General features: G+C 39.6%; 3 protein-coding genes and 1 non-coding gene across 12 annotated transcripts; all 4 read right to left on the reverse strand.

Moving 5' to 3' along the window:
- Positions 1–17928: 17928 nt before the first annotated feature.
- TMEM267 (transmembrane protein 267) lies at positions 17929–33354 on the reverse strand. Of its 3 annotated transcripts, XM_032851423.1 has the most exons (5): positions 33243–33286; positions 31145–31263; positions 26964–27061; positions 21984–22367; positions 17929–18401 (listed from the first exon to the last, which is right to left on the reverse strand). In XM_032851423.1, the coding sequence occupies exons 4-5, from the start codon at positions 22293–22295 to the stop codon at positions 18066–18068; spliced, it is 648 nt and encodes a 215-aa protein (XP_032707314.1). In that variant the 5' UTR covers positions 22296–22367; positions 26964–27061; positions 31145–31263; positions 33243–33286; the 3' UTR covers positions 17929–18065. The 3 variants fall into 3 exon arrangements, with proteins under 3 accessions (XP_032707314.1, XP_032707313.1, XP_032707315.1); XM_032851422.1 differs by lacking the exons at positions 26964–27061; positions 33243–33286 and adding an exon at positions 33317–33354; XM_032851424.1 differs by lacking the exons at positions 31145–31263; positions 33243–33286 and having other exon boundaries at positions 26964–27401.
- Positions 22337–22475, reverse strand: LOC116864449. The gene has a single exon (XR_004382010.1). It is a non-coding gene; the product is annotated as a U4 spliceosomal RNA (small nuclear RNA).
- A 2324-nt stretch (positions 33355–35678) lies between the features above and the next one.
- On the reverse strand, positions 35679–68821 carry CUNH5orf34 (chromosome unknown C5orf34 homolog). Of its 4 annotated transcripts, XM_032851425.1 has the most exons (14): positions 68423–68819; positions 63877–64110; positions 63626–63715; positions 60217–60863; positions 58020–58118; positions 56814–56937; positions 49632–49723; positions 48485–48554; positions 48098–48133; positions 47526–47696; positions 47032–47126; positions 45149–45247; positions 40379–40419; positions 35679–35939 (listed from the first exon to the last, which is right to left on the reverse strand). In XM_032851425.1, the coding sequence occupies exons 2-14, from the start codon at positions 64069–64071 to the stop codon at positions 35746–35748; spliced, it is 1953 nt and encodes a 650-aa protein (XP_032707316.1). In that variant the 5' UTR covers positions 64072–64110; positions 68423–68819; the 3' UTR covers positions 35679–35745. The 4 variants fall into 4 exon arrangements, with proteins under 4 accessions (XP_032707316.1, XP_032707317.1, XP_032707318.1 ...); XM_032851426.1 differs by lacking the exon at positions 48098–48133; XM_032851427.1 differs by lacking the exons at positions 63626–63715; positions 63877–64110 and having other exon boundaries at positions 68449–68821.
- A 5205-nt stretch (positions 68822–74026) lies between these two features.
- On the reverse strand, positions 74027–104921 carry PAIP1 (poly(A) binding protein interacting protein 1). 4 transcript variants are annotated; one of them, XM_032851432.1, is made up of 11 exons: positions 104832–104921; positions 102999–103168; positions 94412–94597; positions 90947–91059; positions 86620–86731; positions 85050–85175; positions 83701–83807; positions 82826–82943; positions 81979–82033; positions 77383–77476; positions 74027–74398 (listed from the first exon to the last, which is right to left on the reverse strand). In XM_032851432.1, the coding sequence occupies exons 2-11, from the start codon at positions 103095–103097 to the stop codon at positions 74305–74307; spliced, it is 1104 nt and encodes a 367-aa protein (XP_032707323.1). In that variant the 5' UTR covers positions 103098–103168; positions 104832–104921; the 3' UTR covers positions 74027–74304. The 4 variants fall into 4 exon arrangements, with proteins under 4 accessions (XP_032707323.1, XP_032707322.1, XP_032707320.1 ...); XM_032851431.1 differs by lacking the exon at positions 104832–104921 and adding an exon at positions 104519–104631; XM_032851429.1 differs by lacking the exon at positions 104832–104921 and adding an exon at positions 103756–104224.
- Positions 104922–109497: the final 4576 nt, after the last annotated feature.

Below are 109497 nucleotides of genomic sequence, written 5' to 3' on the forward strand. Positions count from 1 at the left end.
TTACACAAGCTCCAGTTTCACCATTAAGAACAGCTGGGCATAAAGGAGGATAAAATCTTGCCATTTGCAATGACATGGACAGATCCAGAGTGTATGATGCTAAATGAAATAAATCAGTCAGAGAAAGACAAATACCATCTGATTTCACTCATGTATAGAATTTAAGAAATCAAACAGACAAATAAAATAAGACACAAGCAAAAAACCAGATTCCTAAAATACAGAGAACAAACTGGTGGTTTCCAAAGGGGTGATGGGTAAGGAGGTGGGGAAAAAGGTGAAGAGGGTTAAGAGCACACTGACGATGAACACTGAGTTGTATAGAATTCTTGAAACATTCTGTACATTAGTCTCAGGTGAGACTAATATGACACTGAAGGTCAGTTATACTTCAATTTTAAAAAATAAAAAAAAAATTTTTAAAAAGAAAGAGAAGCAAAAAGAAAAAGGACGGGAGCTATAATAAACTAGCAAATGGGAGCAAAGATGGCAGCCTGAAGACCCAGTTCCGCGGAGCAGCAGTTCCAGACTCTGCCACCAAGCAAGGGGTCCCTTCCACACATCTAGGAAACAGCACAGAGAACCTGTGGAGGTGACCTGCTTCTCCACAGTAGAAAAAAGCCTCTGTTCAGATAGAATGAAGGGTGACTATTGGATAACCCAGAGAGATTTTTAATCCAACAGGAAGGCTGGGCTCCATTTTTTTTTTTTTTTTAAGATTTTATCTACTTATTTGACAGAGAGAGACACAGCGAGAGAGGGAACACAAGCAGGGGGAGTGGGAGAGGGAGAAGAAGGCTTCCTGCTGAGCAGGGAGCCCAATGTGGGGCTCAATCCCAGGACCCTGGGATCATGACCTGAGCCAAAGGCTGACGCCTAACAGCTGAGCCACCCAGGCGCCCCTGGGCTCCATTTATAATCCAACAAGAAGGCTGGGCTCAGTGTACTTACCCTTGTGTTCTTATTTGCTTCTCTATTTGATGGGACAGTTTCCATTTCACCATGTGCTGCTCTTCTGGTAGGGAATGTCACCGAAGGATTTCCAGGAAGAAGGCAGAGGGACAGAATGCAAACACTTGGAGGATACTGGGGCTCCTCCTTGAATTGTCTCAGGTGATTAGCATTTTCCCTCTCCTTCCCGATTCTTCCCCAGGGAGCCACTGCAATGAGATGGTGGTATGTCAGACAGAGAGCACTCCTGAAATTACCACCATTAGAACAACCGCCTTGGGGTAAGTCTGTTACGTCAGCCTGCTGTTAACAGGCAAGACTTTTTTCCATTGGACAATAGAAGGAATTTGAGAGGCAGAGTGGAGAGTTTGGGGGGTAAAGAAGGGAAAAATGAAACAAGTTGGGATTGGGAGGGAGACAAACCATAAGAGATTCTTAATCTCACAAAACAAACTGAGGGTTGCGGGACCGGGGTGGGGGGTTGGTGAGGAAGTAGGGAGAGGGTGGTTGGGTTATGGACATTGGGGAGGGTATGTGCTATGGTGAGTGCTGTGAAGTGTGTAAGCCTGACGATTCACAGACCTGTACCCCTGGGGCTAATAATACATTATATGTTAATAAAAAAATTAAAATAAAATTAAGTAAATAACACTGCTACTTAAAAAAAAAAAAAAAGGCAAGCCTGACACCCACCAGCAGGAACCAATAAACCACTGGAAAACCCTCTGCTGTATTGTTATGTAACAAGAATGAGAGGAATGCTGGGCAGATCAGTTCGATTGGAGTGAGGGCAAATGGAAGGATGGAATTTTTGCCTGAGGAACACATGGTACAAGCTACAGTTATGGGGTATGTGTGTCTGTGTGTGACAGGATGTTCACTAGGTAGTGAACACGGACCAGAATTTACTTGGAAGGAGTCTCAAAAGCGAGATCAGGAGTGCCTGTGTGGCTCAGTCAGTTAAGCCTGTCTTCAGCTCAGGCCATGATCCCAGGGTGCTGGGATCAAGTCCCGAATCAGGCTCCCTGATTAGCGGAGTGTCTGCTTCTCTCTCTCTCCCTCTGCCCATCCCCACTGCTCATGGTTTCCCTTTCTCACACGATCTCTCTCTCTCTCTCTCAAATAAATAAACAAAATCTTAAAAAAAAAAAAAGTGAGATCAGAACAACTTTGAGGGGGTATAGCTCAGTGGTAGAGCATTTGGCTGCAGAACAACTTTGATTATTTAAGTATTTTTATCTGGGCTTGGAGCTTCTATAAAACCAAGTGAGGAGAAGCCTGGGAACTGTGCCTTTAGGATCTAGGGGAGAGTTGGAGGGTAGAGCCATAGAATGAAACCGTTTCAGGATAACCTAAAACTATGTATCATTTTGTGTTTTCCATTGTGAAATGTCCCTGGCTAAGGATGTCAGGATGCAAATTTAAAAAAAACAATTCTCTTTTAAATTTTACCAGGAAAAAACAAATCATTTCACCTTAAAGAAAAGTAAGTATAAACCTCAGACTTTCATAGAAATACCCGATACCATCCACTCTGTAGGTAAAATGCAGTGGATTAAGAGGATGAAAATTTCTAAACAGTAGCTTTCACAAAATAAAATTAAGCCAGTGAACTTCTCTTGAAGATATGTTTTGAAAATAAGTAGATAGATGGACTATTTTGAAAATGATGTCAGGGGCACCTGGGTGGCTCAGCCAGTTAAGCATCTGCCTTCAGCTCAGGTCATGATCCCTGGGTCCTGGGATCCAGCCCTGCATGGAGCCCCATATCTGGTTCCCTGCTCAGCAGGGAGCCTGCGTCTACCCCCCCCTCTGTCTGCCACTCCTCCTGCTTATGCTCTCTCTCTTTCCATCAAATAAATAAAATCTTAAAAAGAAAAAAAAGACAATATCAGCATGTCTTGTCTCAGAAGAATTTACAGTTCTTCGTAAATGAACCTCCTGGTTCATTGAATCTTCTGGTATCGAGAAAAATCATCTTTTAATATGTATGCTATTTGAGTTCAGATTTTTAATGGATTTGATGAAACAGGGCAGAGACAAACAGGGATCTCATATTAAAAACCAGGGTCCAAGTATTTCATGGCAGACTCTGAGTTACAATGTTAGTAATTGTATGCTATCTTTTCTGACTACAAAATGATGTTAGATCCGTTGTAGAAAATTTGGAGCGTGTAGAAAAATATAAGGAAGAAAAATGTTTAGATATCCAGAAATAAGCTTTCTTAACGTGTTGGTGCATATCCTTCCAGTCTTCTTTCTATGAAGGTCTAGTTATTCATACACTGACTAAACTTTTACTGGGATTCTCCTATGTGCAAGATGTTGTAGAGGGGCCATGGTCTCTAGCGCAGGGAGGACCGGATTATTAGGCAAGCCATAACAATAGTCTGCTAAGTGCCAATACTGGCAAGTGCTTAGGGCACTCAGAGCAGGGACGTTTCACCCTGTCTGGAAATGAACCAGCTGGAAAAGATGCCCTCCCCCACCCCCTTTAAAGTAGGCTTCATGCCTAGGATGGAACCCAATGCAGGGTTTGAAACTCACGATCTTGAGATCAAGACCTGAGCTGAGATCAAGAGTCTGACACTGAAACGACTGAGCTATCCAGTCTTTTTAACTCTTGTGCCGTTTAGTATTTCATCATACAGAGATATTGTATTTTATTGAACCCACCTCTTAATACTGAACTTCTATTCTAGATTGTGGATTTTTTTCCCACTATCATCAATAATTCTTCATCAGATCACTTCCATAATTCAAACTTTTATGTCGATTCTTCAGAATAAATTTTGAAAAGCAGAATTGCATGGTTAAAGATTATAGTTATTTGAAAGGCTTTTGATACATACTCAGGCTAAGCTGAAAATTTTACCTACATGTTTTTCTCCAATACTTTGTACAGTTTTCCAGTGTCCTGCAACGATGGCTCTAATGATACAAAGCAAATCATGTGCTTTAAAATGGTTTTGGAGAGCACATGGCAGGGAGCTCTGTCCTCTGATCTCTTTCCCAAGTCTGGATTTAAAAATTTTCTTGTGCAAGGCTTATGATGCCCTCCGTGCACCTCGTATAAATAGGAAAGGGTGTGCCTCTCTGGGTGAACCCACAGTGAGACAAGCAGAAGGTACTTGCAGAAACAAGCTCCTGTTCTCCGGGCACCTGGGTGGCTCAGTCAGTTAAGCGTCTGCCTTTGGTTCAGGTCGTGATGGGTTCAGGTCATGATCTCAGGGTCCTGGGATTGAGCCCCACTTCAGGCTCCCTACTTAGTGGGGACTCTGCTTCTCTCTCTCCTTCTGCCTCCCTCCACTTGTGCTCTCTCTCTCTCTCTCAAATAAATAAATAAATAAAATCTTAAAAAAAAAAGACGCTCATTTTCTCTATTAAAAAAAAGGGGGAAATGGGGATAGCATACAAATACTAACATTGTAACTCAGAGTCTTCCATTTTCCCTCTGGGAAAATGAAACTAGGGTGTATGACTTGGCAAGCAAAAAAGACTATATTTTCACCCCTCAGTCCTTTTTCATCAGGTTGCCTTCCTCAGTGTACAAACTGTACAACTGTCCACAGCAACCCTGATTTTCCTGTTTCTTCTCTGATCTCGTTCCCTTTGCCTGGAACAAGCATCCTCTCCCATTCTCTCTCAGCCCATCTAGAAAACTTCTACTCATTCTTTAAGACACAGCTCTAAAGTCACCCTGTGCAGCTTCCTGCCCTCCTTGTTTGCTTTCTTAACCCTAGTTGTCCAGGCTGCACCTTGAGAGCAGGAAAGTATCACTATATTACTGCACTCAACACCTTATGTTTTCATAAACTTTTGTTCTGACTTAGAAAGTTTTTTGTAAAATATTCATATCGATAGAAAATATTTTAATTCATATTAATATATAATTATGTACATAACAGGATATTATATGAAAACATAAAATCATTCATAACCAAGTAGTCCATCAAATATGAACTCCGCTTTAACATTTGGATGTATATCCTTTTAGATATTTTGGATTTGTCCGTAAGTAGTAGTATATTTTATTCTTACAAAAACAGAGTCAAAAACACTTCCTGTTTGTGAGATTCATTTTTAGTTAACAGATCAGAAATAGCCCTCTATAGCCATGTTTGTAGATCTGTAATTTTTTTCTCTTGCAGTGGTTTAATAGTATTCAATCATGTGGTTTTGCTGTAATTTATTTCCTTGATTTTCCCCAAATGCTGGCTATTTAGGTAGTTTGGTTATGTTACCTTTCTGGTGTTTATTACTATTATGGAAATGCAATAATAGTAGGTCCTATGAGCTTTGTTAATTCAATTCAATATATTCTTTTTTTTTTTTTAAAGATTTTATTTATTTATTTGACAGACAGAGATCACAAGTAGGCAGAGAAGCAGACAGAGAGAGATAGGAGGAAGCCGACTCTCTGCTGAGCAGAGAGCCCGATGCAGGGCTCGATCCCAGGACCTGGGATCATGACCTGAGCCGAAGGCAGAGGCTTTAACCCACTGGGCCACCCAGGCGCCCCAACTCAATATATTCTTAAACAAATTCTTAGAAATGGAACTTCTCAAAGGGTATGCTCATTTACTTATTTATTTTTAAGCTGTATTTATTTATTTGAGTGAGAGCAAAAGAGAGAGCACCAGCAGGGGGAGCAGCAGAGGGAGAGGGAGAAGCAGACTTCCTGCTGAGCAGGAACTTCCCACTTGAGGCTCAATTCCAGGACCCTGAGATCATGACCTGAGCTGAAGGCAGCCACTCAATCAACTGAGACACCCAGGCACCCCAGGTATGCCCATTTAAATTGCTTTTTGTTTATTTAATTTTTTTAAGATTTTATTTATTGACAAGAGAGAGAGAGAAACCTTGCGCACATGCACAAGCAGGGGGAGGGGCAGAGGCAGAGGGAGAAGCAGGCTCCCCACTGAGCAAGGAGTCCAATTCAGACTCCATCCCAGAACCCTGGGATCATGACCTGAGCTGAAGGCAGACGCTTAACTGACTGAGCCACCAAGGAGTCCCTTAAATCACTTTTTAATATACATTGCCAAGTTATCTCACAGTACTGTGAACACCTACCTATATGTGCCTCTATCCTCCAGTAGAGTAGGGTTCAGTGAGGGGAGGACTTGTATTTTATTAATCTTTCTATCCCAGTGCCTGGTTCAGTGCTCAACAAATATTAGAGGCTTAGTGTTTGTTGAATGAATACGGAATTGGATTATTCAAATAAGCAGGCCTTTGCTACATGGGCAAAATCTTGCTGGTGTGGCCATAGAAGTCTACAGTTGGTACTCTTGTTCTTTTCTGAGTATCTATAGCCTAATTAGTAGTAATATTTTAAATGTTCATTTCTCAGAAGGAATTGTTTTCTATTCCATATAGAAAACAAGACCAAAAAATTATACATAGAGGTTTCCTTAAAGCATGGAGGATGATAAATGATAAAAATACTTATGTTATCAGGCTTAAAACTAGGTTTAAAATTATGTTTATAGGCTTGAAACTAGGGTCAAGGGCAGTGAGTGTGTGTGTGTGTGTGTGTGTGTGTGTGTGTGTGATATTTCAGAAATCTGTATTCTTTAAAAACAAGATAAAACATCTTCCGGCTCCGGTGACTTCTAGGAGCCAAGCCAGGCTATGGTTTCATGATTTACACTGTAGTTAATTAAACATGTGATAGGGCTGGGCATCAGATATGCCAAAGAAAACAGGGAAGAAAAAATGCAGAGCTAATCAGTGGGAACAGAGTTTGAACCTAGAGCCTAAGTAGGGAATTTCCCTTGCATTGCATTTCTTATTCCTGGTTAACATTTTAGTTTCCTTTTCAGACATAAATGTATAACTGTTTTCTTTTTTAGTATTCAGGCTGTCCAGATATATACATAATCCAAATTCTTTCCAATATCATTGCTATTAGCTTTATACTGGGTATAATGAGGCACAAAAGTTAGGTGACTTAACTAGATTAGTCAACAAATTGGGAATCATAGAGCAGAATACTATCTCAATCTGATAAGAACAAAAGAATGCCCCCAGGAATATCTTAAAAAAGAAGAGTGCAATGGTGGGTAACTAGCTTTTCTGGATGTTAAAATATACTGAAATATACTGTTTTACACATATATATATATATATATATATATAATCTACTGTAACTAAAATTGCAATGCATAAATCCAGAAGATATAATGCTTGTGAGAATTTAATATATAATAAAGTTAGCATTCTACATCAGGGAAGACTATAGACTGTTCAATGAATGTTTTGAAACAACTGGTTAACCATGTGGAAAAAAATTAAGTTGAAGCTTTAAATTTCAGATGTATTTAATATCTAGTGTAAAGAATTAAAGAAGAATCCAGAGGAAATATGGCAGATTTTTTTTTTCAAGTTTTGGGGCAGGGAAGGACTTTATAAGCAAAAAACAAGATTCAGAAACCAAAAATAAAAGAGTGAAAAATTTGATTGTACAAAAAAGTTAAATTCCATAATGGAAAAATAAAACTCAATAAAAGACAAATGGCAAAACGTTGTGTGTGGGAGGTGGCACCTGGCTGGCTTAGTCAGTAGAACATGCAACTCTTGATCCCAGGGTCATGAGTTTGAGCCCCACACTGGGGGTAGACATTACTTAAACGAATAAATAAATTAAAATATTGAAAAAAAAAACGTGTGTGGGAAAAAGGACATTTGTAAGACAATAGACAACAGACAAAGTGCTGTTATACAAAGAGATCTTGTATATCAATAAGGAAGGGGCAAGTGACCCAATGGGAAAATGGGCTATGATTATGAACATGTAGTTCACAGAAATAAAAAGGCTTATACACATTTTCTTAATGCTTGACATTATTCAGAATTACTTAAACACCAATGAAACAACAAAATGAGACACATTTTTCACCTGCCAAGCCTGACAAAGAGAGAAGTGTTTCCTATTATGTGGTGTTAGCAGGTACTGACTCATTTGTAGGTAGTAGGAGTGTAAATTGGTGCAAAATCTTAGGACATTAATTTGGCAACACATGTCAATTTAAAATGAAGATATCCTTTGATGTAAGAGTTTCACTACATACACACAACACACAGATGCACGTGCATGCTTATATATATGTAGATTTCTGGAACGATGAAACACAAGTTCTTATTAGTGGTTGCCTCTGTGAAGGGTAAAGGTCCGGGGTGGTAGGCAATCTCCTTTTCATCTTATGTACTTTTTTATTGTTTGAATTTTTATTAAGTACATTAGTTTTCTATTGCTGAATAACAAATTAGCACAAACTTAGTGACTTAAAACAACATGTTTCTTTTTTTTATATGCAGCATTTTTAAAAATTATTTTTATTAACATAGAATGTATTATTTGCCCCAGGGGTACAGGTCTGTGAATTGCCAGGTTTACACACTTCACAGCACTCACCATAGCACATACACTCCCCAATGTCCATAACCCAGCCACCCTCTCCTTACCCCCCACCACCCCTAAAAACTCTGTTTGTTTTGTGAAATTAAGAGTCTCTTACGGTTTTTCTCCCTCCCGATCCCATCTTGAGCGACATTTGTTTCTTTATTAGTTCACAGTTTCCATGGGTCAGGGGTCAAGTCTGACCTAACCAGATCATCTGATAAGGATCTCACCAGGCTGCAATCAAAGGGTCAAACAGGGCCCCAGTCTCATCTGAGGCTTAGGCACCTTTCCAAGCCCATGGGGTAGCTGGCATTCTTTTCCTTGCAGTTGTTGAATTCATGGTGATTTCTTCTTGGTCATCAGGAAAATCTCTGATCTCCTGATGACCTGATTAGAACAGGCCCACCCAGTATAATCGCATCTTTGATTCACTTAAAGTCAACTTTAAGGACTTTAGTTACATCTGCAAAATTCCTTCTTTGTTTCCACATTCTATTGGTTAGAATCAAATCACAGGTCCGGCCTGCACTCAAGACAAGGGTATTGTACAATGGCGTGGGTGGATACCGGGAAGCACGAGTCCCCAGGCTCTTCTTAGAATTTTGCTTACCACACCAATATGGCCACGTATAAAACCACCATCACCACCGCTATAGTTTCTAATACTTACATAGAGCTTATTTTGTAGGTAGGCACTGTTTCAAACCTTTTGTGTATATTAGGTCACTTAATGGTCAGGACAAGCCTATGAAGTAGGAACTCTTCCTCCCTTTTACAGGTAAGGAAACAGAGGCACAAGTTTAAATAGTTTCCCAGGATCATAGAGCTTTTAAGTGATGGAGCCAGCAATGCAAGCCAAGCAGTCTATGTCCAGATTTCTGCATTCCATGCCACACTCTGCATACATTTGGCAAATATAGACGGTGGTAAAAAAGAATTTAATGTTCCAATGTCTGAGGCTAAACAACAAATATACCAACATTTGTAGCTTAAACTACCACAGCATTTGGTTTGCTCATGAGTCCGTTTTTCAGGGAGAGGATGGTTCACATCTGGTCCACTCAGCATCACCCTGAGTGGTTCAAAGCTGGAAGTTAGAATCATCTGGAGGGGCTCACTCACTCTTGTACAGGTAGTTGATGCTGGCTGTTGGCCAGGAACCTTAGTTGTTCCTTACATGCACCCCTCCATGTGATGAGTTTGCCTTCCTCACAGCATGGTGGTGGGTTTCCAAGGGCAAATGCCCCATGAGGGCAGAGAACGAGCCAGGTAGAAGCTGCATTGCCCTTCATGACCTATCTTGGAGTTTATACCGTTTCACTTCTGTGTTGGATTAATCTGGATAGTCAAAAAGTCCTACCGAGGTGGAAAGGCAGGGAAAATAGACTTCACCTCTCAGTGGTGAGTGGTAAGATTCTAGAAGAACATGAGGACCTAAAATACTGCTGTCAATCCACAAATTGTCGATCAATTGACTCTACTATCTCTGTTCTCAAACCATCCCAATTAATTTAGCTATTCTTTTCTTCAAAAGCATGAAGAAAAAGGTCCACAATCTTAAATAATAAAACAGTAATGTCTATCTTTCTTTTTCCTGTTTTTATACTCCTAGATCACCTTTCCCCCTTACATTTCCCTTAAGGTGGAGAACAAATGAAATTTTAAGCTCCTATCAGGTCTTTGCTGCTGGCTTTGAACCTGAATAATTTTGTTTTCTTTCTTTTGGCTGATATTTCAGGGAAGATTCTTGAGGTAGAACTATCTAGGACACGTCAGCTCTTATCTTCTAAGAAAATAGGGAAGGATGAAGTAAATATAACCATCCAGTCATTCATTTATTCAACAGAATGTTTGAGTTTCCACCTTGCACTGAGCACAGCCCTACAGAAGAGATGTAGACAATGACCCTGCCCTCAAGAAACCCATGCTGGTGAGGGAAGAGAGAAAGAGAAACAACCATTTCAATATTACTTCCTGTGGTAGGGTCGGTCCATCTTTCTCTGTCCCTCAGGATGAGTCCTTTGTTACTCGCTCAAGTGGGCAAAGTCAAGACAACCCCTTACATGTCTCCAGCTGGGTCTTGGTCTTGTCAGGGAAGGATGCTTCCCAGCACCCCAGCCCTCAGAAAGAAGGCTGCCATTGCATTTAAATTACTAAGAAATCCTAAACTGTGTACCAAGGCACCCCGGGGTGCTAAGGTGAACTTTTAGGGGTGTTGTGGGATATTCTAAATTATTGAGGGAAACTACAGGTGTCTGTTGGACACCACCCAACTACTATTAATCATTTGGATCTAACTAAACAACAGGAGCTGTTTGATATTTCTTTTGGCCTAGTGGTACGGGGAAAAAATCCCTAACATTAAGAACACCAACTGTAAGCCAAGAAATTCTAGTAACCTCTGGAGTAACTCATCTATCAATCTCCCTGGTACTTCCTCACATTCTTCTTCAAAGTGAACACACACTGTGTGAGCCATTCTTTCTCAGGACAAGGACTTGTTCCCCAAGCCTCCTGCGGGGCCTTCTCCCTGGGTCTTCAGAGGGATCCTCGGTCAGGCGTCATTTGCCATCTCTTCCTGCTTCTGCCTCCCTTTTGGTAACCTTCTCCCCATAGCATGCCTTCACCCCAGGCTCTGTTCTGGCATCTTCCTACAGAAATAATCATGTCTCAAGCCTCACAGTTGCCTTGTGGTGATGTGCAGATTTGCGTCCCTGTCCTTGTCTCCTCTGCCCAGGTATTGTTACTCAGCAACCAGTAAGGTTGGGGAAGAAAGGTAAGGGCCAAAGTAGTTCAGCACCCAAAGATTAATTCCCATTTGAACTGTTGGTGTGATGAGAAAGTCCTATCTCTTCCATTAACATATCTCTGCACTGGTTGCTCCATAACCAGTATCCTGGGGCTACTATCCCAAGCTATCACTTGCCTCAGCTGAGTATTTTACTTTAACTGATTGTAAGTGGTAAGTGCCCAAATATGTCCTAATTCGTTTTACTTTTTAAGATTCACTTATTTATTTGAGAGACAGAGAACATGCAGGGCAAGGGGCAGAGGGAGAGGGATAGAGAGAATCTCGAGCAGGCTCCCCACTGAGCAGGGAGCCTGATGTGGGACTTGATTCCAGGACCCTGGGATCATGACCAGAGATGAAAGCAGATGCTTAACCCACTGAGCCACCCAGGCAACCAGAACATTACTTTTTAATACAAGGCCTGCTATCGAGTAGAAACATTAAACACTTGTTCAGGCACCAACTGAACCAGTGTTGTATGAGGGCAAGTACTGTATCCATTTTCTCCCAAATGAACTATGGGATGCTTAATTGGCCAAGGCTTTTACAAATTTAAATCTTTTTTTTTTTTTTCCCATGGAGAATAGAGAAAGAGTTTGTACAAAGATTCAACAGTTCTACATGGAGAAAATGGATGACAAATAGAACCATGGTGTCAATAGCAAAGGAAAAAGGGACATTATTTTCCCAAGAACAAATGTAACTCTGGTGAGACAAGTTGGCGGCTATCTCCCCAGAACTGGAGGAGCCCCACCATTTTTGGTACAAGAAGCTGGGATTATAGAAGATTAGAGCATGAAGATGCTTGGAAGGCATTTGGCCCGTTTCTCATTGGCTCAAAAAGGACATGGGACTTGTCCGAAGACCTCAAGGCTAGATTCTGGTCCAGTGCACGGGATTCAGGAGAGCAGTCTTAACTATGTGAGAGGTGTTCTGCCAGCTCATGTTAAACAAAAGCACAAAAAATAGTTAAAAATTTTTTTAACAAAAAACAATAGTTAAAACAATACAACAAAACAATAGTTTAAAATAGCTACAAAACTATAGTTAAAACAATAAAACAAAACAAAAGTTAAAGCAACAAAACAATAGTTAACAAAACAATAGTTAAAACAATACAATAGTTAAAACAATAGTTAAAAATCTCTAGGGATAAGCAGAAGAATGGCCCCCAAAGATCTCCACATCTAATCCCTGGGACCTGTGACTAGATTACCCTACATGGCAGCAGAGGCTTTGCAAATGTGATAAAGAACCTTGAGATGGGGTATGTTGCCTGGATTATCCAGCTGGGACCAAGCTAATCACACGCGTCCCTAAATCGGAGAATCATCCCAGCTGTGGCCTGAGAGAGAGGTGACAATGGAAAGATGATCAGAAAGACACACATGAAGAAGAAAACTGACCTAACCTTGCTGACTTTGAAGATGGAATAAGGGGGCCACTAGCCAAGGGCTGTAGGTGGCCATCTGGATGCTGAAGGATCCAAGGATACGGATTCTTCCCTAGGAACTCAGATGGACCTCATCCCTGCTGATGACTTGATTTTAACCCACGGAGGCCTGTTTTGGATTTCTGACATGCAGAACTGTAGATAATACACTTAGTCACTAAATTCATGGTAATTTGTTACAGCAGCAAAAGAAGAATAATTCGGGACACACACAGGCACGCACCCTATAAACCCTGAGCAGGCCGAATGGACAGGCTTTCCATCTCTCTTCCATTCCTTCTTCTCACTCTTTTGTAGTATTTTTACTTTTCGAAGGTTCCCCTGAGGTTTACTTTAATCCCATCTCCTTCGGATGGATAGGTGAAGATGGGAGCAGAGGGTTTACAATGGGATTAGCTCTGGGTCTCACACCTGAGAAATGGCAGAGACCTTTCCAGAAGGATTAGTCTGGGCTCCATGCCACCCTTCACGAAACCAGACTGACAAAGAGCCGTCCTGTGCCGATCTGCTTAGCATCTAGAGAAACCCTAGAGTCGCTGCTGGCGAGGAGACCAGACCCAGCACTGAGGGACGATTGTTGCAGACTCTGGGCAAACAGCCACGGCAGTCCAGGAAGCCAGAAGGGTGGTATTTACACACAGGTCTCCAAGAAGAGCAGGGCCTCTAGAGCACACAAGGAGGCCCTTATAGCAGGGTCTCTCATGAGGACTCTAAGAAGCTCCAAGCATTCCCTGTGACTGCGGGCAAAAGCCGAGGGTAGCAAGGTATGCCCTCTGTCATTTAGGCATGTTATACCTGCGTGCGGTCAGTTTCATAACCACCAGCCCACGTATTCTACTTGATTTAGCATCACCCAGAGAGCTCGGGAAAATGTCCTCTCTGTCTTCCTTTCCACGTTATGTGCATGGCACCAATGTTGCTGACTTAGGAACCTGGGCAGGGCTTGCATTAAGTCAAAGGAACACTTGAGAAACGATTCTCAAATATTCATAATAATAGATAAATAATGAGAAAGGGTGTGTGAATTCAGATGGGTGCTTTCTTTGAAAGCTCTAAGAGAGTATTGAGGGGGATCCGAATGAATGTTAGAGCTTGAATTTGACATCCCCTTCTTGTTGCCAGATGTTGAAGCAACCTTACTTAGTGCTGCTGGGTATGTAAGCCAATAAACTCCTTGCAAGGTCAGACAAAGAGCAAAATGCCTCAGAAACACTTAAATTAGCATCATTATTCCTGGGAAGTAAAGAAATGTCAAGGGGACACACGTGACAATGCCATGGGTTTATGCAAAGCGCAAATTAACTGTGGAGATTGACTATCAATACGAATTTCTCAGATCAGTGAAATGCTGTGAGCTTCCTGGCTCGGGCTGGATCTAATAGGGGCAGATATTCTGAGACTCGTCCCTTCTGATACCATATTTGAAAAAAAAATTGTTCGGTAGTGAGCAAAGTATTATTAAATCCATGGCTGAAGTTAGGTAGCTGAGTCGGCAGGGTTTTGTAACAACTTTAGAGACATGCGGCCTGAAGTAGAACTAGGGAAAGCAGACTATGTGGATTATTCTGGATTGGCTAATTGGATAGTGCACGAGGACAGTTGGGCATTGGAATGTTGAAACAGTAAACGGTGACCTCCAGCACTGCATAGGTAAGACAGGAACACAGTTAAATGTACCTAGCACAGGACTGGACGGACCTGGGGGCAAAAGAAGGCTAGGAAAAATGAAAGACATCGATAAGGCAAAGACTTGGCTCAAGAAAGAGGAGAAAGGGAATGAAATTAAAGAAACAGGATGGGGGTGCACCTGGGTGGTTCAGTGGGTTAAAGCCTCTGCCTTCAGCTCGGGTCATGATCTCAGGGTCCTAGGATCGAGCCCCATATCGGGCTCTCTGCTCAGCAGCAAGACTGTTTCCTCCTCTCTCCCTCTCTGCCTACTCGTGATCTATCAAATAAATAAAATCTTAAAAAAAGAAAGAAACAGGATGGGTCTAGAGTCATGGTACTTAAAGTGTGGTTCCTGAACAGCAGTGTTCTACGGTCAACCTAAAATTGTTAGGAGGCAATAATTAAGAAGGAATGTTTATTTGGGATTAAATAATTACAATTCGAGGTACACAAATTTGGGTAGTAACCCAAATAGTGTCCCATTAGAGAGCAAAGTCAGGTTTTTAAAGGAAAAAAGTAAAGTTTGTATAGGTGGTTTACAAAGAATTTTTTATTGGTTTTGAGGGCAGAGAGCTACTCTTAACTCAATATAATTGGTTACTAAGGCTATCGCTAAGCGAAGTCTCTTACTATAGCAAGCTGCAGGTGTTCAGGCTGAGTCCTTGGACTATCTGCTGTCTGGCCCAGTTCAAAAGTTCATGGTTCCACCAGTAAGGACGTGCAAAAGGCCTACCTCCTTAATGGACTTCCGGCTGCATTTTAAAACCCCCTGACACAAGAGACCCCATTTCATTTCACCTTTCACAGCATCAACTGGGAACTTGTTAGAAATGCAAGTTCTCGGGGTGCCTGGTTGGCTCAGTGGGTTAAGCCGCTGCCTTCAGCTCAGGTCATGATCTCGGAGTCCTGGGATCGAGTCCCGCATCGGGCTCTCTGCTCAGCAGGGAGCCTGCTTCCTCCTCTCTCTCTGCCTGCCTCTCTGCCTGCTTGTGATCTCTCTGTCAAATAAATAAATAAAATCTTAAAAAAAAAAAAAAAGAAATGCAAGTTCTTGGGACCTATGAAGTCAAAACTCTGGAGGAAGGTCTCAAGGAACTCCTGTTCTAACTAGTCTTACAGATGATTTTGATGTATGTTTGAGAGTTTGAGAACCAGTGACCTAGAAAAAGTCAACGTCTGAGATCTCAGAAATTAGCAATGTCCTCCAGAGGTACGGAGGACTGTTGTACTGGTGCATGGCTGATGTGATGCGGTGATGAGTCAGTGGTTAGAAGAAGAAGGGAATTTTTAGGTGAGTCATCTGATGACTGAGGGTAAAATCAAGGGTTGGAATAAAAGGAAAAAAGAGATCCAGCTGCTCATATCATCAAAGAAAGTGAAAGTGAGTCTGAGAGAGTAGCCTGTGAGGATAAGATTGAGAATGAGTAATATATTGGGATATCAAATGAAAGAAAACGGATACCTATGTGGATAAAAGGTTTAGCCATGATAGCAGTGAGCCAGGACCAGAATAGCCCCTATTTCCTCTCCTCTTTAGTTGGGTAAATGGGAAAAACTAAGTAATTGTCAAAAGGAAAAGGAGCCGGGGAGTGTCCGCCTGATTGGAGGTAGTGATGGTAGCTGCCCAGGTTGAAGACCTGGTGAGGGAGGATACATAGGAGTTTTAACTCAGCCCACCACTTAAAGGAAACTAGGCTTGAGGATGAGTGGAAAACAGTTCAATGGTGGAAGTTCTTCTGAGTAGTTAGCATAACTAACATGCCTCAAGAAAATAGTAGATTGTAAGGTCAGGTCAGTGGACCAGCCTCCATTAAGTGAATGGAGGACATCTAGTGGCTGGAGAAAACACCTACATGCAAACAAGATAGAATCCAATTTTCAATATAATGTATTGACACAAACTTTTTAAATAAGAAAAAAAAAAGCAAAATGGTGGCATGGGAAATTGGCTGTTCTATTTCTAGAGGATACAACCACAGCTATTATAGAACATTTAGAGGACAATGAGCATTTCTGACGGTAGAGGAAGGAATAAGGATAAACCCACACTTAACATCTGTAGTTATTGTTTTGAGCAAGGAGTCATGGGCAAAGTGAATTCCCATCTAGTACAAAAAGTTAGAGGACGGTCCCCAAAATGCCAGAATGACACTTAAATAAGGCCCTATATTTTAATGGTATTCCCTGGTTTGATATGGAGAAAGACAAAAGTAGAATTTTATAACTTAGAAAAGGTGATACAAGATATATGCTTTATTTCCATGGATTTCTGAAATTATATACTTAAAAAATCTCTACCTTATTCAAATTTACCCCCACTATATAATATTCATTATACCAAACAAACTGACACAATCATTGCTCATGAAAGATAACAGATTTAGAATCTAATAGATTCTAAAACATAATTGATTGCAACTAACTGGTTAACAACAAAAAGAAAAAGTAAAGAATGTGAACCTTTACAACAATTTACAGAGCTCTGTTTAACTTAATAAATAAGAAAAATATGCTTTGGATAAGGCATTGCTTCAGCATTTCTCGGAGAATAAGGCACACAATCACTAGCATTACAAATCACAAATGTGTAAGAAAATCTAAAGACAGCAAATGGTACATAGGATACTGAAAAAAAAAAGCAAGTGCTGTTAGGACACTGACTTTTATATCAAAGGAATATTAAACTGAAAATGTAAAATTTTACAGCAACTAAATTTTCTTTCTCTAATAAAGGTTCATCATTTTTAAGAGATCAACCTGCAAGAATGAAGGCAAAAGCAAATTTCCTAAAAATCCTTCATTTTGAAAAACCTATGTTTTGTTTCGCAGTATCAGGCAGGTATTTTAAAAATTATTTAACCGATACACTTTAAAATAGTGTGTAAACAAACTGGCAGCAACTAAAACAATTTTAATGGCACATGCAGGATTTTACATTTGAAGAAACTGATTAAGTCCTTTTTATGTGTCAGTTCAAATTACATGGTTATAAGCCAAGTATCAGTATTTTGTTAACTTTTAACAAATATTTTGTCAAATTTAGTTACTTTTTCAGAACAGTTAAAACTGTAACACATGAGATTTTTGGACAAAGATACTAAAAAAATAATACTTGAGCAGGATGTTACTACAGTCAACATATGACAATAATTATTTCCTAAAGTGATTCCTGACACAATAATCTAGATCTACAGTTAGTTACTATCTCGTATGGATATTATGATTTCTCACAAGGGTGCGGAAAAGGATTCCGCAGTAATCGCAACGCGCTGAAGTATCTGACCAATCACACCATAATCAGGACCAATATGCAGAAATGGGAGTGTTCACTCTACATCTTATGCACGATCTCATTTATGTTGGCTGTTGCACTGTTGCAGTATCTCAGGAAAATGTGGCTACAAATGTGACTTTTTGCAAATTAATCACCCTATGATTTGATCTGTTTTTCATCCTGAAAGGGACTGCCTCAAACGCATACCGAAAACTTAACAGGATCTGAATCTACTAGGATCTATTAGTAGAGCCAGGTAAACAGAAGAAACAAACAAAATCTCTCATGGGATAAATCAAACTCTCATATTGTACTAGAGTGTTAGAGAAGAGAGAAGTAGAATTACAACAAATGTATAATTTAATATAATTTTTTAAAAAGTGTACATGCCTCCTGAGCAAGAGGATTCAGGAATTATAATTAATATAATATATTGTTAAAAATTCACTTGATAATGTTAGCTACCCTTAATTGTCATTATCAGAACCATCTGCTTCTTGAAGCCTGGCATACGGTTAGCTCAGACATCGATATGGATCCCATATTTTGAAGACATCATTTGTCTGGTCCCTGTGAAATACATAACGAATGAACAGATGTGAGGTAAAGAGGAGGTGATGACAACATAAAGCCAGAATGGCAAAGGAGAGGTTTTTCCAAATGGGCATATCCACAGGCCGTGACGAATTCCATCTCGGATATGATGTGAAGTCCAGGATATAAATAACATCCAGGGAAGAAAGCACCATGAGTCCTTGAGCTTGAAAAGGTGCATAGTAAACCTCAGGGTCAGAACCACAACTGGAATGACAGTAGAGCAGTGAAGAAAAGGTCTTCGTGGGAGAGTCAAAGCAGCCTGCAGGGGAGAGCAGTAGCTAGCATCATTTCCTTCTTGGCAAACAAAATTTGGTAGATGCTTCTTAACATTCTAAAACATTTTCTAGGAGTCTATTAGAAATACAATGGAAACATTTTCTGTGTCACCTCTGAATACATATATTAAGTCAGTTACTTATAAAGCAAAGAAAAGTGAGTGGGAAATTCTCTGAAGATCTCAAGAACATGGTGATTAATTTTGTAAAGTTTCCTATTATTTGCTTAGAAAAGTCACAATACAAATGTAATTTATATCCCAAACGTGTGGTTTGTGTAAATTTGGTTTTAGGGAATTATCTGGGGCCTCTAAACATTGAAAAAAATCTCACAAGTGAATAAAATATTCTTCTATTAATAAAGACATGAAAGGGAAATGTTTTTATTGTAACCATTTTATACTAGCCTTGAATATTTTCAGAATGCACTTATAACATTTAGAAAGAGTCTATTATTTTAAAAAATTATTATAAAGTTGAGTTAAACTCCAGTAAAAATGTTAAACCATTATAAAAAATGTAATCAATAACTAAACAAATGAAAATTTCAGGGTTAATTCCTGAATGATTCTTGAGTGAGGTTTTGTTCTCACATACTCTAAAGGCTAATTTTCAATAAGATAATTTTTAAATAAAAAGGAAGCTAAGGGCAGTGAAGATTGTCTAAACCGAATCTCCCCACACATTCTCAAAAACATTACAGACAAGGGCAAATAAAACTATACCAAACCCCACTCAGCACAGACACAAGTCAGAGGGTGCCCAAAACTTCAAACACTCTTAAGTATTAAAATACAGACTACATCAGTGCACTTTCTCTCACACTTCCACTACAAGCCAGGAAAGATGAAGGGACCTAAGACTGATCTATAATTACCACTGGAAAGAGAAACACTGGAAAGAGTCCTAGTTGATCAGAGCACTGGCTACAAAGCAAGGACTTTAAAAGTATGCATAATTCAAGGCTTTAAAAGGCATTGGTTCTGAGGGAGAAGATGGCAAAAACGAAGGGGGAGGAATCATCTGGACACTAGGTGGTAAAGAAGAAAAGGAGGAGAAAAAAATAGGTCCTTATTAAAAAACAACAACAACAAAAAACTAGAGGCATAACTTCCCACCATTAAAATGCAAGGCATCTATTAAAGAGACTGTACCTTGCCACCATGTGCAGTCACACGATCCTTAAACCAGTGTCTTTAACTCTCACCTACTGACTGAATATCAAAGAGTTTATGCTACATTCCTCTTCCTTCTCCCTATTTTTAGCTGTTTTATTTCTACTTTGGCAGAACACATAACATTTCTGCATTGTTAGGTTTTTTCCTAAGATTTGATTTATTTGTCAGAGAGAGAGAGAGAGCACAAACAGGGAGCAGCAGAGGGAGAAGCAGGCTCCCCTCTGAGCAAGAAGCCCAATGTGGGGCTCTATCCCTTGACCCTGGGATCATGAACCACCCACATTTCTATATTGTTATCCCAACCTTGTCTCCACCTTGGTTTTTCCTCGCACAGCCACACTGAACCAGGCTCCTCAACAGCAGGGTAGGGCGAGGAAGCCTGTGGTAAGCCCTACTTGGAAGAGAGCAACAGTCTGAAGTTGAAGTTATGTTCTGGATGTTTGGAGTTACACTGACTCTTTACATTTTCATTTGTGAAGTCTATTTAAATTAATAGATGCTAAAGAAGAAACAAGAAATTTGTTTGTTGGCTGATGTGTAAAATCTCAATCCAGATTTTTCATTCATAGAAAAATAATGAAAAATGAAAGAAGAAAAGGACATGATCATAAAATCAAGGAAGTAAAAATAGATCACTGACAAATGGAAGGAACAACAGACATTTAAAACTTAGTATCACTGGGGCACCTGCATGGCTCAGTGGGTTAAAGCCTCTGCCTTTGGCTCATGCCCTGATCTCAGGTTTCTGGGATTGAGCCCCACATCAGGCTCTCTGCTCACTGGGGAGCCTGCTTCCTCCTCTCTCTCTCTGCCTGCCTCTCCACCTACTTGTGATCTCTGTCAAATAAATAAATAAAATCTTAAAAAAAAAAAAACCTTAGTATCATAAATACTTATTTTAGTTTTGTTCAGATTTCATTAAAAAAAAAAAAGGATCAATACCAGCACTGTGCTACCCTAATATGCACTATCTCATTTAATCCCTGTAACAGTTGTATGAGTTAGGGATTATTTCACAGAGGGGTAAGCTGTGGCTCACAGAGGCCAAGTAGCTTCCCCAGGTTGTACAGGGGGTAAGGGGGAGACTGAATTTGTCTCTCTGGCTTATATTCTCAACACTACTGCTTCTAAGTGAATCAACGAATAAATACAGTACGGAGCCTAAATGTTTTTTTTCTAATTACACTAAGTTCTAGATGAATGCATTTATGAACTACACTTTTTATGATGCGTGATAGCTTATCCCAATCTCTACTAACATTGACTGTGAACTATTTGTCGGGGTCTGTCCTTTAACAAGCCCATTTAACACACATGAGCGCCCTGTGAGGTAAGTAATGACAGAACCCACACTTTACAGATGAGGACATTGAGACTTAAAGAAGAAAGCGCTCTGCTAACACCACGTACTAGGATTCAAACTCACGTCTTCTGATTCCAATCTCAAATACATGTTATTAATTTGTCTTTAATCAGGAATTACTGATTCCTTACTGATTAAGTTTTTCAATAAGTAAGACAACCTCTGAGAAATACCTGGTATGTGACACCTAAAAGGAAGAAATGATCATTTCTCATTCATTCAACAAGTATCTACTGGATGCCTACTAGATGAGGCAGGCACTATTCCAGGCCAGTGGTGAATAAAGCAAAGTCCTTGCTCTGTGAGTGTTTACAGATCATAAACACAGAAAAGATAGGAAAATCTGTTGACACTTAGAGAATATTATCTGAACTGTATTTCAGGCTTAGTTCATTTGCAAAGCCAACAGGTCACCGTATAGCTAAACACCTCATCGAAACTCATCAACGTTCACCACCAGGGACTGTGCCCTAATCAGCCCATGGAAATGCACACCTTTGGCTCCACAAGGGACTGGGGAATGAATCCATGGAAGTCGTTCCCCAGGACTAAGAATCATCTTAAAGCTCTTCTCCTGTAAGGGAACACTAAGAAGCCACATACTAACTATGAAACATGAAGAATAAGGGGGAAATTATAAGTGTGGTCCTGAAGAAAGAACAGTGGAAAAAGACCCAGGAGAGCCCTGAGAATGATCCCCATTACTTTAAGCCAGTTGATTAATGTGTCCTTCAAGACTTATACCATCCTCTGTAAAGTCAGCACAGAACTCCTCAGGTACATTTACTGAGTCCTTAGCTCTGTATGCATCCTTGGCACTTGGTGATGCCAATGACTTGATTAGCAACATGTCTGTGTTTGCCTTCAGGGAAGTACTAAGTGCTCACAAAAACAACTGGATGAATGGACTTCCTTATTTTAAAATAAGGATAATCTTCTCTAGCTCTAAAAGGATGTTATGAAGATCAATATAACAGTGCTAAAGAAATTAAAGACCAGAAATATTAAACATATATGTTTCTTACCTTTAAAGATAAAGATCCAGCTAGAAAAAAGTGGTCTACATCAATAACAGAGGCTAAAAATCCAGCTAAAATGATTTCTCCAAAGTCCGTTGTCTTCTTGACGCCAATGACTATTGCCCACAACCACATGCCAATCACACAATGTATGGTGTTATCCGAGAGGGCTCGAAGCCAGTCATTTTGCTGAATTACGGAAAACTGAAGAAGTCTGTCGGCTACTAGGCAGAACATCCCCAGACCAAGGCTGGAAATAAGAGACTCAGTGCTACAAGACTGGAGTAAAGCATGGGTCTTCTCAGCCTCAGATGCCATCACAGACAGTATGTCAGTATATACTAAAAGCCATCAGGAAACAGCTTACTCTTGTTTACATTCCCAGTCACCCTAAAATAGAACACAGAAGAAAATGTTAATGCCATATAACATTTCAATTAGCAATAATCACACCTTGGATAAACCTCATTGGCTACGATACCACCACCACGCAAAGCTTAATGCCATGAAACATTTAAACAAAACAGTCTCAGCAATAATTTCACAAATAGAAAACCAAGCTGTGGGGTGCCTGGGTGGCTCAGTGGGTTAAGCCTCTGCCTTCGGCTCAAGTCATGATCTCAGGGTCCTGGGATTGAGCCCCACATCAGGCTCTCTGTTCAGCGGGGAGCCTGCTTCCCCCACTCTCTCTGACTGCCTCTCTGCCTACTTGTGATCTCTCTCTGTCAAATAAAATAAATAAAATCTTAAAAAAAAAGAAAAAGAAAAAGAAAACCAAGCTGTAAAAACTGGTATTTCTTTTTTTTAACAGTTGTCAGTAATTTCACTTTATTTTCCTCAGCTTCACTGAGATATAATTAATAGAGAACACTTACTAAGTTTAACATGTACACTGTGATGGTTTCATATACAAACATGTTGTCAACTGATGACCACAATAAGGTTAGTTAACATTTCCATCATCTCACATAGTTACCTTTTTGTGCATGTGGTGAGAACATTTAAGACTACTCTCCTAGTACTTTCAAATATAACAAAATTGTACTTTTACATGTTATATACAATATGCCATGCTGCCCAAAGAGAATAGGTTAGCTTTACAGGAACAACAGTTTACATGTTCGTATGTATCAAGGTGAATTTAAGAAAGCCCCCCAACTGCAACCTACTACTTTGAGGTCATCAAATAGTTCTATGCTCAGGAATGCGTGCTACATGGTAGTGAGCACCTATTGTGTCTGTGGACCCAGCAACTATTTTCCAGACTTCTGAAAACAGCATCTCCTTTTTTAAGGAAAACTGCTCATCCAATACCCAAACTCTGGAGCTGGTCAATTAGAATTCTGTTTCTCTTACCAGTAGTAGTAATTAGTTAGCAATTACTAATGAGTTATCATATTCTAGTAGTGATCAGACTGGTGATAAATAATTTGGTCATTAAGGTGACCCAGGCTGGACCAATCAGATTTCCTTCTAGAATTTTCTCTTCTTACAGACTTGGATTCCACTACCTGGAGCAGCCTAAAAAAAAAGAACCTAAGGACATCGATTCCTCAGGTTCAATCTTCAAGTTTCTCAGAGCTGCCTTAGCTCTTACAGCTTACCCTTTACTTCTATGACCTAACCCAGCATTCTTCCAATAAATCCCTTTTTCTTTTGTTGCCTCTAACCACAGAACTTTAATTGGTAAAAAGGTAATCATAATTCTGTGCTGAGTAGTTAACTGGCATAGAATATGGAAATCACTTATCCAGTTAAAGTTATCAATATTATGTGATACCTGACGTTTTTGTTTTGTATTGTTTTGTTTTAATTCTGTGACTAAAGAATAACTAAATGACTAAATCATTAAGAATGATTCAATTTCCATTTCATAATAAAAACTACCCATAGCTCATTTTATAGGGAAACACAAAAAACCTAGAATAGGAAAACAACTTGGAAAAAGATGAACTTAGTTGAAGGACTTACACCATCTAACTTCAAGTCTTACATAGCTGCAGTAATTATGACAATGCAGCGTTGGTATAAGGACAGACAAATAGAGCAATGGAACGGAACAGAAAGTGGGATCAGAAATAGATCCTGGGCAGCTCAGTTGGTTGAACACTTGACTCTTGATCTCAGCTCAGGTCTTAATCTCAGGGTTGTGAGTTCAAGCCCTGTGTTTGGCTCCACACTGGGTATCAAGCCTATTTAATAATCATAACAATAAATTTAAAAAGAAATAATAAAAAAAAAGAAATAGGTCCACACATGCAAAAGCAAGGAAATAGAGAAAAGACATTCCTTTCACCAAATGGTGCTGGAACAAGAGGATATCCACATACAAAAATAATGAACCTCAGACCATACTTTACTCCAGTATACAAAAATTAAGACAAAATGGATCACAGACTTAAAAGTAAAACATAAAATTATAAAAATTTTGGAAGGAAAGAGAGTATTTTTGGGTCCTTGGGCTGTGCAGAATTTTCAGAAGCAACATCAAAAGGTCAGTCTGTTTTTTAAAAATCGATAAACTGAACTTCATCAAAATTAAGAACATCTGCTCTTTGAAAAACTATGTTAAGAGAATGAAAAGAGGGGCGCCTGGGTGGCTCAGTGGGTTAAAGCCTCTGCCTTCTGCGCAGGTCATGATCCCAGGGTCCTGGGATCGAGCCCCACATCGGGCTCTCTGCTCAGCGGGGAGTCTGCTTCTCCCCTCCCCCCTTCTCTGCCTTCCTCTCTGCCTACTTGTGATCTCTGTCAAATAAATAAATAAAATCTTTAAAAATGTGTGTGTGTGTTTGTGTGTGTGTGTGTGTGTGTGTGTGTGTATACCTTATTATCAATAACAACAGCAGGCTTTCATGTAAAAGGAGCACTCTGAAAACAAGAGTTTATGGAGATCATGCCCCTCTTCACTCAAAAAGGTTATCCGCAAAAACAGCATGTGATTAATACCAAAAATAAATGCCAAAATACTGTGGGGCAACATTAATAAACCTCTGAAAGAAAAGGATCATGACTGTAGGATTCTACCTAAATTAAATTACGACTCCTCTGTGACAATCATGAATTTCAATAGTTTTGCCTTATAAATTGTAACAGCTATATACAATTTATTGGGGGAAAAGAATGGAGGAACAGACTTCTAAACTACTAAATTACTAGGGAGAAAGAAGAGGAGTAAAGAAAACTTAATCAGTACAGCAAAACAGAAAAGGAAAAAAAAAAAAAAAAAAGACTTTACTGTCACCCCAACCCTCCCAAAAAAGCAAAAGAGACCAAACATCAAACACAAATACCACAATAAATGTGAACGTATTACATTTATCTATAAAGAAACAGACTGGGACAAAAGGAAACATCCAAGTTATTGTTCACAAGAAAATATCTCAAACAAAAAGTCTCAACAATATACAAAATAAAGAGATTAAAAAATATATACCTAGAATATAGAAGCCAAATAAAGCAGCCATGATAATATTAATATCAAATACAAAATTCATGGCAAAAGACTTAGTGGGATAAAAGGGGTAAAATATTCAAGTCACAGTAAAGTTAGATGCTTACAGGGCACTTGGGTGGCTCAGTTGGTTAAGCATCCGACTCCTGATTTCAGCTCAGGTCATGAACTCAGGGTTATGGGATCGAGCCCTGAGTCAGATTCCATGCTCAGAGTGGAGTCTCCTTGAAAATCTTTCTTCCTTTCCCTCTGTCCCTCCCCCTGCACCTGCTCTCTCTTGCACTTTTGCTCTCTCTCTCTCTAAAAATAAATAAATAGAACCTTCAAAAATAGAAGATGCTTACATGACAAACTGCAAAGCAGTAAAATATGTAAATTATATCAAGTAGCCAAAAATAGGTATAGATAGTCTAAATAATATATAATTACAAGTTTGATTTCATATGCAGGTCTAAAATTACATATTTTACACAGAAAACACATTCCAAATGTCTATGAAACACTTACAAAAGTTAACTACTCATTTACTCATCTGTAAGAAAAACTTCAATACAATCTAAAAACTGGAACTGTTCAGACCAAATTCTCTGACCACAGTGCAATACGATTCATCACTTTTAAACTGGTTAAAAAGAAAAATAAAGTGGCCTAGTTAGCTCAAAGAAACTAAGCTTAAATGATGGTTCAAGTAATACCTTTAGAGCCAAAAGACTTGGTTCAAGTATTTATGCTCTAAACACATTTTAGGAAGGAAAACAAAAGTTCAGAGAGCAAGGACTCTGTCAACTTTGTTTACTACTATACGTTTTATGCATACTAAGTGCTCAATAAGTGTTGAATGAATTCACAAAAAATCTTCATACATTGGATCTGTTATCCAGCAGGAACTGCATATTTAATACTTTAAAAGGCATTTAGCAAAATATAATATCCATTCCTGGGATCTGCATTTTTAGCAAGTATGAATACCAAGTAATTTCTATATTCACTAAACATTAAGGAAACACTAGTTTACTAGAAACCAAAATGATGAAAACCAAGAGACAATTACCTTAAATTTAGAAATAGTATAGCTATTAGAATATTGTTCTGGCAGTTTCATTCCATGTAAGGAAGCAAGGAAAGGAAGAGGGAGCAGGAAAGAAAATGTATCATTACCTTACCAGCAACAAAAAGATAATTACATTAGTTTGCAAGTGAAAATGACTGCTGATTCAAGAGAATCCATTGAAAATCATTAGAATGTAAGTTGTGAATGGTGGCTAATTCAAGATAAATACTAAACTAATCTTTATAACAGACAAGCCATCATCAATGGGAAAGAATATTCACAATGGTAATAAAAACCCAAATACCAAGGAATAAACTAAACAAGAAATATTTATGAAGAAAACAACCTGTATTAAAGGACACAAAGATCAATCAATTGTACTATGTCAGCTCAGCTTAGCTAAAAGCACAGATTCCAGAATTCCCTTCCTTGTGAAGTTCTTGTCTTATTGCACGTGGAGCTTGCATATGATCTGTTAGCTCACCTTGTTGGCACGGGAAGCAGGCTGGCCTGCAACTCCTTCAGCTTCTCCAAATCCTGGGTCTGCATGTGCAATCCCAGGGTAAAGAGTGCTAGCCTCTCCTGTAGATCACCCCCAGCATCAAAACTGGAGTTGGTGAGAAGCCAGTGCAGATTCCATTTGGTCCTTGCTCTTCTCCACATCCACTTTCGCTTCTCGACTGTGTCTGTCTACCTGACTTATAACTGCTTCAGGCTCAACAACAGACTCAGAGGCAGGAGTCTGCCCAGGCTGCTTTCTCAGCCCCTGCAATTATAGAATGTCTAATCCCTCTATAAATCCCACTCTTTGGCAGGAAAAGTAGTTCTACTTCTTTAATGGAACTTAACTAACACAAGACAGCCAGACCATTTTACTGAATAAGAAGACAACATTGATGGTGTTATTCTCCTCAAATGGAGTCTATAAATTTAATAGCATTCTAAATAAAATCATACAGGGATTTTTCTTTTAGGAACTTCACAAAGTGTTTCTAAACTTCATTGAGGAGAGTTAATGACAATAAACTTGGAAAAGCAGAGTAACGTAAGTACTGAAAGGTGAATACCAGAAATCCAATCAGTGTGTGTATTCGGGGGGTGGGGAATGTGTATAGAATACTAAATGATTAGAGGAACAATTGTTATTTAACTCCAATCCTGTATCAGTTAGGATTCTTAAGTGCATGGAAAAGAAAACACTTGGGCAGTACATGCAAAAACACTTTATTAAAAGGAAATTGGAAGGGACGCCTGGGTGGCTCATTCAGTTAAGCCGCTGCCTTCAGCTTAGGTCATGATCCTGGGGTGCTGGGATCGAGTCCTGTATCGGGCTCCTTGCTTGGCAGGGAGCCTGTTTCTCTATCCGCCTCTGCCTGCCACTCTGCCTGCTTGTGTGCTCTCTCTCTCTCTCTGACAAATAAATAAATGAAATCTTAAAAAAAAAAAAGGGAATTGGGAAATCACAGATTTGCCAGGCTTCAGTGCTATGCCTCAAGCGTCTCAGTGAAAAGGACATCAACAACTTGTCCCATGAAGACCTCCCCACAACTGAGCCCAGCTTCCACTGCCTAACCTGTCACCAGATATTACCACTGACACTGCACCAGTGCAGACAGGGCTGTCTGCTGCTGTCTCGGAAGACTGTTGGCAGTATTTGCTTATTTTGGGGCATTTGTTGGCTCACTGGGTTAAAGCCTCTGCCTTTGGCTCAGGTCATGATCCCAGGGCCCTGGGATCGAGCCCCGCATCGGGCTCTCTGCTCAGCAGGGAGCCTGCTTCCCTTCTCTCTCTCTGCCTGCCTCTCTGCCTACTTGTGATCTCTGTCAAATAAATAAGTAAAATCTCAAGTATTTGCTTATTTGATTTCATATAATATTTACAGGGGGACAGGGTATATGTCCAACTGGCTGAGCCTACATCACATGACTAGCTGCAAGGGAGGTTGGAAAAGAGTATTTGGCCTTCTCAGCACATATTGTAGAAAGTGGGGTCTCTTTCTTTCAGTCGCGTAAGAACAGCATAATCACAAATATACTATGCTGGACAGGAAGAGGAGTGCATGCTAGTAGTTAGTCTGTTAGGCTTTAATTGCTAAGTAGTACTAGAGAGAGTCAATCCTCAGATGAAACCTGAGATTGGATCATGGGTTCAACCTGCAATGCATAGTTTAATACAGTAGAGTTGTTTAATCAAACTCTAGGTTTGGGGCACCTGGGTGGCTCAGTGGGTTGAAGCCTCTGCCTTCAGCTTGGGTCGTGATCCCAGAGTCCTGGGATGGAGCCCCACATCGGCTCTCTGCTCAGTGGAGAGCCTGCTTCCCCTTCTCTCACTCTGCCTGCCTCTCTGCCTACTTGTGATCTCTCTCTCTGTCAAATAAACAAATAAAATCTTAAAAAAAAAGAAAAAAGAAAACAACAACTCTAGGTTTTAAAATGTCACATCCACATGGACCAGAGTTTTGCAATATAATAGAACATTTCCCTGATTAAATTAAGAAAGGGAATCAGTTTTGTTGACTAGCTGCCTGGAAAATGTCTCTGATTAGATACCTTTGGTAATCAGTTTGGTTATCAAGTTTGGGATATTTACATGAATTTGTAAACAGACTTTTTTACATAGTTCAGCTAGCTTGACTTTTAGAGTGGAGGTCAAAATTATTTTTAGTTTATTTTCTAGAAAAAGTTTTTAAATCTATTTATTTGTCAGAAAGAGAGGGAGAGAGAGTACAAGCGCGGGGAGCAGCAGGCAGAGGGAGAAGCAGGCTCCCCGCTGAGCAAGGAGCCTGATGTGGTGCCTGATCCCAGGAGCCTGGGATCACAACAGGAGCAGAAGGCAGCTGCCTAACTGACTGAGCTACACAGGCAATCCGAAAATAGGCAGATTTAAATACAAAAAGTTACATATGGATATTTACCATGGCATTATTATAAGGAAAAATAAGAAACTGTTATGTCCAAAGTCACTAGTCATGAGACTAGTGAAATAAATGCCACAATATTATGCAACCATTAAAAAAAAAACTATAATAACTATTCCCATCTTTACTGGCATGGAAAGATACTCAACATATTAAAATTTAAAAGGAAGCCTATAAAATATGTAAAATGTTAATTTTTGTTAAAAAATATGTACATATACTGCACATTTTAAAAATACAGAAAACTGTTCACTTGGTTTATATTTCACCCATGGGCTTACATATGATTAGTACTTTTGCCCCCTTTCTTGGATTCCCTAAACATTTTCTTTTCTTTTCTTTTTTTTTTTTCCTTCTTCCAAGAGAGCGAGCGCTTGAGCAAGAGAGCACCTGAGTCGATGGGGGAGGGGGAGGGCAAGGGCGAAGGTGGCAGATGGAGAGGGAGAGAGAGAAAATCTTAAGTGGCTCCAAGCCCAGTGTGGAGCCAGATGCTGGGCTCCAAAAAAGCAGAGCTGGATCTCACGACCCAGAGATCACAACCTGAGCCAAAATCAAGAGCCAGACACAACCAACTGAGCCACCCAGGTGCCCATAATTCCCTAAACATTTCCAATGTCTTCCTATTATGACGACAAAGCAAATAGAGCTACTCTGAAATTAGTAAGAAGTCACTAAATAACTCAGACCAGGATGCTAAAGTCAGTCCCTTAAAGGTGTAATTTTTGAAAAGTAGAAGTATACTTATAACATTATAAATATCTATTAATAAAAATAATATATAACATCAATAAACTAAAAATTTTATATAATTCTTATAAGCCAAGTTGATAATATAAAAATTATTTTTTTATATTTATGTATTAGTTGACATAGGCAAAGTCTGTACCAAAGATTTCTCTATCTGCTGGTGAAATAAACTTATAGATTCCTTTAATTCTTTCATATTATGAAGACTTGCTTTGCACAGAACAACAGTTTTATTAATGATAATGGAGTCTACAACAATCCTCAAATTCTTGGCCATTTGCAATAATGAAAATTGTTCTGAAAAGCACTAAGATTAGGTTAAAGTGTACAGATTCTTCTAGGATGAGGAAATGAGTGACTTCAACGTACTTTCAAACAAGACCAAAGTGAAAAAATGCAAAAGATACCTCCAAGTCATGAAACCTTTCTATAAACCTCAGGATTTACAGTTCCATAAATTATGAATCATTTGCTTCTACTTTACAAAATAAACTCTTGAACCTTGCATGGATTTAGTCAACCGGTTTAAAGGTTCAGTGCATATAATTTTAAGTTTTATAAAATATCCCTTTGCACCAAGGATAGATGCCAGTATCCACTTAGCTGGATGGGAACTGGGACACACAAATCTCACTTAATAACTACGCTGGAGAGGTGCTACACTAGCAGCAACATTCCCCTCCTTCAGTAAGCTGTGGCCTACAATTTAGCCCAAAGAAGAAAGAAGGCCATTCAGGTGGATGGGTCTAAGAATGTAGGCTGGACACACTTACGCAAAAGCCCAACAGAAAAGCTCTGCTGTCATTCAAACTATGCTCGAATCTGTATTTATTACAAATTTATGTTCAAATCTTATCCCAGAAAGGAACAAATATTAAGAGGTCATTATCCACTTAACTGCAAATTGCATGATGTCACGCTAAAGCCGCTGCATGACATCCACCTTCTTTTACTCTTGGAACAATTTTTATCACCCCAACATATATTTAAATGTTACTAACCTTGTGTTTTACATAAGTTCAGATTCTAAAAGAATGAGGGAGCTTATGATATGTTACAAGCAAAGTGAAACATCAAAAGATCACTTCAAGTACTTAAGTGGTGATCCAAATTTAGTGACCTGAAAAAGAAAACCTTATTGTTTATAAAAATATATCATGCTCTGTGAAGAGGAACGCATACACCTAATGGGGCAACACAAAATGCATCTTATAAATGGAAAGTATAAAACAGTTTGCTTGGTGAGAGAGAAACAAAAAGCTAATGAGTGAACATGGAAGTAGATCCTTCAGCCGCAGTCAAGTTTTTAGGTGCCCAGAGCTCTGCAAACATCTGGATGACAACTGCATGGGCCTTTGGGCTGGAATCACCCAGCTTAGCCCTTGCAAAGTCTGAGCCAACAGAAACAATGAGATAATATTCGTTAAATGTTTTAAGCCTCTAAGTTTTGGGGTGATTTGTTATATAGTAGTAGGTATCTAACACAGTACTCTTTCCATTTTTATAAAGGTATAATTGTGGTTCCAGAAACACAATTCTGACACCTATTCCACTGTATTAGTGCATAGATTTAACATCTTTGGCTTAGATTCCGATAAGAAAAAAAACCACATTTTGCGGGGGGGAGAACATTAATAATTGTACTGCCTTTATTTATTGTCTCTAAGACACCCAAGTATACCCATTTTTCTTCATACCTTTTTCTTCTTTTTGCCACTTCCTTCCCTCCCCTACAAACAGAATGGACCCTGAAACCTCAAAAACTGTAAAATAACTTTGTTTAGTCTACATACTTACTTTTGTTGGGTAGTTCCCTCAAGAGTAATTATAATTTTCTTTTAAGCCTCTCATGCATAAAATCTAATGTGCTGAAGGTATTTAATAAATATTTCATTGCATTAAAACAGGGGGTAAGCCGGTAAGCAACCCTCAGCTTATGAACTAAAACTACTTTGGGGATGACATTTTATCTCATAATAGCATAACAGGTCCTTATGACTTGCAGCCACTTTGTACAATGGTCAAACTGCCACACTGCATTCCATTATAGTAGAATGTCATCAACTAGGGGGTCTTTTAAGTATACATAGTAGTAATCTTCAACTCCACAAACATAATTAGCCAGTTACTTTAATTATGCACTATTGTGCAGTTTGTTAATAATCTTGGACAAATATTTCTGTCAAAACAAACAAATGCCCCCAAAACTACCTGCTTCACTCGCCCATCACACAAATATTTACAAAAACCTGAGGTAAAAGCAGTTCAAAATCTGATTACCTATAGTATTGCTTTACAAGTAAGTCTTTTTCAATGCCAGTGCTGTAGAAGTTAGTATATTTAATTTTTTAAATTTTAATTTTAAAAAAGTAATCTCTACACCGAATGCGGGGCTTGAACTCACAACCCCAAGATCAAGGGTCTCACACACACCACTGACTGAGCCAGCCAGGCGCCCCTAATATATTTAAATTTTTAATTCTATAATGCCCAGAGCAGATGCCAAATATAACGCAGTAATTTGCAAAGGAGAGAAACACAAATCCTGCTGAGTTTCACAGAAACTTTTTATAGCCGGAATATAAAATGTTTAGTTCCTACATGTACCATTAGGAATAAAACATACAATTCTCAATTTAAACATATATCAAGTCTCGGGAAAATTTCCCAAATCATTCTTGCCCAAGGCTGGTGTGATGCAATAATTTTAAAATGCCGATTAAGAAAATAGGGCAGGAACCCCGCATTTCCCATGCAAGCAAGGTACTACTCTGTCACACTTAAGAGTATTCACGCCTCCAGGGACCCGGGGCGCGTGGGACTCTCGTGCCTGTTAGTGGCAATGGGCAACTCCTGCAAGACCCCCGTCACCCCTCTCTGGGCCAGGGAAACGCCAGGGACACAGAGCCTAGGCGAGGGCTGGGTGCCTGTGGAATCTCGAAGGCTCCACGAAGCCCAAGGAAGACGCCGGGCTTTGCGCACATCGCGGCATCGCCGGACAGTGCCGGCCGCCAAGCACACCCCGCTGGCTCTCGGGCCCCGCGCGTTCGCCGCCCCTGACGCCCTCCCCATTGGGAACCACGAGCTATGGCTTCCCACCTCAGGACGCAGTTTCACGGAGTCCGCTCAGTCCCCCTCCCGCCCGGGACCTCCCGGAGCTCTGCCGCGCCCACCTTCGGCTTTCCACCCAGCACCGCAGCGCGAACGGCGGCCCCGCCCCTTTACCCGCCCCTCGGCCGGCACCATAGAGACGCCGGCCGCCGGCCAGAGCGGCTCCAGCCCCCGAACGCCGGCAGAGAGGACGCCGGGATACTGGCCCCATTCCTAACGGACGAGAACCGATAGCTCAGTGCTCTTTGGAGCAGGTGTTGGCTGCCACGAATTCTTCCCCGTCGTGCCCCATAAGGAAACCTTTGGGACAGTGGAATAAGTCCCTTGTTGGCTTCCTCTATCAAACCTGGGCATTCCTTCTTGGCTTTGCCGGCGCCGTGCCCCAGACTTAGCAGCCGGCATATCCACAACGCATCTTACTGGCGGCTGGGGATGGAGAAGTAACCACCTAATGTCGATGCACAGGCCCTATACCCAGACGCTAGAGCTAGGAGCCAAGGGCCATTTTGGGTCTCGAAGGGGGAGAGGAATTTCCGGCTTCCTGTACTGGGTCTTTGAGGTTGGGCCCCGGAGTTTTTCACGAGATGGAGGGACCCCGCGATCTTGCAGATCCGCCGCTCCTTCGCAGCGCTCCACGCCCCCTTGGGGATTTCTTGATAATTATTCTTTGCCACTTTGTGGGCGGACGGTGGGGGCTACACTTTATTGCGGCGGCAGTGACAGGGCTGGACCATTTAATCATGACTACTAAACGCACAGGAGTTGGGGAAAAGAAAAAAAAAAAAACAAACCTGCATAACGCCAATTAACCGGCCTCAAAATGCAGCTTCTTAATGGGAGTATGGCCAGGTCCCACTTGCCTTCCTGCCCCGAGTGAGCACCAAGATGTCTAGCTTGGCATTGGCTCTAGGAAGCACTGGTGCAAAAGAATAGTTTCTAAAATGTGCATTGCTTTTCTTCTTCCTACCTACAGTTTCTCAAAACAAGGGTGAGAGGGAAAGCAAGGGCAGTAGTGAGATATTTTACAGTTGAAAGACAATTTTGTAGTAAAAAGTGAGATATTCAATTCCAAGCACACTCCTAGTCCTCTCTCTCACAACCCTAAAGTATGGCTCAGTTTCTCAGTGATAGAACTTTTCATTGCTTGTCACACCCTTGGTCTTTAGCCCGTGGAAAAGACTCAACTGAGATGGAAAATGATAGACATTTTAACCCACATAGTTTAAAAGCTAATTAAAAAGAATACATTAACCACAATATGGGGTGCCTTTAGTCATGTTAAGGACAGTTTGTCTGAATGCTGTAACAATTTCGCATTGCCCTTTTAGCTTCATTGTACATGTCTTATACTCTAAGTTTTCTAGAACTATTGAAGAAAACATGGATGGTTTCCTTCAACCAAAACAACAAAATTGTCACAATTTTATCTGTAGTCACCCTAAAGCCCAAAGGCACTGACTGATTTATACAACACATACTGAATGCTCTGTGTGCCAAACACTATGCATGGTAACAGGCTACAGAATGACTTTATGGAGCTCAAGTTCTAGTGGAGGATCTAGACCACAAAGAAAAGCTGGATGGCTATAGTATGTGCTGTAAAGGTAATAAATAGGGTGATGTAATAGAGACTAAATAGGGGAGGCCCTTCTGACGAAATGGTAATTTGTGCTGAAACCTGAAGGTAGCAAGGAGCCCAGAGTGAGAAAGCCAACATGAGAACATTGTGCCCATTCAAATCATTGACATTATCACTCCTAATCTATGCTCTGCTTGCTTTGTTCTTTTTCCCCTGCTTCCTGTTGTTTCTTTCATGTCAAGAAACAGGTCTTTTCTAGAAATCAGAAGTTAATTAGAACATTTCTGCTATATTGCTGCTATATTGGTCTAATCTTGAAGTCCGTTTAGATGTGTGGTTCTGTGTTTTCCCAATAAACAGCACTAGGTTGCAATAAACAGCATTTCTGATGAGCTATTTTAGCTTCACACACTTGTATAGCATAAATTTTTTTCAGATGTTCAAAAGAAATGAAAATATGAGACAATTCAGATAAAATTTAGTCTTTGCTGAAGAGCTCGATTCTTAGCTTGAAGCAATATTGTGTATACATATGTAAAGATCAAATTCTCTTTTGGTAGTTCTGTTGAAATAGCAAATGACCAAATGCACACAATTCTGCATATTTAAAAAGAAAAAAAAAAACCTTGAGGATTAATAGTGAATGTTCCATAAGATAAAAAGCAACTATAATTTTATAAAATGTTCTCATAAATCTGAAATCGGACATTGTTCAAAATTCTAAAAAACAGTTCTTTATTAATAAAGTACATTATAGATATTTTAAAATTTACAAGTTAGGTAACCTCCAAAGTTAAATGTCATTTTTCATATAATCATCGTGAATAAGTAATACATATAATTTCTTGGCTTACTAACAATTTTATACTAGTCACCTGAAACAACATCTTTAAGGTATATAATAATTGTTTTTCATCTTTTAGAACTTGATAGAAGACAGTCAATATCCTGAAGGATTTCAGAGGTTTTTTTCAATGCCACTGATACTCTCTTTTCATTAACTTCTTCCAGCAAGGTTTCTGGAGATTTTGATTCATTATGATCAGAAGACTGTTTGTTTTTTTTGTTAGAAATCTGGTTTAGGATACCACTGTTCTCCAGTAGCACTTAAGTTGCTTAGTTAAGGAGTTTTCCCCCACATTTTTCTTTATATAAGTAAATTTAATTTCAGAAAGCCTGGTCTTCATATTAAAATATTATTTCTCTGTTAGGAAGATTTCTAGGATTCATAATAGATCTGAGACTTCAGAACTTATCAAGATCTACCCCTTAAAGATGAGGAAACTGGTTCATATGTAAGAGAGGAAGAAAGGAAAGAGAGTACATGTATTTGAATGGAGGTTTGGTGATAGGAGATAAAAGAATAAATAAGATAAATAAATAAATGTAAAATAAATAAATATAATATAAATAAATAAAGATAAATCTCAACATTTCTTTAAGTGAAGAGTGGTATGGGAATAAAAGAATAAAAGAAACAGTGAGGAACATAAATAATCTGTGCAGTGTATTCTTAAAAAATTTTTGAGAGAGGGATGTGGGGGAGGGGCAGAGGGAGAGAGAATCTTAAGCAGACTCCATGCCAGCACAGAGCCTGATACAGGGATCAATCTCATAAACTGGAGATCACGACCTGAGCAGAAATCAAGAGTCAGACGCTTAACTGACTGACCCGCCCCCCAACCCCAGCCCCGGCCCAGGCACTGATAGTGGGCATGGAGCCTGCTTAAGATTCTCTCTCTCCCTCTGCCCCTCACCAGCATGAATGAATGAATGATATAGAGTGGAAAGAAACCTGTCCTCTGATGCAGAGCTACTTTATTATTTGAATAGGATTACAGAAATATCACAAGATAAAAGAAATTAGATGAATGGGGTAGGAATGTACAGAACAAAAGATTTCATAAGAAAAATTGGTCAAATTATATTCCAACAAATTGGACAACCTAGAAGAAACAGATTCCTAGAAACATACAACCTACCAAGACTGAATCTTAAAAGAGAAAATCTGAACAGACCAATCACTAATAAGGGAATTGAATCAGTAATCTAAAACCTCCCAACAAATAAGAGCCCAGGACCAGTTGGTTTCACAGGTGAATTCCAACAAACATTTAATAAGAATTAATACTAATCCTTCTCAAAGTCTTCCAAAAATAGAAGAGGAAGGACTATGTCCAAACTCATTTTACAAATCCAGCATTACCTTAACAACCAAACCCAGATAAAAACACTACAAGAAAAAATTACAGGGGTGCCTGGCTGACTCAGTCAGAAAAGTATACGATCTTGATCTCAGGGTCATGTATTCAAGCCCCACACTGGGTGTAGAGGTTACTTTAAAAATAACTTTTAAAAAATTACAGGTCAATATCTCTGCTGAATATAGATGCAAAAGTCCTCAACAAAATATTAGCAAATGGAATGCAACAATACCTTAAAATGATCATACACCATGATCAAGTGAGATTTATTAGGAATGCAAGGATGGTTCAGCATACGAAAATCAATGTGATACACCATATTAACAAAATGGATAAAAATTATCTGATTATCTCAATAGATGCAGAAAAGTTCTCAACAAACTGGGTATAGAGGGAACTTACCTCATGATAATAAAGGCCATGTATGACTAGCCCAGAGCTAACATCATACTCAGTGGTAAAAAACTGAAAACTTTTCCTCTAAGATCAGGAATAAGATAAGAATGCCCACTATCGCCACTCTTATTCAACATACTGTCCTAGCCTGAGCAATTAGGCAAAAAAAGAAAGAAAAGGCATCCAAATCAGAAAAGTAAAACTGTTTCTATTTGTAGATGCCATGATAATATATACAAAAGATCCTTAAGGCTCCACCAAAAAAAAAACTCTCAGAACTAATAAATTCAGAGGAGCCTGAATGGCTCAGTCAGTTAAGCGTCTGACTCTTGATTTTGGCTCAGGTCATGATCTCAGGGTTGTGAGATCAAGTCTTGTGTTGGGCTCCATGCTGGGTGTGGAGCCTGCTTTAAATTCTCTCTCTCTCAGGGCACCTGGGTGGCTCAGTCCATTAAGCGTCTGGCTTCAGCTCAGGTCATGATCTCGGGATCAAGTTCTGCATTGGGCTTCCTGCTCAGTGGGAAGCCTACTTCTCCCTCTCCACCATTTGTCCTCTCGTGTTCTCTCTCTCTCAAATAAATAAAATCTTCTAAAATAAAATTCTCTCTCTCCCTCTTCCTCTCCCCCTCCTCTCTCTCTTAAAAAAAAAAAAACAAAAAAATCCAACCTAATAAATTCAGTAAAGTTTCAGGATATAAAATCAATTTATAAAAATCAATTGTATTTCTATAACTAATAACAAACTATCAAATTAAGAAAACAATCCCAGACGCCTGGGTGGCTCAGTTGGTTAAGTGGCTGCCTTCGGCTCAGGTCATGATCCCAGCGTCCTGGGATCGAGTCCCATATCAGGCTCCTTTCTCGGCAGGGAGCCTGCTTCTCCCTCTGCCTCTGTCTGCCTGTGCTCGCTCACTCTCTCTCCCTCTGTCTCTGACAAATAAATAAATAAAGTCTTTAAAAAAAAAAAAAAAAGAAAACAATCCCATTTATAATTATATCAGAATAAAATACCTAGGAATACATTTAAGCAAGGAGGTGAAAGATCTGTATACTGAAAGACATTTAGGATGAAAACTGAAGACACAAATAAATGGAAAGGTATTTTATACTCATGAATTAGAAGAATTAATATTGTAAAAATGTCCATGTTAACCAAAGCAATCTACAAATTCAAAGCAATCCCTATCAAATTCCAACAGCATTTTACGAAGAAATAGAACAAACAATCCTAAAATTTCTGTGTAACCATAAAAGAACCCAAATAGCCAGAACAACCTTTTTTTTTTTTTTTTTAAACGATTATTTATTTATTTATTTGACAGACATAGATCACAAGTAGGCAGAGAGGCAGGCGGGGTGCGGGGGGAAGCAGGCTCCCTATTGAGCAGAGAGCCTGATGCGGGGCTTGATCCCAGGACCCCAGGATCATGAGCTGAGCCGAAGGCAGAGGCTTTAACCCACTGAGCCACCCAGGTGCCCCTAGCCAGAACAATCTCAAGAAAAACAAAGTTGGAGGCATCATGCTTCCTTATTTCAAACTATATCATGAAGTTACAGTAATCAAAACAGTATGGCATGGGCATAAAAAAAGATATATAGATCAATGGACCATAATAGAGAGTCTAGAAATAAACCCACGGAGGCACTCGGGTGGCTCAGTCAGTTGAGCATCTGACTCTTGATTTTGGCTGAGGTCATGATCTCTGGGTCGTGAGATCGAGCCCCACACTGGGCTCTGTGCTCAGTATGGAGTTCTACTTGTTCTTCTCCTTCTGCTTCTCTTTCAGCCTGCATGCTCTCTTTCTCTGTCTCTCAATTAAAATCTTAAAAGAAAAAAAAAAAAAAGGAACCCAAGCATACATGGCCAATTAATTTACAACAAAGGAGCCAAGAATATACAATGCAGGAAAAGATGGTCTCTTCAATAAGAGAAGTTGGGAAAACTGGATCCCTATCTTCCATCATACACAAAAATCAACTCAAAGTGGACTAAAGACTTGAACATATGACCTGAAATCATAAAACCCCTAGAAGAAAATGGGGGGTAAGCTCTTTGACATCTGTCTTGGCAGTGATTTTTTGGTTCTGATACCTAAAGCAAAGGCAACAAAAGCAAAAATAAACAAATGGAACTGCACCAAACTAAAAAGCTTCTGCACATTGAAGGACACCATCAACAAAATGAAGAGACAATGTATGGAATCGGAGAATATATTTGAGATCATATATCTGATAAGAGGTTAATATGCAAAATACATAAAAAGCTCATACAATTAAACAGCAAAAAATTCTGATTAAAAAATGGTCAGAGGGGGGCGCCTGGGAGGCTCAGTGGGTTAAAGCCTCTGCCTTCGGCTCAGGTCATGATCCCAGGGTCCTGGGATCGAGCCCCACATCGGGCTCTCTGCTCTGAGGGAGCCTGCTTCCTCCTCTCTCTCTGCCTGCCTCTCTGCCTACTTGTGATCTCTGTCTGTCAAATAAATAAATAAAATCTTTAAAAAAAAAAAAATGGTCAGAGGAACTAAATGGATATTTTCCCAAAGACCTACAAATTGTCAACAGGTATATGGAAGGGTGCTTATTATCACTAGTCATTATGGAAATGCAAATCAAAACCACAGTGAGGTATTACCTTATACTTATTAGAATGGCTATTATCCAAAAGACAATAGATAATAAGCGCTGGTGAGGATATGGAGAAAATGTAATTATATAAGTGAAAAAGTCTCTGTAGGAGACCTACCCCTAGTTCATTGCCCTTTGTCCTATTTAAACTCATTCAAAAGTATAGATATTGACATGATGCACCTTCTATAGCTAAGATACATCTTAAATGTTATTCAAGAAAACTTCAGAATATATAATATAAAGCACAGACTCATGAATTAAGCCTAGAATGGAAAGGGAGTAATTATACAGGACAATAAGTTTGGTTTAAAGGATACAGTTAAACTTCTTTATTTTTTCAAGCTCAGAGGCCACAGACCTGTGCAAAAAGAAAAAGTAAGTTCATGATAGTTGTCTGATCCTTTTATAGCTACAATATTTCAAATAATCATACTTGATTTTTTTTTTCATAAAGTTTAGAATTGTAGATAGAAGAGCCCAGAAGTTAAGAATTCTCTTTATAGGGGCGCCTGGCTGGCTCAGTCAGTGGAGTGTGTGACTCTTGATCTTGGGGTTATAAGTTCAAGCCCCATGTTGGGTGTAATTACTTAAAAATAAAATCTTTAAAAAAAAAAAAAAGAATTCTCTTTATATTGGCTTTATTTAGCAACACATCAACTTGACTCAACCGATACTTACTTGAGTGCTTTTAATGAAAAAGGAAAATGAATAATAAAAGTCCCCACCTCGAGGACTTTTAAATCAAGTACTGACATTTGAAGGTAATGGGCATTCTTGCTAAACTCTTTTTTTTTTTTTAATAACCCATTTTTTCTATTTATCTGAAACACAGTTAAAAAAAAAAAGGTACACTTTGGAAAGTCAGTGGTACACGGTACACTACCATAACCTGAGGGACACTGCACAGTTAATAAAGAAAGGAAATAAAAACGGGGAAAAGTTTCCCTGTTTGAAACACTGTATTACCTAATTTTACCTGCTCAAACAGACCATTTGCAAATATGAGGTCAAAAACTGCTAACATCCATAAAAAGGTAGCTTTCTCACTAAAATGCAGGAATTTAAAAGATTGGTATCTAACCAAAGAAAAGACAAAAGCAAACTAGAATGAAATCCCAGATATCACATCAAACAATAAAATAAATACAATAAGCATAAATAAAATCAGAGCTTTTTGTTTGGGCCTTCATATTCTGTTCTCCCTCTCCCATATGCTGCTGGAGTGCCAGGCCCCATTCCTTTAGGAGCCTGTCCACCCACAGGTCCTGTTGGCTATAACTTTTTAATACTAACCTGACATAACCTCTGCTTTCCTCCTCAAAGTTTAGTCAAACTTTAAAAACCTACTAAAATTAGGAGTGCCTGGGTGCCTCAGTCAGTTAAGCAGCCGACCCTTGATTTCGGCTCAGGTCATGATCTCAGGGTTGGGGGGTTGGAGCCCTGCATCAGGCTCCATGCTCAGTAGGGGGTCTGCTTGTTCCTCTCCCTTCTCCTCTGCCCCCCTCCCACACTTGCACATGTGTACATGGACGTACTCTCTCCCTTATCTCTCAAATAAATAAATAAATCTAAAAAACAAAACAAAACCAAAAAAAACCTAGTAAAATCCTATCACTTCTATGAAAGGAGTCCTCCCTCCTTTGAATTCCTATAGCCTTATGTTAACTAATCATATACCGATTTGCAATACCTTCTCTTGAACTCTTTAATTTTCTGATCTTCGTACCTAGATTGTCTTTTTCAGGAGGAAAAGATGTTTTTGTTCTTCTGTACTTTGCACATATAATGAGACCTCATTTATATGGAACTCTTCAGAAAGAGATAATTTTGGAGAGCTAAGCTTTTACACAGTTGAATTAAGTGTCAAAACATAGTAAGTCTTTCCTTCCTTCCTCCCTCCCTCCCTCCCTTCTTTCCTTCCTTTCTTCCTTTTTCTTTCCTTCCTTTTTTCCCTTTCCTTTCCTCTCTTCTCTTCTTCCTTTCCTTCCTCCCTCCCTCCCTCCCTTCCTCCCTTCCTTTAGAGAAGGAGAGGGTGGGTGGCAGAGGGAGAGAAAGAATCTTAAGCAGGCTCCATGCCTAACACGGAGTCCCACACGGGGCTCGATCTCAGAACCCTAAGATCATAATCTGAGCCAAAAATCAAGAGTTAAATACTCAACTGACTGAGCCACCCAGGTGCCCCAAAACATAATAAGTAGTTCTTAATAAATTTATTCTGGAATAGACTAACTACTGTTTTCTTAAACACAATATACTAAACATACTAAACATTCTCTTCTCCTTGATTGGAATGGTTAACATGATGAACATTAACCCTTAAACCATGTTCCACAGAAACAGATATTGGAGCAACTGGTAGGGCAGAGGGTTAAATTTGTACAACTCCAGCAGACTCTTTTACGTGTGTTCTTTCTTTTTCCTCATTAAGCTAGAATGAAATATGAGTAGTGGACACAACTAGGAAATACTGTAACTCAACTAGCTCTCTGCAAAATTAATGAGGACTTTAATATCTAAAAGATCTCTCTATTCAAGTCTCTAGAATAGTCTTCACAGTTCACAAAGGGGTATAGAACTTGTCTTCTTACTGGCTTTACTACAGTGGGACACATACACCTCCTTGTCAACTTGCTCTCTTTCCTTGTACTCCAGCCTATGGATGGAGAATGAAAGAGATCTCTCAACACTTTAAGCATGTGTGGTAAAGACTTGGATATGATTTACTCCAAAGCCTGCTGATTCTTCATCATTGCAAAACACTTTTTTTCCCCTACATAGGAAATATTTTTCTGGCCATAAGCAAACAATACAAACTACCTTTAATGCTCTTGCTCATATGATGAACCAACTTCTTGTGAACTATCTGCTGTTCCATGTTTTGACTAGCATCCTTTTTAAAAAGTTGAATCAGTAAATTAATAATAGAAGGTGAGTTGGGAAAAAAAATACTGAAATGAATTCTGGTAGCTCTTCATTGAGCAATCCGTTCTCTTCCTTCAACCCGCCTTCCTTGACAAGAAAACAAATCACAGTGGAGATGTCTTGGGCTTTGCAAGGGAAATGGAGCTAGCTACTGTCAGGAGCTGCATCTCCTCTCTCTACTCTTCCTCGGTTCCTCTTCTGCTGCTCCTCGCTGCTTTCCCCCAGAGCTACTATCACCAGTATGCACTTCCCTCAAGCCCTCACTTTGCATCTGTCTCAATAGTTATCCTCTTCAAAGCCTTCCTATGAAAAGCCTAGCATCTTGAAACCTTGCCAGCTGAGCAATGATGAAGTGACCAATCTTATAGTCACATACAATTTCCCTTTCATCCCAACTACATTTTTTTGCCAGCTACTTGGGCAACTCTTCTGCTCCCAAATGGGCTGTAGCTGAAGAATGGAAGATCTGGAAAGCTGAATCCTTAGGATACTTAAGTCATTCCAATAACATCTACTGATTTGATTTGTACCTCTTTAAGTAATTTAGGAAAAGGTGATAAGAATCAGGCTTAATGTTTATATTTTTTTCACCATGCAATGCTAAGACACCTTACAAACTACCTTAAAGCTTCCTAAATTATTCCTGGTATCCCTCTTTTCCAACACAGGCTTCCTCCACTATCCAAAAGTACAGAGTTTCTATGAAAACTATCACACACTGAAATGGCATAAAGTTGAAAAATAATTACCACTAATGTTTATGGACAATTTTTTGATCTTTCCCACACCCAAAAAATAACCTCTCTTAGGCCTTTTTTTGAGACCTGAGGACTCATCTTGCTGATAGATGCACAAAATAAATTGAGAGAAAGCACAGAGGCTCCCAGCCACATTCAAAGCTCTGGCGGCTTAAAGCTGAGCGGCTGAGTGTAGTTTCCAGGCAAGGAGCTCCGAGGTGCCACTCTCCCGGCTCGGAGTACAAGCTGCCTCTCTATAAGAGCTCGCGGAAAAATACTGAATGCTATTTTCACTTTTTGCCTTTTTTCTTAAAACCAAAAATCATTTTTGGATTTCTTTTGGTTAGCAAAAACAGGTACATACCCCCATCCAAGTACTAATGGGGCCCCACCCTGCTTAGTTTCTGAGATCAGACAAGATCAGGCGTGTTCAGGGTGGTGGGTCCCGAGAAAATCGGGAACAAACTGATGGAGGTCTTTCGTAAAAGCGCAGTGGTGTAATAACACAAACTTTCGAAAAGCGGGGGATACCTGTGTACTCAGATTATCCGCTCAGTGATACTAACCTTCCTAATGACCTTTCTAAGATTCGTTCTACTTACAATCTAGTAATTCCATCAAGTCTGAGCTCCTCTACTGATCACAAGATCCATTCCTATCCATCGAACAGATAGCATCTGCTCCATAAAAACTGTTTTCTTCCTGTCTTCATAGGACAAAACATGTTTTTTACTTCTGCCCTTGTTCCTTCCCTGAAATGACTTAACTTCCCTAAATATTCCTTTGAAGCCCAATCCCCTGCTCACTGAAAGGCACACAAGAGGGACTAAAAATACTTTATTTGTTGATTTTCCAATTAATATGGGATAGGTAATTAATACGATAGAAATGATTTCAAAATCAACTTTTTCTGAAAGTTTATTATGTTAGTCAACATTTTACTTCTCTTAATATTACTAAAATTTAAAAAAACCCCTTTAGGGGCGCCTGAGTGGCTCAGTGGGTTAAAGCCTCTGCCTTTGGCTTGGGTCATGATCCCAGAGTCGTGGGATCGAGCCCCACATCAGGCTCTCTACTCAGCAGGGAGCCTGCTTCCCTTCCTCTCTCTCTGCCTGCCTCTCTGCCTGCTTGTGATCTCTGCCTGTCAAATAAATAAATAAAAACTTAAAAAAAAAAAAAAGCCTTTAAACTTTTCCATAAAGTTTTCAGGATGAATTTATCACATTAAAGGAATCACGCATTTTGATATGAAATTTTCAATGCAATTTTCTGCCCTTCAGATAAAATATGGTGAAATGTAATAAATATCTGATTAAAGATAAATTATTTTCAAGCTTAAGCTATCAGGAAGTCTTAGAGTTTACCATTTGATGTTTTTAATTTTTGTGTCTCTCCTACACAGATGAAATTTAAAAGAAATATACATACCAATTTTCTTCAACAAGAGAAGATGAAGGATGTGTGGGCATCTCTCTCTGACTAGTTTGGGTCAGTCTTCTGCACCATGATATAACTGCTGTCACATATCTAGATTGAAAACATTAAAAGAAATATTTGAAATGAGCTTGTGTAATATTTATAAAAGCATTTTTTAGAAAGGAAAAATTATTAAGACAACTTGGGGGAAAAGGATAAATTCCCAAGTGGGCAATTTTTTAAATCTTTTTTAAAGGAAATGGAAAAGGCAAGTTTTTTTCATTATTCATCAAGGATAAAATGATTTACTCATAGTCATGATTAATAAAGATGAGATTTAAGAATCAGAACAAAGTGATACTTGGATTTCACTCAAAATTCAAATTTAAATGTCTAAAGTCTCCTTTTAGTTTTACAAAGTAAAATGAGTTTCATTATGTTTTATAATGAAAATGTCTTTACACATTAAGACAAGTGAGCATTTGCTTTCTAAAATTAAAAAAAAAAAAGAAACCCATCAAAAATAAAAAAATAAAATTTAAACCAGAACACACCCGTTAGTATATAATGTATACATTATAAATGTATAATTATATATTTATATATAAATTTTTATAAATTTATTTATGTAAATTTATAATTTATAAATTAAATATAAATTATATTTATATATAAATATAATTATAACCAGAACACACCCATAAATTTATAATTTATACATTATAAATGTATAATTATATATAACTCACTGAATATACAAAACAAGTATCAATGATCTGAAGTGATGAGCTGAAACATAATAATAGTAATGTTTGCCAAATACTGTAGTTTTTTAAAAAGATTTCTTTATTTTAGACAGAGAGAGTATATGCTTGGGTGCGCATGCAAGCAGAGGGAGGGGAAGGGCTGAGGGACAGGAAGAGAATCTCAAGCAGACTTGGGGCTTGATCCCACAACCCCAAGATCATGACCTTAGCCAAAATCAAGAGTCAGACACTTCACCAACTGAGCCACCCAGGGGCCCTAAGACACTAAATTTTTGATGCAAATTATTCAAGCCAGCAATGAATATTGGAGCATTTAAACCAAAATGCAATAAATCCCAATCCCCCTCCGGAAAAATAAATTCGTGAGGTAAAAAAAGCAATTCTTTTGTGAATATTCTCAAGTAAAATCAGTAACATGTCGAGAATGTTCAAGTTGACTGGTTATAACAAATTACATAAACCAAAAGAAAAAAACCATTTCATAAAAAGCTGATTTCAGGAATCTTCTCCATCTTAAGCATCAGCAAATTATTTTATTCCACTTTACAGAAATATACCCAAGTTTAGTTATTTGTGTAAACCTTACCTCAAATTGGTTAAGGAATTAATTAATTGGTAACACAGCTTTCCACAGTCCAATTTCCACAGCAAGTCAGTTATATTGAAAACATTTATTTTGACAAACCACTTGAATACAAATGGAAATGATTAAAGCTGACTTGATTTATTTAGTTATGCTAGATGCCAGTATTACTGTAAATTCTGAAACCTGCTAGAATAACATCATGCACATTATCTACCTGGAAAAACTAAAAATATCTATAACATTTAAATAATGTTTATATGCTTCCCATCTAAGAGGAAAAGTTATTACTATCATAAAAATAATTTTTAGGGGCTCAGTAGGTTAAGCCTCTGCCTTCAGCTCAGTTCACGATCCGAGGATCCTGGGATTGAGCCCCGAGTAGGGCTCTCTGCTCAGCAGGGAGCCTGCTTTTCCCTCTTTCTCTCCCTGCCGCTCCCCCTGCTTGTTCTCTCTTATTCTCTCTCTCTCTCTGTCAAATAAATAAATAAAATCTTTAAAAAAAAGGGGGGGTGGGGAGAATTTTTAAAACTGCTTTTCAGTACCTTTTATATGGTCCAGGATGTTCAATCTGAATTAACTGATCTTGTCCATCGGGAAAAGTTAACCTACCCCAACCTAAGTTGAGACCTTGATCTACCTTAAGAAGCAAGGAGGAAAGGTAAGTTTTATAATTTCAAAACTGAAACAAACATAAAATGCAACAAAAGCCTCTCTAATTTTTCAATTTAAAAAATAATAAGTAGATGAATCATTAAAGGTTTATTTTAATTAATTTAAAATTTATCTTTTACAAGGATTATGGTATTATTTAACCACTCCTCTATACCAGTCCTTCTCTATATAATCCATTACCTTTATAAGAATGATTATTTGTCATCCTTTCTGGTTTTTGCTAGGAAATCCAATGAGATCACTAAAACTTAACGGATTTTACACTTCAAAAAATAAATTGAAATAGTGTGGTACTTTATTTTCTTTGTTCTATTTCCACAGATTAAAAAAATGAAAAAAAGATTTCAGTCTGAAATATAATCACCTGTATCTTTTCCATAAAAGAGCTGAAATTCCAATTTAGGGTCAGAGTAATGCCATCTAAAAAGAGAGCATGTACTTTGTCATCAGAGTATGCAAGAAATCTTCCCACACTGGGTATGAATGATTCTCTCAAAAGCAAAGGCAGTATATTGTTATCCTTTATCCCAGGTACCTAAAACCAAGTTAATAAAAATAGCAGGAAAGAGAGTTATCCATTATTGACTTAAATAATTACGAAATTCTGAAGCAACTTTATTCAGAAGTTGGATACTGTAGAATTCTTACATATATTTTGACTATTTCAGAAGTGGATACCCAAATTAGTCTATGACAAGCAGTTTAAGTTCTAATATCTTTGGAAAGTCACGGTTCTGCTGAATTTTACGTAGAACACAGAAAAACATTAGGAACTACAGCAACATATAGGTTTGTAACTAAATTAGTACAGATACAGAAATCAAAGTCTGAGAATCATTTCCTTTAAGTCAATGTTAAAGAATTTACTTTTACAATTATGGAAATACAACAGAATACTGTAATATCATAGTTTAAGATAACTACGTTTCCACATACTTCAAATCCAATCAATTCCCCTGCCCTCTTTCTCCACTAAGAAAAAAGAAACACAAATTACAGACAAAGTGTAACATAAAAGCTGGACTTTGCAGAGTTTTTCTAGTAAGTGGATATTTTTCTTAATAAAGCAATATTAATGTTACAAAGAATTTCTCACTTGACTTAGATGAAAGTAACTTGAACTTAGAGGTATGTATGCAAACAATAAAATAATTTAAAAATCTTCCTTTTAAAATAATTTTAAGGGGCCCCTGGCTGTCTCAGTCAGTGGAGCATGTGACCTCTTGATCTCAGGATTGTGAGTTCAGGCCCTAAACTGAGTATAGAGATTACTTAAAAATAAAAATCTTTAAAAGAGTAATAAGAATAATAATTTTAAGATACCATTTTCCAGCAGCATATACGATAATTATGGCTTAAAGAAAGGCTTGTCTTGGTACAATGTTGAAGAATTCTGTGAACATGAAAAACAGTACTTAAACATTTGCAAATAATGGCATTTTCCAATTCTAGCAATGCATTCTCACTACTCTACAACATGTTAGGCAAGTAAATTTCCATTTCCACTAAATTTCATTTCCACTAAAATATGTTCAGAACACTTTTCTTCCAGAAATCCTCTATTCCCCTGGAAGGGGGTTGCTTTAACCCACTGAGCCACCCAGGTGCCCCGTTCCTCTGATTTTTTTTTAGCAATGAAATGACTCCAAATGGAGAGAATTTTCAGGTGCTCCTTTCTATTGTCTCAGAGTGCTAGGGAGGTGGATCAACTGTCTGTGGGAAATCAAATTACCAATCTTGCTCTTTCAAATCTAGCTTGCAAGTTGCTTAGACATTTGTAAAAATAATTTAGGGGCACCTGGGTGGCTCAGTGGGTTAAAGCCTCTGCCTTTGGCTCAGGTCATGATCCCAGGGTCCTGGGATCCAGCCCCGCATCGGGCTCTCTGCTCAGCGGGGAACCTGCTTCCTCCTCTCCCTCTCTCTCTGCCTGCTTCTCTGCCTACTTGTGATTTCCGTCTGTCAAATAAATAAATAAAATCTTTAAAAAAAAATAATTTAATCCAACAATACACTTTCATGGTTCTGATTGCCACAGATTAGTTAGTAGAATTTTAAAAACATATGAGCCAAAGTACCAAACTACACTTCATTTTCAGAATCTCTATTACTCTGAAGATAAAAAAGCATGAAAATATAAAAGGCATCATGAAATCCTCAGCTGATTCCAAGGCACAATGACGATGCACCCACTGTACTCACCCAGAGAAAAGGCACTCATTTCCTACCACCACTTGTTTGCCATATTTGGATGTTTCTCCATATTTAATTTTAAATTTCAAAGCCAGAAGAACTGTTATAATGATGTGATTATCTTATTTTATAAATGAAGAGACCAGAAAAACTGACCGATTTCACCAAAACACTTACTTCCATTGTATCTACAAATTCTTAATCTAACTCTAACCACCAGAAAATGTATCAGGATTCTCAAACACAAAACACGTGAGTCAGTTGAATGTGAAGAACTTACCTGGTTGCCTGTTTAATGAGAGAACACACAGAGAACAGACTTCCTGGTCTGTCAGGAGGAAGGTTATTTACTGAATAAGTCTTTTCTTCTCTCTGAAAATTAATTTAAAATGAAATAGCTCAATAATAAATCCTGGCCATCATTATTTTTTTTTCAGTTTTATATTTATATTACGACAAGGCAAGCAGTTATTTTAACTTCATCAAAAGCCCTTAAAAGGTATATTTTTAAAGGTATTTTATGCTCTTCCTTTTTTCCCATTTTTTTAAGTCTAGCTTTCATCCTGGAGAGTTACAAAAGTTGCATTCTAATGCCCTATAATTTACTGCACACTTTAAATTTTGCCTGTACTTAATATGGCAACCACATTAATTTTCCTACACATTAGCAGAAAACTTATCATATAAGCTCCCCCCTTTACCCCTCAGACCAAAAGGAAAAAAAAAAGCCCATATAGGTTTTAAAAAACTATTTTAGTTGAACAAATAAATAATTTTATTATATTTTATTAATGGAAGAACTATTGCTACAATTTGTGGAAGACGTATTCCTTATAAGTTCAGCTTCTTGAATTGAAAAAAAATTTTGTTATTCCCTCTGAATTCACTCTTTCTCAGACTCATTAATATTTGTGTTTCCCCAGGGTTCTGTATTCAGCCTTGTTTTCCGATTTCCTGACTCTTCCTGGGTAATCCCAGCAGAGTCCAAAGTTGTGTGCATAATAAATATAATATCAACAGCTAACATTTATTGAACATATGCTAGGTGAACATATATGTTCATTTGTTCATATATGTTCGTATGTTCAATTCATATATGTTATTGAACATATATGCTAGGTGCTATGCTATGTAATGTACATGGTTTATTTCATTTACTCCTCAAAACAACTCTGAGATAAGAACTATTAATACCTATTTTTTTTTAGATAAGGAAACCGAAATTTGAGGGCTAAGAAGTAGCACAGATCATGGGGCGCCTGGGTGTTTCAGTGGGTTAAAGCCTCTGCCTTCGGCTCGGGTCATGATCTCAGGGTCCTGGGATCGAGCCCCGCATCGGGCTCTCTGCTCAGCAGGGAGCCTGCTTCCTCCTTTCTGTCTCTGCCTGCCTCTCTGCCTGCTTGTGATCTCTATCTGTCAAATAAATAAATTAAAAAAAAAAAAGTAGCACAGATCTAATTTGAACCACAAAAGAATATAGCCCATTCATACTTTACCATCAGTGAGAGAAGATGGGCTTTGAAGTTAAAACAAAGCTGGATTCAAATCACAGGTATGTCTCTTACTAACTGTAACGACAGGCAGGTTTATGTAACATTTTTGTTTTTGTTTTTGTTTTTTAAGATTTTATCCATTTATTCATTTAAGAGAGAAAGTGCACGGAGCAGGAACTGGCAGCGGGGGGAGGGAGGGCAGGCATTGTGGGGAGAAGGAGGAGGAACAATCTGGAGCAGACTCTACAGTAAGCAGGAGCCCCACAGAGGCAGGTTCAATCTCACAACCAGGAGAGAAGACCACCACCCCAGCTGAAACCAAGAGTTGGAGGCCCAACCAATTGAGCCACTCAGGTGCCCCTTATGCAGACTTTCATAAACCACGACGCCTACAATCTATGAAATGGGGATACTACTACCTACCATCTAGACTGAGGATCAATGATATAATTCATAGATAAAGCACCCAGGGCAGAATTTAGCATACAGTAGGTCGTCAAAAGATTGTTCTTCCTCTTTTATCCTGGACTGTAGACTTGAGTATCTAAACCTCTACTAAGCTTCTCCACTCGATATCTCACTTTGACATGTAAAAAATGGAATGAGCTTCATTTCAAAATCCGCATTTTCTCCTTCTATACTTCGTATATACGTGTGGTGTGTTCTCTCTACCTGGAACTCAGTTCCCTCCTCCATCATCTCCCTTTGTCTAACTCCTACTTTCCCTTCCTCTCAGGGAAGCCATTACTGAGGTCCACAGACTAGGTAAAACCTAGTTATGTCCACAAGCACAGTACCCTCCACTCTAGCTTCTTGGTTTTCATTATGATTTCAACTTAATATTTTTTTACTTAATGTCTGTCTTCCCTGCTAGGATAGAACTTCATGAAGCTAGAGGCTGTGTCTGTTTTGCTGACCTCTGTATCCCCAGCAATGTTCTAAGGCACATGATAGGCACTCAAACTATTGGATTTTAACTATTTATATCTTTCTCTATTGGATACTGAGTTCCTTGAGAGATCTTGGTTTGTTTGTTTGTTTGTTTTTAAGATTTTATGTATTTATTTGTCAGAGAGAGGAAGAAAGAGAGCACAAGCAGGGGAAGAAGTAGAAGGAGAGGGAGAAGCAGGCTCCCTACTGAGCAAGAAGCCTGATGCAGGACTGTATCCCAGAACCCTGGGATCATGACCTGAGCCGAAGGCAGACACTTAATGGACTGAGTCACCCAAGCATCCCAAGAGTTCTTGTCTTTTCTACTCCTCCATTTCATCAATTCTAAGATGCTCATTTTTCACAATTTAACACCTCTGAAATCTGGATATACCTTATAATTAAGAGTATCTTACTTTTAGGCAAATGGGGTTGAGATCTAATAGAATTTAAATGTTTTATTGATGACTCCTGGTAAGATCAAAAAGCAGCCATCATCAAAACAATTTAGATTTGATAAAATTTTGGCTTAATAATGTGCTTGGCACCACCACTCACTGATTTATTCAATAATCTGTCATCATTTTTAACTCCTTCCTCATCCCCACTATCCAGTCATCAGTTCTGTTTCCTTAATATTTCTTGTGTCCATTCCCATCACCATCATTCTCATTACCACTGCCTAGTCCTCATACTTCCTTCCCTGAACTGCTATACATGTCTTCTAACTGGTCTACCCCTTCCCCACTCCAGTTTATCGTCCTCTGAAACGACCTAACAAAAATAGGATGCCATTTCCCTACTTAAATCCTTCAGCGGCTCTGCAAAAGCAATATAGTTTCCCATGCCCCATTTATGAGCTGGCCCAACTTCATGGTTTAGTTTTTTCCCTGGACATTCCCCCCAACATTAGATCTCTCTAGCATTCCGTCTATGTATAGCATTTTCATTTCCGTCCACACTCCACACTCACCCCAGCCTCTAGTTAAGTGACGTTTATCTACTGCTCTAGCAGTAACGGTGTGTTGAACAAGACAGGGCTTACTTCTAGTGTGGGCTAGTTAGTAAATGAACATTAATCAGTAAGAAAATGTCGCATAGTATTAATTGCTGGGAAGAAAAAAAAAAGAGGAGGGAACCATGACAGTGTCATAGGTAGTTTCTCTAATTTGGATAGTCAGGAAAAGCCTCCTTGAGGAGGTGACACTTAAAAAGCAATTTTACCAACAAGAAACCATCCATGCAAGGAGTGAAGCAAGTATGTTCCCTCAGCTATATACTCTTCCAACCTCTATTCTTCTTCTGTGTAACTCCTTCTTTAAAATTATAGGTCTAGGGATATCTGCTTGGCTCAGAGTAGAGCATCTAACTCTTGATCCATCCAACTCTTGACTTGGGGTTGTGAGTTTGAGTGCCATATTGGGTGTGGAGATTACTTAAAAAATAAAATAAAATGTAATTATAGATCCTAGCTCAGCCATATCATCCTCCAGAAGATTTTTCCCCCATTCTGGGTCAGATGCCCCTCCTAATGTGGTTCCAGAGCACCAAGTTCTTATCTCTACAGAAGTAATTATATCCTTCCTATTTAAAAATTTAAGTATACAAGTAGCAATATATTACTAATATTTTGGGGAGGGACAAAGCAAAAAAAAATACAAGATTTAGTCCCTCCCTACTCTCCCTCCCCCACAAAATCCCCCACTCGTCCCCAAAAGTAACCACTTCAGTTCATTTTTTTTTCTTAAAGATTTATCTATTTATTTGAGAGAGAAAGAGAGAGCATGAGTGGCAGAGGCAGAAAGAGAGGGCGAGAGAGAATCTCAAGCAGACTCCCTTTTGAGCACAGAGCCTGATGCTGGCTCATTCTCACAACCCTGAGGTCATGACCTGAGCCAAAATCAACAGTCAGATGCTTCATCAACTGAGCCACCCAGGTTATCCCTTCAGTTTGGTTTTTATCTGCCCAGATCTTCCCCCATGCATTTACATGTGTACTATATACAGTCATATTTGGGTTTGGGGTTTTTGTTCTTTACAAAAGATATCACTATACATGTTTTTCTGTAACTTTCCTTTTTCACGGTGTCTTGGAGATCTTTCAAACTCTCTCTCTCTCTGCATCTACATTTTCCTCATTCCTTTAAACTGCTGCACAGCATCCCCATAATCTGACCACACAGCTCATTTCACCATTTCTCTACTGATGCATTTCGACTGCCTCCAGTTTTTTGTTACTACAGGCAATGCTACAGTCCACATCCCTGGCCATATTTCTATGTGTATACCTGCTAATATTCTGCTAGGATAGATACTAAGAGGCAGGGTTTCTAGCCAATTTAACTTGATATTATCACATTGTCCTTCCTGAAGGAAAGAATCAATTTATACTCCAAGCAGTGCTATGAAAGCACCCTTTTCACCACACCCTTGCCCACAGTAGACACTATCAACCTCTCGACAATTCCATGAGTGAAAAATATGTTATTTTAATTTGTATTTCTTTGATGCAAGCAGTAAACCTTAATGTTTCCACATACTAGGAGTTATTTATATTGTCTTTTCTATGGCGTAACCATTCTTACGGTTCGCTCATTTTTCTATGAGAGGTTTTTTTGTTTTTGGTCTTTTTATTCTGATTTGTAATGCAGAATATTTTCTTCTAGGCCTTTGCTTATCTTTTTAGCTTCATCTCATTTAACAGAAGTTAAATATTTAAAATTTAACATAAGTTTGAAAACTTCATGGTTGCCAAGCTTTTATTTTATGCCTTCCAGTGTTTTGTGTTGTACTTCAGAAGACCTCTCCTCTCCCGAGATTATAAGCCCCGTTCTTCCATATTTTTTCCTGACCATGAGAAAGTTTGGTTTCTTACATTTAGCCCTTTAATCCATCTGGAATTTATTTTCGAGTATGGGTTAAAGTAAGGGGCCAACAATTTTATCCCGAAAAGACAGGATTTCTAAATCTCTTCACTCCAGTGGACAGAGGTGAAGTGAAGTGTTGCTCACAGAGGTGTGAGAGTGAAACCCGCCCAAAGTGGTCCACCACAAAAGCACAATTCATCTGGACCTTCTGTTTTATCCCAAAATCTCGTGTTTCTCCTCCCTGATATATTTGCTTCAGTATAAAAATTATCATCCCAGAGGAACCTGGGTGGCTCAGTTGGTTAAACGTCTACCTTCAGCTCAGGTTGAGATCTCAGGGTCCTGGAGTCAAGCACTGTGTCAGGCTCCTTGCTTGGCAGGAGTCTGTTTCTCCCTCTCCCTCTCCCCCTCCCCCGACTCGTGCTTTCTTGCTCTCAATAAATAAAATCTTAAAAAAAAAAAAAAAGAAGATCATCCCTCACCTTTATACCTTTGAGTAAAACTGAAGCTCCAGGAAGATGTACCGTATTTATCTTGTACATTTTCAAACTCCCAGTACATAGCAGTCAGCAGTAGAGGTACACATACCTACTCTACTTGCCTGTTTACTTGATTGTCTCATGCACTACACACACACACACACACACACACACACACACACACACTACTGGTGACACGTTCATTTCATTTCATTTACTCATTTGCTTATCTGACTACTAAGTTATGAACCCTTCAGGGTAGGAGCTCTTCATTGTACCCAGTGCCTGACAGAATGTCTGCCTAGGAGTATTCAAATAACATGTACTGAATAAATGAATACTTTCCTACAAATAGACCCAGTGGGAAATCTGTTCCTATATATATGTTATATATAAAAAAATATTAATGAATGGAAAGATATTTGGGATTTACTTAAAATATAAATAGGGATGGGCGCCTGGGTGGCTCAGTGGGTTAAGCCTCTGCCTTCAGCTCAGGTCATGATCGCAAGGTCCTGGGATCGAGCCCCGCATGGGGCTCTCTGCTCAGCCGGGAGCCTGCCTCCACCTCTCTCTCTGCCTGCCTCTCTGCCTACTTGTGATCTCTGTCTGTCAAATAAATAAATAAAATCTTTAAAAAAAAAAATTTTTTTTTTAAATATAAATAGGGAGTGGAGGGGACAGTGGGAAGTATAGATGGAAAAACTGACAATTTATCACTCCAATTTCCCCTCTGTAATATGGAAAGAAAACATATTCATTATGTTCCGTCCTGCAAAGCAAAGCCAGGTGATCCTATGGTGATCCTTACATAACGGTGGATGTCACATGTCAGATTGGGAACAAGCAAATTTAGACAATTAACAATATAGCCACATGATTACATTTTGGTCTGATAGATTAAATATATCATTATGTTTCACTGTTTTCAAAACAGAGGACAATCTTGTTCAACTTTCTTTCTTTTTTTTTTAAAAGAGTGTGGGGAGGGACTGAGGGAGAGGCAATCCCAAGCAGACTCCACGCTCAGCGTGGAGCCCACCACGGGGCTCAATCCCACAACATTGAGATCACAACATAAGCCAAAATCAAGAGTTGGAGGCCCAACCAACTGTATTGGTCAGGTGCCCCTTGTTCAACTTTCTAGTTGTATATAAAGATTTAGAAGCTGAGAGGTATTTTAAATATGCAAACAGTTACCTGGTAGAAAAAAAAAGAATGTGCTTTTAATGTACATATTTTAATTCAAAAAAGAATACTGATTCAAAGTATTGCTGCTGGTTTTAGTGTTTCCTTATTGATAAATTCTATGACTTCTCATGTCATAGATTAACTTCTGATTTAAACATAAATTGGGGCACCCACCTGGCTCAGTCAGTAGAATGTGTGACTCTTGATCTCAAGGTTGTAAGTTCGAGCCCTACCTTGGGTGTGGAGCTTACTTAAGAAGAAAATCTTTAAAAAAATTAACACGAATTACTTAGGCAAATGACTGGCAGAATAGAGGATAAGAATGCAGTAAAAATAAGGTGGTTAGTAATCATTGTGATAATGTTGGCAAAAGGTTATATGAATTCTCCAGACTGTGTAGGCAAGCAATGTTATGTAAAGATCAGATTTCCTACATATATTCAAAATTATTTAGAAACAGCTATATACAAATTCTTGAGCTGAGACCTAATTGTCAGCTTACCTCTTCTGATCCTTCTTGAATGGAATAATATGTAAAATACCTCCCAAAATAAGCTCCCTCTGACTTGAAAACAGATCCATCTCCAGGATAAATCTCTATTGAGTTCACATTTTTATGGTTTAGTCTAAGGAAGAAAAATAATCATTAAATTTTTTCCCAATTGAGATTAAAACATAAATGAGAGCAAACAAACAAATAAACAGAGTAGTATGGGATTTTGCCTATCCAGCAAAAGGGATAATTTCATACTCTGCACCCAACCAGCTAAATTAATTTTTTTGCAAACGATAAATAGAACACATAGAACTGATTAATATACCTATTTCAACAACTGAGTCTAGTTTTTGGAAGTCAGGCATCTTATCATCCTGGTATCCCCACTGCCAATCACTGTAGCCAGCATATACTGATTACCAAAGAAATGCCCACTGCAAAGAAGTTAAATATGACAACTTCAGATCCTGAAAATAGGATTACTCTTCAATAATAAAACTAGCAGAATCAGTACCTGATGAATGACATTAGCCATGTGTGAAAGGCGCCACCTCTAAGAGAAGGTGACTGATCACATCTGAGGCAGCCAACTACACTTAAGGTATTGGGTATATAACATGTAAAAACTTCAGCCAAGTCCATTTTAAAAAAATATATGAAGAATATGTTGTCAGGAGGGAGTGGGCTTTCATCTAAAAAAGGAGGGCCCAAAGAACAAAATTGTGCAGGGCTCTTCTAGCATTATTTATAGTAGTGAAATCCTGAATCTAGCCAATATTAGCATTCTAGTCACCAGAGAGGTATACTTTGTGGTGTGGTAGGAATAATTCAGTGGAATAATGCAGACACAGAGGAGCCTCTAATCTTCTCTAATTCCACACTCAACAGGCAATATTTTGATGTGACTAATTCAGACAACTAGATCCCCTAATGTTGGGAAGTGGTATCCTAACTGACATGAGTATTCCATTCACCAGCAAAACTAATCCTCTCTGGCTCTGAAGTTGTCACAAAAATCCTGTGAATATGGTTAATGTGAATCAGTCACAGGACCCCTATGTGCACTCATAAAACGACGTTTTGAGACCTATAAAATTTAGGACCAAACAGAAGAAAGATGGCCCCCGCCTAAGTGTCCTTTTGCGGGAGTCTGTCTGCCTCCCTCCCCTCTGACATCGCTAAAGAGCTCCCACTCCAACACAGGTGCCTTACCGGTAAGTTACACCTTTGTACCAAACCACTTTCACCAGCTCGGGATAGGAATATTCTTCATTCATCTGTCTTTCTGAAAGTGAGTCACAAAAATTCCACCTGTGAAGGGCAAAATACAAGCTTGCAATTCTGGTCACTCAACATAATTACCTTTAGAAGTCAACAAAATAGTGCTACTGTAACAAGATGTATTTCTTGCTTAACTTGTTAGATCAAAGAAAAGTAAAAATTAATATAAAAGCGTAGGAAGGAAATCGAAAACTTTTGTTATGTTTCCATGTATTGTCTTCAGTATTTTTAACAATCTCCCTATTCAATCTCAGCACAATTTTATAAATTAACAGTTTTACTAACCTTTAAAATTTAGGATTCAAATGACATATATTTACTGCATTATCTATGTCATTCACACTAGGGATATAACACCCAAAAAAGCAGACACAGTCACTGCCCTCAGTGAAGATGCCTATCAAGTAGGGATGTTAAACAGTAGACACAGAACACAAAGAAAGGAAAGTTACTGGATGCTATGGGATTGTAGAAGAACCTAATCCTGTCTGGGGACTTTAGGACAACAACCCGAAGGAAGAAAGGCTTCCACTGAGACCTGCAAATGTGCACAAGTTAGCGAGCTGGGAAAGAGAAAGCAGTGTTCCTGGCTGAGAAAAGAGCAGATGCAGCGGTGAAACAAAGCTTGGACAGGCATTCTAGAAATTCTAAAAAGGCCAGTTGAGCAAGAGTAGAAAGAGCAAGGGAAGTGGTGAGGATTACAGATGTAGGAAGAGATCAGAAAATGGAAGGCCGGGGCGCCTGGGTGGCTCAGTGGGTTAAGCTGCTGCCTTCGGCTCAGGTCATGATCTCGGAGTCCTGGGATCGAGCCCCGCATCGGGCTCTCTGCTCGGCGGGGAGCCTGCTTCCTCCTCTCTCTCTGCCTGCCTCTCTGCCTGCTTGTGATCTCCCTGTCAAATAAATAAATAAAATCTTTAAAAAAATAAATAAATAAATAAATAAATAAATAAAGAAAATGGAAGGCCTGTTTAGACAGGTTTAAAGAAAATGGACTTTAATCTGAGGTTAGTGGCAAGTTATTGAAAACTGTTCATTCAGAAGCCTAAATCTCTTTCAGTGTGTACTTAAAATACTAGAACTTCCAATTTTAACTAGATAATCATGACAAGCCTGAAAATCACTCCCCTGTTTTGCTTTAAATAACAAATATATCCTAAGAGACTATCTGGATCAAAGCCCAATTCTGCACACACTAGCTATGTGACTCTGCTCGGGTTACTTAACCTTCCTGTGTCTCAAGTTCCTCTATAAAATGGGGTGATAATAGTACTCACCTCATGCAATTCCTATGCTAACCCAACAGGTGCACTGCCGGGGTGCCTGGCACATAGGCACCTCGCGTCAGCTATTACCATCACTACTGCACTCCTTAGAGAGGATATTGACCTCTTAGTCGACAGAATGTTCACTGCTTTTTTCAAAAATGTTCAATGGGGGCGCCTGGGTGGCTCAGTGGTTAAAGCCTCTGCCTTCGGCTCAGGTCATGATCCCAGGGTCCTGGGATCAAGCCTCGCATCGGGCTCTCTGCTCAGCAGGGAGCCTGCCTCCTCCTCCTCTCTCTCTCTGCCTATCTGTCTGTCAAATAAATAAAAATCTTTAAAAAAAAATGTTCAATGAATTGATTTATAGTTAGCTCACCAAAGACAGGCGTGGCCTCTGAGACTAGGCATGAAAGAACGAACCCAGAATCACAAACCGTCAGCTCCAGGCTCCAGCCCCCCATGTGATGGGCTCCACGGAGCGGCAGCTGATGTTCCTCTGTGCTCACCACCAAAGCCCTGTGCCATCAACACACTTTCATCATCTTTTCAGTGACGGTGACCTTCACAGAGTCTAAGCTCCCGGAGAAGCAGGGACTGTGTCCTGGTCATCTCCACAGTCTCTGTGCGTCACAGAGGATGCAGTGTACAGTCAGCCTTGCACAAACTCAACGCATGGGCAGACAGTAAGGGACCTACAAAACATATGGGCTAGGGAAATGATTTACTATCGGTTATGAGCAAAGTTTTGGACCACTGAATGAACTTCCCTTATGAATGGCAGCAGATGACTGAGAAAGAAAAATTATCTTTAGTTAAGGACAGGCTCTGACAAGAGCTTGATGACAAAGGAGCCATTCTCCCATTACCTGTGCAGGTGGGGGACAGGACAGCTGAGTAGCAGGGCCCTGGGAAGAACAGAAACCTCTTTTCCTCTTTCCTCTGAAATCTCAGAAGTGAATGTTCTACTCTGGGTGGTGTCTGCCTCGCTTCTCGACATACTGCTGATTTTATTATGAAAATGAAATGCTAAAGACAAAGGATATTTCCATTCCTCTGGACAGGAGGCCACAGGCCAGCGCTGCTTCACCCACGTGTATACACACGTGTGTCGGGTACCAGGCGGAGGTGGCTCCTCCTTCCCTTCAGCTCCGTCTGTACAGCTCTCCTTCTCTAAAGTTTCCTTGGATTTCGTGAGTGGACAATAAAGTTCATTCTCTTTATTCTTCAGTCTCTGTCTTGGTAAACTTCCATAGGTACAGATTTTGCCTGATTTTTCAACTAGCTTGTCCTTTCTGGCTTGATTCTTCTTTTCTGACAATACTATAGACGAGTCTGGCTTCTGGCTTACTTTACACAAAAAATGTACTGTAAATTCATGCTGCGATCTGGGCAGGCAAAGGTATGCGTGTCCATCCAATGATGCTATCTTCACGCTGCCGCTCTGTGTTAGTATCATGCCATCATCGGTGTCAGGACTGGGCCATCTCACTTCTGAGAAGTCAACGAAGATAAGCTGAGTGGAGGGGAGAAAGAGAGATGGGGAGTATTTTGTCAACAGTCCAATGTTTCCATACATGTGATGCTTACATATTGGGGAAGAAATCTCTTGAAGTTGGGTTTGTGTTTTACTACCTAGAGAGAATGAAAAACGGAGAGCCACATGTTGGTCTATATGCATTTTTCCACAGAATATTTGATATTGTTAAGATTATCTCGCTTAGAGAGATGTAAAATAAACACACACATACATATAAAAAATGAAAGAGAAGAAAAAGAAAAAGATGATCTTGATTATATTTAGTGTTAGACATATTTTTGTTTGAAATGTATGATGATCAATAAACTCACCAAAAAAAAAAAAAAATACAATGGATCAGAGATAGATTTTCAGCCCTTCCCAAAAGTCTACCCTGAAAAAGAATATTAATGAGGGAAGACCAGCACTGCAATGTACAAACAACACAATGTACTACATTAAAAGCAATCACAACTTAAATGGTGTAGAACTAGTATAAAAATCATTGACAGATCAACTCAGATAATAAGGAAACAGAATCAAGCATATCTTGATGTTACATGTGACAACATAAACTTTTCCAAAACAAGGAGAGAAGGGGAGAATGACTTAATCAATTGTACTGGAATTACTGAATAGCATGTGGGAAAAGCTATCTCAAAGGGCTATCAAATAGACTAAGATAACATGTATAAAGTATCTATCCTAAGTAGCACCTGGCATACCATACCTTAAAATAAATTCCAGGTAGTTTAAAGAGCAATGTTTTTTTTTTTTTAAATTGACTTACTAGTGGCGCCTGGGTGGCTCAGTCAGTTGAGCATTGGGTTCTTGGGTTTGGCTCAGGCCATGATCTCATGTGTCATGAGATCGAGTTCTGTGCACTCAGTGCAGAGTCTGCTTGGGGGTTCTCACCCTCTGCCCCTCCCCCATTTGCATCTCTCCCTCTCAAATAAATAAATAAATCTAAGAACAAAAAAACCCTGAATTACTCAAAGGTAAACTGATCCTGACCAATAGCAAACAGACTTGTAACTGGTGCCAGTGCCTACAGCATCTCTTCATATAAGATAAAAACAGTAGGTGTCATGTAACAGTCTTTTAATCAATTAATCTTGGCAACAGTTAAACATTTCAGCTTCCATTTATATAAAACCTTAAATTCACAAAAACTAGTGTCAAGAAAGCCTCTTAAACTTATATGCTATTTATGTGTACAGATGCTAGTACAGTGTTCACTGATGGCAAAGCTGGGCTGTAAGGATGGTCAGTTCAGAAAGTTCACCCTTCAGGGCGCCTGGGTGGCTCAGTGGGTTGAGCCTCTGCTTTCGGCCCCGGTCATGGTCTCAGGATTCTGGGATCGAGCCCTGCATCGGGCTCTCTGCTCAGCAGGGAGCCTGCTTCCCCCTTTCTCTCTGTCTGCCTCTCTGCCTAATTGTCATCTCTCTCTCTCTGTCAAATAAATAAACAATAAAAAATAAATCTTGAAAAAAATAAATAAATGAAAGTTCTCTCTTCAGGGAGTCTGGGTGGCTCAGTTGATTAAGTGTCTGCGTTCAGCTCAGGTCATAGTCTGAGGGTCCTGGGATTGAGCCCCACATTGAGCCCCACATCAGGCTTCCTGCTCGGCAGGGAGTCAGTCAGTTTCTCCCTTTCCCTCTGCCCCTCCCCTCACTCAACGCTCTGTCTCTCTCTCTCATATAAATGAATGAATCTTAAAAAAAAAATTCTCTCGGGGCGCCTGGGTGGCTCAGTGGGTTAAGCCTCTGCCTTCGGCTCAGGTCATGATCCCAGGGTCCTGGGATCGAGCCCCGCATCGGGCTCTCTGCTCAGCGGGGAGCCTGCTTCCCCCTCTCTCTCTGCCTGCCTCCCTGCCTACTTGTGACCTCTGTCAAATAAATAAATAAAATCTTTAAAAAAAAATTCTCTCTTCTAGAATTAGATTACCTAATAATCCTACTACAGCAAACTATACAGTTTCAATGAAAAAAGTTACTCAAAAGTTAGTAGTACTAACTTATAGGCTAAGTTACACCTTACAATTTTTCTCGACTCCTTTGCCATCATGACAACAGTGGAAAGTGATTAAAAGACAGTCTTCAGAGTCAGATACACTGGGTTCAAATCCTGACTGCCTTTTAGAAAATGTCCATGAACAAGATTAGGTAAACTCTCTGAGATTTAATTCCCTCACCTGTAAAAAAGGGGCTGAATATACCTATTCTGACTGGCTGGACATCCATTTTGCTGATTAGGAACCCATGCCATACTGACTGATCTTATTAAATATTTTAAATATCATTCCTAGTTCTTGGAACATAGTAAATCCTCAATAAATGATAACTATATTATTATTCATAAAAGTTCAAAATAGAATACAAGCAAAAAAATAAAGTGTGTATACCTATAAATTATACATCTCTACTGCACATGAACTGCACATAAAACTATTAAAAATGGCCACATAATTTCTTACTTTTGAATACCTCTGAGAATCAAAAAGTCATCAATAAAAAAAGTTCTGAGTAGAATCTTTGGCTACAAAGAAAAAGGCAGGAAGATGAACTATGTACCTTCAGAGTCTCAATCAGTATTTAACATACCTGAACATCCTAGTCTGGTGAAAAATAAAAACCTATGCATTTTATAGCAAGGTGTGTATTCCCAAGTCTCATGAAGAAAAAGATTAAATATGCAACTACCTGTTTCCATTTGCTTGCCCTCAAATATTACTTATTAAAAAAGCTTTAAAAAATTACCTTTTTTCTTTCAGAAGGTATGATGCTTTCAGATAAAAAAGGGCAAACAGCAAAAGAATTTCGAAAATCTAGGGCTCGCTGTAGTTGCTCCTACAAAAAGAAATACAAAACGTAATCTTCAAAAATGTAAAATAACTTGAACATCAATTTAGAGTGACTGTAATCTGGAATACTAACTACTTTCCATATTCCGACCACCTTAACAATATTCTGATATCAGAAAGAGCCATTTTTGTGTCATCTTTACTCACTCGGTAAGTGCTAATAACAAAGTGTGTCCTTTGCCGAATTCTTTCTGGTTGTTCTAAAGGATGTGCTGAAATAGGAGGTGGCTTTTCAAATAAAAATTCGGAGCCACACGGAGAAAGCTGCAGTCTGGAACCATCAACATATTGCACTTGCACTGAATCATCTTCATAAAGTACCATCTGCACTTCAGCTGCCATTACTAGGACTAGGGATAAAATGTCCTTCCAAGGTGAAGACTGAAAGAAATAGGAAATAGGGTAGCACAAATAGTTCTTTTAAGGTACAAAAGTTCTATCATAAAAAATTGGATGCATTTTCCAAGAACATAAGCAAAATGCATTTCCCTTGCGTTTATTTTTGTTGGGGGAAAAGTGATTATTGGGGCACCCAGGTGGCTCAGTTGGTTAGAAGTCTGACTCTTGGTTTTGGCTTGGGTCGTGTGTGAGATCGCGCCCCACATTGGGCTCTGCACTCAGCCCAGAGTCAGCTTGAGATTCTTGCCCCCCCTCCATTTCCTCCCCCTCTGCTCCTACCCCCCAACTCTCTTTCTCTCTAAAATAAAATTTTAAGAAGTGATTATTTTACTACATACTTCTAAATGATCTGAAATTAACAACCTGAACAGAATGCCTTGATTAACCCCTAGGTCTTTACTCCAATGTGGGAAGATAAACTAGAAGGAGAAAAAAGCCCACCAAGTTATAACTGCCTTTATACTTTTAATAGCTTTAGTTCTCCTGAGGTTTAACTTTTGTAAATCATATGCTCAGTAAGTCATTTCATATAGAAGCAAATTCCCTCTTTGCAATAAGAATATAGCAAATCCTTTGTAATACATGCAAAAGGCAGGCCAAAAGTAACTATTAGGCCTAAGAAAAAAGAACACTGAAAAAGTGTTCCTGGATTTTTGTCCTAGTCTGAAATTAATGTAGTTCCATGTCACTACTGAGCAAGCTAATTAACCTTCTAGTGTCTTAGACTTACTTTTATTTCAATGAATTCAATTTTCTCTTCCCTATCTCTAAAATGACTGTTATCACCTGTGTTTTCCATATAGGTTTGACCGAAAGGGAATTAGAGGTTGGATTCCATTCACACTCCCACATTTACTAGCTAAAGCTTCAGGCTGTTTGCTTCCTTATTTGTAAAATGGAGCACAGAAACAAGACTGTTGCAAGGATAAAACCAGACAACACATATCCCAGTACCAGAATTGCAATGTTGCTTTGTAGAAGCCCAATAAATCTTTTTTTTTTTTTTTAAGATTTTTATTCATTTGTTTGTCTGTTTGTCAGAGAGAGAGAGAGAGCACAAGCAGGGGGAGTGGCAGGCAGAGGGAGAAGCAGGCTCCCTGCCAAACAAGGAGCCCAATGAGGACCCGACCTCAGCATGCAGGGATCATAACCTGAGTCAATGGCAGATTCTTAACTGTCTGAACCACCCAGGCATCCCATGAGCCACCCAGGCATCCTGCAGCTCATTAAATCTTAAGATTCCTTTCTAACACCATCGCCACCTTCTCTGACACTTATCCATCTCCCTTTAGAACACCATCCTTTTTTGTTTTAAAATGTATTCATTTATCAGAGAGAGAAAGAGAGAGAGAGAGAGAGAGAGAGAGAGGAAAAGAGGGAGGGTGGGGAAGGCAGAGGGAGAAAATCTTTAAGCAGACTCCCCACTGCTCGTGGAGCCCAACGCTGGGCTCCATCTCAGGACCCTTAGATCACCACCTGACCTGAAACCAAGAGTTGGAAGCTCTCCCAGCTGAGCCACCCAGGTGCCCTTAGGACATCATCCTTTTTAAGACTTTCCTTTCTAAACACTAATCTATCTTCTTCTAGGACATTATCTCCTATTACTCAGGTGATCAACTTTCACCTGACAGAAAAAAGTAACTTCCCCCAGTATGCTCTTTTTGCCTACCAAAAAACTTGAGTATGATATCCACTCATTGTCTACTTTCTCTCCCATTTGTCTTCAATACATTGTAATCCAGCTTTCCTCCACCTTTCTACTGAAATTTTTCATTATGGTCACCAAAGTCTTCCTACATCCAGTAACTTCAGTCTTCATCCTACTAAATTGATCACTCTGTGACAATGTTTTCTACCTTCCCCTGCACCAAATTCTCTTTTCCTCTGCCTTTTAATTTTTTTAAAAAAGGAGGGAGTGCCATGGTTTCTCCCACTACATCTACCTCTGTTTTTAGTTTAATTTTTTTTAATTTTAAGTAGACTCCACCCAACGTGGGGCTTGAACTCATGATCCTGAGATTAGGAGTCACGCTCTACCAACTAAGCCAGCCAGGGACCCCTACCTCTGTTTTTAGTGTAATCATTTCCTTTCACCATTCTCTTAAATCAAGGATTTAGGACCTTAGTCCCATTTCGTCTCTTCTTACTATAACCACTCGTGTTGCTTTTATGCCCACTCTTGCTTTTAAAAAAAAAATCTTACCCCCTTTCAATGTATGTAATCAGGTGCATATGACTATAATCTTTTGTAAAATATGTTAGATTAGAAGTACACATTAAAGCATATGGTTTCTCCTGAGGACATTTATACAATTTTATTAATTTCCCCTCTCTAGAAAACTTCCAAATCCACCTGACCTCTCCCCAGAACTTCAAGCTGTCTGCTAGACCTCTCTCCATGTCCTTGTGCCAGAGGAAACCAAACTTAATCAATATGACTAAAATGGAACATCATCACTCCCACCAAAGCAGACTTCTATAGTGTTTCCTAATTTCACTTTCACTATTAACTCCCTCAAGTCCAGTCCACATACAGTAGCCAGAGGGATCTTTTAAAATTAAAATAAGATCTAGCACATCCTGGCTCACAATCTACCATTTTGCACTTAAATAAAATTCCAAACTGTGACCTATAACAGCCACATAATCTGGCTTCATCTTCCTCTCCAAATGTCATCTCCTACTGTCTTCTCCTTGTTCAGGACTTTAGCTACACTGAACTTTTTAATGTTTTCAAAACAAGCTGTTTCCTATCTCAGAACCTTTGCACTGTTCTTACTGCCTAATACATCCTTTCCCTGGCTTATCACATGGCTGGATCTTTGCTTTTAAGCTTAAATATCACTTCCTCAAAGGCCTGACTTGTTCATCTCAATTAAAGTTGTTTCCAACCATCTCCCAATCACTTTTTTTCTTTTAAAGATTTTATTTATATGTCAGAGAGAAAGATAGGGAGAGTCGGCTCAAGCAGGGAGAGCAGCAGGCAGAGGGAGAAGCAGGTTGCCCTCGGTGCAGGGAGTGGGATGCAGGACTCAAGAACCCTGGGATCATGAGCCAAAGGCAGAAGCTTAATAGACTGAGCCACCCAGGCATCCCTCCCAGTCCCGTTTTAATTCATTTCATCTTTTTTACTCATACCATCTATCACTATCAAAACTGATTCTATTAATTTCTCCGCTTTTTGTCTTTTTCCACTAGGATATAAACTCAAATCAGACCAGAGACCTCATCTGTCTTATTCACAGTATTATCGCTGGCATTTAAAACAACACTTAGCAAATAATAAGGGTGCAATAAATATTTATTTAATGATGAAAGAATAAGTAAGTGAATTTCAAAATTCCTCCTCCTCCAAATTTGCAATTTGAGTTAATGGCATCTCAATGCTAGCAATATTTGACTTTTCACTATTTTTCTCCACACCCCTATAACATAGCTTGCTGATTTGGCAGGTTTCTTTTATGAACCTGGCTCCTTTTCCATTTCAGTCCGTCAACCCTCCCCCCCATTTCTGCAGCTATCTTGCACCTTCTTCAGTTTTTTCCCTCTCCATTTCCAGTACTGCTGTTACAGGTAACTTTCCACAATCCAGACCATACCAAGTTCACATCACTTGTTCAGGTGCTTGTTCTTTTCACAGGCAATAAATATTCATAGCAATAAATGTATTTATACATAGCAATAAATGCATACACATACATATACATATAAATTCAGATATCCACTTGCTATTTCAGAAAAAAAAACAAACAGGCTGGAAAATCTGTATTTTCTGATTGCCAACTGGGAAAAGGTCTCTATGTTTGGCCAAGTTTTTAATTAAAAAAAAAAAAAAAAGGTGGGGCGCCTGGGTGGCTCAGTGGGTTAAGCCTCTGCCTTCGGCTCAGGTCATGATCTCAGGGTCCTGGGATCGAGCCCCGCATCGGGCTCTCTGCTCAGCAGGGAGCTTGCTTCCCCCTCTCTCTGCCTGCCTCTGCCTACTTGTGATCTCTCTCTCTCTGTCAAAGAAATAAAAAAAAAAAAAAGTTACTGAGATATAATTGTTATTTATTTTAAATAACAAGCAGACACAAGAAACAGCGGAAAATCTAAAGTTCCCGGCATATTATAAGAAAACATAATCCAGCTCCATCCCACATCTCAGCCTCATCTCTACCATCTTATTCCTGTTTGTTTTTCACCACCCGGTACATTACGTCAGTGTTTAACGATCAAAAAAGCCACAAGTCTGTACTTGTTATCAATGGCGCTCATTCTTCCAAATGGCAATACTTACTTAGTGAAAAGGCCTCACCAAAACAACCAACGTCTTGGACTCACACGGCAGTTCTGAGATGAAAAGTCGTGGAAATGAGGCCAAAGGCCCCTTTAATTTGCCAAAATGCTTGAAGCCTGCCCAAGACTGTTTCTCGAGGGTTATTTCTTGAATTTGACAAATTACCAACAAGTGATGTTTCTTGATGAGAGAAAACAATCACGGTCGCAAGGGAATAAGGCCACAGAGAGAGTGTTTTGGCCGAGACGTCCGTCCTGTTTGGGTAGCGGGAGAGAAGCGGCAGCGCCAACTATGAACCCGTAAAAAACAAAAAACAAAACAAAACACAGGAAAGCAACAGCAGTTCAAATCTTCCCGCAACCTGGGGAAGCGTCCTTCCTCTCCGGAAAAAGACAGGAAGTCCCGCCCCGTCCGCGCCCTCCGCTCCGGCGGCCAGTCCCCGTCGCGCTCCTAGCGAAAGGCGGGACCGGAAGTAAGGGAGGCGGGCTTTCCCAGTCCTGAGTGTGGTTGCTTCCGTGTTGATTTTTACTTCCCGTATCGAGTTGGGACCGGTCCCCCCCAGGTTGTGATTCGTCCCGTAGCGCAGTTCGGCCAAGTGCTAACTACAGGAGTGGATTTTAGTGGAGTAATGCTTATTAAATAATCCAAACAAGCTGTTAAAAAAACAGCCAAACAGAAACTTGACCAAAGGTAAGAGTCCTCTTCCTAATTTGGTACCAAGTCTGTCTCTGCACTTCTTTTCTAAAATAGCAAGCAGCGTGTCTGCTAAATTTATTATCATCAGATGTTTACGGGGAACCTACTATGTGCTGGGCATCTTGGGTATAAAGCAGGAAATGCGATCTAGGGTCGAGGGGTGGGAGTTGGAGATTAACTGGAATGAAAGGAGTAGACACTAATTTGATCACAGTAGTGGCTAAATGTTCCTAAACTAAAATACAGAGGTCTGTGAGACCGTGTAGTGCACAGACCTGAGGCTGAGGAAGTACTTCCACTGAAATCCAAAGGGCAGGTAGGTGTTAGCCAAGTACAATGGGGAAAGTGTTTCAAGCAGTGGTAACAGCCTGTGTTAAGACCCTGAGGCCCAAAGGAAAGATCTTGCCCCCTCAAAAGGCTAGTTTGATTTAAGAATGGTTAAAGAGGAGGGAGAGACTTTTAGGAAAGAGAAGCCTGAATGGGGACTCAGAGATAGGCAAGGGCCAGATTATGGATTTATGAATTATGGGCTTTGTCTTAAAAAGTGATGGCAAACTATTAAAGGGCTTTTTAGAAAATTTTTACTTAGTTAACATATATTGGTTCTGGAGTAGAATTAAGTGATTCACCACTTATATACAACACCCAACACTCACCACAGTTGCCCTCTTTAGTACCCACCTCCCTCCATCAACCCTCAATTTGTTCTCTATCCTTAAAACTATCTTGGGGCTTGTTTCCCTCTCTCCTTTTTTTCTATTCCCACTTCCCATATGTTCATCTGCTTTATGTCTTAAATTCCACGAGTGAGAGCATGTGGTAATTTCTTTCCCTGACTGCCTTATTTCACTTAGCATAATATACTCTAGCTCCATCCACACTGTTGCAAATGGCAAGATTTTTTTATTTTTTGTTTTTATTTTTTTGATGGCTGAGTAGCATTGCATTGTATATACATACTACATCTTCTTTATCCATTCATCAGTCAGTGGACATTGGGGCTCTCTCCATAATTTGGCTGTTGTTGACAATCAAGGACTTTTTAAGCAAAGGTAGCAGCACCAAGGAATGAGAAGAAATCTAACTCCTTAAATTCATCTCTGTTTTTGAAAGTCTGAGAAGCAAATTGGCCTCAATCTTATGTAAAAGTTAATAAAGCCACCCGTAGATGCCCTGTTTTCATTGATCAGTAACATCAATTTGTATTACACGCGTTGACTTAGGTCCTGTCCTGTTCCCCTTTTTCTTCTCTAATGACTAAGAATCTTCTATTTGTTAACTGTCTACTACTAAGGGGTTTTGTGACGCTATCTGTACTTTAGAAGATCCCTGGAATGTCTGAGTGAAGAACGGATTGTATGATGCAAAGAGATGTGGGGAGCCCAGTAGTCTTTTGAAAACACAATGGGAAAGATGGCATTTCAGACTGAAGATTAGACAGTGAGGATGGAGAGCACAGCTCCAAGAAATATTTAGATCAAATTCAATAGTCTTGGAGATAACTGAACAGTAGTTAAAAACAGTTCCATGAGTTCTGGTTGGAGTGAGTGGATAGAGGGCAGTGCCATCAATCAGACAGACACAAGAAAATTTAGGGAATAGCAGGACTTTAGTTTATTTGAAGATTTTATTTATTTGGTGGAGAGAGACACCGAGAGAGAGGGAACACAAGCAGAGTGAAGGGAAGAGGAAAAAGCAGGCTTCTGCCAAGCAGGGAGCCTGATGCAGGGATCAATCCCAGGATCCTGGGATCATGACCTGAGCCAAAAGCAGGCACTCAACTGACTGAGCCACTCAGACACCCCAGCAGTGCTTCAATTTTAGAAGTCTTCTTAGTTCAAATATATTAACAAAGGTCTAGAAACAGATTAGAAACAAATCTGGAAATCAACACTGATAGCTGCTAACTGAAGCTTTAGGAGAGGATTAAATAGTCCAAGGATATAGGTGACGTAAGAAAATGTTGACTGAGCTTTGAGGAACACCAATACTTACACATTAGTTAAGAGAAGAGAATCCCACAAAAACTGAGGAACAGCCAGAAAAAAGGCTATTCTATTCCAGATGCCTAGAGGTTTTCAATTTTGGTGCCCCTTGATAGTATCAGATATTGCCTAGAGAACAAGCTAGAGTCAGGTATCTACTGGATTTTGTGGCATAAATGTCCTTGGCAGCTCTACCATGGGCTGTTGTATATAGGGGCAGAAGCTATAGGTCTGAAGAGCAAAATAGGAAGGAAATGGAAAACGAATATGGGACATTTAAACAATCTGTGGCTAGGAAGCAGAACTGCAGAGAAATGTGAGGGCCAGACTTCTCCTGATGAGAGGAATGACATGTTCAACAGCTCAAGCAAAGGGCCAATAGAGGGATTTGAAAAAGTACAGACCAAGTAACAGCAGAGTTCATGAGAACGTGAGAGGGCATGGGATTCGAGAACGAGTGGAGTAGCTGGCCCTGAACAGGAGGGATACTTCCTGTACAAGAGGAGGGATAAAATGAATGCAGATGCATTTGTGTACATTTGCCGATTTCTTCCGTGAATCACGAGGAACAGAGTGGAGGGTTTGAAGTAAGCAAGGTAATAAACACAGTAGCATTATTGGCAGTGCTGGTAGCTTAGGTGGCAATTATGAATTTACACTGGTACAAATCTACCAGAAACAACCTCCAGCTGCCTGGGTGAAGCAACAGAGTTGGGTCCATGCACTGTTGGACTAGGTCAGCCTGGACACATGAGCCTCCAGTTTCTTAGACCCTCTCCCAAATTATCTAACCAAAGCCCAAGTCCTATTACAAGCCCACAGTTCCCCATGTGCCTATTCTGCTTTAGTGCAAAAGTACTAAGCCCACCCTGCTCAGGTACATGTATGTTCCTGGTAGTCTTTGGCTGGAAGGGCACAGACAACATAAAGACAGAAGGTTGAGTTAATGACACAAGTGCAAGATTTTGTACAAACAAATATTTGTACTTTACCAGAACACAAGCCTATGACCTGCACTAACATCTGTGTGTCCTTGCTCACTGGAGACTGTACTAGTAATCTTTACAAGAGATTGAGGACACATGTTTCTGTTGAAGATACGGCCAACAAACGCAACAGAGGCCTAGCTCTTCCTTTCAGGATATACCGTTGCAGTTTTAAAACATATCCACACATTTCTTGGTGGCCTCTTATCTGATATGGCTTCAGTGACTCAGAACTAAGACTATAATGGAAGTTAATGCTGTATGCAGCTTCCAAATGCAGCTTCTTCCTGAGTCTTCTACAACACCCCCTCTCAAAATCCAGCTGCCATGTTTGTGAAAAGTCCAGGTCACGTGGACAGGACATGTGTAGGTGGGTCTGGCCAAGTGATAGCTTCCAGTCATCTCGGCCCCGCCAGCTATGCGAGTGAAGAAGCCCCCAGATGATTATAGCTCCCGGTCATTTGACCACCTCCAGTTTCCCCAGCTGAGGCATCAAACATTGCACAATAGAAAAAGCCATGCCCTGTCCAAATACCTGAACCACAGAACCCAAGAGCATAATAAAACGCTTATTGTTTGAAAACACTAAATTTGGGCGGTTATTTAAACAGCACTAGTAACCGGAACACATGATGATCCTGCTGGTAGCTGCTGAGTACAGCAGTGACTGGTGACAAGGAGCTAGCAGACTAAGCTGGATGGTTATTCACAAAGCAACCGTGAGAAGTTTAAAGCACATTGTTATCATATACTTGGCCCCTGGTCTAATGTACTGCCCCTTCCCTAGACCTCTTCCCTTTCACTCCCAAGATTTACAATGAGCACAGTCTTTGGAGAACCTCAGATGAAGGTAATTATCCACCATATTACAGGAGCCATTAAAAAAAAAAAAAAAAAAAAGAATCCTATTACAAGTTCCAAAACTTCCAATCATATATATCATTCCCTTTTACAATAAGGAATCTGAAGGTTGTTTTATATTTGTTAATTTTTCCAAGTAGACTCATAACGGAATACTTACTCAACACACACTGAATAGGACATCATCTATCCTAGCATAGTTTGATTTCAAAACACTTAACTTTCTCACATCAAAGTTCAACAGAAATTCTTTAAAATACCAGGATACCACTCCAAAAGCTTAGAGGAAAACAAAACTATTTAAATTTTATTTTCAAAGTCTAATTTTAATCCAGACTGAACAAGCAGAAAAGTGAGAAAACTAAATGTATTAGCAGACACAGATGTACCAAATGTAAAACAGTGGGTTATTAACAGAACTATTTACATGCATATTTACAAGCAATCCTTTTGTACATAAGTTTTACTTTTAGTTAGTTGGAAAAAGGCTTTGACATTAGGTACAAATAATTTTTAAATAGGGCGAAGGTGGTACTACATTATAGTAAAAGTATTAGAAAAGTGATCCTCAGGGTGTATCAATTATAAAGCAGGTGAAAACTTGAGTGACAAAGATCTAGTAAAATTCTCTAGTAAAAAAGTCAATGCAACTCATGCTACAAAATAAAAATGAAAGCCATAAATAAAGCAGAATAATGTTCCACGCTTTAAGGTAATGAAGTTGAGGGGTGAGGGTAGGGAGGGAGAGAACAACTCCAATAAATCCGAAGTGAAGAATCCTGGTTGTTTAGTTGGGAGTTTCAAGTCTTTTTTTTTTTTTTTAATGATATTTTAAAAGCCCTTGGTATTGAATAGCATCTGGATATGTAAATCAGTTGTTAATGGTACAGTCTAAGACTTCAGTGCTAAAGATTTCATGACTGTGATTCATATTTGAAACCCAATTCATTGAGACAACATAAAACTAAATGCAAGCTATATACTCATCTAAAAAAGGATGCTACATTTTGCAATAATATATATTTCCAGGCTAAGACTTTTTCCCCTCAAGAAAAGTAGAATTTAAAGGGTAAGCTTCTAACCAACTACCAAAATTTACTTTCAACATTTTATTTATTTCAAAATCGATTTTATTGCAGCCAAAACAGTGGAATTAACTGTACATAATAAACTATTATATATATATACACATTTTAAGTTATAGGGAATAAAGTTTATTTTGGCAGATAGTGTTAAACAAAATTAAAGTTGCATACATTAGTAACATAACTCAACATCCTTAATTTGGTATAAGTGTGACACATTTTCCTGTGTTCTGCTAAATCACCATAACCTAAACTGCTTTATAAAACTGATGTGCTGAAATTTATCTTTACTGCTTTCGCTTACGCTCTGATTCCAAACAAAACTTTTCATAAGCTTCTTCTATCTCTGGGTCCATCTCATCATCAATATCATCCAAGTATCTATGAAAGAAGTAAAGATGACTCATAAGTTTCATGTTTTCCAATTCAGAAATATCAAAGATGCTAAGCCACACAAAAAAGTCTGGTGACATAACTTTCTTAGACTGTTAAAGAATGCAAGCACTTTTCAGAATTATATACCTGTCAATCCTCCAACCAAACGCTTAATCTGAGGAGTTATATTTTACACTGGATTCTCAGTGTCTTGTGTTTGAAATTAAGCTTCTGTTATCCTTTTAGACATACGTTAAAAAAAATATTTAGGTTTAGCTCTATACCCCATGTGGGGCTCAAACCCACAACCCCAAGATTAAGAGTCCCATGCTCTTCTGACTGAGCAGTCAGGCAACCAACATACGTTAAATTCTTTTTTTCTTCCCCCCATATGTTAAATTCTTAACCTAATCTGAAAGTGAATTCAAAGTCTCAATATATAAATTTGGGGACTCAAGACTGATAGTATGTTCGTAAGTTCACCTTAATCACACTAGAATTAGAACATAATTTCAGATATGCCATTCACCTCCAATAATGCAAAGTTTTATTTATTTTTTTTAAGACTTTATTTGACAGAGAAAACATAAGCAGGGAGAGCAACAGGCAGAGAAAGAGGAAGAAGCATGCTCCCTGCTGAGCAAGGACCCCAGTGCAGGGCTCGATCCCAGGACCCCGGGATCATGACCTTAGCCCAAGGCAGAGGCTTAATGGACTGAGCCACCCAAGCGCCCTATTTTATATCTACTTAATATCAGAAATGATAGGTGTGCCTGGGTGGCTCAGTCACTTAATTTTCTGCCTTCAGCTCAGGTAATGATTGGGCCCCATGTCAGGCTGTCTGCTCAGTGGAGTCTGTTTCTCCCGTCCCTCTGCCTGTCACTCCCCCTGCTTGTGCTGTCAAATCAGGAAGGAAGGAATGAAGGAAAGAAGGAAGGAAGATGTATTCCTGAAATGACAATTTAGTCACATTCCATCTATTTGGAATCACTTCCTTAACAAGAAGCTAACTTCAAAATCATCTATCTCAGAATTTTCCCAAATATTAGGAAGTCTAAAATGATGAAAAGCAAAGCTTTCCACAGTTAAATATGGGTAGAAATTTTAAAGAACCCATTAAGGATTAAACATATGTATTCTTAATACCCATAGCCATCTTAAAAGGATAGGTAGTAATCTCTACACTCAACATTGGGCTCGAACTCACAACCCTGAGATCAAGAGTCACATGCTCTACTGACTGCACTAGCCAGGTGCTCCTATCATCCCCATTTTAGAGATAAAAAAGACTCTGGAAGGAGGTTAAGTAAATACTCTCAGATTTGGGTTAAATATGTGGCACAGCCACAATCTGACTCCAAATCCTACCCCCCACCTTTTATTTTTTAAAAGATTTTCTTTATTTGACAGGGAAAGACAGAGCGAGAGAAGAAACACAAGCAGGGGGAGTGGGAGAGAGAGAAGCAGGCTTTCCGTGGAGCAGGGAGCCCAAGGCTCAATCCCAGGACCCTGGCATCATGACCCAAGTTAAGGGCAGGTGCCTAATGACTGAGCCACCCAGGGGCCCATCGTTTCCCTTTTCTACACTTTTCCTCTCTAATAACAAGATGTCTATAGGGTCTCCCCACCCCACAATAATCCTTTCCATCTACATGTATGACAAAACTATCTTGACAATCCTATCAAATGCTGATGGATCTTTTTGTCGTTGTTCCTCCATTTCCAGTACATGTGTTAAAATGGCCACAAGTGTATCAGGGGCAACAGCATGTAATGTTTACCAAGCAGAACTTCAGAGGACAACCTGAAATTCAACGCCAAGAACAGCTTGAACTTCCAGTGGTATACCCGACAGGGCTGAACCTTTTTCTTACTTGGATTTGAGTCCTTACATCCCCATATATTTTTTTAATTAAACTAACATATAAAAATATGGTAACATTACGAGATGCCTGGGTGGCTCTGTCGGTTAAGCCTCTGCCTTTGGCTCAGGTCATGATCCCAGGGTCCTGAGATTGAGTCCCGCAAGGGTCTCCTTGCTCAGCAGGGAGCCTGCTTCTCTCTGCCTCTGCCTGCCACACTGCCTGCTTGTGCATGCGCTCTCTCTGACAATAAATAAATCTTTAAATTATAATTTAAAAAAATATATGGTAACATTAGATCTCAAACAGACTTATAAATGTACCTAGATGGGAGACAGACTAAAAGTGGTTCACTTTTTCAACCTACAACATACATGACAGATGAGATGTAAGAAAAATTAAGTCAGATTTAATTTATTCCCTCCTCCACTTAGAAGAAAGAGAACCTAAGTAACTGGTCCAAATTCACATAAAGTGCTAAAGCTGGGGGGCTAAACCTCATAAGTTCTTGGTTCTTCTATAACTCGGTGTAATGCAATCTGATGGTAAGGGAGTAGCAAAAGTTTCCTTTATTACAAAGAATGGCAGGTAGGGTAGGGATTGAAAGATGTGAATGGAACCGTAACTCACACCTTTCCATCAATCCAAACACTATTATGTGGTGACCCATGTTCTCTTTAATCTTAATTCATCCTTTAACAGCCAAGAGCTGAGTCTTTTACTGTCTGCCAGGAGGTGGTTCTAAGTATATATGTATTTTCACTTAGTTCTGAAAAGAACTCAAGGAGGGGTCGACTATTTCTACTTTACAGATGGAAGAACAGGCATAGTTTGCCTAAGATCTGACAGTACTAAAGCTGAACTGAATCTTTTTTATAAAACTAAGCTTGAGTATACCACTATTTTAGTTTTCCCCCTCCAGATATATATACATTTTCAGAATCATAGTCTGTGTTTTCTAATACAATTTCCTGAAAATTTTTGGCAAGCAAGTACACATACATACTACTGTAACACCATCAAATCAAAATGCACATTCTTTGTTGGCCTTTTTCTAATCTAAACTCCATCGACACACTATGGTCATAGAATGACCACAAAGAAAGTTAATAGCTAAAAAGAACTTACGGATCACCAGCCCCTGATAAATCTGTCCCATTTTCTTCATAATCTGGAAAAAAGTCTTCTCTTTCAAGTAACTCTTGGTATTTCTCTTGGTAATCTACAAAAAAAATTTTTAAAAATTGAATGCTGACAAATGTGATAAAATTGCCAGTTATCCTAAAAATGCTTTTTAATATTATTTTTAAGTAGATCCAACATTTAAATAGCAGGAAGCTTCCAGCTGCATATTTAATAGCTTTTACAAAACACATATTTTAATTGGCTTGCTTTTGCACCTGTGTGCTCATAAATCTTAACTGTACTATTCTCCTAATTAAACGTTGCAATTCAAGGCCACTGTAGATATACCAGAGCACATGTCACAGCCAACGTGTATGCCACTGATACTCCCTGCTGCTTCTTTCCATAAAACTAAATATTTATACATATATATGTATATGTGTGTGTATATACACATACATACATACACTATACATATGTGTGTGTGTGTGTATATACACACACACACATACATACATAAATGTATCTACCTATCTATGTATCTATGTTGTTGGGAAAGAACATGTTTTTCCATATTCCTATTCTTCCTTCCACAAGGAAGGATTTTAATCAAATAGGCTGGCTTCTGGTTCCCCTTACTCTTTCCCACGGAAGTAAATGGAGCTAGGTAGCTACAAGCTACCAGCCACTAGCCCCTGTTTCTCAATCAGATTAGCTAACTTAGCAAAGGTTCTGAGCACAGGGGATTTTCTTTTCTTCCCTCAGAGACAGCTGGAAGGTAGCTACCTGATAAATGTTTCAGCTATATAAACTTTCCCTTGGTTGGATTCTTCCAAGGCAATACGGGTAATTTTATAGCTCTCCATCTGCCAACTGTCTTAGGCAGAGTTACTGAGTATCTTTTAAGATTAGCATGTCTGTATGGAGTACTTATCTCTGAATAATAAAACCAATCAGTATGTATTAAAACTAGTTACCTTAAAATTGGGTTTCCTGTGAACAGCTACCTCAAATTTCAACAATTACGCTAGACCATATTTCCCCCAAGATTACCAGTCTCTATAAAGCTAATTCCAGCTTAAAGGGTTGGTGATATTCTGACATCCAATTTTGGCAATCTGGAGACAATTTTAACTGTAGAACCTTCCTGCAACAAATACTTGAGGTAACACATTAAGACAAACATTCTTTAAAATGCACAGATGAGTTCAGAAAAAAGAAAACCAAGTCCCTTGATGACCAACAAAAAGGGAACTGAAAATCATACATAACTACTCCAGCCAGGAGGCTGGCAGACCACATGCTCTGGGTAACAAAGGGGCTTGGATTTAAAAACCCACAGAAGGTCAGAAAGCAAGGTCTTGGATCCATGTGAAACAGAGATGGAATTCATGCCCATGCCTACCTCTCTCTACATGAATAGTGGCCCTTCAAAGAGTAGGTATCTCAAGCAAGAGGTGGACCAGGAAGAAAACAAAATGGAAAACACTCTGGTGGCAAAGAGAGATAGCAAAGAAGCTTGCTTGTCTTTTCTTGGGTTTAAAGTGGAAACAATAGTACTCTGAAGAAACGGGTTTTCAGAGAATTTGTAATAATGGGCCTACACCTTAAATTTCTACTTCCCACATATGACAAAAACTTGTTCCAAATCAGTTTTACCCCAGTGGCTCCTTGGCAGGGATAGATGTTACCACAACCCAAGCCATAAGGAGTTTTCGTGAAGAAAAAAAAAAAAACAAAAGCAGTTAAAACATGAGATTAGTCACAAATGGCCACAATATATATAACTTAACTTCAAATGGTTTAGAAAAGTGTGGAGAGAAAAAGCCATAAAGCAAATAGAATAAAAGTTAACAAAAGGTACATCTGAGTAATGGGGTGGACAGGTATTTTTTGTATTAATTTTTACTTTTTTAATTTTTCTGTAAGTTTGAGATCCCTTCCAAAAAAAACTTTAAGACCGTTAAATATCAGATTGCAATAAAAAAAAATCAAAATAAATTTTATGTGATAATAAAAACAGCAGGGTTAGAATTAAAAGAACAAAAACGTGAAACAAAAAGAAGCATGTTTAGAAACTTCTATAAACAAGAATTACAAAAAAGCCTACAAAAACACAAATAGGTTAAACAAATGAGACACAAAGAACAAAGAACCAAAATGATTCAAGGTAACTTTGAAGAGTAAGAAAATTTGTCTCACCAGACACAGCAAGATATAAAGGAAAGTAGTAATTAAGACTGTAGTATTGGTATTAAGACAGACAAAAGGTCCACATGCACAGACACAGGAGTAAGATCAAAGTTTAGAGAGGAGGGGCGCGGTACACGTCAGAGAGACATTACGTTGAGAAGGGAGGGTGGGTAACTCAATACCAGTTGCCACAACAAGAGAACAGGGAATATTCAATTCCTACTCTAGCACGTAAAAATAGCCAGATGGATTAAAGACCTAAATACAAAAAGCAACAAAGACTTTTCGAAGAAAATAGAATTATGGGGTGCCTGGGTGGCTCAAGTGGGTTAAAGCCTCCGCCTTTGGCTCAGGTCATGATCCCAGGGTCCTGGGATTGAGTCTCAAGTCGTGCTCTCTGCTCAGCAGGGAGCCTGCTTCCCTACCCGCCCCTCCCCCCCCAGCCGCCTGCCTCTCTGCCTCCTTGTGACCCCTCTGTCAAATAAATAAAAGAATAAGAAGAAAATGGAATTTGATGGTAATACGGAAACATTCTCAGCCATAGAGAGCAGGAACAAAACAGATACATTTACACGAAAACTCGATGCTTCTACAAGACTAGACAAACATAATGGAAAGACAGCATATACTGGGAGAAGGCCAGAGTCACTTTCTGGTCTATGTACGGAATCACAAAACAGTTAAGAGACAAAATGTGATCCAAGAGAAGTATGGGCAAAGATCACAACTAGGCAAATTCTTAAAAGAAAGAAAACAACTGTCAGGAGAAACATGAAAAGAAATTCATTATCAGTAGGAAAGGAAATGAAAATCTACAATTTCGTACAATCTAACTGACAACAATTAGGTCTGGTAATAACCGTTGCCAAGGATGAGAAACAGGAACCCTCCCATTCTGCTGGGGACAGAGCATGTGGCACAGGCAGACGGGAAAGCATGTTAGCAACATTTAGTGAAGCAGAAGATGCACGTAACTTACAATGTAGCAACCGTACTCCTTCACCCTGAAGAACCTCCCGCTCGAGCTCAAGGACTACTTAAAGAGGTCTGTACAGTACTGACTCTAGTAACGAGTGGGAACCACCCAACCACCCTTAAGTAGGTACCTATAACCGGTGCTTTCATCTGAGTGCAGTATTATTTGGCATTTAAAATGAACCAAAGCTATATATACTTCAATGTGAATAAACAGCAAAAACACTGAATAAGAAATAAGTTGCAAAAGATGTGCACGATAAGATACCACTTAGGTTACTGCTACTGTGTGATACTACACTGTTTATAGACACATAGGAAGTAAAAAGACATCACAATGACCCCAACTTCAGGATGGTAATTACGTCTGGGAGGGAAGCAATGGAAGGACTGGCGGTGGGGGGTGAGGGCTGGGTCATAAGACAGAGTGGTTTACTAGTTATCCGTAGGGTTTTATTTCTTTAAAAACACCCAAAGTGTGCATTAATCTGGCAAAATGACATTGATTTATTCTTCATAATGAATCAGTCAGTTTTTTGTAGTTTATATAACAATTATATACATTAATATATATATTTTAAGATATTTTAAAAATCTCCCACAGGAGATTGATCCCACAATCTCCCCAATCTCCCCAACAGGGCTTGATCCCACAACCACGAGATCATGACCCAAACAAAACCAAGCATCAAATGCCCAAAAGACTAAGCCACCCAAGTGTCCCATGTGATTTTTATATTTTGAGTGTTTCAGAATTTAAAGTTGAAAGTTAAGCAGTACTTCTTTCCACCTTCTTTTAGGAACCAGATAGTCAGTGCCTTCTATCCAGAAGAAGCTAATGGGAAAATTCCAAACAAATGGTTCTAATTTTCATCAAACGGGAAAATTTTCCCTTGCTTGTACTGTAGTCCCATTTATCACAATTAAAGCAATCTTTCTATAAATGGCCCTTTTCTGGAAGGGGAAGTGTGCTGAGATTTAGATTTTAATTAACTTTGACCTACTGACTATTAACGAAACCCATAATTTTAGTATCTGCAAGTATTAACCCACAGTAATGACTGTTGTACTCTATGTAGTGAGCTAGAACCATCTTCCCCTTCTATCTTAACTACCTGAAAGCTTACAGTATAAAAATGAAATTATTAGAGAAAATATAAAACAAAAATGGTTGTGTTTAATTGAGGGATTCTTCCAACCCACTGACCCACTGTGTGGGTGACAAGACACTATACAGTCAGACTTTCCATTTGTAATGGTTCAAAGTGGTTGTCCTTGTAAAGAATATTCTATAGGAGAAAAACATTTACCCTCATCTTAGAACAATGTGCCCACTTCAAAAAGCTACAACTCCACACTGGCGAGGGTATGGTTTTCTGGAATTCACGAGATTACCAAGAAATTGGGGGCAAAGCCTGTGAAACGGCCTACCTGGATCAGCCGCGGTGAAAGGAACACCATCAGAGGTATAAAATGTTGGTTCATTCTAGGATGGATCAAAGTGATACAAATACGTAAGCGTTTCAAAACTGACTTTTTAAAGCACGTTAATTAATGAGGCATGGCTAAGGTCACTCATCTGCACTCAATAATGCAAGCACTCACAAGAAACTAGCTTCCTGATAGCCATTTTCATCTCACTAGGAAAGTCTATGATTTTCAGATTTCTATTCTATTTTCTCAAGTTCCTATGGCTGTAACCCTGCTGTCTAGTCGGTCACACTCATGATGAACTCTTTTGCTGTGTGCTGTGATTTAGCATTGTGTCAGCTTATTTTTAGTTGTGATTCTCCCCTCCCCACCATTTTTTAAGGAATTTCCAAAGCTGGGGTCTTAGGAGCATTTCTCCGTTATTGTGTTAGGTTTGGTCATGTCAGGAGCTTCAGGACATTACTGGTATAGGGATCACTTTTATTTTCTAAATTTACTATAAAGTGCAAAGTCAAAGTGTGAGATGCAGCTCTTTGGTTATAAATTTCCTGGGAAAACTTCTTTCCACAATCCCACACAACTCTGTTCAAGTCACCGATTTCCCTTTCCAGTGGATGGATCTTCCTCTAATCCACCCTTTCCTTAGAGGATTCCATGTTTCTTCCTCTATTTACCTGGCCTCCTGGCTGCCATGTGACCGTAAGCCAATGAAAAGAATTACTGGCCTTAAATTCTGAGATTTTTTATTTTTTATTTTTTTTGAGAATACCTTTATGTACCTCACCCAGAAGTTTCTGAAATTGGATCCAAGCAATAAACAAAACTTAAAATGTAAATGCTGGCATACCATAAAATAGTTAGGATCATTTTCAGGTGTTGCTTCTCTGTATGTTGAGGTTGCGTGAACTCTACCCCAGTTACTTGACCGGAGTTCTACAAGCTTCAAGAGCATTTGTTTCACATCTCTGCAGAAAGAAGTTGAAAAGGAATTAAGGGTATCCACCAAAGTGTTGTCAGACTCTAGAATACCACAGATTCTTTTTTTTTTTTTTTTTTTTTTAAGATTTTATTTATTTATTTGACAGAGATCACAAGTAGGCAGAGAAGCAGGCAGAGAGAGAGGAGGAAGCAGGCTCCCTGCTGAGCAGAGAGCCCGATGTGGGGCTTGATCCCAGGACCCTGAGATCATGACCTGAGCTGAAGGCAGAGGCTTTAACCCACTGAGCCACCCAGGCGGCCCTAGAATACCACAGATTCTTAAAACTACGTTTCATAAATTTAACATGTACATCTAAGTGCTTTGATTTTTTAGACATTTGCTATACTGACATAACCTTTTTTTAAGCAGCCTTGAAAGGTGTTTCATCTAACTGTGACTATATGGTTCTTAAAGGCAGTGGCTATCCTGCATTTTTATGCTTCCAACTGGACTTAAAACAGTACTTTATCCAAGTATTTATTGAACAATTTAAAGTCTGAATCATTTTACTTTTCAATGGATTCCTATCTCACCACAGGAAAATCTAAACCTTTTCAATTTATAAACATAACTGAACAAAAAAGGCCAGGTGAACACAAGCCATAGCTAAAATATTGTACCTTTGAAGAAAATATACTTCTGTAGATTTGTAAGATTTCAACTCTTTTGATGACAGCATATATAACAGATGAAAAACAATCTCTACAGAAAAAGAAATTGAGATCTGCTGGCTAGCTACCCACCTGCTGCAATTTGCATCTAGGACAACATTTTCAATTCTCTGAATGATTTCTTCCATATCAGTCTTTCCTTTCTCCTTCCAGGCATCTTCCAAAACTGACCCTGTCAACTAAAAAAAGCAGATAATCAGTAAAATAAGGAATTCAGTAAAGTACATAAGTTCTATTAAAAAAATATTAGTAGCAGTTCAAGCATTCTTGGAATAAAATGAATTTGGTAAGTTAAATATCCCCAATTATTCTCTACCACCTAACAGTCAGGAATCTCTAATACCCTGTTTTTCTGATTGAGAGAAACTAAAGCAGAACCTGAATCACAGGTTTTATGTGTCAATGACTATAGGGTATATTCTCTATGGAAATTAGGCTATAAAGTTTTAATCAACCTTTTACTTTTTGAAATACACAGAAAGTATGGAAACCCTGAATTAAAAAAAAAATACAAACTTCAGGGGAAAAAGATGTACAGACATAAAACAAGAATTCAAAGAAACAAAAAAAAAAGGCTAACAAACATGAAGAAATGCTTAAGTTCACAAATGATCAGGAAAACACAAAACGAGATTTTTGTTTTTACTCATCCATCACCTATAACAAAACAAACCCGGGTTGATTATATCCATCACCGATAAGAATATGGGGAAAGCAGTATACTTACTCACTATCAGTAGGACAACAACCAAACACACACCAGTTTGGCATTTAGAAGGGAAACTTGACATTACTTCTCAAAATAAACTATATGTTCACTGACCCACCAAATGTGTAGGAATTGAACCTACATAAACAATTGCACATATAGAAGTGAAGTTACTGAAGAAAGATAAATCTTTTGGGCGATGAAAAAATCTAAGATTGTTGTTAGATAATAAAAAAGCCACAAAGAGGGTGATTTTAGGAGGGCACAAATACAGACATGGGAAAGAAAGGAAAAGAAATTTAGAGACGAAGGGTGAAGGACTTCCATTTTTTTGCTTCTAAATTTACATTTTCATATTTAAAAAATCAGTATAGGGGAGAACGGGTGGCTCAGTTGGTTAAGTGTCCCAAGTCTTGATTTCGGCTCGGGTCATGATCTCAGGGTCATGAAACTGAGGCCCATGTCAGGCTCTGTGCTCAGCATGGGGTCTGCATGTCCCTCTCCTGCCACCCCATCCCACTCATGCATGCTCTCTCAAAAAAATAAAATCTAAAAATCAGTACATACTGCCTTTCCAATGTTTAAATTCAAGGGCAAAGTGTCAATATTTAAAGTAAAAATTTAATCTTGAATTCACTGCATACTATACTTTCCTTTAAATCATAAATGCGGTAGAAAGATTAATTTTAAGAAAAACATACATAAAACCTACCTTCAGTAATTTTACTGCACAAATTAAGTTGTCATCCATAGGATTAGAAAAGAGGGCATTCAGCAACTCCCGAAGACCAACCTGAAGAATATCTGCTCTTGTCACCTGTCCATTTGTTCCTTTGATCTTTTGGGACAGAAGAAAATGAGAAGCAACGATGCCAAAATATTACAACAGATAAATAAATGGTCTAACGTGTTAGCAAAATAAGTGTTTTAAGTTAAACAATACAGAAATCAGAAATGCTCTGGTATCTTCACGAAATTAGACTTATTTTACATGTATATAAGATCTCTAATACAACCAGTAAACACAGGTAAAATTTCCCATTTATCACACATAACATATGGTCAGGATAACCTAAGTCACCTTTATAAATTATTGCGTCATAAAGCATTCTCAGGCCATTTGGAGCATGCAGCCTTTTCTTATTTTTTATACTATTTAAAAATACTGTTCTGCATCAGAATCGTCTAAGTAAGGTAGCTCTCCAGCCAGAAGAGCCATAGGCTTGGGAGCCATACCTCAACTTTACACTCCCCACAGACATGGCATCATTACATCCACAGAGGAAACACCTGCATTCTTAAAAAGACTCTTCATTTACAGCACATTTTAGATGAATGTTCTTATTTTGGCTTATATAAAAATTAAACTGAAAGAGTAATGGATGACATTTTTAAAAAATTAAGTCCATCCAGGGGTACCGGCTGGCTCAGGTGGCAAAGCATGAGACTCTTGATCTCAGGGTTGGGAGTTCGAGCTCCATGCTGGGAATGGTCCCTACTTTAAAAAAAAAAAAAAAAAAAAGGTCCATCTATGGTAAAATGGGATAGTAAATTAGGTACCAGATTGGACAGGGACTTTTTAGATGCACTGACTAAGATGCACATTTGGTGGTGGGTTCCATGGTCTTTTCAGCAGTGTTTACAATTAAGTTTTCAAATCAAAGTTAAAGAAGGTATAACCTATCTCTGGGATTAACTAGTCAAAGAAAAAAAATCAAGCAAATCCATTACAAAGTAATATTCAGCACTTACTTGCTTACTAACATATACCCAAATATACCACCAATTTACAAACTTGTTTAGCTACAGACTTTGAACAAAAGCATTTAATGTAGAAGATTAATTTATAAAACAGGACCAAGAAGAACAATCCTGGGTGAACTAGGGTGGAAGGAACCCTAGATACTCTAGTGCCCACCTTGCCCTTTCAACTCAAAGCTGTGTGTTCTGCAGAGTGGGCTGCTTTTGAGCCACCACCTGAAAGTCAACACACGAAATGTGTGAATTCAAACAGGTATGATTATCTGTACTTCAAGAGCTTACACTTGTAAGGAAACCATGGCTTTCCAAAAGTACATAGACTTTTTAAAATTCCCAGTAACTACTTCCCAGCAGCCTCCCTGTAAACAGGAGAAACAAACATGACGGGACGTTCCATTAGAACGCAGGCGCTGCCCTGAGTGGCCAGTGAGGCACCATCTCTCCCTTCACCCAGCCTTACTCCCCCTTGCATCAGTTTGTGTTCCCATGCTTTGTCAGGACTTAGAACAATCTCTCCTCACCTCCAGGTTGAGATAGAGCTCTCCCAGGAAGAGGACAAACGCATGGAATCGTTTCCGAGTCACTTCGTCACCTTTTGCAGCTTGATCTTTAACTTCATATTCGGTCCGACATCTAAGGAAGACACACCTTTCAGAGCCACACACTGCTTTATTTTCTGAACAAACACGATGACCAGCTGGCGGGTTCGCTGTCCACAAGCAATACAGAGACAAGCAACATGCACCAATAATGCCCTGACTTTCTGGAGTAAAAAGTGTTCCTGTCTATTGTAGAGACCAGAACATGCATCATCTTTTTATATGAAAATTCCTAGTTTTAAGAAACTAATGGGTTTATTTTCACCTATTCTTATTGGATCAAGTTTGTAATCTCTTTAAGCAACACAGGTTTCATGAGGTTCACTGTGTACTGGCACTGGAAAGAAAATGCCTCATCTTTATCAGATTTTTGTCAAGAAAGCTCTTTTTTATATATTTCTTTTGAAAGCATTGTTTTTACTCAAATTGTCTCTCTAAATGTTCTACTCTGAGTACATGAACTTTGAAACACATCTTTATATAGATATATAGATATAGATAATGGTCTCCAACTAAGCTGAAAATAAAATGAAGTCGTATTAAGCCCATTATCCTTAATAATTTCCGTTATACAAATTAGAGAAATGGAGGGGAAAGACCCCAATTGAAATTCACATAGAAACAGACAGCAATTAGTTTGGTCTTAATATCCCAGAGACCAAAGGAGTCAAATAACTTCGTTTCCCTAGCTTTATTTTCCCCTGACTTGGCCCATCTGCCATCCTATAAAGTATCTGAAACAATCACGGTAAACCTGTCATTGCCTATGTCAGTGAATTACGGAGTCAGCTGTTATTAAAAAGGATTTTTTAAATGTACTTTAAATGTTTACCAATTTGGCGTTAAATATTTATCTTTATTGATCAGGTGGCGGAAAAAGTTCTAGGAAAGCTATGTGTTTTGTAAAGCTGATTGTTGACAGTTCTGTTAAAGACAAAGAGAGGGGTATATGGAGACTGAATGGCTTCCATGTATAAGCAATCAGTTGAGGTTGGTTTTGGAAAAAAACAATAAATTTTTTAAGGTAAAAAGAAGTCACTGCTTACCAAGAATTTACCTCCGGTCAATCTGTGAATCAACCATAAACCCAAGATAATTTATCGTGTCTACGTGGCCTATAGCTTATAAGCTATATTAAACGAGCAACATTTCGTTTGAGTCAGATATGGTAAGACATTTGTTGTTGCCTAAACATTAATTCTTCATCAGAAAAAAAAAAAAAAGCTGGGATATCTATAAATGAAACATTCTGGCTAATAATAGAAAGGATAACTTAATTAATGTCAGTTTAGTTATCCAAGCACCTTACTGGCTACTCTTTTACTTTATTGGTAGCTTTGATGAAATGACCTTTTTGTTTTATAGATGCAATGACTATTAGATTATACATTAAGATATATTCATCCAAGAGCAAAAGTAAATCCCTACCCTTGTAGCTCATTGATTATCTAGAGGAGAGGGACCTACATCTCTAAACAAACTTTAAGTTAACGATTTTTCAATTAGAAAAGCAATACATGCTTATCTCAGAAAGGTTAAAAACAGAAAAATAAAAAACAGTCATAAAACCCAGAGATAACTGCTATAAAGGTAACTTTTCAAAATACACAAATATTTTTAAAGTTAATAGAATTATACCTTGCTTTTTACTTGCTAAAGGCCTAGCACTTCCATTAGTATCTTTGCCAGTATTACAATATTATGTAAGCACAGATGGGGTAGTCAGAAGAGACGTGGAAGAGTGGTTTTCAACCACAGCTAGAGTTCAATCACTTGGTAAGCTTTAAAAAAACCACCAAGGCTCCACCTCACTCCACCTACATCAGAATTCCGAAGAATGAGGACAGGGTCTTAGATCCCTATTTTAAGTCCCTAGGGTGACTTTAAGGCATAGGCAGGGGTGAGAAATCCAAGGGAAAAGCAGCTAGCCTTTCTGCTATGCTACCTCCCAGAAGTGCTCATTTCATGCCTTTCCAGAAGCTATTCATCAAGGTAAGGCTAGACAGCTTTTTAGAACTTTGTCATTTATATTTTCCCCAAGTTTTACCTACTTAAAAAATTTATTAGAGAGCAGTCTATTTCTGCTAAAATACTGGTCTTGGGATGCCTGGGTGGCTCAATAGGTTAAGCATCTACCTTCAGCTCAGGTCATGATCCTAGGATCCTGGGACTGATTTCCCCACTGGGCTCTCGGCTCAGCAGGGAGCCTCCTTCTCCTCTGCCTACTGCTCCCCCTGCTTGTGAGCTCTCTCTCATGCCCTCACTCTCTCTAGCAAATAAATAAATAAAATCTTAAAAACAAAACAAAACAAAACAAAAACAAAAACTGGTGCCTGGGTGGCTTAATCAGTTAAGTGTCTGCCTTCTGCTCAGGTCATGGTCTCAGGGTCCTGAGATTGAGCCCCACATCTGGCTCCCTGCTCAGCAGGGGAGTCTGATTCTTCCTCTCCCTCTGCTCATATGCTCTCTCTCTCTCTCTTGCTCTCTAATAAATTTGTTAAAAATCTTTTTAAAAAATTTAAAAATTAAAAACTGGTCTTTTTAAGGGTGCTTGGGTAGCACAGTTGGTTAAGCAACTGCCTTTGGCTCAGGTCACAATCCCAGAGTCCTCGGATCGGGCTCTGGGCTGGGCTCCCTGCTCAAAGGGGAGCCTGCTTCTCCCTCTCTCTCTGTCCCTCCCTCTGCTTGTGCTCTCTCTCTCCCTCTCCCTTCCTCTCTCCCACTAATAAATAAAATCTTGAAACAAAAACAAAACAAAACAGTCTTTTTCTTACTCATGCCTAAGAGGTCCCTCTTTTCATATTAGCATTCACTGCCATGTGTTATACGTTTATAAATTATAAATTTTATAAATTTCCCTATTTTTTACTTCATATAAATTTATGATCCTTCCCAATATTATAATCCATATGTAATTAGGTTTAATCTCTTGTTTTCGGACTTGTAGATATCATGTCTTGCTTAAAAGGGCTTTACCAACTTATGATTTAATTATCAATACTGTCAATTTTTTAGTATTTAGTGTTGCACTTTTAAGGTTTTTTATAGATTTGAAATATATTTTGGAGTAAAGAGACAAGAACCCATCTTTGTTTTCTTCCCTGACAAACGGCTAGCCAGTGGTGTCAGCAGCACAATTTACCCTTTACACACATACGTGAAGCATCTCTATCAAAAGCTTAATTTTCAAGTGTCTCTGGAGTCTATTGTTGGGATCTTTAGTCTGTTCTAGTCCAGTTTAACCACATAATGGAATACTTTGCAACCACTGAAAGTATCTTTAAAGAACTAATGGACCAACAATCAAACTCAAAGGCAACCTTGTTACTGAATAAAACGACTCCCATAAGAAAATTAGTTTCCCTAAACTAGCTTATGAATTCAAGGTCATGTCAAAAATATCTAATACCAAAAAGATCAATGAAATTTCACATACTGAGTCTAAAGTTCATTGGAGAAAAGCAGCATGTAAGAATAGCAAAGGAGATTCTACCCAAGAGATGTGGGAAGGGGACCAACCATACTAGATATTAAAAAATTGGGAGCTTTTTAGTAGTATAATAAAAGGAATAGAACAAGTGGTGAACAGAATATAATTAAACTCTAGACTCAAAACCTCAATACAGGGATGTAGTGTGATAAAGGCAGCAGCTCAACTCAATAAGGAAATGGATCATTCTAAAAAGTGGTATGGGAAAAACTAGTTCAACCTGTGGCAATAAACTAGAACCCACTCAAACGCAAAGTACAGATGTACTAAGAAATATATAAGAGGTAATTTTTTAAGATCTTGGGAAATGAAAGGCCTTCTAAGCACAAAACTAAAGGCACAGGGGCACCTGAGTGGCTCAGTTGGTTAAACATCTGCCTTTGGCTCAGGTCATGATCTCAGGGTCCTGAGATCACGCCCCACATCAGGCTCCCTGCTCAGCAGGGAGTCTATTTCTTCCTCTCCCTCTGCCACTCCCTCTGCTTGTGCTCTCTCAAATGAATAAATAAAAATCTTTAAAAAACAAAAAACAAAACCAAGACATCTAAAAGCCAAAGGCAGAGATTACAGAAAAAAAAAAAAAAAAGACTGATATGGGGGACTATAATTTTTAATAGTATATACAATATTATAATACAAATAATGGTCCTCCCTACCTTCCCCTGTAACCTTCTATTATGTACAGTCTTCAGAAAAGAGGAATGGTTAAATTCTAGTAGGTCTAAAACTTTCCCCTTAATTTCATATATTCACACTGACCTTTGAAGCAGCAACTGTCGAAAGTTGCCGCTCTGTGGGCTAATTGTCAGATGATGGGACAGGTAATTACACAGGCGAGCTCCCATGTAAGAGAAATTTGGGATAGACGTGGCCTTTCAAAAAGAAAAAAAAAAAAAAACCTTTTTAGGACACAAATACGTTGTTCTTAATGCAAATACTTAAGAGCAACAATCTAAAGAAGAAAACATTTCCACCCCTAAAACTGACCACACCGTACAAATGTACAAGTCTTTAGTTGTTAGGCAATAAGGAAATTAACTCTCCCTCCCAACTTTACACCAAGAACAAGAAGAAAATGTTTAAGTTCTCCCCATCATTTACCTGAGGTCACCAGAAAGCAAACAGACAAGACCTCTTTATACTAATCAATTTTTGCATAAGGTGCATGTACCCAGTTGCACAGTGCTAATTACAAGTAAGAGTATTTGGCAAACGACTGTTCTGTGGTGTTTTTCAGGCATATGCTGGCACAGACTTTGGCCTCACTCAACCTCCCTGGGCTTCCATCTGATTCCTAAGAGGTGATAAATGGTACCTGGTACAAGAGATTAACATTTAAGAATACTCCAAACACACTTGGGATAGAGAGGAAATAAAGATAAGCTATTCCAAAAACTAAGACCGTGAAAAAAACACTACATATCAAAGACAGTGTGATATAGCCAAAACAGTACTCAGAAAGCTTTAACTTTAATTGCAGTTTTTAAAGAATAGTAAAGAACACAGTTCACCACCTAATATTAGATAGCACGTTAATAGGGTAAGGGACCTGACCAAGGTTACAAAGATAGTAGCTAACCATAGTCTAGAAGTAATAAACGTTTTTGACCCTTTGCTGGGTCTACTTACTAGCTGCAGTAACCTAAGCCAAGTTCCTTAACCTCTGTTAAAATATGTATAAAATAAGGGGTAAGAGTAGTATCTTCAATCATGGAGGATTAAACGAGTTAATTACATGTCAAGTGTTCAACATTACCTAGCATGTAGTAAGTACTTCCTAATTATTAGGTCTTTTATTTCTAATTACTTCCTTGCTTGCAAAGACAAGACTGGTTTCTCCTGAGATCATTCATGGATGTGTTTCCGGTGCCACAGAAGACTTGAAATTCAAAAATCATCCTTTTCCCATTATGGCCATCGCCCGTTTTCCTTTAGTTTAGTTTTAAAATTATCACACACAACTTAAAGACATGAAGTTTCACATGGCTTGTTATTAAAATTTCCTACTTCCCCACTACAACCTCAACCACTCCCACAGACAACCATTTTCAATTCTTTCAGTTGAAAAGGCTTCAACCTCTGTATATCCACGCTCTGTGATTTCAGTTGGGCATTATTTCTTATAGTTCCCCAACATGGACAAGGAATATCCAGCTTTTATCTTGCTTACCCCCACTCCTCTCCACTATTTCCTAATCTCACCACCTACCAACATGGTCATACCATGATTTGATTAGTTTCAGGTGGACCATGCAATATACAGATTCCACCTTTCTTGAAAAACTTTGTTTTCCCTAGACTTAAATTTTCTCTACTTTGTTCTTTATTTACAGCTCATTGATTTACCCCTAAACTCACAAGTTCCCAAGTTTCTTCTTAAAACACTGGAACACAGCAATTACACTCATCTTGTCAGGGAATCTTGCCTGGAGCCTTCTGCCTTACTCCAGTGAAGCCGCTCCAGCTATTGTCTGCGGATCTCCTTTCAGGAAGGTGGAGAAAATCCATCTAGCCACTCCCATAAAATTCTGTTTTGTGGTTTTCTTGTAGTTGTTTTGTTTTGTTTTGTTTTTATTTATTTTTATTTGTCTTGTGGTTTCTGGATCTTCATCCATGACTTAATTTCCTTTTCGGTGGAGTATTTCCCTTCAATAACTTCCCAAGAAGGGTTATAATAAAACTTCAAACTGGATACTCGGTGCAAAAAGATGTAGAGAGTCTAGTTTTTTACTTTGTTTTAAGATTTTAAAGCTATCCTTTTAGTCTCATTCCATCCTTGTCCTAGAGTCTTTCAGAGATTCCACACTAAGTCACGGTGGTTTTCAACTTTCCGCACTGGCCCGGAATTCAAATTTTTTAGATCTGCCTTTCTAGTTTCCAAAACTGGTACTTTCGTCTCCTTTCCTCATCTCAGCCCCTATAGGCTTCTGGTTTCTTAAAATCCCCTTCACTGTAGTGGTATTTGGGGAGGAATCAAAGTTGAATATACATGTTTAATCTGCCATTTTTATAACAGGTCTTCTTTTGTTGGTTGCGATGAATAAATTCCCCCAATGAAATTTAAGAACTTTTGGTGAATCTGTGTATCATGGACAAAGAATACTGACAAACACGGAGTAGTAGCTGAAGAACTGGCTTTGAGATAATCACAGAAACTGCAGTTTGTTATGTTACAGCCCTGGAGAACTAGAACCAGTCAGAAGAGTTGAAACTGAATAGAAGAAAAATTAGAAAAGCATTAACAATTTCTCCCATTTTCTTCTCATATTTCTTTGCAATCCATTTAGGGGCCCAAAGCAGGCATCAGGACAAATGGAACAATTCTATACTCCTAAAATCTCAAGCATGTTGAGAAATCCGAGAGTTGGCCAGGTCATACTGAGGGGTCCAGTAACTACCCAGAATAAGTTGTGAAGGTAGTCAAATGAAACATTAGGTAGGATGAAAATTACCTGCCATCATAATCACCCTTCAATATATTCCAAATTCAAGTTGCTCTTTCAGCAATGACTTAAATAGAAATATAAGCTTAAGTGTTTTTTATCTCCTACTGTTTTTGGTCAGTTTCAAACAGTGCCCTTAAATTGGTCTTCAAAAATCCAGCTCGGACTATTGTTCCTCCTGAAAATAGCATTAGTGTGTCACAGACCAATATGCTAGCATCACACAAAATTTAGGTTTGAACAATCTAGACTGACATTAGACTTATGGGATTAAGATGGAAATCACTGGAAATTTAAAATAAACATAAGCATAAATGTTAAAACTCAAGACAGTGTTTTATGGTCTGGCCTTTTTTTTTTTTTTTTTTTTGGACTTCTTTTTGAAGGAAGAAAGTTCTTCCATGATATTGTTTTTTTCCTCCCATACTCCAAAAGTGCTTATATAATTTAATACCTAGGAGAACAGAATTGCACTCTGCTTGTGTATTAATTTCAGATCCTATAAAAAGAGGGGGATGGAAAAAAGGTATGATACTTCCCTAGCCTTCCTCATAAATGCCCAATATTCCTTTCAACTGCCTGTACAGAGCCTTGAATCTCCAGTCTGGCTCTAGATCTGGATCACCAAGCTACAGGAATTTCATACAACAGAGACTTGAAAGCTCCCATGAACCATAATTAAGGAGCATGGAGGCCTGTGCATGTGAAGGTGAAGGAGCAATGAGCACCCCTGGGCTTTAAGGAAGTATGTGATGATGACTTGTGCCATCAGTCAACCTACCTGTTGATAGATGAGTTCTACAAGTTCTTGCAAAGCATCATCTGTTGTAACCCAGCCATTCAAGGTCTCTGCAAACTGTTCAATTTCAGTTTCAAAACTGCCAGGCTGCTCTGTAAGATGATTCAAAAAATCCTGAACATATTCTGATAGAGTAGGATAATCCTCACAACCATCTTCATAGGATTCCTATAGATGAAAAGTTTTTAAAAAAATGTTTTAATCCATGCAACTGGCTATAAAATGAACCTGAGGCAGCTTTAAAGTGAGAAGTCTCTAGCACCAACAATCCTTCACAGGATAAAATGTTATTTTCCTCAATAAAATTAAGCACACTGAATCATTCTTCCCCACCCAATGGCCAAAATGTTATGTTATAGCAGAAGGACTCCATCTAACTGGGTAGGAAGTTGTCTTCTCATTCTGGCAGATTTACAAGACAACTGAGAAAATTTAAACCAATATTTCACTATAATACCAATATCAAAATTACCAGGAAGAGAGATTCATGTGCCTGAATCATGCCCACAGTGTTTGCTGAGCAAAACAGGTAAACAGACAGATTAAATGTCTGAGCTCAAAACTCAATCCAAATTAAATGACTCAACTCTAGGGGAGCCTGGCTAGCTCAGCTGGCAGAGAAAGGAACCCCTGATCTCAGGTTTGAGCCCTAAACTGGCTACAGAGATTACTTAAAAATAAATTCAAAATCTTAAAAATGACTCTAAAATAAGTTAATATTGATGAAATTCAAATTTATTCCCCAAAAACATTACAGCTGTGTGAAGGAGGAGTGAGTGAGTTAATGAATAAACATCTCTAGACCAGTGACTAGCACACAACAAGGCGTTAGGTAAGCAAATTTCTATATTGCTGGGAAAATACTAAAACGTATTCCAATGCCGTAACTGTATTCTCATACCTCAAGGGTTATACCTAAGAGTACCCAAAGAGCAGAATGATTAAAAGCTATGCTCCTTGGTATGTAGGATGATACTCTGATTAACAAGCTAATCGCCACCAATTGCACGTATACTATGTGACAGTTTAAGAACTTTGCAGGGCTGTCTCAATCCCAAAAACCTTTGAAGGATTACTGTTCCCTGTGCACAGATGGAAGAAATGAGCACAGAGCAGTTACGTCACTTTGGTTACCCATTCAAAACCCTTTGCTGAGTGCATACTAAGTGCCAAATACTGTTCTAGGTGCTGGGGGTATGGTCTTGGCAAAAATCAAGGAGACAAAATCCTCCTCCAGTGGAGCCTATCTTCCATCACAGAAGACATGATTCAGACATTAGGATATACTATGGGAAAAAAAGGGGGGGGGTTGAAACTAATTTAACACTGTATATTAACTATACTGGAATTAAAATTTTAAAAAATAAGAACAGAGGGACACCTGGGTGACTTAGTCATTTACGTGCCTGCCTTCAGTTCAGGCCATGATCCGAGGGTCCTGGGATCGAGGCCCGCACTGTGCTCTCTGCTCAGCAGCAGAGTCTGCTTCTCCTTCAGTGATCTCTTGCACTTTCTCTCATATAAATAAATGAAATCTTTAAAAAAATTAACAAAAAAATGGGAAGAATTCTGAAGAGTTATATAATCTGAGAAAAAAGAAAAAAGTAAAAGCAAAAATCCCAGCCATACAAATATCTGAGGACAGAGTTTCTACGTTGTAGGCTCCAGAAATTCGTAGGCCCCAAGAAGATAGGTGCTTACCTGACACCTCTGAGAAAGAAAAGCCAGAATAGGGAAACTGAAGATGGGGTGACAGCTAACAAGATCAATGAGGCAGATGGGGAAATCGTGTAGGTTCTTGGGGAACACAGGGAAACTGGTTCGAAAGCCAGTGGAAAAACCACTGAGCAAAGGCACAGCAGCTAGGCTATGAACAAGGAAGGACATGCACAACTTAATTTGTGTAGTCACACACCTAGTTAGAAGAACAGCACACAACAAATCCTGTACTTCTAACCTCTATGCTATACTCCAAGTAACTGACAAAGGCTTATAACCCAACTATGACATACGTATGAGAATATTCATTGCCAAAAATTCATCTAACAATCCACAAAGAACAGGTTAAATATACCACCTTCTACCCACATAAGGGATCATACAGGCACCTAACAAGAGATGACAATACAGAAATCACCAATATGTTAAACGAAAAGAACACAGAACCATTATTTTCGTACAGTTTAATTTTGACAGATTAACAGACCATGAAAAGCTCTGGAAAGATAGACAAGGGATAACAGTAGTTAGCTCTGGAATAAATAAATGCTCCTATTATGAATACCGACCATTTTTTTAATAAAATTGTGAAACCTGTTCATCATTATAAATGCATACATTAAATATACTTTAATATTAGCCACATATATATGTGAGCTTTACAATTAAAAACAAGTTTTTGAGGAGGGCCTGGGTGGCTCAGTAGGTTAGGCTTAGGTCATGATCTCACGGTCCTGGGATGGAGCCCCACATTGGGCTCTCTGCTTAGTGGGGAGCCTGCTTCCCCCTCCCTCTCTGCCTGCCTCTGCCTACTTGCGATCTCTGTCAAATAAATAAAATCTTTAAAAAAAGATTAAAAAAACAACAAATTTTTGATATATACTTTTATAGACTCATAGTCTCCCTATTAATGATAGAGAAAAGCAGGAACCGTACAGGTCCCAGCTGAAGGTATTAATTTCTGGTTTGTATCGAATGTCATTCACTGTGGCAAAAAATTAATCTAAAAGTTAAGACCAACTTCTCTTAAGAAAATTTGAAGTCTGGGGGTGCCTAGGTGGCTCAGCTGGTTAAGAATCAGACTTGAGGGGCGCCTGGGTGGCTCAGTGGGTTAAGCCGCTGCCTTCGGCTCGGGTCATGATCTCAGGGTCCTGGGATCGAGCCCCGCATCGGGCTCTCTGCTCAGCAGGGAGCCTGCTTCCTCCTCTCTCTCTGCCTGCCTCTCTGCCTGCTTTGTGATCTCTCTCTGTCAAATAAATAAATAAAAGCTTAAAAAAAAAATCAGACTTGATTTTGGCTCAGGTCAGGATCTCAGGTTTGTGAGACAGAGTTGTGTGTTGGACTCCCTGATCAGCGGGGAATCCACTGTAAATTCTATTCCCTCTGCCTCCCCCCCCACACGTGCACATGAGTGCATATTCTCTAAAATAAATCCTTAAAAAGAAAAAAAGAAAGTCTGAAGTCTGAAAGTAAAACAGGAAAGTAGAGCTGCTCTGATTATAAGCATTATAGGGACTGATTGATCAAGGGGGGGTGCCTGGTTGGTTCCGTCAGTGGAGCAGGTGACTCAACCTCAGGGTCACGAGTTCAAGCCCCACACCAGGTGTAGAGATTACCAAAAATAACTACAGGGAATTGATCGGAACCTGATTTTTTTTTTTTAAGATTTTATTATTTATTTATTTGACAGAGATCACAAGCAGGCAGAGAGGCAGGCGGAGAGAGTGGAGGAAGCAGGTTCCCCACTGAGCAGAGAGCCAGATTTGGGGCTCGATCCCAGGACCCTGGGATCATGACCTGATCCAAAGGCAGAGGCTTTAACCCACTGAGCCACCCAGGCGCCCCATCAGAACCTGTTGTTTCAAGCACAAAAGGAAGCACAGCATATTGTGGGCAGAAGAGAACTCTAACGTGTTTATTTCTCTAGTACCAGATTTTTCAAATACAAATTTTTCAGTCTTCAAAGTGGAGTTAGATGGCTTGCAAGCTGAGGAATAAAGTTTTATGTATTTTTCTTAGATTTCTGACATTAGGAGGGACATCAGATAGAAAACGCACTTTTCACAGAAGATACTCTGAAAGCGCTGCTAGAGATAGAACCCTAATCCAAAGCAGCAGGAATAAAAAGAAACTGATCACTTAGATGGTGGAATAATCAAGAAGGCGACTTTAGTTAACTGGGTTGAAGGGGGCAAGAGTATGAAAGAAATGAGTCAATACACCATGTTTAGCCTGAGCAGCTAGTTAGAATATAAAAAAATAAGACGTTTGCACAAGATAAACTCTTTTTAACATTTAAGTTTCAATGGGAGATCCTCATGAACTAGTCAAAACAAATGGAAACACAGCCAGGAGTTCAGAGGGAGAATTAGATTTCAGGTATCAGTAGACAGGGAGGCAGTGCTCAGATTCTAGGTGATAGGATCACCAAGGCAGGTAATAAAATGGAAAAAAAGAGAACTGCAGGGACCACAGTCTGAGCAAAGAAGGAATGACCCGCAGGTTGGAAAGATGAAATACTTCCAGGGTGCCCTAAGCATACAGTAAAGAAGTAGTCATAGAAGCAAATGCTACAGAATAATTTCACAGGTGAAATCTGAAAGAATGGTGGCATCCCAGGAATGAAAGCCTATGCACAGAGAAGAAAAAATTAAAATTAGTATCTTAACCATTCAGTTCTTATAAAGAGAAACTTCTAAAATACTGAAATGGTACCCTTAATGCCTAGCACCAGACCTGACACACTGGGACTTGTTAAACTGTGCAGACCATACTGTGGTCAAAGTCTACTGGGATGAGGGTTTAGAGCATAGATTTTCAGACCCAAAGAGCACCCAAAGGTCACAAAAGGAAGTAGCAATTCAATTACGGGGATCAGTCAGCAGAGGTTTGAACAGTGAGAAATAAGTACTAAGACTGGTCACTTTTACATCTTGGAGAACATCACTACTAAAAGGCAGAAGACAAACAGGCAGTAACTTGAGGGGAGTGTTCTTAGAAAAATGCTGGGTGTGTGTGTGTGCGTGCGTGTGTGTTGTGTGTGTGTGTGTGTGTGTGTGTAGTAGGGGGATTTCTGTCTCTTAATAAATGCCATTTTTTTTAAAGGTTTTATTTATTCATTTGACAGAGAGAGAGAACAAAAGCAGGGGGAGCAGCAGAGGGAGAAGCAGGCTCCCTGTGAAGCAGGGAGCCCAATGCGGGACTCAATCCCAGGACTCTGAGATCATGACCAGGGCTAAAGGCAGATGCTTAACTGAGTGAGCTACCCAGCTGCCCCTTAATAAATGCTTTATGAATTTCTATGTAGAATTTTTGGTTCTAGTAATTGACCTGTGATTAAATATTCAAGATGTAATGGTTTATCATCAGAGAAGCAGCAATAGGCAGGGACAGACAGATACAGCAACTCCCTGGTAAGAAGGCAGGGAAAGCAAGAAATTCTAGCAGTTGGATTAGAGGAAAGACTCTAAGATAAAAGCGTTCAGAATTTTGGAAGGGTTAAGAAAGCACAGCAAAAGACTATCATAAAGGCTTTTTAGAAAGAACCACGAATTCTTGGGGTGCCTGGGTGGTGCAGTGAGTTAAGCAGCCAATTCTTGGTTTCAGCTCAAGTCATCAACTCTCCGTGGTGAGATCGAGCACTGCGGTGAGCTCTGCTCTCAGTGCAGATTCTGCTTCGGAATTTCTGGCCCTCTCCCTTGACCCTCCACCCTGTACTTGCCCTCTCAATCTTTTAAAAAAAAAAAAAAAAAAAAAAAAAGCATGAATTCTTTAGAACAGATCCAGCTCAAAGATACCCGGATTTTCTTGCATATAAAAGCAGACCCAAGGCATTTTTGTCTGTTTTGTTCACTGCTGTATCCGCAGTGCTTGACTAATGGTAAATAACTACCTGTTGAACAAGTGAGTGAATTATGGCTACTACAAGAAAAAGTCTCCGTCACAACAAGACCTTATCCTAAGAGTCAAGGAAAAACAAGGATATTGCTATTCTGTGACCAAGTGGACAGAGAAAAATACTTAGCACAGACAGAGGTAAAAGGGTAAAGGAGTAAGACTAGAGAATGCACTAGAGCAGGGGGAGCAAGCTTGAATGATTAGAGAATCAAGGTGGATTACAAACAAATGAGACAAGTCAGTGAGCAGTTAGAGCTCACACATTCCATCTAAGGGGGCTGCCTCCATTCAGCTCCAGACCACTTTTGTTCTATCAAAGTAACAGCCCAGGGGCGCCTGGGTGGCTTGGTCGGGTAAATCTGATTTCAGCTCAGGTCCTGATCTCAGGGTGGGGAGATTGAGACCTGCCTCAGGCACCGTGCTCAGCTCAGAGTCGGCCTGAGAAGCTCTCTTCCTCTTCCTGTCCCTCCCCTGGCTCAGGCTCCCATTCTTTCTCAGTAAGTAAGTAAAAAAATAGTCTAGTACAACCACATATTGGGATTTCAAGAGAAACCAGAATATTGAGATCTGCAACATCTAATTTAAGTGTTGTTAGCTTATTAAAAGGAGCTCCCCCCGCACCCCCCAAAAAGAAACCCACCAGCACCAAAGTAGATATACTGTAGGCCACACAGGAGCCACGGGCTCCCAGTCTGCTCTGTGCTCTGCCAGACTGAAACAGAAGTAGCTGATCTAATAGAGGGTATCAAGGAATGCCTAACAGAGGACAATGGCTCAAAGTTAAGTGAACGTGGCTCAGTACACTGCTCTGTAGCCCAGGAGTCACTTGAAATATGCAGAACTATGTAAACTAGTTGGTACAGAACTCTGAAAAAAATTGCATCCATCCCTCCTATCACAGAATGGCCCAAGTGAATAGGGAGACAAACCGAAAAGTTTTGTGGCTATTTGAAAGTAAGTACTCTTTTCTACTTTACATGAATGACAGCCCCTTTCACCCCAAATCAACTGCTCTTCCTGCTTGCCTGTATTTTCCCCTTCCCAGCCCCAAAGCTTTCTCCTGGGCAGTCTAAGATGCATGGAGTTTCTGAAACAGGAAATACAGCCTTCCCATACCTTTCCTATCAAAAAATGGAAGGAAAGCACTGCCCTTCCCACCCCCCTCCAAGAAGTAACAAAACAGGTGTACCACCCTTAGTTAACATGTAAATACAAATTAAAACCAGAAGTAGGTACCACACCCCCACCAAAATGGCTAAACTTAACAAAATCCCAAATGCTGACAAGGAAGCAAAACAACTGGAAATCACACACTACTCAGTGTACACTGAAACAGTCTCTTTGGAAAACTATTTGGCACTCTCTATTAAAGCTGGTTACCAGGGTGCGTTGACTTCAAGCCCCACATTAGCTGTGGAGATTTAAAAGAAAAATCTCAGGGGGCGGGGGAGGAGAAGAGTTGGCTACCCTATGTCCTTTGAATTTCACTCCTAGGTATATACCCAACAGAAACAAGGGCAAACATCCACCAACACATGGACAGACCAGCACCCCTAATCACAAGAGCCCCAAAATGGAAACTACTCAACCGTTTATCAAGAGACAAAGAAGGAGGAAAAAAAAGACAAATGGGACTACGGTATATTCACACAATGGAATGCTAGGAGAATAAGTCACCTTCAACTCTGAGCTACAACATGGATTAGATGTTGAATAAAAGCGTGAAAAAGATATTCTGAAACTCCAATTATACAAACTTTGAAAACAGGCAAAACTTGTTAAGTCAAAATAGTAATTAACCTAGGACAGCAGTGATGATCAGAAGGGGTTGGAAGGAGTTTGGGGGATGTAGATGATGTTCCTTTTCTTGATTTGGATGCTGGCTCCCTGAGTGTTCACTTCGTGAAACTTTGAGTTAACCTTTATGTACACTATTCTGTATTAAATGTCAATAAAACTAAGAAGTCAGGAAACATAAGACTTCTGCTCAAGTATCATCATTTCTTTAACCCTCTTAGGATTCCTGCCTCACTTACATACAATTGATTGCTATGTATTTACCCAGGACATATCCCTTTCTATGGATCCCAACTGGGCTTTGTATCTTCTCCCACTTTAGAAAAATGTGATCAATTTAAGTTTTTTAAATTTTATTTTATTTTTTTATTTGACACAGAGATAGAGATCACACAGAAATAGATCTAGGCAGAGAGACAGGCAGAGAGAGGGGGAGAAGCAGGCTCCCCGCTGAGCAGAGAGCCCGATGCAGGGCTCGATTCCAGGACCCTGAGATCCTGACCTGAGCTGAAGGCAGAGGCTTAACCCACTGCGCCACCCAGGCGCCCCAATTTTTTTAAGTTCTTATATTGACAAAGATGAATCTGAAAATTTAAAAGTCTTGGGACCTGTGTAAACACTTTATCAAAACCCCTTCCATGTCTTCATAACAGCAGTTAATTAGAACCAGCAAACTGGTTTTAACAGAGCCGGGATGTGTAACAATCAAAAGCCCACCTCCAGTTAGTCTGCAGCAAAACCATGTTGTAATTTACCCTAAAACTACCAATGAATATTCAGCTATCTTGCTAAAATCAAATTTAAAATCAGCTTTGCCAGGCCATTATTCTATAGATGGTCCATTAAGTCTGAACACAAATCTTAGTTTTATGTGCCGACAATGCCCTTAACTATATGCTGCATTGGCCTGGAAGTACTCTATATTGGGAATACAACTGTGAGAAGAGACAAGGTCTACTCTCAATTTACATTCTGATACTTAGACCATGGTAACTACAAAATATACTCCTGAATTAGTTTTGCTTCTTCAGGAGTTCAATGAATTCACAATGTTTTTGTGTAGTAGAAAGCACAGCATACTGATTACTGAAATACAGTAATAGCCACATTATCCCAGTAATATTAACTCAGAACTGCAGTAAAAAGGCCTACTTACTGTATAATTAGAAGAATAACCTGATGGGTAAAATTCAGGAGCATTCGCAGACAGCTTAGACATTAATACAGGAGCTACAACCACCTGGGGTTTAGCCATTGCTGACTCCAAGTTCTGCTGCGGGATATTATCCTGTGAACTAGGTGGAGCTCTCAGGGGCCTCGTTTGTTCTGAGAAAGGAAAAACGAGGTGTTAGACGCATTCATTCCTTTGTATAGCAACTTACTATCTACTGAAAAACCAAATGAGAAGGGCTGGGTTTTAAGAGTTAAACAAGAACGGTCACGAATTTTAAGGTTATCGCCAGGACATATACAGAGAGCCTGCCAAAGGGAACAATAGACTTGCTTTAGCTCATCTATAGCCATACCTGCCTCCTAAATGAATGCTTGAGGGCTTTCTTTTCCTTTCTTTAAGGAGTCGGGGGTTAAAAGAGGGGGTTACTCGCCTAAGGTCTCCCTTTCCAGGGCAGGGAGGGGAAGGCGATTTTTACTTCCTCCCCGGACGGCAAAACTCGGAGACCGCGCACAGAGCCCCTCCCCCAGCCGGGGCGCACAAAGGATTCCTGCAGCCACCTTCGAAACCCCGTTCCGGGCCCGTTCCCACCCCGTTAACAACCGGGCCCTTCGGGGAATGCTTTCGGGGAACGGGGGTGAGGGGGGGGGAGGCGGAAACAGCGCGCCGAGGTCGGCGCGCGCGGAGGGCCGTGGGGAAGCGTTGGCCCAGGAGGACGGGATCCCTTAGAGCAGCTCCGTACCTGGGAGCGCCCCGGGCCGGGGAGGCCTCTGGGGGCCGGCGGGGACCTCGCACTGGGCCCCTGGCGGCGGGGCCGTCCTGGGCTGGCGCAGCGGCGGCGGCTGCAGAAAGCCCGGGGCTTTGGGCTGCGGCGGCGGCTGGTGCCGCGGCCGCTCCGCAGGCCCCGCTCCGTTCGGGAAACCGCCGCCCTCAGGCCCGCCCCCTCCGCGGCCCAGGCCCCGGCTCCGGCCCCGACCAGCACCTGGGGCCCGATCGAAACCGTCCGACATGCTCCTCCTCCTCCTCCGCCGGGGGCCGCTGCCGCTGCGCTCGGGAGAGGACGCGGGGGGAGGCGCCGCGGGCCGGCTCTCGCCGCCGCGCTCACTCGGCCCTCATGGAGGAGGAGGACGGCGGGCCTCTCTGCTCCGCTCCTCGGCGCTTCGGGCGGAGCGGACGGCAGCTGGAGCACCCGCCGAGTCCGCCGCTCCAGAGCGCCCGCCCCCCGCGGCTGCCCTCGGCTTTTCGATTCTCCCCAAAACCCGGCTCCCCCGCCTTTCGGCGCGGCGGGGGCGAAGGCGGGTCACAGCGGCCCCCCGCGGCCCGGAGGCCCCAGGCGCTCCCGCCGCGTCTGCTCCGGTTCGCGGCCGGCTGGGAGCCGCGGCCCACTAGGCCGCCCGGCGAGCGGCCTCCCGGCCTCCAGACAGCCCTGCTAGCCACGGGGGCCCGGCGGGAGGGGGAGCATCTCGTTCCCCGCCGCCCGGCCGAGGCCAGAGAGGGGCGCTTACCCCAGGCGGGCCCAACCTATGCGGTGGTTTTCAGGAGAGAAGTGCGAGACTGACGGTTGATGCCAGGAAAATAAAAATACGGGGGGAGGGGGCGTGGAGGCAGCGCCAGGGTTCGCGGACGCGCAGCTCCGTGGGCGCGCAGGTGTGTTCAATGACCCGGCGGCCGGAGGACTGGTCGGGAAGGAGGGCTCCGGGACAACCTCTGCCACCTGCCCGGTTGGCCGCCGCGAAGGGAAGGAGGAACACGGTCAAAATGCACCCCCTCCCCCGCCCCTTTCAATTCACGGCAGGTATTTATCCTCGTAGGTTTTACCTACGGTGCCCAGGCTTCAGTCTTCTCCCTTTTCTCTTCCCGTCCAGAAACGTTCAGGAAATGCACTACCTTTCAATGAAATTCCCCTCTTTTTCGTCGTCTGCTAGATCTGTCCAATAAAAATATAGTGCGAGCACAAATGCAAGCCACTTACGTAATTACAAATTTTCTAGAAGCCACATTAACGAGTGAAAAAAACAGGTGAAATTATTTTTAATCTATTTATACAAAATGGTAGCATTTCGATATATAACTAGTACAAAAATAATGAACTGTTTTCCCTTTTTTGGTACTAATCAAAATCCACTGTGTATTTTACACTTCCAGCATGTCCCCGTTGGAATTAGGCACATTTCAAGGGCTTGGTAGCCACATGTGGCTAGTGGCTACCGCATTGCACAACAAAATTCTAGGCGTTATTTATGTGTAAATTATTGTCTTTGTCAGGACTGGCAGTGATGAAGCCAAGAGAAGGATGAATATAAGTAGTGAGAAGAAGAAAAAATTTCTTTATGGTTATATGGACACATCCTCACAAACTTCAACTGTGGCCCTTTATATTAAGCTGGGTTTAATGTTTTCAGTCTTGTCATCTTGAGAATCATTTCCATAGGAACAAAACTCTTGTTAACCGTTTTCTCTTCCTGCTAATAAGAAAAAAATAACATCTTTACCTAAATGAGAAGATTGACTTTAATGAGGGCAATCATAAATAAATGATTCATGCTGTTGATTGCTGACAAAAATAATGAAGTCAGGGAAGGAAGCCAAAAAAAGTGTGGTTCCTTGGTGTAGAGAAAGAATGTGGCCGAAGCTTGGTTAGATCCCGGTCTTGACCCCCCCCCCTTTTTTTTTAATTTATTTTTTCAGTGTTCCAAGATTCATTGAGGTCTTGACCCTTAATGCCTTTGTGATCCTGGGTAAGCTAGGGATTTGGCATCTCTGAGCCTCATTTCCCTTATCTTTAAAATAATGAGTATGTTGTAGCACTCAGCATATATTACAAAGACAAGACTACATGTAAAAATTAGATGAGGTGATATTCATCACATTAAAATCTATTCTTTTGGGGGGCGCCTGGGTGGCTCAGTCAGTTGAGCATCTGCCTTTCGCTCAGGTCATGATACCAGGGTCCTGGGACCCAGCTCCACATGGGGCTCCCTGCTCAGCGGGGAGTCCACTTCTCCCTCTATATCTGCCCCTCTCCCACTAGTGTGCGCACGCTCTCTCTCAAATAAATAAAATCTTAAAAAAAAAAAATCCATTCTTTTATGTAGTGATCAGTCACTTCTTACCGGGACTTTTCAATAGGAAAGACAAACTGTATACTGAGACAGTGAGAGTGAGTTATCCTGATGTTCCACTGAACTAGATGCCCTACTCTTATCTCGGGCTTTTGTTTGCATTCATTACCTTTTTGTTTTCCTTAGAAATTTGATCATGACTAGCACTTTTTTTATTTATTTGAGAATAACTCTACTCAGCATCCACAGTAACATCAGGATATCTTTATAGCCACTTTTTGTTAGATAAGGTGGTTAATTGCGATCTTATCATTTGCCTTCTCCCAATTTACTGTATGTAACTTTAGCCCTGATCTTATGAGATGGGAAAGGTGGCCTTAGAGATAACATAGACGGATTTAGCTTCATTATAATAACACTAGCTAATATTTAGTATACACCAGCCACTGTTTCAAGAGCATTATTTTATCATTTTATTTAACCCTCACATCCTGTGAGACAGGCATTCCAACTATCCTCATTTTACAGAAAAGGGGTCAAGATATTGCAAGGACTGTATCCATCTGGGGACTATTACAGGGCTAAATGGAGGTGGTAGGTATTGTAAAACCCCAAGAGGCCAGGGACACCTCTCTGGCTCAGTTGGTAGAGCATGCAAATCCTTTTTATTTTTTTTTTTTTAAGAGAAGGAAAGGAACAGGCGGGGTGGAGAGGGAAAGAGAGAATCTTAAGCAGGCTGTAGACACCCAGACACCTTATTAAAGCATGCAACTCTTGATCTTGCACTAGCGAATTGGAGTCCCACACTTGGGAGAAAGAGTCCTTTAAAAAAATGCCAGGTCACACACACACACACAAACATAAGTACCATATAGGACTCTCCAGAGAGAATCATCAAAAAAGCTCCTTCTCTACATTTATGCCTTTCTTATTGATTTATGAGGGTTATGAGGGTAGAGCTAAATTTAGAGAGTTGGAAAATGTGTTACAATATGGGAAAAGGACTGGCTGTAAACTATGGAAAGGATTTGTTTCTTTAAACTGGGTTTGAAAGATATTTCGCAGGAATACTTACCCAAGCTGTCTAATCTTAGATGCTTCCCTTATGATAGTTGTACTTTGGAAAAACTGTGTCTTGGCACTTAGCATGCTAGATTGTTAATATTTGGTCTATTCCTTATTTGGTCTAGTCTCTATCTTCTTCATTAAACTACTTCTGAAGTCAGAGGACACTTTTTTTTTTTTTTGTAACCTGTACACCTGTTGTGGACCTTGAACTCACAACCCCAATATCAAGAGTTGCATGCTCCATTGACTGAGCCAGCCAGGCACCCCACCCAGAGGACATCTTTTCATCTCTATACCCTTAGATCTTAGCTGAGTACTTGGTACACAATAGGCTTTTAATTGTGATAGGAATCACATGCAATACTGCTTTTTCTTGGGTCACTAGTATAGTGATGATTAAAAAAAGGGGGGGGGGGCGCCTGTGTGGCTCAGTGGGTTAAGCCTCTACCTTTGGCTCAGGTCATGATCTCCAGGTCCTGGGATGGAGCCCCGCATTCCGGCTCAGTGGGGAGCCTGCTTCCCCCCCTCCCTCTGCCTGCTTCTCTGTCTACTTGTGATCTCTGTCTGTCAAATAAATAAATAAAATCTTTTTTTAAAAGGCTGGTTTTCTTTTATAGTTTTTGAAAGATTTAAATTAAATATTTTTTAAAAAGAAGATTGGTGGGGCACCTGGGTGGCTCAGTGGGTTAAAGCCTCTGCCTTCGGCTCAGGTCATGATCGCAGGGTCCTGGAATCGAGCCCTGCATCGGGCTCTCTGCTCAGCGGGGAGTCTGCTTCCCTTCCTCTCTCTCTCTGCCTGCCTCTCTGCCTACTTGTGATCTCTATCTGTCAAATAAATAAATTCTTTAAAAAAAAAAAAAGAAGATTGGTTTTCATAAAGCGGAACTAAATGGCTTCAAGGTCATCATTGGAGAATATGGGAGTAGACAGTGCAGCCTTTCAAATCCAGCTAATAGGAGAAAGTTTTCATAAATATAGGGGAGAAAATATTTGCAAGCCATATGTTGACAAAAGATTTATATCTAGGGGTGCCTGGGTGGCTTGGTTGGTTGGGCGTCTACCTTCAGCTCAGGTCATGACCTCAGGGTCCTGGGATCCAACCTCAGCAGGGAGCCTACCTCTCCCTCTGGCCCTCCCCACCACCCCCACTGTGTTCTCTCTCTCAAATAAATAAATAAAGTCTTCAAAAAAAAAATAAGACTCGTATCTAGAATATATGAAGAACTCTCAAAACCCAGCTATGAAAGAATAATCCAGTTAGGAAATGGGCAAAATACATGAATAGATATTTCACTGATGAAATAGAGGGGAAAATGTTCAACTTCGTTGGGTATCAGGTAAATGAAAATTAAAACCTCAATGAGATTTCATTGCCTACTTATCACAATGGTTAAAGTAGAAAATACTGACAACACCAAATGCTTGCAAGAATGTAGAGAAACTAGACACTGTCACTCATACTTTGCTGGTGGGAATGTAAAATTGGTATAATCATTCTAGAAACTAGTTTCTGGCAGTTTCCTTAAAAATTATACGTATAACTATTATACAACCCAGAAATTGCACTCCTGGATATTTGTGATAGTTAACTTTATGTGTCAATTTGACTGGTCCATGGGATGCCCAGATATCTGGTTGAATATTTTTTTCTGGGAATGTGCATAAGGGCACTCCTGAAAGATTAGCATTCAGACCAGTAGACTGAGTAAACAAGATGGTTCTCCCCAAAGTGTCATGTTATCCATTGAGGGCCTAAAGAGATCAAAAGGAGAAGGAAGGGAGAATTCCTTCTCCCTGTCTGATTGCTTGGGCTAGGACATTGGTCTTTTGGCCTTGGACTGGGCCTTACACCATTGGTGCTCTTGTTTCCAGGCCTTCAGACATGGACTGGAACTATACCACTAGCTTCCCTGGATCCCCAGCTTGCAAACAGAAATCACGGGTTGTTTCAGCCCTAACAATCATGTGAGACAATTTTGAGGATTGGTTTTGAGTATTACAGTGTCATGGAATTTGCCTTCTAGTAGGTTTCTTTTCTATTTTCCTTTTAGAATGGGAATGTTTGTCTTATGCTTGTTCCACTATTATGTTTTGGAAGCACATAACTTAACTGGTTTCATAGCTTCACAGCTGGAAAGGAATTTTGCCTCAGGATGAATGATACCTTGAATCTCATCCATATCTGATTTAATCTTATTTATTTATTTATTTATTTATTTATTTATTATTTAGTAGGTTCTACACCCAGTATGGAACCCAACGTGGGGCTCGAACTCATGACTGTGAGATCAAGACGTAAGCTGAGATCAAGAGTTGGATGCTCAACAAGTTGAGTCACCCAGAGGCCCCTAGAT

The sequence above is a fragment of the Lontra canadensis genome, unplaced genomic scaffold (assembly GCF_010015895.1).
Source record: "Lontra canadensis isolate GAN:19392208 unplaced genomic scaffold, GSC_riverotter_1.0 scaffold5, whole genome shotgun sequence".
Taxonomy (NCBI): Eukaryota; Metazoa; Chordata; class Mammalia; order Carnivora; family Mustelidae; genus Lontra; species Lontra canadensis.

Excerpts from the sequence above, each read along its gene's own strand:
- PAIP1 (XM_032851429.1), bottom strand. The coding sequence starts at position 104,023 with ATGTCGGACGGTTTCGATCGGGCCCCAGGTGCTGGTCGGGGCCGGAGC. Across the intron at positions 86,732-90,946 it reads CGACAGTTGCTGCTTCAAAG|ATGTCGGACCGAATATGAAG; the intron begins GTCAGTGTGAAT and ends TGTCTTCCTTAG. Across the intron at positions 85,176-86,619 it reads AGCTCTATCTCAACCTGGAG|ATCAAAGGAACAAATGGACA; the intron begins GTGAGGAGAGAT and ends CTGTCCCAAAAG.
- TMEM267 (XM_032851422.1), bottom strand. The coding sequence starts at position 22,295 with ATGGCATCTGAGGCTGAGAAGACCCATGCTTTACTCCAGTCTTGTAGC. Across the intron at positions 18,402-21,983 it reads CTGGATCTTTATCTTTAAAG|GCTGCTTTGACTCTCCCACG; the intron begins GTAAGAAACATA and ends TCTCCCCTGCAG.
- CUNH5orf34 (XM_032851425.1), bottom strand. The coding sequence starts at position 64,071 with ATGGCAGCTGAAGTGCAGATGGTACTTTATGAAGATGATTCAGTGCAA. Across the intron at positions 49,724-56,813 it reads TTCAAGAAGGATCAGAAGAG|AGAGAAGAAAAGACTTATTC; the intron begins GTAAGCTGACAA and ends ATTAATTTTCAG. Across the intron at positions 48,134-48,484 it reads GTATATGCTGCTGGAAAATG|TGGAGAAAGAGGGCAGGGGA; the intron begins GTATCTTAAAAT and ends CTTTTTTCTTAG.